The 141,866-nt window shown below is 45.0% G+C and overlaps 5 protein-coding genes, 1 long non-coding RNA gene and 2 other non-coding genes across 12 annotated transcripts; 2 read left to right on the top strand and 6 right to left on the bottom strand.

Moving 5' to 3' along the window:
* Positions 1 to 5,913: 5,913 nt before the first annotated feature.
* LOC116880047 lies at positions 5,914 to 20,541 on the bottom strand. Its single transcript, XR_004385159.1, has 3 exons — positions 20,451 to 20,541; positions 19,349 to 19,481; positions 5,914 to 6,238 (listed from the first exon to the last, which is right to left on the bottom strand). It is a non-coding gene; the product is annotated as an uncharacterized LOC116880047 (long non-coding RNA).
* Positions 20,542 to 21,015: 474 nt separating this feature from the next.
* Positions 21,016 to 23,487, top strand: NANOS1 (nanos C2HC-type zinc finger 1). The gene has a single exon (XM_032878780.1). It carries the CDS (start codon positions 21,104 to 21,106, stop codon positions 21,977 to 21,979), a length of 876 nt encoding a protein of 291 aa, XP_032734671.1. The 5' UTR covers positions 21,016 to 21,103; the 3' UTR covers positions 21,980 to 23,487.
* A 2,771-nt stretch (positions 23,488 to 26,258) lies between these two features.
* Positions 26,259 to 64,319, bottom strand: EIF3A (eukaryotic translation initiation factor 3 subunit A). Of its 3 annotated transcripts, XM_032878746.1 has the most exons (22): positions 64,098 to 64,319; positions 56,609 to 56,799; positions 56,290 to 56,426; positions 55,741 to 55,904; positions 53,815 to 54,014; positions 51,221 to 51,429; positions 49,427 to 49,598; positions 47,242 to 47,346; positions 46,766 to 46,864; positions 45,294 to 45,410; positions 44,847 to 45,032; positions 43,744 to 44,091; positions 43,221 to 43,325; positions 43,017 to 43,130; positions 41,238 to 41,360; positions 40,394 to 40,547; positions 39,230 to 39,414; positions 34,532 to 34,620; positions 33,230 to 33,891; positions 29,640 to 29,865; positions 28,758 to 28,939; positions 26,259 to 27,488 (listed from the first exon to the last, which is right to left on the bottom strand). In XM_032878746.1, exons 1-22 carry the CDS (start codon positions 64,144 to 64,146, stop codon positions 27,259 to 27,261), a joined length of 4,047 nt encoding a protein of 1,348 aa, XP_032734637.1. In that variant the 5' UTR covers positions 64,147 to 64,319; the 3' UTR covers positions 26,259 to 27,258. The 3 variants fall into 3 exon arrangements, with proteins under 3 accessions (XP_032734637.1, XP_032734658.1, XP_032734647.1); XM_032878756.1 differs by lacking the exon at positions 29,640 to 29,865 and having other exon boundaries at positions 27,295 to 27,488; XM_032878767.1 differs by lacking the exons at positions 53,815 to 54,014; positions 56,290 to 56,426; positions 56,609 to 56,799; positions 64,098 to 64,319 and having other exon boundaries at positions 55,741 to 55,810.
* Positions 45,946 to 46,074, bottom strand: LOC116858466. The gene has a single exon (XR_004380920.1). It is a non-coding gene; the product is annotated as a small nucleolar RNA SNORA19 (small nucleolar RNA).
* On the bottom strand, positions 47,003 to 47,132 carry LOC116858473. The gene has a single exon (XR_004380922.1). It is a non-coding gene; the product is annotated as a small nucleolar RNA SNORA19 (small nucleolar RNA).
* Positions 64,320 to 82,940: 18,621 nt separating the features above from the next.
* DENND10 (DENN domain containing 10) lies at positions 82,941 to 105,764 on the top strand. Of its 3 annotated transcripts, none has more exons than XM_032878716.1 (9): positions 82,941 to 83,021; positions 85,282 to 85,478; positions 87,865 to 87,944; positions 91,179 to 91,327; positions 92,376 to 92,487; positions 95,703 to 95,803; positions 100,421 to 100,528; positions 101,938 to 102,032; positions 104,670 to 105,764. In XM_032878716.1, exons 1-9 carry the CDS (start codon positions 82,967 to 82,969, stop codon positions 104,844 to 104,846), a joined length of 1,074 nt encoding a protein of 357 aa, XP_032734607.1. In that variant the 5' UTR covers positions 82,941 to 82,966; the 3' UTR covers positions 104,847 to 105,764. The 3 variants fall into 3 exon arrangements, with proteins under 3 accessions (XP_032734607.1, XP_032734616.1, XP_032734624.1); XM_032878725.1 differs by having other exon boundaries at positions 82,942 to 83,021; positions 85,262 to 85,478; XM_032878733.1 differs by lacking the exon at positions 87,865 to 87,944 and having other exon boundaries at positions 82,942 to 83,021; positions 85,262 to 85,478.
* A 2,732-nt stretch (positions 105,765 to 108,496) lies between these two features.
* Positions 108,497 to 128,776, bottom strand: SFXN4 (sideroflexin 4). The gene is made up of 14 exons (XM_032878708.1): positions 128,659 to 128,776; positions 127,216 to 127,281; positions 125,531 to 125,605; positions 124,212 to 124,238; positions 124,072 to 124,126; positions 121,666 to 121,691; positions 120,875 to 120,928; positions 120,729 to 120,785; positions 120,532 to 120,597; positions 119,651 to 119,723; positions 118,878 to 118,993; positions 115,278 to 115,363; positions 113,496 to 113,613; positions 108,497 to 108,648 (listed from the first exon to the last, which is right to left on the bottom strand). Exons 1-14 carry the CDS (start codon positions 128,695 to 128,697, stop codon positions 108,571 to 108,573), a joined length of 936 nt encoding a protein of 311 aa, XP_032734599.1. The 5' UTR covers positions 128,698 to 128,776; the 3' UTR covers positions 108,497 to 108,570.
* A 2,230-nt stretch (positions 128,777 to 131,006) lies between these two features.
* Positions 131,007 to 139,311, bottom strand: PRDX3 (peroxiredoxin 3). The gene is made up of 7 exons (XM_032878700.1): positions 139,228 to 139,311; positions 137,574 to 137,709; positions 136,160 to 136,301; positions 135,261 to 135,396; positions 134,342 to 134,445; positions 131,939 to 132,104; positions 131,007 to 131,614 (listed from the first exon to the last, which is right to left on the bottom strand). The coding sequence occupies exons 1-7, from the start codon at positions 139,261 to 139,263 to the stop codon at positions 131,561 to 131,563; spliced, it is 774 nt and encodes a 257-aa protein (XP_032734591.1). The 5' UTR covers positions 139,264 to 139,311; the 3' UTR covers positions 131,007 to 131,560.
* Positions 139,312 to 141,866: the final 2,555 nt, after the last annotated feature.

Raw genomic sequence — 141,866 nt, 5'->3', positions numbered from 1 at the left:
CATGTTCTCTGGCCTGTGTCTGACCTACGATTCAACCCATCTACTGCATATCTTCAGTTTGGTGGCTTTCTTTCATTTCTATAAATTCAATGTAGTTCTTTTTTCAAATCTGCTTTTGCTCTTATTATTGGATCCTGTTCTTTCCTTATTGCTTCTTTTCATTTTATTTCTTGAGTACATTTACATTTTCTCCAGTTCTTAAAATTCTGATCCTATATGCTGTCTCTTCCTCCTGGTGATTCTTCCTATCATATCCTTTGTGATTTGGGATTGAATTTATCTACAGCAGTCCCATGGATGTCAGTTATGAAAGAATTTCTATTAAAGGTTTCATATTTGCTTCTGCAAGGTGTCTAGGAGGGACTACATTTTTACATCAATATCTCAGTTGGAAAGTCCTCTACCATAGGTTTCAATTCAGTCAGAAGACTGTCATAGGCACAGGGCTTCAGTTTTTCATTGGTTTGTTGGGTTGACTGAGCCCTAGGCCCAAACATGTCTATTTGAATAAAGCTGAGGAGTCAGAATTGCCTGGTGGGCTGTAGGGGAGGGTGTCCAAAGACCTGAGGAGATTGGGATGCTGGCGTGGGTTTACTGTGGGAAACTTGCTCACCCACCCTAAAACCGTGACCCTTGGGAGGATCCAGAGGATACTCCCTGCACCAAAACTCCAAGAAATACTTTGCTGGGAGTTGCACGGCATCTTGAAGGTCTTTCTAGTGGTTGTTCTCTGTAGACCAGGAATGATGGTGGCATCAAACTGAGCTTCCCGAATTCAATAGGAAAGCTGACATCCTAGGAAGCAGAAGCCAATGGATGGTATCCAATCACCAGAGACAAGGTCAGCATGGCCTCTGTAATGTGCAGAACCTAGTGTCATTGGTCTGATAAGCAGAGATGTTTGGCATTGGCTAAAGATCATGACATCCCTAGGACCTAAAAAGAGATGGGCACCCTGCTACTGATTTCGTTTGTATAAAGAGGAAAGCTCTAGGCCAGGTGAACAAAGGTTTGGCTTGAATAGCACCAGAGAGTCAAAGCCCCTGAACCCTTCCCAGAATTTAGCCAGTCCAGAGGCCCAGAGGCCCTGAAAATAATGCTTATGCCAAACCAGAACTCAGTGCTTAAAACACCATTTATCCTGCTCATAAATTGGCATTATGGTCAGCCCATCTCTATTCTACTTGGCATCTGCTGGGCAGCGCAAAGGCGGGGGGCTGAAATCATCTGAAGTCTCATCCAGAAGTCTGGCTGTTAAAGCTTAGAGGGTGTAAACATGCACACAGCTGAGGCCTGGAACCCCTGGGCCCTTCAAACACCCCTCTCTATCTTGATGTGGACTTCACATGTGCTCTAAGATGGCAGCCTCAGGGAAGCTGGTAGACTTCGTATACATTGGCTCAGGATTTCCAAGGCACATGTCCCACATATATGTGTGCATGTGTGTGTTTGTGATATGTGTGTATATACATACATATGTGTGTGTAGAAAGAGAGAGAAAGAGAACCATATGGAAACTGTATTGCTTTTTATAACCTAGCCTCACGTCAATCATCACTACTGCCTTTGTACTGGTCAGGGTTCTCTAGAGGAACGAACCAATAGGAGATAGACAGATAGAAGAGAAGATTTATTGCTGGAATTGTCTCACATGGTTATGGAGGCTGAGAAATCCCACAATGGGCCATCTGCACCTTGGAGAACCAGGAAACCCAGTGGTTTCATTCAGTCTGAGTCCAAAGGCCTGAGAATGCAGGTGGGGAGGGGGGAGCTAGTGGTGTGAACCCTGATGGGAGTCAAATGCCCAAGAACCAGGAGTGCTGGTGTCTGAATTTTTTCCCTGCCTCGGCTTTTTTGTTCTAGTTAGACTCTCAGCACCCTGGATGCATCCACCCACAGCGGGGAGGACCCTCTGATTTCCTCAGTTCACCAACTCAATTGCTGATCTCTTCCAGAGACACCCTCACAGACACACCCAGAGATAATGTTTTACCAGGTCTCTGGCGTCCCTTAGCCTGGTCACACTGGCCCATAAATTTACCATCACAGCCACATTCCGTGGACTAAGCCCATGTTTTAGGACTAAGATGGACCCAGATTCAAAGGAAGAGATCACAGGCCCTACCACTCAGCAGAGGGATCTCAACATGGTATCCTACAGAAAACCGTGTGGGATGAACCACCTTCCAATGAGCCATGAGTTTGGGAAACACAATCTGCCACAGTCCCCTTGAGAAAGAACTCGGCTGCCCTGAAACAGCCTTCTACGAGGTTACCAGGTTTTGCTTTGGAGAAGGGAAAATAACTAGACTTGTAGAGACGACTGGACACTGGCTCTAAACGGACACCCGAGTGGCCGTGGCACTTGGAGAAAATGCATGAGCTCAACAACATGCCCTTCCACTCCTTAAGGCTCATCTGGGGACAATGTCTCCACTCCCCAAGGCGACCAGCTCCTGATGGTGGCAAGCTGACGACTATGGATCGCTTCCATCATGGAAGGAGCAGCAATGTTTTCTCATTGGAACAGAGTATTTAAATACGGATTTGCCTTTCCTGCTGCCCACGCTTTTGCTGAAACCACCATCCATGGACTTACTGAATACCCAAGTCACAATCATGGTATTTATTGGAGAACCAGTGCAAGGTGCTGTCCACAGATGAAAATAAAATATGGACAAATTGTAGAATTCTATTTAATCTCCATAGATTTCAGACTTATCAACGGTTCTTTCTGGCAATTTGAGACCAGCAGATGTTATGTTTCAGGGCAGAATTAGTTAAAAAGAATCCTGCCCCACCACACCACAATTGAAATTACGATGAAAGATTAGCCAAAGGAAAATAAAACGCCTTCTAATTTATTATAGGAAAACATTTCTTCAACTGTCCACCAAGGTTTTGACAAGTTGCAGACCTGGAAACACACTGATCACTTGATTCCATTTTTTAAAAAATCCATCATAACTTTTATTCTCGCAGCCACTCTAAAAACAGTGCCTGTGTCCCAGGGTTGCATCACCCGAAATAAATCTGAACTCTTCCCCAGGAGCTGAAGCTGTGCATGGCTAAGATTCCTGGCAGGAAGTCAGTTTTCTGTCCAACTCCTGTCTGGATCCTGGCCTCGATACCACAAGGGGACGTGCCTCTGACCTCCTGGCCAGCTCCTGGCTGCCCTCCAAGAGGCCAGAAAGCACCCTGCTGTCAGCTCTGTCCCCGACAGGTGCCAGTGCTATGGCTTCAGGCTCTCTTACTCCTCCGGAAACAGTTCTGTCTTCTCTCAGCCACTGGCAGGTCTGAACTGGATCATCAAGGCACTGCCCCAGCCCAGCCTCATTCCTGAAGTAGGAATGTTGGCTGGTGGGGCTAGGTCTGTTTGTTTTCTTAAAGTCTCCTTGCAAGGTAAGTTCAGATCCAGCTTGTCCTTGAGTAGAAACGTCAGGAGCTGCAGAAAAGGTCTCCATGCACTCATCCCTCCCCCGATTCGCTCAATAGCCCTTCACTCATTTTAGTAATACCTGGTCTCAGAGCTGTGGGCTGATAAAGGAGGAAGGAGGTCCTACTGAGGAGGAGGACTAGTGTAGCACAGAATTATGAGTTACTAACTCCAAGGAGGCACATGGTGGGAGGCCCTGGGGGTGTCAAGGAAGTTGTACTGGTCATTTGTCCTTCAGATGCAAGGAGAAGAACGCTATTTCAAACCAGCTCAACCAAAAAGGAGATGTACTGGCTCACCTAACTGGGAAGTCAGGAGTATCTGCTTCAGGTATAGCTGGATCCAGAGGCTAAAGCAATGTTGTCATTCAGGCTCTGTCTGTATATGGTTTGCTTCTGCACAGAAGTGCTCTTTCTATGCAGGCGAAAGGGCCATTAGCAGCTGCAGAGTCGTGGCATCATGGGTAAGCAGAGAATACTTCTCTCCTGCCATATTCTCCTACCAATCTCAGGGAGGGGTCTGATTGGTCCTGTTTGAGTCACATGCCCATCGCTGATCCTGTCTCTGGGACCAAGGGGGGTTGTATCCTCTGACTGGTCAGCTTGTGTCATATGCCCACTCCTCTGGCAGAGGCTGTGCTGTGACTGACAGCACAGTTTGACCCTACCAAACCTAGAAGCATGAGGGACTAGAGGAAAGAAGTGTGGGAAAGCATGCTAGGCCGAGGAAACTTTCCCAGTCCGGTGCTAAAGGTCTCACCGAGGAGGCTGCATGTGAGCTGGCCTTGATGGCTGGGCAGGATTTCCTGGGGGAGATGGAGGAGAGCAGAGGGTGGAGGTGTGGGACAGGAGTGACCCCAGAGAGTAGCTGAGAAGGAGAGTGCCATAGACTAAATGTTTGTGTTCTCCCTAAATTCCTAACCTGAAACCTAATCCCCCGTGTGAGGGTATTAGGAGGTCTTTGGGGTCTTTGGGAGGTGATTAGGTCATGAGGTTGGGGCCCTCCTGAGTGGGATTAGAGCCCTGGTAAAAGAGACCATGTGAGGACACAGGGAGAAAATGGCCGTCTATAAACCAGGAAACAGGATGCCCACGAGACACCAAATCTGCTGGTGCCCTGATCTTGGACTACGAGGCTCCAGAACCGTGAACTAAATCTTTGTTGTTTATAAACCACCCAATCTATGATATCGCGCTGTCTTTCATAGAAGCCCAAACTAAGCGGAAAGCGGAGAAGCCATCACACAGCGCCATCCGCCTGCCTCACTCTCCCAGCCCATCTCTCCAGGGCCATCATGAGGTTTGAATCTAGGGGTGGGGGCCGGGCGTGCAGTGGTGGGAGGTGAAGAAACATATAGGACCCAGACTTCCACTTGGGCTGTTTTGAGAAAGGAATCTGGCACCACAAAATCCCAGCTGAAACCACACGCATGCGCAGTGCGAGGGACCCAGTGGGAAGAAGAAGGAGCAGGTGTAGCTCCCAAGGCCTTTCCAGAAGGTGTGCCTGGTCCCAGCAGCAAGCTGGCTGCAGTCTCAGGGGACAGGGTGGGACAGTCACTGTTGGGCTTCAATAGCAGCGACAGCAGCACAGATAAGCCCAGAGCACAGGGTTTGGAATCTAGTGTCCTGGATTTGAATTTTGTGTCTCTTTCAGAAATAAGTAAAATATATAACTCTACAAAAAAAAACCACTCATAATTCCACCACCCAGAGAAGACCACTGTATAGCAATTTTATGTATGTTCTTCTATACTACATATATTTTCATATATATGAAATATATATTATATTATATTATATTATATATATACATATATATGTGTGTGTGTGTATATATATTATATATATATATATATATATAATATATATATATTTTATGCCCAATGTGGGGCTTGAACTCACAACCCCAAGATCAAGATACATATGCTCTATGGACTGAGCCAACCAAGTGCTTCTACAAATTTCTATATTTTTCACACAACATATACAGAGATAAATATACATGCCAACTGTTTCATATGACCATAAAGGGGGGGTTCTACTGTTTCATGATATTGTTTAACGGTGATCTGCATTAACGTTTCCCGTGCCAGTGCCTGTCCTTTCATTGAGCAGCGGAGAGCCTTGCCTCCCGGGACTGCCATCTCCGGCCCTCCAGCTGGACCAGTCACTAGGCAGACAGACGGCTAGTCACTAGGCTAGACTATACCTCTGGCCTCGAGACAAGGTGCGGTTGGTTCACCCAAAGGCCATGGGTACACCCTGAGCATGTCCAGACAGTCAGGATTCATCTTTGGGCTGTCAGGGGACACATGGTATGTTTTTCCTGTGCCTGGACAATGAATATTCTTTGGCTCCAGGAAGGGAGCTTTTCATCAGCAAAATGTCACATCAGGGGACCTCAGGGTCTCTGAGGTGTCTCCAGCCTCCCAGGAGGTAATTCCATCAGGGCTGAACCCTTCCCGGAGCAGTGCAAGTGTAGAGATTAAAGGACAGCAAGGGACACACCCAACAGGACTGCAGTCCACTAAGGCCAGAGAGGAAGACCACAGGAGAGTCAGGGCAAATGGGGTAAAAGCACTGGCTTCAGAGCCTATCAACCTGGGATCAAAGTCCTTTCCAGCCCTTGCTGGCTGTGTGACCTTGGTTGTGTTCTTTCCCTCTCTGAGCCTCACCCTCCACAGCTATAAAATGGGATTATCCATAATACCTATCTCCCTGGGGGCCAGAGATTAAATTAGGTAACAGCATGGAGCTCCTCCCACACTGCAGGGCACAGGACCCACAGTCAATCATTATTTACCTGGTGATAAATAAAGGAAAGAGACCACCTAAGTGAGTACACGTGCAGGATAGACACCACACACCAGTCTACGTGTTAATCATTTTCTAAACTGTGTTCTACATAGCCTGCCTTCTTACACAGAAAATTTAGCATTAACAGCGTCCAATGATTATATCCTACCCCCACACAGTATTATCTACAGAGGCCACCAGATGTGAGTTATCTGTTCAAACGCTCAGTAACCCAACCCAAGGTGGCTCTGCTCTAACAGCGGGCTCAGGAGCTTCTCTGACAGTTTGCTGGTCTCCTCCCTCCGGGTTGGGTTCTCCTCTTTCAACATCACTCCCTTCTCCATCACCACCAGCTTGTGGTCGGAGCTGAGAAACGAGATACAAGCGCTGCTTACAAATGTACGGAGAGTACAAGTTAATAGGTTCTCATAGAGGACCCGACCCTTCTGCACAGAAAAATGCTTTCGCAGAACTCTGAGATCGTGACCCAAGCCCTCTCCACTCACTTCCCGCTCCTCAGCCCCATCGCGCGTGGATGGCTGAGGGTTTGGGGGTCAGACCCTAGAAAAGTGTCCACTACGGTGTCCACCTGATGACACTGCTCACACGGAGAGTGGCTGAAGAGGTTTCACACAGACGTATCCTTATCATCCCTGAAACGATGGCCGTCTTCCTGTAGTATTTTTCTAGAAAGGAGAGATTTCATCTGAGTTGGACGAAAGCCTCTGATGCGCTGTGTTTCTCGTTCCAGCCCGTAAGGACACTCTGAAGACAATGCGGACGTCATCCGGAGGACGGCGGGCGTTTCCACATCACGTGATCCCTCGGCTCGGTCTTCTCAACTCACTCCGTCCCCCCGGGCGCCTTCCTCCCGGCCTTTACCCTGTACTCAGGGAGCGTCCCTCCGCAGGCAGACATTCGCAAAGCTCTACCCTGTGCCAGGCTCTAGGATGGGCACCAAGTTCCTGGCCTCCAGAAGGCCCCTCTGGGGAGGGGAGCAGACAGATAGCAGAAGTCAGTCCTACCTTGTGACCAGGACGTAACAGGTACGAGGTCCCTGGGCCCTCAGAAAAAAGTGACCAGCTCTTCCCTGTAGGAAAAGGGGAAGCTTGACCAAAGTGGGGACATTTGCGCTGAGCTTTGAATGCCAAAAAGGAGGGAGGAAAGGTCCTGGCAGAGCAAACAGCTTGAGCAAAGGCACAGTGAGGCGGACATTCACAGCTTGTCTGGAGCTCGGGGAGAGCTGGGGCAGAGGCTGAGGCCAGCGTGCAAAGGTCCCATCAGCACCAACAACCATCGCAGACACAGTCCCCACAGGGCCAGGAAGGGACCCAAGCATCCCCTGGGGTCCCTTACTTACTGGCTGGAGCCAATCCCAGGAAATCCCCAGTCCTGCTTTAAGATTCAGGAGCCCAAGGTTCCACATCGGTCAGGTCCACCCTAGATCTGGGCAGACCTTCCCGAGTCTGTGGCCACTGCTAGAGGGAGCACGTGTGGACGGGCTCCAGCCCCAAGCCCACGTTTGCACTGAGCGGCTGGTCCTCTGGCCAAGTAGGCTAAAAATAATCTCGGGTAGATTTCCAGACCAGACTCTGACGCATTCAAACTAGAAGAACTCCAAGGCTTCCCACAGTTGATGAAAACTAAAATATCAACAGGCTGCTCCAGCCCTCGGAGCACTTCTCCCAGTTGGCGATCCAGTGAGAGGTCCTTGTTCACTGAGCACCTGCCAGACACATGAGGGGGCAGAGAGCTTGTCACCACCGCCGAAATAAGCAGGGTCCATCTGCTCAGCAGCTAAAAGGAGTGAGGTGGCTCTGTATATACTGACCTGGAAAGCCTCTGAGACACATTAAATGTTAAAAAAGCAAACTGCAGGGGCGCCTGGGTGGCTCAGTCGTCAGGCGTCTGCCTTCAGCTCAGGTCATGATCCCAGGGTCCTGGGGTCGAGCCCCACATCGGGCTCCTTGCTCAGAGGAGAACCTGCATCTTCCTGTATCTGCCATTCCCCTCTGCTCATGCTCTCTCTCTCTGACAAATTAATAAGTAAAATCTTGGGGGGGGGGGAAGTGAACTACAGACCTAGGGGCACCTGACTGGCTTGGTCAGTGGAGCCTGCAACTCTTGATCTCAGGTTTTTAAATTCAAGCCGCACATTGGGTGTAGAGATTAAATAAAATCTTGAAAAAGAAGGGGAAAAAAAAGAAAAGTAAGCTACAGATCTATACCATGTGGGGAGACCTTGTTAGGAACGTGCCACTCTATTAATCTTTTATACATACCATCTAGTCTGACAGTCATGGCTACACTCATACCATCTAGCCTGACAGTCACGGCTACACTCGTACCATCTAGCCTGACACTCAACGGCTACACTCATACCATCTAGTCTGACAGTCACAACTACACTAAGAGGTGAGAACAGCTATTGTACAGACCATTTCTCAACAAGGGGCAATTCTGCCCATAAGGGACATGGGGCAAAGTTTGGAGACATATGTAGCTATCATTGTGGGGAGGGGGACGGTTGCTATGGCATCTAATGGATAGAGCCAACGGAGGCTGCTAGACATCCTATCATGTGCAGGATAGCCCTTACAACCAAGACTTATCTGTCCCAATAGGTCGATAGGGCTGAGGTTAAGAAACACCACTGGGAGGGGAAAAAAAAAAAGAAACCCCACTGAAGACAAACTGAGGTTCAAGAGAATAACTTGCTCAGGGTCACATAGCTGGTGTGGCAGGCAGAATAACGGCCACCCAGACTCGTGAGTGCATTACCCTACACGGCAGAGGCTAATGAACGCTGGAGAAGAAATCAAGGTTGTTAATCAGCTGACCTTAACAGAAGGAGATTAGCCTTGATTATCCAGGTGGGTCCAATGTAAACCCAAGAGTCCTTGTCTACGAAAGGTGCAGGCAGGACCCTCCGTATCAGTGAGACCTGAATTAAGAGACTCAACTGGCCATTGCTGGCTTTGACAGTGGAAGGTCTGTATGACTCCAAAGCCAGCTCTTAACACGACCCTATGTATGTGGACCTTAAAAATTGTGACCCTGTATTTTCATATGACAAATATGTTCTGGAAAATACGTGCCATACACTTTTGTTTGGGGGAAATATTTGCCATGAATAGTTGTTCGTTGTTGCCATTTAGCATTTGTTGTTGTTACTTTTTTACATATGTTCATGTTGTCTGATCTAGTGCTTTTGCCTTTGGGATTGCATCCATCATCTAAATTTTTAGAAAGACCCTTCCAGGTCAGAGATAGGGAAATGTTTACATGCATTTCATTCTCAGTTGTCTGTGTGTGTCATTTCATTTCTTAAATTTAACTCTTTGATTTATAACTTCATTATGATCAAGAGTTGCTTGCCATGAGGCAAAGTTCCCTGCAACTTTTTAAAGCCGTAAACAGAGCCAAATAGCTACCCAGGAGACATTCAAGTTGGGCCAAAAGCAATCCCAAATGCGACACACCTAAATTACAAGCATTCTTGCTGTACCCAGCAGGGCTCCTCACACAAGCAGACCCAGGTTCAAATTTCCTCTTCTTCCTGTTTTTATCATCAGAGTAGACGCTGATGTTTTCCTGGACCGCCTCATCCCACCGCACCACCTTCAGCTTCACTAAGGACCAAGGGTCCAACCCTGGGGCTCCCTGCACTTCCTTTCCCTATCCATGATCTGCCGCCACCAGAAGGAAGACTGGAAACTCCTCGAAGCCACCCGAAGTCCTGACTGGTGTCTGCCTTGGTGGAGAAGCCTTAGTGGAGAAGCCCAATCATCAGAGTGATACATCAGAGGATGTATGTATACACCATCAGATTGGCGGAATCAAATATTCTGTTACTGTTAAATGTTGACCAGAATGTGATGGAACTAGAACTCGGGGGCGCCTGGCTGCCTCAGTCAGTAGAGCGTGCCACTCTTGATCTGGGGATTGTAGGTTCGAGCCCCACGTGAGCCATAGAGATTACTTTAAAATAAACCTCATTAAAAAACAATGTGGCAGGGGCAGATGGCTCAGTGGGTTAAGCCTCTGCCTTAGGCTCTGGTCATGATCTCAGTGTCCTGGGATCAAGCCCTTCATAGGGCTCTCTGCTCAGCAGGGAGCCTGCCTTCCCCCCTCTCTCTGCCTCCCTCTCTGCCTACTTGTGATATCTCTCTCTGTCAAATAAATAAATAAAAATCTTAAAAAAAAAAAAAACAATGTGGCAGAATTGGAACTCTTGTGCATGGCCACAGGGGGTGAAATTGGTAAAATCTATTTGGAAAAAAATTTGGCAATGTCTAGTGAAGTTGAAACCACACATAACCTTGGACTGAGCAGTCAGTATAAACTTCCCACATTACAATCTTATTTATCCTCTTATTTATTGGCCATTCAAATTTCCTCTGCTATCAGGAACTTTTCATCAGTTTTTCTTTCGGGTTGTATAAATCATACCAACTTTTTAGGTGTTCTTTTACATATTCTGGGTGCAAAGTCCCTTCCTTATCAATCATATGTATTGCAAATAGCTCCTCTCTGTGACTTGTCTTTTTACTTACTATATGGTGCTTTCTGTGGGACAGGAGTGCTTAATTTTAATTAGGTACTATTAATGTTACAGTTAGTGGAGTTTGTGTGTGTCTTGTTTAAGAAATCCTTTCTTGCCCTAAAGTCATAAGGATATTTTTCTACATTGTCTTTTAAAAGCTAGAGTTTTAGGACGCCTGGGTGGCTCATTCAGTTAAATGTCTGCCTTCAGCTCAGGTCCTGGTCTCGGGGTCCTGGGGTCCAGCCCAGAGGCTGAGTCCGACTCCCTGCTCAGTGGGGAGTGTGCTTCCCCCTCCCCCGGCCCCTCCCCACTGCTCATTCTCTTGCTCACTGGTATTTTGTTTCAGATTCTTGTAGGTCCACAACAGAGCGTGGCTTGTCATTTTCCCTTCTTATATTTGTTGTTTTATATCAGGTTGCACTAGCCTTGTAAAATGAATTAGAAAATGATTCTTTCATTTTCTAAACTCTAGAATGGTTTGTGTAGAACTGAAATTATTTATTCCTTGAAAAATAGGACTTATCTCTGAAGTCAACTGAAGAAAAAAAAATTACATCAACTGGATCTGGTGTTTTTTAAACTCTGACTCAATTTATATAAATGTTGCAGAACATCGAGGTTTTTCAATTCTTGGGGCACTCAGGTGGCTTGGTCAGGTAAGCATCCTACTCTTGATTTTATTTTTTTTTAAGATTTTTTTTATGTTATTTATTTGACACAGAGAGAGAGATCACAAGTAGGCAGAGAGGCAGGCAGACAGAAGGGGAAGCAGGCTCCCTGCTGAGCAGAGAGCCTGATGCGGGGCTCAATCCCAGGACCCTGAGATCATGACCGGAGCTGAAGACAGAGGCTTAATCCACTGAACCACCCAGGCGCCCCCTGTTCTTGTTTTGGCTCAGGTCATGAACTCAGGGTCGTGAGATCAAGCCCCGAATCAGGCTCTGTGTTCAGCAGGGGTCTGCTTGAGATTCTCTCTCTCTCTGCTCTCCCCCCCCTCAAATAAATAAAATGCTTCTTGAGTGAGTTCTTGTTTTCCAGCAATTTTTCCATTTCCTATACATTTTCAGATTTATGAAGCATCAAGTCACAGAAACTGTTCATTTGCATCGTGTCTTAGTCTTGATAAACCCTGCCAAATTAATTGTATTCGTCTTTTATAAGAAGCCACTGTTTAGCTCTGTCAGCCATCTATCATATCTTTGTTCCCCATTTCATCGATTCCTTCACTTACCTGTATTATGTTCTTTTCTAGTTATCATCTGCTGTTGATTTCTAACGAAATGGAATTGTGGCCAGAAAATCCAATGTGACACCAATCCTATCAAATTTGTTAATACTAGCTGATGGTACAGAATCCGGTCAACTTTTATAAATGCGCTATGAGTGCTGGAAAAGAATGTAAATTCTGCAATTATTTTCTTTAAGATTTTATTTATTTATTTGAAAGAGAGAGAGAGAGAGAAAGAGCATGAGTGGGCAGGAGAGGGAGAACCAGACTCCCCAAGGAGCAGGAAGCCCGATGTGGGACTCGATCCCAGAACCTGGGATCACGACCTGAACTGAAGGCAGATGCTTAACTGACTGAGCCACTCAGGCGACCCAAATTCTGCAGTTATCAAAGCAGTGTTTACATACGATTTTATATAATGACATGTATATGGGTATGCAGGTACATAAAAATACATAAAGCCAAACTTGTTAATTGTCATTCAAATTTCCTATATCCTTATTGATATTTTGTCAGGTTTTCATTCATATGCTTTGAAGCTAAATTGTTAGATATATGCTAGTTTAGAATTGTTATATCTTGCTGGTAAAGCAAACCCTTTAGCCGCCCTTTGATCCCTAGTAAAGCTTTTTGCCATAAAGCCTATTAGCCTGCTGTTGGCACAGCTCTGTCAGCCTCCTCTTCAGCGTCTACTGGCACGTCTTCTCTCATCCTTTTAACTTTAACCTTTCTGCATCCTTACATTTTATATGTGTTTTTGACAGAGGATATATAGCTGTATGTTTTTTTAAAGTAGGCTCCATGGCCAGTGTGCAGCCCAATGCAGGGCTTGAACTCACGACCCTGAGACCAAGACCTGAGCTGAGATCAAGAATTGGATACTTCACCAACTGAGCCACTCAGATACCCCCATATAGCTGGGTTGTTTTGTTTTGTTTTAAGATTTTATTTATTTATTTGACAGAGAGAGAGGCAGCAGAGGGAGAGGGAGAAGCAGGCTCCCCACTGAGCAGGGCGCCAGATGTGGGGATCCTTGATTCCAGGACTCTGGGATCATGACCCAAGCCGCAAGCAGATGCTTAACCCACTGAGCCACTCAGGTGCCCTTATAGTTGTTTTCTAAATCCAGTCTGAAATTTTGTATTTGAACAGAACCATTTTGTCCACTTACATTTACTAGAAGGAATTTTATGTTTGGATTTATTTCCACCATCTTATTGTATACTGCCAATTCGTTCTCCCATTTCCGTGATGATTTTCCTTCTGTCATGCTCTCTCCTGAATTGATTATTTTTCCTCATTCCATTTCCTTACATCTGCTATTATACTCTCTATCTTTTTCATTGGTTTCCTATATATTTATATATATATATATATATATATATATATATATATATATATACCTAATTTATCAAAATCTAAATTTAATGAACACTGATGTTCAGAATTTTCTTCAAAATGATCCATGGCATGGGAGATGGAGTGAAAAATCAGTGTAGAGATAAGATTCATCATATATCAAGGGTGAATTGGGTTAGAGTTCTTTTTACCATGACCTTTACTTTTCTAATGCTTGAAATTTTCCATAAGTTAAAGAATATTATAGCTGTCAGTATCTTCACCCTCCTCCTGAGCAAGGCAAGGACTGTAGAGCATTTATTCTAGCTGGGGTTTTTTTTGTTGTTGTTGTACCTGGCTGTTTGTTTTGTCTGGTTTAATCACAAATTAAGTGACATCATCATCATAACTATTATTTTAAGTTTGTTTAGAGGACCTGACACACACACTAACTACTTCTTTTGCTCTCCATTCCTTCCTGCAACTCGGACCTTTCCATCTGCCTGAGGGCCAACACACACTCACACACACTGCGTAGGGCCCTCTCACCCCACAGCTTCCCCTGCACCATGTCAGGTCTTGACAGGCAAAGGAAACCTAAATTTACCAGCCCAGTTGACCTCTGGATATGATAAGGTCTTGGGACTCATGACACTCCTCTGCTAAGGGGTCCCCCTGTCCTCTGGGAGGAGGCAGAAGCAGAATAATGGCCCCAAAAGATGTCCCCATCCTAATTCCCCATCCCTGAGAATGCTACCTTAGATGGCAAAGGGGAGTTAAGGTTCTGGGTGGAACTAAGGTTGCTAATGAGATGGCATGAACATGGGGAGATTAGCCTGGATTATCAGGGTAGGTCTGCTGAAATGACACAACGGAAGAGGGAGGCAGAAGGAACAAGAGAGGTGGCAGGAGAGAGGGACTTAACCTGCTGTTGCTGATTTTGAAAAAGAAAGGAGGCCAGGAGCCTAAGGAATGCAGGCAGCTTCCCCTGAGAGCCTCTAGCCCTGCAGACAACTCGACTGTAGCCCAGTGAGACCCATGTCAGACTTCGGACCTCCAGGATGGGAGGAAAGGAGGTTCTTGGTTGTTTCAAGCCTCTAGGCTGGGGGTAATGGGCTACAGTGGCAGCAGGAAGCTAATATGCCTCCCACCGAAACCTCATCACCTGTTTGCTCCATGAGGTCAGAAGGACGTCCGTCTCAACCACCACTCGGTCTGGGACTCGGTCCCAGGCCTTGATGGTGAACACCTAAATTTTGGAACTAGAGAGGACCAAGAAACCAGTCAGCCCAACCAATCATTGTAAGTGAGTGAAAACTGAAGTCCAGAGAAAGGAAATGACTTGCTCAAGGCTACTCAACTTAAACCATCCTAGGCCATCACTATACTTTCTGCTTCTTGAGCCGGAGATGCCCCAGGACAGACTCCGCTCCCACTCATCCTCAGCCAGGCACTTTGAGGGCACCAGAAATCCCTGGGGAGGGGCGCCTGGGTGGCTCAGTGGGTTAAAGCCTCTGCCTTCGGCTCGGGTCATGGTCCCAGGGTCCCGGGATCGAGCCCTGCATCAGGCTCTCTCCTCAGCGGGGAGCCTGCTTCCTCTTCTCTCTCTGCCTGCCTCTCTGCCTACTTGTGATCCCTGTCTGTCAAATAAATAAATAAAATCTTAAAAAAAAAAAAAGAAAAGAAAAGAAAAGAAATCCCTGGGGAACTCATGACAGCTTGGAAAATACAAATGTAAGCCAGGTAGGGCCAGGAGAAGATGTCTAAAATGACAGAAAAAATTCACCCAGAACTATGAGAGCAGACCTGGGCCAGACCCCTACCTGGTCTGCTCAGTTAGCAAGATGTTTCCACCTGAAGTTTTAAAAAGGCTCCTCGGGCACCTAGCGAATGGCACACATGAAGTCTGCTTTCAAGAAGCTTAGCATTTCGTGCCTCTGCCTAGAGCCAAAGCTTTGGGCCAATTAAGAAAAGGTACTTCTTCCACACGACATCTTTAACCATCTGTCAGAAAAAAACTGTCATAATATACCGAGTCCATCAGAAAAAGATACTTTACTCCACATCTGCAGGAAACTATTTGAGATTGACTCATACACATGACCCCAGCTGTGAAGTAAACAGTACCCCCTTGCGTGGAAAGCCCTTGTGCAGTGCACAACTTGCAGAAGCATACCCAGCAGCCCCGCTTGGCACTCTGGTCTCATCCCCTTCATTGACCTTTTCTCCTCCCTGCCCCCACTCCAGCCCTCAGGCCCACTGGAGAACAACCTTGACCTTATCATTCACCATTTTATGCATCATTGGAGAACAATCTTGACCTTATAGCTTATCATTTTATGTATGATTCCTCCCCTCCTGCAGACAGAGGGCGTTGAAGAGGAACAAGAGAAGGCCGGTAGTCCCATTTAGGGAAACACCTGAGACGAGAGGCAGGATTTGTGAATTCTAACTGAATGAATGTCCACGGGCCAGGAGACCGTCCAGGCCCACAGCACAGGCCATGGAGAAATCTCACCCACTAACTAGCTGGGTGAAGCTGAGTAGTACACTCTTTCTGCTTCCGCAAACCTCATTTTCCTTTCTGTGAAATGGGTATCACCTCAGGACTGCTGGGAAGGTCTAAGAAAGGACAGGAGTTCATGCTCAGTGCCTTGAAAGGGCTCCATACCTGTGAGCTATTTTTATGATTACTCTGGGCATCATCGACTCCAGGATATCTGCCTTGCAGGCCGTCAGCCTTCCGGGCAGTATGTGCTTTAAACAAAACTGGGACAACCCAGGTTTCTAAGAGGAGACGACATGGCTGGGAGGAGTGGGGCGAGTGTCAAAAAGAGAAAGCCTTACTCACTGCACCAATGTACCCACCACTGGATAAATAGAAAAATCTAACCTCTTTCAATCAGAATTGGCTTTGTTGGGGGACAATCTCTGACTCGTGGTGGAATGAGCCCAATTTTTCCTCCCGGCTGGCCTCCTCCACCTCTTGGGCCCCAGACATCCCGTGGCCAAGGTATGACCAGGTACTTCCAAGGAGGGACAAGCCCAGCTTTGGAGTGAGAGGAACACTGGTTGGGAGCCATGTCCCTCTCTGTTTGCCCCAGGAGGGCAGTCACAGAACCTGCCTCTCGGGGCAGCCAGGTAGCAGGTGGGGGGGTCCGTGAGACGACGCTGTAAAGCCCCTGGTCTGAAGGGGTATGTTATTGCTCTCAGCTGGGAGACTTTGGCGCAAGACAGGGCTGGTGACAGAGGAGACACTACGAAGCCCCTGCTCCCACTCCCCTTTGTTTCTTCCCACCCCTGTCCATAAGCCCACAGTTCTGACGTGGCTGTCCCCTCCATCTGGCCAGACTGCTGAATCCTACCTTTCTGACAGAATTACCAAATGCATTTTTCTTTCAGATTGCTACGAGTTTCACTTAGAACGAACTCAGCTGTAAGTAAAATCCCTTCCTGACAGTGGCTGAAACGATAAAGTTGTTTAATGGTCTTTTGCAACAAGTCACCAAGTCATCCACAAAAATGTCCCCGAGGCTTTTTTTAATAACTTTTCTGGGGCCACCTGGGTCGCTCAGTCGGTTAAGTGTTTGACTCTTGATCTCGGCTTAGGTTTTGATCTCACAGTGGTGAGTTCGAGCCCCACGCTAGGGCTACACATGACACCTTCTTAAAAAAGAAGCCGTCCCCCGTGTGCCAGCTTCTGGCCCCTGAGACTTATCACCTCAGGGCGGCCTTGGCTCCGTCACCTGCCAGTGGCTGGAAGAAAGGGAAGCTCCTGGTCTTTGTTTCTTTTCTTTTTACACAAGGGAGCAAATGCCCTCCCAGAGTGCTCCTAACAGACCTCCCCTGATATTTCAGGGACCAGAACTGGGTCATCAGCCCCTCCTAAACCAATCATGCCCAGGGGAAATGAGATCTGTCTGGCTGGATTACACCTGTCACAGCTCAACCCCAGAGGCCATGGGAGAGACTCATCTGGAACCGGAATAAGTCAGCGAGAAGGGTGAAGTGCCTGCCCTTTGACATGGTGAGCCCCTCGAGGATCAGAGGAAGTTGCTGAAGCCCAGAGAGGTGAAGCGCCTCAGCCAAGGCCACACAGGACTCTGCAGAAGCGCCAGGATGAAAACACAGCCACGGCTCAAGGAGCAACCCCCACTTCACCACGGCGCTTCTCCGCTAACTCTAGCTCACTCTAAGCCCCCGAAGGGCAGAAACCCCATCCCTGGGACTCCCTGAGCTTGGCCAAAGGCATGATATGGAGAGTCAACACTCTGACCACACAGTCAACACTGTGACAGAAGAGCACCCCCAAGGTACCGAAATATACCCGACCCACCTAGAAAGAGCTTGGCAGGCAGGTCAGCAGGAGCCCAGAGCCTGACAAACAGCATCTCTAGAGCCTCCTGGACACCTGCCAAGCTGCCGCACTCCCCAGGGCTGACCTCATATTTCTTAAGATCCTCAAGATGCCTGAGGCCTGTGTGTTGCCTCTCGGGCTGGAGGCTGGGAGCCACGTGGAGAGGTGGGAATGCTGAATCCCAGCAGCCCACCCCACCACCCACCCCTGTCCCGCCAGGACCTCCTGCCTGTGCTGGGCAGGCCCCATTCCAAAAGAAACTGAGCCACACCCTCCATCCTCCGAAAGGAGGCCTGTCCCAACCGGTCTCCTGCCTCCACCTATCAAAGGGGATCCCTTGAAGAAATTCTCACGCTCTGGCCATTTCTGTCTGTTTTGGTTCCAGACTTCTGGAAGGGGGATGAAAAGCCGGCAGACCTCACCGAGGTACTAAGAATATCTCTAAAGCAAGTTCCACCACCTCAAAGAGAGCTGGAGAGCTCATGGCCCGGCTAAGGTCTGTGTTTTGTGACAGAAGGAATCGTTTACTAAAGCCAGAACCGGATCAGGCACCCGCCTGCGCCTTTCTATGGTAACTAACAGCAAAGGCTCCCCAGTCCACTGAGGCTGCACATGCTGGGGGGCGTGGGGGGAAGCCTCATGCCCTCTGCCTCCACTTCCAGACAGTCTTCCCAGATCAAACAACTTACTGTGGGCCAAGCCCATAGCAGTTAAGGTGAGCAGCCTGAGGCAAGGGCAGGTAGCAAGCCCCCCAGGACACATGAGCTCCCTTCCACCTCTTTCCAAGGCATCTTTCCGCTGTCACCACAACCCACCCGCTCAGCCCTCAGCCCCATAGCACGGCATTTGTTCTCACCCAGGTTCACTGAAAAGTTTTCATTCCCCTGGTAAACAAAACAAACCAAAAAACAAAACAAAACAAACAAAAAAACCCCACAAGGGCTAAAAATCATGTGATGCGGGAGAGGAAAGGTCTCACTTACTTGCCACACTCCCTCTGGCCCGACCCAGGGGAAGCCGACCCAGAAGCTGGCAGTTTTAAACTTTCCTTCCACAAGTTTTTCTCAGAACAGTGGCTCCCACTCCTCAGAGCTGAAAAGTCTGCATGCCTTCAAAGTATGTGAGCTGCAGGGCTGTGCGAACAGAGTGGAATTTTCCATTTATAGAATAATAATCTTCATACCACTCTAGGGGCCGGTGTTCTTGTGGTCAGAGCTTGGAGCTCAGTGTCAGCGAACCTGCCACGCTTCTGCGGGCTCTTTTATTTATTTTTGGTGGGAGAGGGGGAGGAAAAAAAAAGGAATGACTTTTTAACTTGAATGCCAACACAAACTTGAAAAAGGAACTGGATTGGCAAGTGCAGACTATTACTGCCTGGTTTCATGACCTAAATCAACCGTTAGAGAGGAGGAGATGAAGAGGCTGAGAAACATATCTTCAACCCTTCATGCAGACAGGTAGCTAGAAAAGGCATCAAGTTACTGCCCCAGGTCCTTCCCTGTGCCCGCCACCTGGCTTCCCGCCCGCTCGCTGAGGGTGGGGGTCCAAGCAAAAGGCACACGGCCCCATCTCATTTCTCTTCTTTGTTTCCCCCATGTTCCACATTCAGTTTCTGCTGACGCACACACAGACATATAGTCTGAAATACCTTCGGGGTCCATGTGTAACAGGAAGGCCAGCAAGCCGTTCGCGAAGGGCCCTGAGTTCTAGTTCTGGCTGTGACATCGTCACCATGTGACCTTGAAGAAATCCTTCTCTTCTCTGGGTCTCGTTTTCTTCATCTGTAAAGTAAGGCTGGATTGAATGATCCCAAAGGCCCCTTCCACAGCTGACAGTCTGATTCCCTCATTCATTCTCAAGTAAACCAGTGCCAGCGTGAGGTTCTGGGCAGCCCCTCCTGGGCCATTCTAAATCTGCTGGACACAGAGCCAGAAGCATAGCCTCCTGCCTAGTGAGGGCTGTCAGCACCAGCTGCCTCCTGCCCGTTTCTCCAGCCAGAGCACACCACCAGAAAGGGAAAGGAAAGTCCCGACCTGCCCACCTGCCTGCCAGCCCAGTCACCAGAGGCAGCATTTTCCCAGTCCCACAGAACCCTAAAGAATCCTTCCCAGTACCTAAGGCCTTCCCTACCTTCCATTTTTTAAAAGGTGTTGTGTCTTCTCCTAGGAAGGGCATGACCACCCCGCACCCTCCTAAGCATAAATCTTCCAATTTCTTTTCCATCGTTTTTACAAAAATATCTGACTCATTGTAAAATATTAAATTGTGACGCTGAATATGGTTTATTTTTCAAGCTGCACATACAGCCCATTTTTTGATGCAGCCTCCCCTTCACACACACACCAACCCCTGTCAGAGGATGGAAGATATTTTGGCCCAGCCCCCATCCCTACCTAAGTCACCAGCTAATGGCCATCCAGGCTCTGAACACCTGTTGGGAGTCTGCTGCACGATGAAGTCCTGATGCCTCCACTACTTACTACGGCGAGAACCATAACCTGACTCAGCCTCCGAGGTTCGCGCGAAGAATTCACCCAGCTGAAAGCTGTCCAAAGCACTGTGCAAACGGAAGTTACTCGATTGCTGGGCAGCTCTGTCTTGATGACTGCATCCTCAGAGCGCGCCAAACCCTGCCTCCCCACAGCCTTCCCTACTGATGTCTGTGAGCGGGGAGAAGGGCTGACCTGGGGCGTTCAGGGCTGGGAGGACGGTGCGCAAACCTTGGGGCATTCCCCCACCCCCGCGCCTACCGGTGTCCTCGGGGAGTCTCGCCACCCGGCAGGGGAGACTCGGGCCTGGTCACCTGCTCCAAACTCAAAGCACAGCCCTCAGGAGAAGGCGTGCCCTAGCAGCAGCCCCTCCCCTCCCTTCCCCTTGTTTCCCCCTACTTCGCCCTCCCCTCCTAGCCGCGCAGGCAGGGCACGCCCCGCCCCCCCCCACAGATTCACCAATCGGCGTTCCGAGCGGCGCCGGTGGCGCCGGGGGCTGTGGTCAGCAGCCAATTAGCGCCGGGGCCCGAGGCGGCGCTTCGCCCGCCCCCTCGCAGAATGAAAGCCGCCCGCAGCTAGCTCTCCTGGCGCAGCGCGCGGGGCGCGGGAGCTGCGCGGGCCGGAGCGGAGCGCGCGCACTGCCCGCCCGCCCCCGGCGCGCCCGCCTCCGCTCCGCCTCCGTCCGAGGCGCGGACGAGGAGGCCGGGGCGGGGTAGCGCAGGGGGCAGGGCGGCGGCAGCGGGGCCGAGGGGGTGTGTGTGTGGTGGGGTGGGGGGGTGGACGGGGAGGAGCGGGGCCCGATAAAAGGCTGTGAGGCGGCCCCACCCCGCGGCAGGCCGGCGGGCAGGCTAGGCGCTTCCCTTCCGTCCGGCCCGCGCGGGTCGCGGGGAGGCGGTGCGCGCGGCAGCCCGCCCATGGAGGCTTTCCCTTGGGCGCCCCGCTCGCCCAGCCGCGGCCGCGCCCCCCCGCCCATGGCGCTCGTGCCCAGCGCCCGCTACGTGAGCGCCCAGGGCCCGGCGCACCCTCAGCCCTTCAGCTCGTGGAACGACTACCTGGGGCTCGCCACGCTCATCACCAAGGCGGTGGACGGCGAGCCGCGCTTTGGCTGCGCCCGCGGCGGTGACGGCGGCGGCGGCACCTCCCCGCCCTCCTCCTCGTCGTCCTGCTGCTCCCCGCATGCGGGGACCGGGCTCGGGGCGCTGGGGCCGGCGCTGGGGCCGCCCGATTACGAGGACGACGACGACGACAGCGACGAGCCCGGGTCCCGGGGCCGCTACCTGGGCGGCGCGCTGGAGCTGCGCGCCCTGGAGCTGTGCGCCGCGGGCCCCGCCGAGGCCGGGCTGCTGGAGGAGCGCTTCGCCGAGCTGAGCCCGTTCGCGGGTCGCGCCGCCGCCGTGCTGCTGGGCTGCGCGCCTGCCGCTGCAGCCACGACCGCCGCCGAGGTGGCGCCGCGCGAGGAGCGGGCCCCGGCGTGGGCGGCCGAGCCCCGGCTGCACGCCGCTTCCGGGGCGGCGGCCGCCCGACTGCTCAAGCCCGAGCTGCAGGTGTGCGTGTTCTGCCGGAACAACAAGGAGGCGGTGGCGCTCTACACCACCCACATCCTGAAGGGACCCGACGGGCGAGTGCTGTGCCCGGTGCTGCGCCGCTACACGTGTCCCCTGTGCGGCGCCAGCGGCGACAACGCGCACACGATCAAGTACTGCCCGCTCTCCAAAGTGCCGCCGCCGCCCGCCGCCCGCCCGCCGCCGCGCAGCGCCAGGGACTGCCAGCCCGGGAAGAAGCCGCGCTGACGGCCTGGGCTCCGGTCTGCTGCCACCGGACGGCACCAGGGTCCCCCGCCTGCTCGCTCTCATTTTCGGTCTGCGCACCAGCTTTCCCTCGCTGCTGGAGAGGCGTGGAGCTCGGCAGTTAGCTCCACTGGGGAAGTCTTGTTTTTTTGTTTTTGAAAGCAATCCGGCCGTACGGAGAGTACTTTGCTGTCGAAGAGCGGTTGAGACTAGACGCTACAATTTTGATTTATCTCTGGTTTCTAGTTTGTGCACATCCAGACGGTGAAGGCTGGGTGTGTTTCCCACTACCTGAAATCTGGCAACTTAATGGCGCTGTTTATTTACTGTATACGTCGATCTATTTTAGATGCGCATCAGTATGAATTGTCTCAATCTAATCTCGGATGTTTAATTTTATGGAGGCACTTTACTAGGTCTAGAATATTTTTTTAAAAGCCTCATAACTGAACTGAAAACTGGCGATTTTATGGAATGTCGGCAAAATTACTATTTTATTGTTTGGAAACAATATTTCTTAGTTGTCCTTAATCAGTTACTCTAATTCCAGGTGAAGCAAGCCCCTGGCAGCATCACCCTTTTTGAGAAGTGAAGGTTTAGTAAACTTTCCAGTATTAATTTGTGTGGGTATTCCCTCCTTGTGGCTTGTTTCAGACTTGGCTGGAGGTATAAAAATGCACAATCTGTAGCAGGTAGAATACAGCTCCTTATCTTTTATGTACCAGATCTTTTTATTACTAAACTAGCAACTAGCATTTCCACCTTGAAAATTTGTGCCAAGTTATAATCCTGTTGTGTATACACTTGAAAATTGGTGCTGTTTAAAGACTTGTGTATTTATACAGTAACAGTATATGAATTCATTTATCTTGCCTATAACTTTGCTACTTGGCCTTTTGTCCATGCACCCACCTCCCCATTTCCAGTTCTTTAAAAACATTTGTGACATTAAGATCAAAAGGGAACAGTATTAATTCACCCTGCTCCATTTCAGAGTTCCCAAATAGCAGAAAGCTCCTTGCAGCTGTAGCCTCTCAAACGAAATGGAAGATGCGATCCTGAGCTCTGGAAGGCTAATGTAACAACCTGTGTTCAAGAAAGTTCCACTATGGGCTTTGTCTGGCTTTAGGGAGCAAGCAGTCCTCAAACCAGAATAAGCACTGAAGGAATTAAATTGTGGAGTGGGGGTTGAAGACAAACACAGCTTCCCCCGTGCTCCCTTTTTCCCTAGAAGACCCTAGTCTGTTTCTGGAATCCCACCACTTACCACAAAGATTAGACCCTATCCTTAGACACACGTTCCTAACCCTAACTTTAGCTCCCACCCTCATTTATAGCCATGCCAGATGCCACACCATGGCTTGTAGCTACCATCAGGACAGATACAGGAGGCAAAAATGGAAGTGAATTAGGATGAATGCATATGAAATGTACAAAATACATCACTATCTGAAAATGCCAGCAAGAGACTTAGTCATACGAATACAGATTCTAGTCGCAGAGCTCAGCTCCTTTAGGCTGCTTTTGTATCAAACAGCTAACTTCCTCCACAGCAAATTGGCTTGAACACTCCTTTGAGGATACAAATAGAAGCAGAGGTCAGTAATATTGGAAGGCTGTGAGCCTTTTTGGTCAAAGGAAGGGGTGACAGAACAAGGGGGAGAGGGGCAGGTAGACAGTACGTTGGCCAAGAGAAAATCCATGCCTGCTAGTCCAGCCCCAGAACAGAGAACTCTGGATGTGACCAGTCTTAAACTCAAGGAGCTTAATAAAATCATGTGATTATTCTCTTTTGTTGTGGTAGAAAATATACCGGTTTAATTTTGGTCTTGGGGAGTTGTCAGGTCATAGAATTCCTGTTACCTCTCCTACTTCTACCTTTTCGAAGAGCACTACAATGTATTCCCCAGCTTAGAAGGACTAAGCAGGCAACTACTTTGTATTTTCAAAGAGCCAAACTGTTACACTGTGTTCTAGGTGTCAAGCACATGGCTTTGATATGTTCAATGTGAGAATCCCTCAGTGATGAGAAGTGCCTAATAGAGTTTGATATCGACACCATCAGTTTTACCAGCAACCATCACATTCATTCATCAAAAACACACTAATATCAGCCCCCCTCAAATTTGCCTGCTTTCCAGCTAATATTAAAACACTACAAGTTCAAGCATGCACAGAGTATTACTACAGTTAATCTTCTAGAGATCTCTTAGGGAAAGTGTACTAACCACACTCTAAGGCCCTTAAGAGGAACAAGCCTAGAACTCTCAATCTAAAACTTTAAGTACTTGCAAACAATTAAATTTAGGGTGTGGGGCACCTGGCTGGTTCCATGATAAAGCATGTCACTCTTGCACTTGGGAGTTGTAAATCTGAGCCCGTTGGCAAGTTGACTTTACTTAATTAAAAAAAAAAAATTAGAGTAAGAGAGAAACCCAAGTTTTAAAAGTAAAAAAAAAAAATAAAAGATTAGTATGACAAAGTTACCTTGTTTTTATAAGAATATGTCTGTATTTGGCTAAAAACAAAACAACATATGGATGGAAGCCTCGAAAGTGTTTTACCAGCTGTGCAGGTAGACTGCTTACCTTGCCTATCCTTTTCTATAGACACATTTGCAGTGAGTGGCTTTTTATTTCTTTGGAATTTAATTTTCCTACGCAGTCCTTTTTTGGAATGTGCAGAATTAACTTTGATTACAACTTTTGGCTTTAATTATAAGCCAAAATTGTCTATTTTAAAATTATACTACAAATAGGTCTACCTCAAAAGAAAAGACAGGAAGTTTGTGTTAGTCCTCACTTTCTAGTCTGTGCTTAGCCACATGAGAAACATTCCTGCATTCCTTCCTGTGTCCAATATCTATGTCAATTAGACTTGTAAGATTAGAAATGAATCTAGTCAAAATGTCTTTGGTTAAAAAAAACAGAACACAGGTAAAGCACATAAAAGCATCCCCACACATAGCCACATTACCACCACTTTCTGGAAGCCAGTAAGGACAACTAGGGGGATATAGTCTTTTCTTTAAAAAGACTTTCTATAGTCTTTAATTGCAGTGGCGTTCCGGTTTAAAAATGCAGAAGCCTCTCTCAAATAAAAATCTTTTTAAAAAGGGGGGGGGGACACCTGGGTGGCTCAGATGGTTAGGCGACTGCCTTCAGCTCAGGTCATGATCCCGGAGTCCCCGGGATCAGGTCTCACATCGGGCTCCCTGCTCAGCAGGGAGTCTGCTCCTTCCTCTGACCCTTGCACTTCTCATGCTCATTCTCTCTCTCAAGTAAATAAAATCTTTTAAAAATGCAGAAGCCGCTGGGAACATGAAGACATTCTAGACACAGTGAGTAGGCTGGACTGAACATCCGAAGTTTCCTGTGACACATGTGAATACTGGGGGGTGGAGGGGAAGGCTGTGAGGTCTTGAGTAGAAACTTAAGAGCTGGACCACAAAGTAGCAGCAGACTCTTCTGCCCCCATCCTGTGCTTGGGATTCCAACTCCTAGGACAAAGAACTTGGGGGCACAATATTTACCTGGGAAAGGGTCCTGGCAGGAAGGGTACATTTGCAGACTAACCTAACCATCAGACATACATCCATAACTCACCTAAAAAATCAGCTTAAATGAACAGTCCCCTGGGGCCATCAGTGCTGTCCTATTTTTAACGAATGGGGAGATTCAGCAGGTTACTGCCCCAAGTTTTGTCATTTATTAAAAAGAGCAGGCCCTCTCCTCAAAGACCTTTTAACATTTCCACTTGTTTGAAATACCAGATATTAAGAAACTGAATGTTGAAAAAAAGGGGTTTCTGTCACTGGTAATATCAAACAGAAAAGGCTGCATCTGATAATTTAAGTAAAAAAAGGATCAATACTCCCTCTTCTGGCCTTACTATAGCTGTACCAACAAGTATTCTCACCACCACCCAATACTGGAAATAATTTGCATACCTGTAGCCACAATCAATTTGCTACTAACATTCTCTGAAACTATTTTTTCTAATTTCAGGGGAATACCCAAAATAGTAAACCACCCACCTACCCACACCCCATGTATACAAGGCTCACAGAGAGGACAGTATTACAAGGAAACTAAGGGGTTCCTTAATTAAGGAAGGAAACATCCTAGCCATGTTTTTCTAGTTGAGTTATTTTCTTTGATTCTAAATGTTGAGACATTTAATGGCAACAAAAAAAATTTTTTTCAAAACAACAAACTCAACTGGATATGCAAACTCACCACAGTAAGTACACCACTTTGTACTACAAATCAACACTAAAACAAATTCTGTAAGTATTTTATTTATCATTGAAGAAAAAACACAGCAGCAAGTTCTGTGTTGGCTTCAATAAAACCCAATAGTTAATCTTTGACATAGCTACGACACTCCAAAATTGAAGTCAACACAGTCATTACTACAAATTACTTGTTGAAAGAATCTATCCTGAAGAGAAAGGAAATTAGGAAAAAGAATTTAAACAGTTCCTCCAAACCACACATTTATAAATATTGTCATATTTAAAATGCTTGAAAGGCATGAATTCTCCATTAATGGAAAAGCAGTCTGCTATTGGCAACAGAAAAAACTCAGCAATAGTTTTACCAAATGCTTTAAAATTTAAAAGCTGTAACTGTTTTGGATTCACACTTGAGTAGTATTCTTGTCATTACAGTAATGACTGCAAATTGCTTTATACTCACCTCTCAAGTAAAATCTACAGAAAATCCCACTGTATCCAATGTTTGTAATGTTTACTGCACTTATAGTGAACCTAAAAACTTTCTAAATGTAGTTAATATAGTAAATACCTCAAAATACCTAGAGGTACGTCTCAACCGCTAAGGATGTGGAAGTCATTTCAGCCCCTGCTTTTGAAGAATCTTCAAATACATTTTCTATAACACAACCATACCTCATTCCAAATCAATAAAGTATTTCAAAAACAAAAGAGAGAGATCAGTTCTATACCAAGATACAGGTGTTACTCCATACCCGACGGGTTCACATTTTAAATTTATTTTTTAGTTTTTCTTTTTTGTAAACAAATGATTGATGAAATAATGCAACACCTTAAATTCCAGAAAATGGCCTGGCCGTCCAACCTCCTGTGGACACAGTGCACATCAATCTATTATAGAGGATTAATACAAGTTCATGCTTTTTGTGTTACGGTGAGACAACATTAAAGAATCCAATTTAGACTGGTTGAAGCACAAGTATAATAATCCTTGAATGTGATCAAACCTATGTGAGACATGAGTCTGAATCCATTATCTTGAGATTTAACGTCGTACCGTGGTCCATCCATCTTCATCAGTCTCGTTTTTAGTACGACGAAGAGATTCTCTATCCTTCTCAGCTCTCCACGAAGCCTTCTCTTTCTCACCTTCTCTTTCCCTGTCCCGGTCTCTTTCTCGGTCTCTTGAAAGAGCTGGGGGAGGAACACGACGAGGGGCTTCCCGCTCTTCTGCCCGCTCATCTTTCCTGTCATCAGCACGCCTCCAAGAACTTACTAAAAAGTTTAATTAAAAGAAAAAGAGTAAAGTTTGTACCTTATTGTACTGGCTCAGACTAAACAGAACTTCAGCGAAAGGAATGCCTCCAATTACTCAGAAATCCTGTACTGTAGAAATAACGATACAGAATCCCCATTTAAAAAAAAAAATAAAACCTAAATATATTTTAATCATTTTGATATAATTTTTGGCAAATCCTTCAAAATAACATACAGATTTAAGAGATATAACTCAGGGGCGCCTGGGTGGCTCAGTGGGTTAAAGCCTCTGCCTTTGGCTTAGGTCATGATCTCAGGGTCCTGGGATCAAGCCCCGCGTTGGGCTCTCTGCTTGGCGGGGAGCCTGCTTCCCCCACCCCTCCCACCTGCTTGTAATCTCTCTCTGTCAAATAAATAAATAAAATCTTAAAAAAAAGAGAGAGAGAGATAACTCAAATTTGCCAACAAGAAGAAACCACTGGCCTGGGAGGTGTTCTAATTGTCACAATAATTTAAGATAAGGTAACAAAAAATCTGAATGAAAACTTTAAAATAAAAAAAACCTTTTGGATCTTGTTGAAGAAATCATAATACCAAAATGGCCATTAGCGTACTTTACAGATATAAGAAAAACCCTTGTAATCCCCCTGTACAAATGAAAAAAGTTTGTGAGGTAACTACTTAGTTAAGTGCAATGGCCATTTTCAACTTTAAAACTTTTTTTTTTTTAAACTCAAGTTTCAACTATCACAATTTCAGAGTAAGAAAGTTTTACACTTTATGCTTATCTACCAAGATCTTACTTTTAAACAACTGACAAACTATTTCCTAGTTACATAAACTTCTAAAGCAATATATACCACTTACCCTCCAATTAGCCTACTACTCTACTTTCAATTTAGGTATGAGCTACTTTACAAGGGGACTACGAAATTTATGAGAACTGTCAATTTTTTTAAACAATTTATTTATTATCTGAGAAGGAGAGAGGAAGCGAGCTGGAGTGAGGGGGAAGTGGGTGGGAGAGAATCTCAAGCAGACTCACTCCCGGGACTTGGAGCCCCATGTGAGGCTCCATGTCACAACCCCAAGATCATGACCTGAGCCAAAATGAAGAGTGAGACACTTAACTGACTGAGCCACCCATGCGCCCAGAGAACTGTGAAATCTAAACTGAATATTCACTATCTTATTTTTGATGTTTGTAAGAACAGATGAGGTAGTAAAACCGCCAATTTCCTGAGATCATGGTTTTCCAATAGTCAGCAACGTGCCCAACATCTATACCTTCTTCACGCTCGGATCGGAGAGGAGGTCCTCTTCTGTCTCGATCATCTCGCCTTTCCCTTAGATCACGGCGATCATCTCTCTCCCGACGACGGTCGTCCCGATCCCTATCTTCACGGCGATTTGAATCTCTCCAGCTCGAAGACTCTTCCGCTGGTCCTCTTCTCCAGCCTCCTTCATCCCTGGAACCATTCAAAATGACAAGTTAAGTTCTGTCGTCAGACTCCAGACAGCACATCCAAGTTGGTGCTCACAGAGTTTACAAATGTAACCAGGATAACCTTTGAATTTCTAAATTGATCTCAATCTGGTGCCTCACGTGTAAAGGCCGAGTGAGAACATCTGGACCTGTGCTGAACAGCATGGCAGCCACTACTTGTATGCAGCCACTTAAATAGAATTAACTGAATCAGAATCAAGACGTCCTGTCGGTAGCACTAATCACACTCCAACAAATGTTCAACACCGAATGTGCTTGCTGGCTACCACACTGTGCCTTGCAGACAGTGTGCTTTCATCCTCACAGAAAACGGCACTGAAGAGTGCTGGTCCAGAGCCATCAGCACAAAGCCACTCAGGTCAGAAGGAGCAAGACAGAACTGTTACCGCTAATAAAAGTCAAGGAGCTTTGAATAATTTAAGGGCTCTAAAACTGAGTAACTAAACCACAGGGGAAAGGCAATGGACTCGCAAAGATACCTGTAGAACTAGAGTCCTACCCACCTGCAGACAGCCACCCAGTGTCAGCCTCACCTTCTCAACTTTGTTAAGAGAGGAACGTTCAATTGAGGCACGAGGCGCACCATTTCTCAAGACTACATGGTTTCCCAGAGAATTTAAGAGACTCCTAACTGTAATTCCACAAAGAGTTCCAAAGCAAACCTAGGTCGTCTGAAGCGGTCCTCTCGATCCCCATCTCGCTCTCTGTCCCGCTCTCGCTCTCTCTCTCGGTCTCTTTCTTTCTCTGGGTCCTTGTCGTTTTCGTCGCGATCCTGGTTTTCTCTCTCTCTCTCCTTTTCCCTATCCCATTCACGTTCTTCTGATGGTCTCGATTCTCGAGGTGGACCCCAACTCTCTTCTCTGGCTTTTTCTTTCTCTCTCCATCCACCTGTTTTTATTTTTTAAAAAAGGAAAAACATTTTTATACTCAAGAAACTCAGTAACAATAAATAGATATGTGAATGCTGACATTAATACCACCACTGCAGGTGCTAATTTAAGACACTCCAAACCTCATTTAAAAGAAAACTAAGGAACGCCTGGGTGTTAAAGCCAGTGTCTTTGGCTCAGATCATGATCCCAGGGTCCTGGGATGGAGCCCGGTGTCAGGCTCTCTGCTCAGCAGGGCGCCTGTTCCCCCCCCCACCCCCACCCCACGCACCCCAGTCTCTGCCTGCCTCTCTGCCTACTTGGGATCTCTGTCTGTCAAATAAACAAATAAAATCTTTAAAAACGAAAAACAAGAAACAAAAAAAAAGAGGAAAAAGAAAACTAAACCTGGGAAGCCTGGGTGGCTCGGCAGGTTAAGTGTCTGCCTTTGGCTCAGGTAATGATCCCAGGGTCCTGGAATCAAGTCCCCCATCCCGCTCCTTGCTCAGCAGGGAGCCTGCTTCTCCCTCTGCCTGCTCTGCCTGCAGCTCTCTGTGCCTCTGTTCTCTGACAAATAAGTAAACTCTAAAAAAAAAAAAAGAGAGAGAGAGAGAAAACTAAAGCTATTTATCTTACTTTACAGAATCACCAGCTCCTATTTATGACTACCTACCACTGTTTCTCTAACATAAAGGGAGGACCGTGTAAGACAGGGGACATTTACATAGTCTGGGTTGAGTGTTCCATGTGCTGAGATTTCAGATCTAAAAATCTGTTAGTAAACAGATAGTAAACAGACAACTCATTTTAAACAAAAAACTCAGAGTCAGGGGTAAGAGCCAGATCTCCGAGAGAGCCCCATTTATAAGTTCATTCACATCCTACATTTTCAAAATGACGTATTATCAAAATTACATATTACCAATAACTTCCTTTTCTATTCTTGCTCTCCATCACTTACCATCTATGCAATCATGAGACAAAGATAAGTCCTTTGACCACTATCTCACACTTAGACATGGGATGCCCAAATCAAGGAACTTCATATATATGCACAAAAAGGCCAAAGGGAGCAAATATAAATGAAAATCTGTTGCAAGGTTAATTACTGTCGCTATATTTGTATTACCATGTGCCACAGCACTACTCTAAACCCTCTATGTGTATGAACTCATTTAATCCTAGCCCCAGTTTTGAGCTACACAGATCCCATACCTGCTAATTTACCTACTTGCTGAAACGTGTCTGCAAATCATCCACGGACACCCAGGCACTCTGCCCCCCTACACACTCGTGCAGAGCCATGGGGTCCCTGAGCCGCCCGCAGAGCACACTCACAGTCGAGGCTGAACAAGGTAACGCTCTGCTGCGTGCTGCAGCTCTCATACTTTAAACCAAGTACCCTTCTGGTGGTCTGTTTAGTGACAGGTTTTCACATTTTCTTGCATTGTTGGGGATTTCACTGTTCCAAAGGGCCCTTAGGCACTGTGCTCAAATGCTGCTTGTCTAGTGTCCCAAGCACAAGAAGGCAGTGGATGTGCCTTACAGGAAAAATACTTGTGTTAGAGAAGCTCCATTCAGAAGCTACAGCGCTACTGGCCATGAGTTCAATGTTAATGAACCGACAACGTGTATTAAATAAGGTTATCTTTAAAACAGAAACGCACAAAAGGTCACGTTCATTGGTTGACAGAAATTTTGTGACCAGAGACCTTATGAGAATAGTGATGGTTCGGTATTCATAGCAACTTCACATAAAGCATTTATCGGGACTTAATAAAAATCTATGACACTGTTCTCCCCACTTCACACAAGAACAGGAAAGTCACACAGCCAGACAGTGGAATCAACTGAGACCAGAAAAGACAGAAATATGAGACAGAAACACAAAGGGCAAGGGAAAGAGGTTACTTGTTGAAATCTTCATGCAGAATGGATTACTCTGGCTACTGTGCCAAGACTAGACCTGGGAGTGGGGAGCCTGTGAGGACCAGTAGCAGCAAGAGTTCGAGGAAGGAATGATGGCAGCACAGACCTAAATACGTGCAAGGGGAAAAGAGAAGTGGGCAGATCTGAAGAACATTAAAAAGGTAGAACTGGGGCGCCTGGGTGGCTCAATGGGTTAAGCCGCTGCCTTCAGCTCAGGTCATGATCTCAGGGTCCTGGGATCGAGTCCCACATCGGGCTCTCTGCTTGGCAGGGATCCTGCTTCCCTCTCTTTCTCTCTCTCTCTGCCTGCCTCTCCATCTATGTGATCTCTGTCTGTCAAATAAATAAATAAAATCTTTAAAAAAAAAAAAAAAAGGTAGAACTGAACTAAATGAAACATTTAACATAAGAGGACATAAGAAGGCAAAGGGGAACTCCCAGACCCTTAACTTATACAATCAGATGGACGGTGGTGGCCCTTAAGAGATGGGTGTGGGTGAGAACTGTTTCAAAAGGTTGAATGTGACATGTCACAGACACTTCTACGTAGAAATGTCCTATATGCAACATGCAGCTGGAAACATGGGTCTGAAGGTAAGCAAAGAAGGCACCTGGAGAAGATGGTACTAGAAATCAGTAAAATATGAAAAGATGAGCAGGCCCAAGACTGAGAAAGAAAGAAACTGCGCTTTTCCCGTAAGAATAACCCCATGGGTGGGCACCTGGGTGGCTCAGTTTGTTAAGCAACTGGCTTCAGCTCAGGTCATGATGCTGGTGTCCCGGGATCGAGTCCCACATCAGGCTCCCAGCTCTAAGGGGAATCTGCTTCTCCCTCTGACTTTCTCCCCTCTCATGCTCTCTCTCAAATAAATAATCTTTAAAAAAAAAAAAAAAAAAAAAAAAAAGAATAACCCCATGGTTGACAGAGGAGTGCAAGACAAATATTTAGTAAGTAACTTTTTCATTATTTATGTGAGAATGCTAGTCTAGGACAGAACCAGAGGAACACCAATACTTCAGGGATAGGCATGGGAACAAGAGCCCCCAAACGGGTCAACAGGCAGAAAGAAAACAAAGTGCATATCACTAAAGGAGAAAAAGGAGTAAAATTCTTTAACTTCTCTTGGTGTGTGGGACATGGAAGTCAAACTCTGAACATAAAAATCACTGCACAGATAACTAAGGAAAGATAAAAGACCCATCCATCTGGAAACTAATAATAATACAGCCTGATTGCTGTCAGACATAATTAAAATTTCACATTTTTAGCTAAAAAATAACTTTTTATTTAGATATCTAAACGTAACCAGTCATTTGAGAGGACCCCTATTTGAAATAACCTGGTATCAACTACGGAACAGTGATTAGCTCACGTAAGATTTCACCCTCTATTTGTAAAACACATCAGATTCTATGGAGCATCTAAGCAAGTTTACGGAATACCAAAATTTTACCTGGCTTGACAAATGGTCTCCAGGGACCAGGTCTTGAGTCATCACCCCTTCTGGGAATCCGATCGTCATCCATGTTTCTCCAAGGCCCCCGGTCATCATCTGCACCACGCCTAGAAATTCTGTCATCATCAGCACTCCTCCAAGGTCCTCGGTCATCATCCAGCCCACGCCTGGGACCCCGGTCATCATCCATGCCCCGCCTGGGACCCCGGTCGTCATCAGCATTACGCCAGGAAGACCGCTCATCATCTGCACCTCCTCGTCGTGGCCCCCGGTCCTCATCCATCCCACGTCTTGGTCCTCTGTCCTCATCAGCTGTTCGCCAGCTTCCTCTGTCCTCATCCAGTCCCCGTCTAGGTGGTCTATCATCATCTGCATGACGCCAGCTCCCCCGATCTTCATCACCCATTCGTCTGGGAGGCCGGTCGTCATCTGCATTACGCCAGGAAGGCCGGTCGTCATCTGCCCCACGGCGAGAGAACCGGTCTTCATCAAGACCACGTCTAGGACCTCTGTCATCATCCATGCCACGCCGGGGAACGCGATCATCATCGGGTCTACCAGCAGACTCTCTCTCTTCCTCATCTCCCAAACGCCTTGGTCGATCTTCCTCTCTTCTGTGAGGCCTTTCCTCATCCCGCCCCTCTCCACGTCTCCACTCCCTACAGAGCAACAAGGCAAACATCTTTAAGAGTCCATTTTCTTAAAAGCACATGATTTGGGGGGGAATTATTTCTCTCCCTTTTAAAACCCATTTCAGCCTAAATTCATTATTCCTACTCCTCAAAGAGTATGTGCTCCTGATAAAAAAAATAACACAATATAAAATCTTACACATCAACAAATCAAGCAGACAACTGCCTTAAAAAGTTATCTAACTGTACTTTATAAGAAGTATCCCATTTCTCATCTATTACTATGGCCTTTCAAAATTTAATTTCTGTGTAAGACTTATGACCAGCAATCTTGTTTATCATGAGCAGTCATTTTTAAAGGATGGTTTAATCTACTTAAGAAATTTAAAGAAAAAGAAAAAAAAGCTCTAGAACTGTTCATTCTTACTGTAATCTCTAGCACTCAGGGAACAAAAAAATCTGAAGCATTTATTTGTCAAAATATTTAGAAGTCGGTAATTACAGCATTGTTGAAGTAAACTATGAAAAATATTTCAGTAACAGGCATGCACACAGTTCTTCACGATTCTCCTTTCCCCAACTTAAAATAAACCAAACTTAAAAACTGTGATAAGGTATTATATAGGACCTATGACTAATTAATACTATTTTCCTTGATTCTACTTACTTCTCTGGTGGGCCTCTTCTCCACTCGGAATCTACTTCAGGTCCTTTCCTCCAAGTGCCTTCTGAATCTCTATCTCCCCAACGAGAGTCCTACATTCACCAAAGTTAACGTGAGGCACTACAATGGCAACACTTATTACAACTACTGGTATTACCACTTACATCGATCTTAAGCCCTTAAATATAAACAAGTTTTAAAGTTGTTTCTTTTTTAATCTTAAGTCAGAGTGACAGTACAGTGAAACTGGCATTCTCACTTATTCTGAGTGACTTTATAAATCAATAAAATACCACCTGAAAGTAATCTGACCCCCACCCGCCCTCTGGAATTACTAAAATAGCTACAGATCTCCTCTGACCTCAAATTTTCCTTTTGAGATTATGTGAAAAAAGCTCAGTGCCCTAAACGTACATCACAGTTCCTACTAAACAGAGGCTGAACAAATTAAACGTCAAATGGGGAAGTGGTTCAATTAACAGTTACCTCCCTCTTGGAAATACTATGCTGTCATTAAAAATTATGGAAAGAGGAGATAAACACCCTTCAAGTAGAAATACAAATGTGGTACAGTCTTTGCAGAGACCAACGCACACAATGTTAATCACCAACACCTCTGACACAGCTTGACTGCTCCAACAAACATAACTTGAAGCCACAACTAGCAATTAAGAACACTCTGGAAAAATGAAACAAGACCTAGGGCGGGGGTGGGAAGAGAAAGATAAAAATCTGACAAAGTGAACAATCCCAAACAGATGATTAAGAGGATCTTCATTTAAATTTTGAAGTGCTCTGGAAACAAAAACCTCAACAACAACTAGTATAAGCTGCAGTGAAGGAAAAGAGCCAAATGGTAAGTCATCTGCCATTGTAAGTGACTCTCAACTCTTGTGGTGGATGTTGTTCTAAGAGACTTTCCTGAATGGACACCGTGGGATAAAAAACACAAATGCCAATGGAACTTAGTCACCACAATGGAGGGACTGTACATATCCAGAAGACCAAGTTTATCCCACCCTTCACACTCACTCAACAAAGAATTCAGGTTATTAGAGGTTTCTCTACAACTAGCCCCTCAAAAGAGATTTTTAGGGATGGCTATGATAGCCATTAAACAAAGAAAATGAATTCTAAAAAGTAACATGATTGCCAAAAATTTTTAACTCAGCTGATAGATCAAACAGAACAGGCCCTGCTAATAAACATATAAACTGAACAAGAACCTCAGAGAACCAGTTACAAAAGGACAAAGAGATGAAAAAAAGAAACATTGTAACAGAAAGAATAGGACTTTGAAAGGCAAATATAGACAATTTCCATCAGCTAAGGAAATTTAATCTTCTCTAAGAAAAATAAATTACATCCTCTGACTAAAAAAGGCACAAGTGCCAAAAAGGATTAATAATACAGACTACTAAATATACAATTAGGTGATTAGACAGAGTCTCAGGATAATCTCTACACTGCCCTTTACTCCAAGGATAGAGAAAATTCTGAAAGTTCTCAAGAAATAAAACAGACTATCTACAGAGGTTAACAAGACCAAGACTTTTATCAGATCTCCCCCCATCCCCTGTGTACTAGGACAGTAAATACTGTCTTGAAACTTCTGAGGGAGGATTTTGCAGGGACCGAATCACTGCACAATTTTTCAAATGGGGGGCGGGGGGTGCTCTTTTGAGACATATACAAAGACAGCCTGGAAAAAAAACCTGAAAGGATATACAAAACCAACAAAATGTATCTGCAAAGGAGAAGAGGTGATACAGTATAAACATATCTGAAACTAAACAGTGTTTGCCAAGACAGCTGTACAAGTGCACTTACTGCAATGAAACCAAAGTAAAGACAAGCTCAGAAGTTTTTGTTCAGAGAAGGTCTTCAAATCAATATACAGTCTGTTAAGTTTAGATAAATTTTAGGGGGGGGGAAGTGGATGGTAATCACTAAAAGAATACAAAAAACAAAAGTGAACTGAGAAAAGTTCTTAAGATTTGGCTTAAAGGAAGCGGTAGCAAGAACATGGAAGTAAATAAAAAGCTCCAAACTAAATGTTAAGAATAAAACCAAATACAGTCACTACCATGCTAAATATGAACGGATAAATCTAAATAGATTCTCCAACTGAAAGGGAAAGGAGGGAGAGGGAGGCACAAAACAGAAATAAAATGCCAAAAATGAACAAAAGAATGGATATGCAAAAACTAAATAAAAAAAGAAACACAGAAACCCCTAATCACAGAAAGTTTGCTACCTCTTTTTTTTTTTTAACATTTTATTTGAGAGAGAGAGGAGCAGCAGAGAGGGAGAGGGAGAGAAAGAGAAAAAGACTCCCAGCTGTGCAGAGTCTGATGAAGGGCTTGATCCCAGGACCCTGAGATCACGACCTGAGCCAAAGGCAGACACTTAATGAACCACCCAGGTGCCCCAAGTTACCTCCCTTTCTTCAGAAGATGAAGTACCCATAAATTAACAGAATGCAGCAAATTAAAATAACCCAACACTTCTGATTCCATACATACCCACAGAAATTCGTGCCCAAAAGAAAAAGAATACACATAACAACATGTTTTAGGACACAAGGGGAAAATGTACTGAATTCCAAAAAACTAGAAATTATACAGACCAGGGATGCTTGGGTGGCTCAGTCGGTTAAGCATCTATGCTTGGTTTCAACTCAGGTTATGATCCCAGGGTTAAATCAAGCCACATGGGGCTCAGCAGGGAGTCTGCCTGTCCCTCTCCCTTCCCTTCAACCCCTTCCACCACAGGTGAAGGTGCACACCCTCTCTCTCAAATAAATATATATGTATTTTTAAAAGATTTTATTTATTTGTCAGAGAGAGAGAGCATAAGCAGGCAGAGTGGCAGGCAGAGGCAGAGAGAAGCAGGCTACCCACTGACCAAGGAGCCCAATGTGGGACTCAATCCCAGGACTCTGGAATCATAATCTGAGCCGAAGGCAGCTGCTTAACAGACTAAGCCACCCAGGCATCCCTAAATACATACATACGTACATACATATATGTTTTTTTTAAGATTTTATTTGACAGACAGAGATCACAAGTAGGCAGAGAGGCAGGCAGAGAGAGAGGGAAGCAGGCTCCCCGCTGAGCAGAGAGCCCGATGTGGGGCTCGATCCCAGGACCCTGGGACCATGACTTGAGCTGAAAGCAGAGGCTTTAACCCACTGAGCCACCCAGGTGACCCTAAATATATTTTTTGAAACAATCACAGAGTACATATTCACTAATAATGAAGAAATAAAAATAAAAATGAGCAATAGGAGTAACAAAACCAAAAATCTACCCATAAACATCTTAAAAAGAAATCAAAGAATAGCAGATCCTCCAATAAAGAGAAGTGACAATAGTATGGCAGAGATAAAGGAATGGAGAAACGCAGGCAAGAAATCTCCCAGCTACTCACCTCTTAACTTAGAAAGTATCTTCTTTAGGGGGTAACATGGGCACATCCACGGGAAAACAAAGAACATGCAGATAATGTCACAGAAACATAGTAAGGCTTGGAAGAGATAGAGCACAGGAAGCATAGAAAGAGACAGTGACTACGAGGAAAATGGTGGCAGATGAAGCTAATGGAAAGCAGCAAACTAGAAAGGCCTGGACTCAGTACCAATCAAAAGAGAGATGTGAAACCCAAAAGCAGGTATAATGATCAAATATGCATTATGGAAGAAAAAAAAAAATCAAGCAGGCCACAACGTAGAGGAAGGTTTGAAGCTGGGAAATGATTATAATCACGGAGAATAGTAAGGAGACCAGTAAATAATACAGGCAAAAGGAAATTCTGAATTAAAGCAGTAATGCAGGGAAAGAAAGGAGAGGGAGTGCTAGATTAAAAACTCCACCATTAAGTGGGTAACAGAGTCACCACTCAGGAGCCAGAGTCAGAGACACGATAGAGGGGGAACACGGGTCAGTTTTGGACATGCGTGCATATTAAGAATAAATATTCAGAGCAGCCTTTTGAATCACTTGGGAATATTGGTTTTTTTTTTTTAAGATTTTGTTTATTTGACAGACAGAGATCACAAGCAGGCAGAGGCAGGCAGAGAGCGGGAGGAGGGGAAGCAGGCTCCCCGCTGAGCAGAGCCCGATGTGGGGCTCCATCCCAGGAGCCTGAGACCATGACCTGAGCCTAAGGCAGAGGCTTAGCCCACTGACCCACCCAGGCGCCCCCACAATATTGTTAAAATGCAGGTTCTAATTCGGGTTTGGCACTGGGCCGGAGGTTCTGCATTTCTAACAAGTTGCCAGGAGACGGTGAATACACTGTGATACGCAACGGTCCCCCAGGCCAGCTCTGAGCACGAAGAAGTCAGAGAACTCACATCACCTCTGATTCACAGCAACCCTTTAAGGAGGGGAGAACAGTCCTTCCATAAACTAGAGAGTGTTCTTTCGTCAAATACTGATGTCTTAGAAGACTTCATTCTTACAGAGAAGATTCCTAAACTGAAGCCTAAAATCCCAGCTTTGCTTAAGTTAAGTCTGATTTTCCCCCGTTAAGAACCTATCGCTGGGAAGACAAAGTAATACCAGACGTTAAGAGAGATGAATGCAACCGATTTAACAGACCAAGCCCAGACACGGACACGCGCAAAGGTACATGGATCATGCCAGAGAGCTGGATGACAAACACGTCACAATGCAACAGAGTAACCCCTACACTCACCTTTCTAGAAAGTGGATCGTCACCAAGTCTTCTCTCTTCCTCTCTGCGTCGTTCCCTTTCTTCAATTTCCAGCTCTCTTTGGCGTTTCTTCCTTTCTACTTCTTCTAATTTCTTGACCCGCTCCTGATACTCTCGGAGTTCTTCCTCGCGTTTGGCCCGCTCAGCACGCTCTCTCTCCTCACGCTCTGCGAGATGTAGTAGGTAGCGTTATAAAGTGTGCCTCTACCTGCATCTTTCCCCTCTTTGCTAGGTCTACTTTGTTGGTATTCAGCAAGCAGCGTAAAGTAGAAGGGAAATTCTTTCTAGAATTTTTAAGTAGTTTATAACCAGCTAAGGGGCAGAAGATATTCAAGTAAAACAAATGTTAATGCACTCAACATGAATAGTTTTGTAATGACAAGGTAAATGCCTCCCCAACTCCTGAGCATCTGGATTTGCAGATAAAGAATCATTCGACAGATTTCATCTGCCACATGCTCCTCAATAAATGTTACAACTACATAAAATACAGGGATAAAGTTAAAAAGTGATACTTTTTTTAAGAAACACCAAAAATGTGGAAATAAGTTGGCAGAGAAAATAACATCCTTGCCTATAACACACTTCAGACAACTAAAAGTTAGGTTCTAGTTAGGTGCAGTGAAGAAGCCAATGATCCGGGACTCCTGCGCGGTCGTCAGCTGAGCATCTGCTTCAGCTCAGGTTATCAGCTCAGGGTCCCAGGATCCAGTCCTGCATCGGGCCCCATGCTCAGCGGGGAACTGCTTCCCATTCTGCACGCTGCTCCCCCTGCTTACGCATGCTCTCTCTCACTCTCTCACAAATAAATAAAATTTTTAAAAAAAGAAGCCAATGGTCCTGGTTCCTTGTTGCTATGTTTCTGAATGTGACTACTATATTTAAATTTCCTTTTTTTAAAGGTGCTATTTATTTGAGAGAGACAGAGTGGGCACAACCAGGGGGAGAGGCAGAGATAGAGGGAGAAGTTGACTCCCTGCTGAGCAGAGAGCCCAACATGGAACTTGATCCTAGGACCCTCTGATTATGACCTGAGCCAAAGTGAGATGCTTAAACTACTGAGCCACCGAGGCACCCTGAATATGACTGCTATAAACTGAGTATCAACCTTGCCTTATACTACCTCCAATCGTGGTCTATAGATACCTTTTAGCATTTGTTCTTCTGCCCTCCTCTGTTCCTCCTCTTCTTTTTCTCTATGGTAGGTTATTCTGCGTTCTTCCTTACGTTGCCTTTTACGTTCTTCCAAGCGATTATGCCTTTCTTCTGCTAATCGCTCCTCAAACTGTTTAAGTTTTTCCTATTAACAGAACAGACACAAGAAAAACAAAACAAAAATCAAAAATTTTGAAGACCTACAAACTAGTTAAATTTGAAGTTTACTAAGGCACTACAAACTTCGTGAAACCATAAGAAGCAACTTTCAAGTACAAAAACTTCCAAACGGGGGTGCCTGGTGCTTCAGTCCATTGCATATTTGACTCCTGGTTGAGAGACTGAGCCCCACACTCTGTGCTGGGTATGGAGCCTGCCTGGGATTCTCTCTGCCAACCCCCCTCCATAAATAAGTAAGATCTTTAAAAATTTCCAAATGAGTACGGAGCTTTTTCATGTCAAATTTTTTAAAATTTAAATTGTTGACAGCTATTTTCTACACCTACTGGGTTTGCTTTTATATAAAACAAACCAAAGGATTAAATTAGAATTTAAGAACAGAACACTTCGATCTGCCTTTTTCCTTTCTAAATCAAATAGTAAACAAGCTTGTATCAAAAGCAAATTTTATCCAGTCCACTTTCACCTTCAGAAAAATTTATTTATAGTGATGGCTGACTAATAGCCTCTATTTTCAAGAACCTTTCTGCTAAAATATTATTTGAATGATCACTACAAAACGTCAAAACAGAATATACCACTGTGTTAAAGAAGAACCTTAAGGCAAAATAAAAAGCTCATGAATAAATGTTCCCCAGAAATCAGTTAACTTCACCTCATAAACAGACTGTCGTGCAGCCTTGAGTCGCATTACAAATAAATCTCTGTCTTCAAGCATTCGTGACATTCGATTTTTATGTTCAAGAGCCTTTTCACGTTCTAGCTGCATGGTAGTAATCTGCAAGTACATAATACAAAGTTAAATTTCAAAGCAATCATTATCTGATTAATTTACTCTTAGTTCTTCACAGATATTCTTGAAGAATGACAAGCAGCTCCTCTGCTCCATCCATCTTGCCATAAATACAGAAACATTACTATATCCGTGCCCAATGTCCCTAGTAAGGCAATCAGGGACAGAGGATGGATGATGGAGTTCTGGGAGCATCTGTAAGAAACTGTTTTTATTTAGGCCCAAAAGTACTGCAAATTTTTATGAAAGAAAAACTGTAACATATACCATAAAATACTTCAGAGATAACAAGCACTATGGTTTAATGATAAAAGATATTTTCTCCCTTAAAGAAAACTGGAGGTTAAGGCAGGGTGATTTAAGGAGCCCTTTCCCTTTGCACTCCAAGGGGGAAAAGGGCTTCAGGGCAAAGACTACAGCAGATCATCTCAAGTACTTTATTTGGTCTGCATTCTTATTTCCCTAATTTTACATATTACCACAAAAATTCTAACTCGTGGGGCGCCTCAGTGGCTCAGTTGTTAAGCATCTGCCTTCGGCTCAGGTCGTGATCCCAGGGTCCTGGGATCAAGCCCCACACTGGGAATTCCTACTCAGCGGGGAGCCTGCTTCTCCCTCTCCCACTCCCCCTGCTTGTGTTTCCTCTCTTACTGGGTCTCTGTCAAATAAATACAATCTTTAAAAAAAAAAATTTCTAGGGGCGCCTGGGTGGCTCAGTTGGTTAAGCCTCTGCCTTTGGCTCCGGTCATGATCCCAGGGTCGTGGGATCGAGTCCCGAATCAGGCTCCTTGCTCAGTGGGGAGCCTGCTTCTCTCTCTGCCTCTGCCTGCCTCTCTGCCTGCTTGTGTGCGCGCGCGCTCACTCTCTCGCTCTCTGATAAATAAATAAATAAAATCTTAAAAAAAAAAAATTTCTAGCTTGTGAAGAAATGCAAGGCACTGGCAAACAAAGCCCAGAATGCAAACACTCCAATGCAACCAAGAGGCTGCATCCCCCACTCCAGTCCCCACAGATGTGCTGTCTATAGTTACTTTTTATTTATATATAACCAGAATGGGGCCGCTACAAGCATTCGCAAACCTTGCTTTTGAATCATTAGGGTAAATACAACATATACTAACAAAACTACAGAAGGAACGGCCTAGTCACAAAGAAGGAACTGCCATACATTATGTGGCTCTATTTATATAAAAAGTCTTAAAAACAGGCAAATATAGAGACAGAAAGGGGACTGCTGACTACAAGAGGCCAGGTGGGGGGGGAGGAAATGGGGAATGACTGCCGAAGCGTATGGGGCTTCTTTTGGGGTATGTTTTAAAATTAAATGGTTGTGCAATACTAAAAACCATGAACTGTATAGTTTAAATGTGAGAACTGTATGGCATGTGAATTATATGCCCATAAAGCTGCTTTTTTAGTGACCTTTTCAGCTGTCCTTTGTATTGTACAAGTTTCATTTTTAAAACTCTGTTGTGAAAATTCCTCTCTGCCGACCAATCTGCTAGCACGCAGCCACTGAAGCACCATTCCTGGCTAAAGAACACGAAATAATCATGGTTTTGAATCCACGGCCCCGTTACTGGCAGAGGATTTAATTACAGTTTACAGCCTATAGATGTTACAGTTCAACAAAAACCTTACTCTTTCTTCTTCCTGTTGTTCCCACAGATCCATGTCTTTAATCCTCTGTTCTTCATAAGCACTCTTTATCAACGGGATTTCCTCCAAACGTTTGGCTCTTTCAAAATAGTCAATCTGAATGACGTGAAAACAAATGTAGTTTAAAGGAACATCTTCTGTTAATCTGGCACGTTAAGTTGATCAACAACCAGTTCTTCCGCCTACCTTCTTCTCTTGATTTTTCAGGCGTTCCTGAAGTTCCTTCTTTTCTTTCTCCAGCTGCTCAACCTGTTTAGCCATGATGAAATCCGGATCCAACTCTTCGAGATCCTGAAAGTATTACAAATGCACAATCGCTAAGAATCCAAGAGAAATGTGTATGGAAAATGTGATTTTTCCAAACTCAAAAACCTAAATTACTTTCTATACACTGAGTAAACGCGCACAATGCGTCAACTTAAGCAACGTAAGAATGCCTTACAACAGTCTTAGCTCCACTTCCACGTAGGGAAAACACCACGATCTTAACATCTATTTCTCGTTACTCTAAACTGCACATACCCAACTCCACTTTAACAAGGGTTAAAAACTTAAGAGCCATTAAAAAACAAATGTTTACTTCACAGATGAATGAATCAGCTGTACCAAAGGGAGCGAAAACCACCAGAAAACCCAACGTAATCAATAAACAGTAAAGGACTAGGCTTCTGAGATGTGGATTCAAGTTAAGAAGTAATGTGTTACATACTTCGATATCAATATCTTTGAAAGCTTTGGCACCCAGTTCTGTTTTCTTGATCTGCTCCAAACGCTCACGGACAGTTTTCTTTTTAATTTGTTCATGTTCCTGCAAGATGCGCTCTTTCTCCCTCTCCTTTGCTTCCTGTCGCAGCCTCTCTTCTTCAGCCTTCCGTACTTTCTGGAGCTCAGCTTCCCTCTGCTCCAGTTCTTCTTTCTCACGCTGAATATTCAGACTCTCCAGGCGCTCCTTCCTTTCCTCGATTGTCTGACGGCGGGCCAGAATACGCTGATGCTCTTTTCGTGAATTTTTAAGGTATGCAGTAACAGCCAACTGATGCTGTTCTTCTTTCTCTTGCTTTAAAGACAAATGCATTTTTAAAAATTCTTGTGTGACACACACCATGACATTACACATCATATAATTATTAAATAACCCTGGTGGGGGCGCCTGGGTGGCTCAGTAGGTTAAAGCCTCTGCCTTCGGCTCAGGTCACGATCCCAGCATCCTGGGATCTAGCCCCACATAGGGCGGCAGGGAGCCTGCTTCCTCCTCTCTCTCTGCCTGCCTCTCTGCCTACTTGTGATCTCTGTCTGTCAAATAAATAAATAAAATCTGAAAAAAAGAAAACAAAACAAAACAAAAAAAACACACAAAAAAAAACACAAAACCCTGGTGCATTACCCTCACATGTCTGCATTTAAGAACAGGAGATGATGTTATTCAAGATACTAGTTCCTAGCACCAAATACTATGACCTATACAGTCTTATCAATAGGAGTGATGCAGCTAAAGAACCTTTATTTGCTAGGTCAAGTTTTCTATGCACCAAATCTACTTTAAAGTGTGCAAGCCACGGGGACATGCTCACAGAGCACACAAACAAGACAAGAACTTAAGCCGAGAGGAAAAGCCCAAGCACAGTACCCCTTATGGGTGTCGGCGGGGGGTCATGTGTGTAATAGGTAGAATACCAAAACTAGCCAATACAACTGAAGAGGAAATATAGAATAAGCCCATTTTCTCAGACTCATCTCAAACCTTTGTATGTAAGACACAGAATAAGGGTCCCTCAAAAATTCTGTATGTCATTTTCCCCCAAAGATACATACCAGTATATGAGCTGGCTTAATGACTTCAAGTGCCTTTGCAAGTACTGAGGACATCGCTGTCAGCTGATTTCTTATCTGTTCTGAAGGCATGCTTTGCAAATGAGGACCAATTGGAGCATCTTCTCGAGTAGCATAATTCAAATCAGATCCAAAACTAAGTGTCCGAGAAGTGTGGTCAATACGAACCTTTGGAGAATTAAGTAACATCATCAATAGTTACATCTATAAATAAGTATGAAATCATTCTAGAAATAAATGACGTTTGACAAAAAATTTCAACTGATCATAAGGGGAAAAAAAATAAGAATGTTAATTAAATACAAAAGCCAGAAGATTCACTCAGCACAACTTTAAAATGGTGCCAGTGAACCAAAAGCTGAGAAACAAAGGATATGTGTTTTTCTGTCCTTAAAAGCCTCCCACCTCCGTGTCCCTTCCGGCACATACCTGCAGGTCACAGTGCCTCGCTGCATCTACTATAGCCCGTTCCAGTTGGAAAGCATCAACAAAAGGAACCAGAGAGGTCAAACGAGAAAACTCAATGCTCTGATAAATTTGTGCCACCTGCATAAGAAACACAAGGTTAGTAACAACAGCTATCATTTATCCAGCATTTCTTTTAAAAGATTTTATTTATTTGACAGAGAGAAAGAGCACAAGTAGGCAGAGCAGCAAGCAGAGGGAGAGGGAGAAGCAGGCTCTCCACCAAGCAGGGAGCCCGATTCGGGGATCGATCCCAGGACCCCGGGACCATGACCTGAACCGAAGGCAGACAGCTAACCAACTGAGCCACCCAGGCGCCCCTATTCAGTATTTTTTTTGTGCAGTCTTACACAAGCCTGAGAGTAGAAATTATGCCCATTTCTCAGAGAAAAGAAACTGAAGCTTAGACTAAGTGTTAACACTACATTGCTGGAGCTGGAATTCCAATTCAAGGATATAAACCCCAAATGCTATGCTTTGAGCCACCACATTGTACCATTCCTCGGAAGCCCAATCCTTTCAAATTCTAGTTTTATAAAACAGAAAGCCCTAAATCACCTTATATTTGTAGATAAAGACCTGCTACTTACCTAATTCACCTAAACACTTTCAATAAATTTGTCTGAAGGAGACTGGCAGCATTACAATTCAGTTATACTGCTAATTAACCTTCAACTATTTGTATAGCACATAAAAAATAACACTGCTCACCTATAAAAGAGAGGCAGGCCAATGGAATGTGCACAAATACTACAAGCCAATGTATCATAAAAGCCCCTCCCCGTGAAACAAATGAAGACAAAATAAGAACACTGAAGCCATATTATAAACCATACTCTTTAAACTTATTTAAGTCAGACTAAAATATGACAAAAGACTAACAATAACTAGTGTGAGAAACAGAAAAGGCCTTCCCAATCACTACTGGTAGGAGGGTTCATTAACAGAATCTTGTAGAGCTGCTAAAGCTTAAATGTGTAAGCCCTGTGACTAATTCCACTTCCTAGATGATAGAAAGCCACAGAAGTATGCAAAGATGTATATATGGAAATGTTTAATGCTGCAACATTTTCTAACAGCAAAAAAACCCTAGAAATACAGACTTCCATCAAAAGGGTCTGAATAAATAAATCACAGTAGTACCCTTTAGACAATGTAAAACCATGAAGGCATTAAAAGGAGTAAAATAAATTTACACTGATAATGAGGAAAAATGTACAAAGATGGTGTTCAACAATTAAGGAGAAAAAAGCAATTACAAATTACATAAAATAACTGCTTTTCAAATCAAACAGAAAGACCAGTTTTGGCAAGGCTGGAGTCTGGTGAAGGGTTAACTTTCTAGTGGTTCCGACATTTTTTACTGCTGTGATGAAAAAAACAACCGAGGGGAAAAATTCCAGTTGTAAATAGAACGCTCCTTTACAACTGTTTACCTGCTGCAGAAGACGGAGTATGGTGTTGTTTTGCAGCTGTGGAACATACTGCTGCAACTCTGGCTCTTTTTCAGGTTGTTCCCGAACCCAATTCAGAACCTGTACAATCCAGTACATTAAAAAAGAATGATATTTTCTAAGTAACACTCAAACATTTGTGAAACTTTTCTGGTTTTTTAAACATAAAAACATCGCACAGTGAGGGGAAATACACACATAATACGAAGCTATACTGAGGCTTGTCTGAAGGTGACTGACAGCAATGGCTAAATCAGTCATGCTGCTAATTTACCTCCAAAGGTTTATTTAGCACATCAGAAATATCTTTTTTCCTGATGTAAAGAAAAAAAGACAATGAAATGTGCACTGAATTCAAACGTATAGGACAATGCTTGTCTCTCAATATAAAAAGAATCTGTAATAGCACAAGGGCCAGCTATATGGTAGTATAACCAAACTAAAATACAAAGTCTTACCTTTGTGACTCTCTCACAGAGTTTTAGTGGGTTAAATTCTACTTCCAGCCAATTGTAAAGGTCTTTCACTTCAGGGACAACATACTGTAGTACGTTGAATCTGACCTGTAATAAACAAAAGGTTTAATTTGCTGAAGGAAATATTCCAACTAGATTTCCAACTGAACTGAGTATAAGTAAGAAAAATAGGGGATTGGAAATCTGGAAAACATCTGAAAAATTGGCCTCAACTCTCTTTAAATTCACCAGAAGAATTCAAACGAAAACTATGTTTGAGTCTCTAACCCCAAATTATACATCTACAGTTAAATGTCCCCCGAGAGTTTAGAAGGATATAAAAACTCTAAATCAACATGATCAATAAAACATTTATGAAGACAACTCATGTGTACAAGCTAATTTATTACTACTAGTAAGTAAAACACCACAGCTTACAGGTAACTGCATTACACAAAAATTACCTTAGCAACACTACCCGTAACAGCCCTAAACTAGGGGGGAAAAAAAAAAGTACATGTAATATTTTTTTAAGATTATTTATTTGAGAGAGAGAGAAAGCATGAGCAGGGGGAGAGACAGAGGGAGAAGCAGGTTCCCCACTGAGCAGGGAGCCAGAATCCGGGCTTGATCCCAGGTCCCTGAGATCATGACCTGAGCCAAAAGCAGATGCTGAGTCACCCAGGCGCCCCAGTAAGATGTGCTTATACAAAAATGATCAAAGAAAAAACAGCTACATTCAACATGTAAGTCTCACAAATATAATGCTAAGAAAAAGAATTCAACGTATTGCATAAATACAGAACTCAAATCTCATACAAAGTACACAGGCAAACTAGTATGTGGTGTTACAAATCTGGGTAGGCTACTGGGGGGGTGGGAAGCAGTGACTAGAAACCACCTTATGAGAATTTACCCAATTACATTTAGGATTTATATTCTTACATGGCACTAGAACTCAGCTAAGTATGCCACTGCGTAACATTTCTTAAAAGGAGACAAAAAAGTGGACTAATTTCATAAACCTCGAAAGTGCCCGAAGTACATCTTACCTTATACCTAAGCTATAACCTAGAATGCATAATGCATGTGGACCTTTATCCTTCATATACTGGAACTGCCAACCAGCGACAGACTAACTGCAGGGACATACCAAGACCTGCAAGCACAGGAGTGTGTTCCCATACAGACCTACTTACTAGTCACACTGAGGCAAACGGGGGCGCCTGGGTGGCTCAGTGGGTTAAAGCCTCTGCCTTCAGCTCAGGTCATGATCCCAGGGTCCTGGCATCAAGCCCTTCATCAGACTCTCTGCTCAGCGGGGAGCCTGCTTCCCCCTCTCTCTCTGCCTGCCTGTCTGCCTATTTGTGATCTCTGTCAAATAAATAAAATAAAAATCCTTAAAAAAAAAAAAAAAAAAAGACCGAGGCAAACAATGGCAGATCCTATCCCCACACATGAACACTCTAATCTATCCCCAGTACAAAATGCATGCATGACTAACAGTCCACATTTCTTGAATACTTCTCTTTATAAATGCCCTTATTACTGAAATTAGCCGTGATGTAAGAATTCAAATAAAATTCTCCCAGCTCTAATTTTATTCCTATCAAGAAATTATTCTAGGGGCACCTGGGTGGCTCCTGGGATCGAGCCCTGCATCAGGCCCTCTGTTCAGCGGGAAGCCTCCTTTTCCCTCTCCCACTACCCCTGCTTTTATTCCCTCTCTCGCTCTCTGTCAAATAAATAAACTCTTGGGGCGCCTGAGTGGCTCAGTGGGTTAAAGCCTCTGCCTTCGGCTCAGGTCATGATCCCAGGGTTCTGGGATCAAGCTCCACATCAGGCTCTCTGCTCAGCAGGGAGCCTGCTTCCTCCTCTCTCTCTGCCTGCCTTTCTGCCTGCTTGTGATCTGTCAAATAAATAAATAAATAAATAAATAAAATAAACTCTCTTAAAAAAATTGATTCGCCATTTAGCATCCCTTCCCCAAAGAGGAAATATGCTAAGATAGGCTCAGTCAGCTACTGTCCTGACATCGACCAGTACCTTGCTATCAACTTCTGAGCTTAGCTATGGATACGATGAGGACTCAAGCTATACCATCCATCAGAACCACCTGCCATGAATTATAAAACCTGACCGTAAAGTTTTCATTCTGAGCTGTAAGAATGCTCCAACTTATACCAACCATATCATTAATAAGGCCAATTCGTGTTGGTGGGGCTTGAAGACCTAGCAGTGTTGCAAGGCGACGTTGTTTCTCGACTATAATGCCGTCCATATCCAGAAGTCGAGCAATATCAGTACGCTCAGGAGTAATAGGGATAGAAAGAGTGGCCAAAAGGACTCTGGTAGACATTCTGGAGAACAAAATTACAAATCTGTTAAATTTATGTTAACTGATTTAAAAAAAAAAAAACACTTCTTAACTGTCTGGCAAGACACGCGAGAGGCAGAACACGTATACCGTACTGATGGACCATATTCATCTCTGTTATTCATCAAAACATGAGATGAAGAGAACCGGACTGTGCTAAAACGAATACCTGGGAGAAGCAGACCTTCACCCACCCACTTACTACTGTCAATATTTGCCAGCTACAGAAAAAGACTCTGGGGGCGCCTGGGTGGCTCAGTCATTAACCACCTGCCTTCAGCTCAAGTCATGATCCCAGCCTCCTAGGATCAAGCCCCACACTGGGCTCCCTGCTCAGCGGGAAGCCTGCTTCTCCCTCTCCCACTCCCCCTGCTTGTATTCCCGCTCTCGTTGTCTCTGTCAAATAAATAAATACAATCTTTAAAAAAAAAAAAAAGACTGGGTTTAAAATGTAGGTGAACATGACTGGGGGTTGCGGGATTGAGCAAGGACTCATGGTGGGGCTACATCTTAGCTTCCTTAGAACACAAGAGGGAAGTCAGGCTGAATTCAGAGCACTACAGGACATTAAGGATAGTGGGCTCTGGAGCCCAAAGGTCAAGGGTTAGAATATCAGCCTTACCAGTTTCAAGACTGGAACCTAAGGCAAGATACTTAATTTTCGGAGTCAGGAGGCTATTGTGAAGATGAAGCAAAATAATCCATATACAGTTAAACAGCCTAATATTTATTATCATAATACTATTATGATAGCACTTTCTAAAAGGATATTCTGTACAGAGGTACCTTAAGGAAACCAAGTTTGTTTTTTTAATCTCAGACATGGATTACATAAAGGACAGTGAATGGCGTAATGAACACTCTCCTTAAGAGTTTCAAAGAAAATACACTAGCAAAATTCATTTTGTTGGCTGCACGTATTGGTGTAAAGCTTAAAGAAAAACAATTTGGTGTACAAAATTCTACTAGAGGCCAAAATAACACGGTCTACCAATATGAAGAAAAAGTATGTGTGTGAGCTCCCTGAGTCCAACTGAAACATAATAAAAAAAACAAACATGACTAAAAGAAAATAGGCTGCATGTATTGTTGAAAAAAAATAAAGTGGTCTTTAGACTGCTAGGTTATAGACCCCTTTTCTTTATTTGAACACACAATCAGTTTTATTTTATAACTGGAGAAAAAGTGACCTCATGGCAGCATTTATTTTAATTTTTTTATTTTATCCTTAGACTTTAAATATTCTATATGGATAGAAAGCTCATATCTTAACACTGTCTTTCCTAATATTCGATTTTCTCAATCAGGTTTACGGCAGAGTTGGTTATCAGACAAAAGACAGTTACTTGAAGACCAAGAATTCTATCCGAGAACAACCATGCCTGGAGACACTTCTGATCTGGAGCAGTGCACGAATCATACCGACACTCAGTGAGTATACTAGGGATGGTGCCAAACATCCTAAGGGCAGTCCCCATGACAATAGATTATCCAGCCTCAAATGTCAATGGTGCAGAGGCTGAGAAACCCTAACCTGGAGCCATGCCATTTAGGAGAAGGTATTTATTTCATAATTCCAGTATTAGTTGACTGTAACATTCTTACCTTTGCATCTCTTCTTGTGTAAGATTCTTTCTCATTTCTCTGGATAGATGGTAAAGACGATGGAGAGTAGATGCATGAAAAAGAGCATTTCCAGATTTCCAAAACACAGTTGAGACTTTATTATAATAATTTGCCATCAACTGAGGTTTAGGTGGTTTTTTAGACAAGGTGAACAGTCCATGAATATCTTCCACAGCTTTGAATGCTTCCTAAAATTAGTAGTATAAATTAGCCACTGCATTCTAAACAAATCTAATTCAAATCTCCTTACTCTTTATGAAATCTAAAACACAAAATACTGAATTACAAAAAGTAGAAAGCAAAATCCCTTTATGTGTGGTTCGTTTTATTCACCTGTAATGTAGTACCTGATATATTTCAGAAAACTGCCTTGATCACAAAAATACTAAATCCTTAAACTTCTTCAAATTAGACAGAAGAGACTTAGGAAAAAAAAAGGGAGGGGGCATTGCCTTTCAGCCGCAACACGACACTCCACTCAGTTCAGTTCAAGATGCTAATGAACTTCAGCACTGGTGCTCATAACCTTTTAAAGTAGATAAGGTATATCTGAACATGTGCCAACTAATAGAACAGAGGCTGTTGCTTTCTTTGTCCCTTTCTTGGTAGCAAGGGTGAATTTTAAGAAGATGCCAAATATCTGTAAGGATATATATCTGCCCCACAGAGAATTTTGTAAAATTCAATTTTATTCATCTTTCTACCAACCAGCCCCAGCCTGAAGCCTGACTTAACTAGATTAGCTAACAACTATCTTGACAATTTCGTCTATTGTGCTTTAATTTGCAAAAGTTATTTTTAAATCCTATGACTGTCCTGAAAATGTTTCAAAATATACTTTAAAAAATGTTGTTATATGCTTACAAATTTTTCCATAACAGATCATTTTATTGATTAAATGTCATCCTTCTAAGAGAAAACAGATCAATAGATTTTTTTTTTTTAAGATTTTATTTGTTTATTTGACAGAGATCACAAGTAGGCAGAGAGAAAGGGGGAAGCAGGTACCCGGCTGAGCAGAGAGCTGGATGGGGGGTGGGGGGGAGACACCTCAATCCCAGGATCCTGAGATCATGACCTGAGCCAAAGGCAGAGGCTTAACCCACTGAGCCCCCAGGTACCCCAGATCAATGGATTCTTAAGGATAAGGGTGGAGTCAGTTGCAAAGGGGCACAAAGGAGTTTTGAGGAAATGTTTTACATCCTGATTACAGTGGTGACTATTTTTTAATTTTCAGGGTGAGTTTTGCAGAATGTCAATTACACTTTAATAAATGTGACAAAGATTTTTTTTAAGTGCATCACTATACTCCTTGGAAAAATGTGTAAGAAAAAATCTGGAAGGACATAAAATACAATATAGAGATTATTTCTGAGTAATACGATAAGGGGTGAATAGTTTCTTCTTTCTACTTATCCACTTGTTCTAATAACGAGCATGTTTGTCTTCTATAGAACCTCTTTTTCGATATTTCATCAGGCAGTGTTTTAAGGGTGACCCTACAGAAAGGAAAATATTTTGGAGAGCAGGAGATCACAGTTTCAATTGACAGAAAAACTACCAATCTTCTTCCTCTGTAATTTCAATTAGATTTTTTCTTTGGTCAAATATTTAAAAGCTTCAAACAGGACTACAAAATCATGTGAAAATATCTCTAGACAGGCGCCTGGGTGGTTCAGTGGGTTAAAGCCTCTGCCTTTGGCTCAGGTCATGATCCCAGGGGCCTGGGATCGAGCCCTGCATCCGGCTCTCTGCTCAGCAGGGAGCCTGCTTCCCCCCCCCCCCCGCCTGCCTCTCTGCCTACTTGTGATCTCTCTCTCTCTCTGTCTGTCAAATAAATAAATAAATAAGATCTTAAAAAAAAAAAAAATTAAGTATCTCTGTGGAATCCTTAACATAAAAAGCCCAAGTAGTTGACAAGTCTCCCAACACCACCGAGATTTCCAATGTAGGCTCTCTCCACAGGTATACTAAGCCGAAGCAACACTAAGAAATCTAGGAGACAATCTACTATAGTGTTTCTCCAACATCCACAGTCAAGGGAAAAATTGTTTTTTTAAAGCTTCCAACCTACTACTGCCAATATTTTTATAAATACAGCAAAATTATTACAAAAATAAATCGAAAAGACAAGCTTAGTTTTCCTAAACAGAGTAAACACACACGAAATTACCATGAAACTGCTACCAAAAACAAAACAAAAAACTCCACCCTTAATAAATGTATATTCCCCTCTGTAATTATTTCATCCTGGAGCAGTACATAGTTCACAGACAGACACTGAACCACACTTTGAGCAGCAATGAGAATAAACTGTTTTATATGGAAAGCCACCCGGTCCAAAAGAGATTACCTGATTTGGCTCTGATTTCACAGCAGTCAACTAGTACCCATATCCTGAGACTGCCTGTCCAGAACTCTTGGTTATCCACTAGACAATCTTAAATTCCTCAATTATCTACTGAAATTAACCAGTAAGTATCAAGATGAAGATACTCATTTACTCACAAGGGAAAAAAAAAGTAATATGGGTTATTATGACTACAAAAGACAGCAAATAGTTCAAAACATACCTGCCATAATTCCATACTGATAGCACTGTCCAACTGAACAAGCCTGGTTTCCAAATGCATGGACTGGCTCTCTGGATTATTAAGATTGATTGCTGTACTCTGGTTATGGTGACGTTGAATCTGTGACAAGTGCATTCTCAAATTGTCACACAGCTTACGGAATTCCGCCTTACGGGTGTACTGGAGGCAGAATTTGAAAGCTACAAGCATAATTCAAAGATATGTCAGGTACTTTCCACCATCACCAAGTATCTGAATTCGTTTTATTTCGAATATTACAATCAGTTATTTTAACAAGATTTTATCAAACTTATAATCAGTCTTCAGAAATCATCAGTCAATGGTCACTTCATCTCCTGACCATCTTTTGGACATAGTCCTGGCCTAGAACTAGAACTTGGTTCTGGTGTTCTAGAAGAGTTTACAAACGGGAAGCCATTGAAATTAAAGTGTAGAAGGGACTCACCTTTCAAAGATCTACCACTTCAAATCCTAAAGGAACAAAAAATTCTAGCCTGAAATATAAAGAGTCTTGCTATCAACAAACTGCGGGCTTATGGTAACCTGATTCAACTGTGTACACAGATGTGTACCTTAACTACTTGCTGTACTAAAATAATTTTCTACCATCATTTTTGCAATAACAACTGTTTCAGAATTCCTTTGCTCTTAAAAGAAAAAAAAAAAAAAAGAGATTTCTATTTCAATAGGCCCAAAACAAAGGGATGCAGCTTAACTTCAAGTTAACATTTATATCAACAGTTATCAAAAATCCCAAATATTCTTATGTTAAATGAAAATTCATATATGCTAGCCATGCAAGCAAAACAGAACACAGGTTCTAATACTCACAGTAAAATATTCTTAAAGTTACTTACAACTTGAATAAACAAATGCCAATCATCCCCAAATTGCAAAGAATGGCAATACAAGGTTGTACTAAGGGCAAAGTAAGAAAAAGCCAAAACCACTCTCAAGTCACATATACTCCCTTCATATATAGTTTAAAAGCTGCATTAACAACAAGTGACAATAAGGAAAAGATACAAGATTAAGAAAACAGACTTCGTATAGTTCAGGATTCAAAGTACAGTTAATCCTTAAACAAGGGTTTGAACTACATAGGTACACGAACATGTAGATTTTCTGGTACAGTACTGTAAATTTATTTTCTCTTCCTTATGATTTTTAACACTTTCTTTTCCCTAGCTTCCTGTTTTAAGAATCCAGTATATAACATATATAACCCACAAAATACATGTTTATCAACTGTTTATGTTACTGATAAGGCTTCTGATTAACAAGCCAGTGGTAACTAAGGTTTTGGGTTGTCAAGTCACAGGTGGATTTTCAATTGTGCAGGAGTGGGGGCAAAGGGGTGTGTCTGTCAGCACCTCTAACAACCCACCCCTCTAGCTGTTCAAGCACTATTTGTATATGCAGGGTAACAACTGGATACTTTCTATAACTATCCTGACTCATCAAAATCACTTAGTTCTATATTCAGTTATACTGTTTAAGAAAATAAAACTATGCATTTTCCAAGGAATCCTAGAAGTTCAAAGCTTAAGAAGACCTTAGAAATCCATGGCATGGTTGAGAATATCCAACAGTGAAATCAAAAGAAGAACTTAAGTTTATCAGAAAGCAATCAAAAAAGTTCCATTTATGGTTTTAGTCACCTGTAAAGTCCCAAAATGACTTTGTCTTTCAAATATTCATGAAGTGGATTTCATACAGAATTACCCGAACAAGTAAAACAAATTTCTTATAGTCACTTATTTAATATTTAAATGAACGCCAATCATCTTTCAATAAGAATAAAAACTATAAAGTAAGTACTGTGGAGACAATCAGGTTAACTCTGTCCATCTTTTGCAAAATATTTTCCTAAAAGTCAACTTTTCAAATCAGTTTTCATCTTACCTTGTTGGGCAATATCATGGTAGAGACGCTCTACTCTAGAATTGTTTCGAAGAAGGTCCAAACACTGTCTATAGGATTCCCAAAGGAACTTCACCCATGGAGTTAAAAGCAGTCTGTCAGTACGATCCTGAGTGTCTTCACCACTTACAGCACTTAAGAGAACACTTAAAAAAAAGGGGGGGGGCATTTAAAAAGTTGAAAGCATTTGACAGGATTTCCTACTTTGTTCTATGATTAAAAAAACAAAACCAACAACGGTCAATATAAAAAAGTGCAAATTCTTCCCACAACTGTGGATGCACTGTAAAGCTGTCACGCATCCAAGTATCTGAATCCCCAATACATATTACAACCACTGAAATCAGTATCTGCCTCTATCTGAAGATTTTTCCGTCTTACAAATTTTGAATAGTATGGTTTTGTTACTATAAATTTAGAATTACGAAGATAAGCGTTCTTTCTAATGAAAATCTACACTTCAAATGAGGATGATGGAGACACATATGAAGAAAAACTGAGGAAAATGTATCAGAAACTGAACCTCCACACCTCTCAGGGGTTTGAATATTATCCAGATCTTCGATGTCCAGGACCATCTGCTGAGATTCTTCTTTGGCGGCTTCAGTTTTCTCCTCTGCCAACTTCAAATAAGCCCTAACAACATCCTCTAGAGATTTGATGTTCACCTAACCAAAGAGAGAGAGAGAGAAAGAGAGCAAGGAGCCTTAAAACACTTTCTCAACAAACCATGAAATATTTTAAGAGCAAACTTTAGGAAATAAAACATACTATAACTCTGGAAAGTAAACGCCTCTGAAAGTTATTAAAAGCACTTCCTAAAAAACATAAAACCCAGCTCACTTCATACCTGTTGACAAATGTTCTTATACTGGTATAATCCCTCTTTAGCCAAATGGCTCTTGCGAAGATCCACACAAAGTTCCAAGTATTTCAACATAATCGGCTCATGTATCTTTTGCCATGTTCTGTGTTTCTTACTTTTCATAACATCATAAAGAACATCCAAAGCAGGCTGCTTTTTGCCAACCTCAAGAAATTCTGGAAAAATAATTCAGGAAAATCAAAGTTCATTATGTATACTATATAGAAGTCTAAATCTTGCTTAAATTTGCTATTTTAATTTCTGAAGTCACTACCATCTCTTTTTAGATCACGTTTATTTTTGAGATCTAAAGCCATGCCAAAATTATCTGAGTTAAAACAATGAAAAACTGGTACTATCTCAAAATATGGTCTACAGATAAAACTGGATTTCACTCAATTACATTGTACCAAATGTGTTCTAAGTTCCAGAAATTGAAGTCATGAGGGGAAAAAAAATCTCTCCCCAGCAAACACCATAAACTCAAGTCTATCTTCACTCACAGTGATCTGGCTGAGGGAATTTTTACTAGTTCATGCTAAGACTCCAGGCAGAAAAATCATTAGATTGGCAATTTGACAGTCAATTAGATTGACTCTGTTCCCTTTAAGATCAACTGACTGTTTATGTGGGCCTACTTTTAGGTTCTCTATTCTGATCACTCTCTATTCCAACGTTTTTAGTCTTTTGCTAATACCTCACCATCTTGATTACTATAGTCTTCAAACCAAGTAGTGAGTACTCCAACTTTGTTCTTCAGTATTATTGGGCCCACTAAGTCTTTTACTTTTCCATATAAACTCAGAATTAGTTTGTTAATATCTATAAATTAGCTCACTGGAATTTTCATTCACATTTTTTATTTGATTTTGAATCTACATATCAAATTTGGAAGAATTGACGATTTAACAACATTTAGTCTTCAAATCTACGGAATAGCTCTCCACTTATTTTTCCAGCGTAAACATGAAAAAAAAAGTATTAAGACAAACCCCAAATTAGGGGGACATTCCACAAAATACTTGACCAGTACTCCTCAAAACTTATCAAGGTTATCAACAAGGAAAATCTAAGGAACTGTCAATAACAAGGGGAGGTGTCTTAAGGAGATTTGACAATTAAATGTAATATGGTATCCTAGAAGTGATCCTGGAATTCAAAAAAGGACACAAGGAAAAGCTAGAGAAATGTGAAGGAAGTATAGGCTTTCATTAACAATGTATCAGTACTGGTTCATTACTTGTAACAAATATAACAAAATGATATACAATATCAATAGGTTTGGTTTATATGGAAACACTCTACTATTTTTGTAATAATAAGTCTTGAACTTCTAGAATTAAGTTTATTTTAAAAAATACGGATGCCTGAGTGGCTCACTTAGTTGGGTGCTGGCCTTTGGTTCAGGTCATGATCCCAGGGTCCTGGGATAGAGCCCCTTATCAGGCTCTCTGCTCAGCCAGGAGCCCGCTTCTCTCTCTGAAATAATTAAATAAAATCTCTTTTAAAAAGTTTATTAAAAAATAAAGTTTATTTTTAAGACAAAAAAATTCAGAATGCATAGCAAAAATATATATATACTTATGAATTTAGTACCACCTAAACCTGAAGGCATCCTGCATATGGCAATATTTCAAAATCCAGTTCCCATCTCAGGTTTTATGTATACTGCTCATTTTGAAATTCAGTCAAAGCAAAGACTCTTCCATCACATTTTTTTTTAAAGATTTTATGTATTGACAGAGAAACAGAGAGCACAAGTAAGCAGAGCAGCAGGCAGAAGGAAAGGGAGAAGCAGGCTCTCCCCCAAGCAGGGAGCTTGATGTGGAACTTGATCCCAGAACCCTGGGATCACTCCTGAGCCAACGGCAGCCACTTAACCGACAGGGCCACCCAGGCGCCCTCCAACACGTTATTTCTGACAAAGGTTAAAATTTAGCCTGTTTTTTCCTCATCTTTTATTTTCCTATGCACAAAACTCAGTAAATGGATGGCGGGGAGCAATCGAACCTAAGTCATCTCCTTATGCCCAGCTTAAAAATCAGTAACTGCCAAATTGCACACAAAAAAAATCTTTCCACCAACATTTGGAAAGTAATTTGGGGAACCAAAACACTAGTTTACACCATTTTTAAAAAAGGTCTTAAACACTACATTTCCACTGTTAAAAAATCATCCTTTTCGGGGCACCTGGGTGGCTCAGTTTGTTAAGCGACTGCCTTCAGCTCAGGTCATGATCCCAGAGTCCTGGGATCTAGCCCCCCACCTTGGGCTCCCTGCTCAGCAGGAAGCCAGTTTCTCCCTCTGCCACTCCCCATTCTGTGCTCTCCTGCTCTGTCAAATAAATAAAATCTTAAAAAAAAAAAAAAAAAACGGGGGGTCTGGGGGGCTCAGTGGGTTAAGCCTCTGCTTTCGGCTCAGGTCATCATCTCAGGGTCCTCGGATCAAGCTCCACATAGGGCTCTCTGCCTGCCTCTCTGACTACTTGTGATCTATTTAAAAAAAAAAAAATCTTTAAAAAAAAATCATTCTTTTCCTTGTAAGGAAAAAATCTTTAACAAAGAATTATTTTCAAGAGTTAACACCATACAACATTATAAACCATGTAACTGTGCTAGGAAGACAACAGGCAGAAATGTCCCTTAGCTGGGAGTTTTACTAGATCTACAGATTTAGTAATTCTCTATTATTTCTTCTCCCAACTATCCCATCTTTCAGGAATGTTGCTTCTGAACATTCCTTCCAGCAGGACAACTACAAACAAAACTCCAACTCTGGTATATTAACAAGTTTGCAATGAGATAAATCACAAAATACACAGAAATAAGTATCTTTATACAGTAACATATGTCACCCCATATTATACCAAATCATATTTTTTTTAAAGATTTCATTTACTTATTTGACAGAGAGAGAGATCACAAGTAGGCAGAGCCCCGGGCAGAGAGAGAGGGGGAAGTAGGCTCCCTGCTGAGCAGAGAGCAAGATGCAGGCCTCAATCCCAGGACTGAGATCATGACCCAAGGTGAAGACAGAGGCTTAACCCACTATGCCACCCAGGCGCCCCTCAAATCATATTCTTCATATGCAAATGAAAACAAACCCTTCTACAATAATTCAAGTCAATGTCAACATTAATCCTGGCAATATGGAGAAAAGTCCCATTTTCATTTGAGTCCATTTTATTACCCAAAAAAAAAACAAAAAACAAACAAAACAAAAAACAAAAAACAAAAAACAACTCTCTAAGAGGAAACAAAAATGTAATACAACTAGATACTTTGTTAGAATAATAAGCCTTTCCTGGTCTAAGGGGAGGGAGGACCTACCTATCTTCTTCCTGAAGCACACCTATGCAAGGTTATTTTGTAAAATCCAACAGTACCTCAGGTGTTTTTAACAACTATTTAACAGAAAACATTTCTATCAGCCAAAAATTTGGAAGTAAATGTTTTTAGTTAAACTTATCATTCACATTATAAATACCACAGCAGCAGCACCAAAATAATCTATTGTATCCAATTCCCAGTCTTACACTGAGGATTTAGATCTTTTAGTATTCTATATAAACACTTGTCAAAATGCCTGTAACACAGAACAGGCACAAAGAGTTAAAGTTGAGAGCTGGCCGCAGCCTGGTGATGTCAAAATAATAAACTGTCTAAAAATAATTCACCTACCCAATCTCTTATTTTTAAATAGGGGAGTGTGATTTTTTTTAATGTCACTCTAAAAAACTGGAAATCTTGTTTAGGGACAGAAGCAAAACTAATTTTCCTTTTTTTAAGATTTTATTTATTTATTTGTCAGAGAAAGAGGGAGCATAAGCACAAGCAGAGGGAATGGCAGACAGAGGGAGAAGTAGGCTCCCTCCAAGCAAGGAGCCGGATGCAGGACTGGATCCCAGGACCCCAGGATCATGACCCAAGCAGAAGGCAAACACTTAACCAACTGAGCCACCCAGGCATCCCTAAAAGTAATCTTCACTTCCTAAACAGCCAATCAAAATTTATGATTCCAAGTTCTACTTTCAAACTCTGAAACAACAGGTTTAAAGAAACCAAAGCAAATGCACTAAAACAGTATTTTTTAGGACACCTCCACCAACACTAAGAAAAAAAGCAAACACGGATACCAAGCAAGGATGTTTTTAAAGGAAAAAAATGGAATGGGAACAGATATCATGATAATCCATGAGGGGTGAGTTCCAGTCTTTACCCTAATTTACATACTGGGAGAATTTAGTTCCTCTTAATTATCTAATAAGGAAAAAGAAAGTTTTTGAGGCTAGAAAGAAATACCACACATTAAAGGCTCTATTGCAGTGTTTTTAAAAATGTTCACTTCCCTCACGTTCTTGAAATAAAGATTAAAATCTGGAATTATGAACTAATACTCGGAGGATAAGCATTCTGATCTTACCGTTCAGACACAAGGACAAACTGTATCTATCCTAAAAGATAAAGTTTAGGTCAGCCCTTCAATATTACTAGTTGATGTGTGCTACAGACTTTGTGGATAAGCTACAACGTTACACAATTTGTGGGTTTAATGACAACCTTATAAATCACTGGTAGAATCTAAACTAAAACGCTGTTACAAGATCAGAAGCAACTAATTCCATACTACTGACAACATAATCTGGAAAAGGGGCTTTCTCCAAATGATTCCGGTGCATGAATTTCTTGCCTGTAACTGCTAGGCCGAGTTCTCACCTTCCCAAATGATTACTATGATCATTTCCAAAAATACTGTTCTGAATTACAAACTCAGAGTAACCTGAACTATTCTAAACTTATTCACATTTTATTAAAATAAAACGGATTAGTTCTGAATGTGTTTGAGGCCACAAATGTTACAGATAAAACCCATACATAAAATGAGATTTTCTCCATCAAATGAAATGTGCTTTTATAATCCTACTTTTGTTAAGTTTTGTAAGCAGTGCCATGTGCCATCCACATTCCGCTCACTTTAACACTTTGAGAGAGCAGCTCTCATTCACAAGACCAAAGGTACAGAGGTCCTATTTGAAAGTTAAGGCCTCTACTACAGAAACATCCAACCTACCTTTTAAAAAGACTGCAGCAAGGAGACAGTACAGCCTTATAAAAACCTACATAAAATTAAAGCCCCCGCCCACGTGTCCCTTCATCTTCTTGCTCATCTTGCCTACTTTAATTTCAGATGCTTTCCTCAGCTTTCCTTCATGAATCAAATCTATTTCAACTTAGAAAACATGTAAAAGCATTTAAGATTTGCTACACATGGGGCGCCTGGGTGGCTCAGTGGGTTGAGCCTCTGCCTTCAGCTCAGGTCATGATCCCGGGGTCCTGGGATCGAGCCCCACATCGGGCTCTCTGCTTGGCAGGGAGCCTTCTTCCCTTCCTCTCTCTCTGCCTGCCTCTCTGCCTACTTGTGATCTCTCTCTGTCAAATAAATAAAAAATCTTAAAAAAAAAAAAAAAAAGATTTGCTACACATTGGAGAACCCTTCTAATTAAAAAAAATTACTAAAGCACTAAGCTCATATGAAGATTCAGAAGGGAGGAGTAATGAAAGAAACAAGGCCTGAACACAAGGAATGTGTAATATTTAGGCCATCAAGACTACAACGCTTCAGACTATTAGCATAGGAAAAACTCCTGTCGGTAAACCAAATGATTGTGAAACAGATCTACAAGAGCAATTCGAACAGTAACTGAATCCCAATCATTCTGTATACCATAATATAATTCTAAATTTTTAAACATAGAAAAAAATTCTAACTTTGCTACAGTTCATTTTATAGTGATAAATTTCCATTTCAATCAATTTGCTTTTCTAGAAATTAACATCCTTGGCCGCCTGGGTAGCTCAGTGGCTGGGTGTCTGCCTTCAGCTCAGGTCATGGTCCTGGGGTCCTGGCATTTCGACTCCCTGCCCAGCGGGGAGTCTGCTCCTTCCTCTCCCTCTGATCCGACCCACCCCCCCCCTTCCTGCATACTCTTTCTCTTACATAAATAAAATCTTACAAAAGAAAAAAAAAGAAATTAACATTCTTAATTCTTGCCTGTTCTATTAGATCACTGGTTAAAATGAGTAGTCATCAGATCTAAGTTGTGGTTTTAACTGATTTTTAAAACAATTACTGTACTCTATTCCCAAGAATGTGGAATTATATCCCACACTCTTACCAACCCCCCAAATTGTTACTTTTAAAGTAACAACGATGGGACAAACACACCTTCAGTCCTGACAAGTTATCAGCAGTATTAATTTTATGTATTGACTGAAACTGAACTTTTCATAAGAGGAATTTTCAAACATGCTAACAAAATAAGCTCCATAAACATAAAACTCTAATAGGCGTAGTATATCCACCTACAACACGGATAAGACCCAAAACCTGTTTGGGTAAAGAAAGGGTGAAAATAAGAGCCATGAACGCCCTACACACTTAGAAATTGCTGGGCTTAAAAAACTCTAAACGATAAAGTTTTTAAAAGCCAGAGCAATGCATAATACATTTGCACCCCAAAAATGCCAACGTAATAAATGCCTCTTGAATACACCAGCACACGCACAAGTTTTCCTGAAAAGGGCCCGTGGCTTAAGTACACCTAGAAATAAAAATCGGAGGCAGCAGCGCTGTGGCGAAAAAACGCCTGATCTGAAAGTCTAGAGACCTTGGTTCTAGTCTCCTGGCTCAACAACTAACTCCGAGTGACCTTGGGTAAACATTCTCTCCAGGCCTCAATTTCGTTATTTTTAAGCGAGAACTTTAAGTCCCTCTCTTACAGTATTAACTCTGTTCCAACTTCATGTGATCAGGAATGGACTTTGGGGCCAATACTCAATGCCAGAAAAAAAACAGGTAACAGGTTAAATGGGTCAGAGCCCCCGAAGCGGAGATACAGTGACGGAAAAAGGGTAAGTGGACCCTGACCCGCAAAGGCCGGCGCTGGATTTGGGGGGCGGAGGTGTCTGCAGGAGGGCCGGAGGTGGGACTGCCCGGCTCCCCGCGCCCGCAGGAGGTGGAGTCGAGGTTCTCGCGTGCATTGTCCCCGGGAGGGAGCCATGTTTCTTCCTCCCCGGCACTCCCAGATGGCGGCTGGGGGCGCGGGGCCTAAGCAACCGAAAGCCCGGCGACCTGGGGCTCCGGGCGGAGGCGGACAAGGGGGGTAAGGAACTCGGGCCCCAGAAACCTATCTCCGGGACCGCGGCCCCGGAGACCCACCAGGAGGGGGCGGGGAGAAGGAAGGGCCCCCAGAGCGACGGTTCCCAGCTCCGCACCTCCCACCGGCTCCGGTCGGTCGGAGCGAGAAGGGAAACCATGCCCACCCACGGACCCGGACGGCGGCGGACAGGTCGCATCGACCACCTCTCTGGCCTCAGCCGGGCAGCGGAGCAGCGAGAAGCAGGCCGGGGATCCTCGACCTCCGAGGCCTCGGGCCGACCCAGCCCGGAGCGCCCCGATCCCCTACCCTACTCACCGTTGGCGCGTTTGAGGGCATTTTCCGGCCTCTGAAAATAGGCCGGCATTTTGGCGGCAGGCTCAGCTCAGCCGGCGTCAGCGAACTCCTTAGTGGCCCGGGCCGGGAGAGGAGACGAAGGGGAACCAGCGCGAGGTTCCACGCGCCTCGCCAGCAGTCGCCCGCGCCCAGCCGGCCAGAGACGGAAAGGAAGGAGCCACGTGACCCCCTGCACGGCGGCGCCGCCACCGCCCAGGCCCCGGATGTAGGGGGGGGGGAGAGGTCCTCCGCGCGCAGGCGCGCTGCTCTCGCGCGCGCCGGCTGACGTGGCGGCTGCAGCCGTCCTCCTTGCGCGCCGCTTCCCCCTCACGCCTCGTCGGGGAAAAGCTATGGGACAAGGTTCTCAGGCCCCTTTCTCCTTGAGGGAGAATGGGGGTGAGAAAGGTGATACTTGTGTCAGAGTCTCTGCCTGGCGAGAAAGAAGGCGTGTGCACAGATTTTTGGACGCGCTTTGTGCGGAGTCATGCAAAGTTACAGTCGGGTCCCATTCGTCCAAGGAGTGATCTGTCGCCGCTGAATGAAAATGCCGAATATATTCGTTTATCGGACATGCGCTGAGCAACCATCGCTAGGCCAGCGCTGCTCACCGCTGGTTAATAGCAGTGACCTGTCCCTTGACGGACTAGCAGAGGAAGGAGGGACGCGGTAATTACATTAGCAAGCTTCTTTCATATCGGTAAAATTAAAAAGTTGCTGACACAAAGGTTGTCCGGAGGATGGGAGCGCTCAGAGAAGGTGAGTTTTGAGCTGAGACCTGAAAGACGGGGCCAGACTGGAGACAGTAATCTGGCAAGAGGACAGAAGTTCTGCATCAGAGCGGACTTTGCATAATGTTTGAAGATACATTGGAGTGTTCTAGCCTTGACATTCAGTACACACCGCAAAGAAACGTAAGAAAAACCAGTGTTAGCTGCAGGGAATCAATTTCTTGGGCCCCTTGCTACATACAGTCTTGTATCATTGATCTCCAGTTTTAATGCTCGGTCATTAACTACTACACCTAGAACCTGAAAGCCATTTAAACTGAATCTAATAACTCAAGCCCTAAGTATGAAATTAAGATGAGTTCAGAAGAAAAATTCAGGGGGCGTCTGGGTGGCTCGGTGGGTTGGTTAAACCTCCGCCTTCAGCCCAGGTCATGATCTCAAGGTCCTGGAATCAAGCCCCGCATCGGGCTCTCTGCTCAGCGAGGAGCCTGCTTCCCCCCTCTCTCTCTGCCTCTCTGCCTACTTGTGATCTCTCTGTCAAATGGGTAAATAAAATTTAGAAAAAAGAAAAAGAAAAATTCAGAAAGCAGCAGTGGAATAAATTGTTCCAAATTTATTACACATTTTGTAATAATGCATGAACTATGCAAATGAATGACAGTACTGTAACAAGGGAACCAGGAATCCACAGCACATACACACAAAAAGCATTTTCCCCCTCATCGTTTCTGCCTCAGCAAAGAGGTTTTTCTATTTAAGTAAATTTATCCCTATAAAGAAAGAAAACTTGGGAAATGCAGGAAAGATCAAAGATACATCACAGATTCTAAAAAGGTTATTTAAAAATTAACTTCAGAGAGTTCTTCCTCCAAAATTCTTGGGCCACTCCAAATGTCTAAATTTACTTCCCCCAAATTAAGAACCAGACAGAGTTGAATAACAAGTACTAAGAAGCTATAGGAACTGTTTTATGGGGAAGGATCAAGAGACTCGTTTGTGTATGCAGTAATTAAGTCAAAATTAAAGAGCTAAACATAAGAGCAAATACAGCTTTTAAATGCTCTAGATAGAAAACTATTTGGTAGGCCATAGAGAAACGTAACAGAATAAAATAAAAGGAAACCTGACCTAAATATTAGAAAAAGCTTTCCAACATTCTTACCTTTTTCATTCTCATATCTTGAAGAAGATGGTAAAATAATATCATTGATTATTACTCATTATGTGGTAGACGTAAAACAAGACAAACACTAGAAAATTTGGAGCAAAAAATGAAATTCAATGTTTCTGCATCTTCATTCTTTTCTCTCAAGTTCAAGTAGATAAAGCATTGGGTAATATAATAACCAATGATCATTTAAGTGCATTAAGTACAATAAGTGTCTAGTACTGTATTTGTGAATAGTCTCAACTTCCAGAATAAATTTTATTAAATTCAGCCAATAGGAGGGGATGCCTGGGTGGCTTGGCTGGTTAAGCATTTGCCTTCAGCTCAGGTCATGATCCCAGGGTCCTGGGATAGCATCCTGCATGCATTGGGCTCCCTGCCCAGCGGGGAGCCTGCTTCTCCCTCTGCCTGCCACTCCCTCCTGCTTGTGGTCTCACTTTCCCTCAGACAAATAAATAAATAAATAAAGTCTTAAAAAAAATTTTTTTTTAATTCAGCCAGTAGGTATTAAGTACCAGCTAATAGCCTGTTTTCAAGGAGTTGATGTATCACTGGTGAATATGGATGAGTACACAATGAGGAGCAAGATAGGATCTATTCTGAGCCAGAATAAAAGCATAATTACTTGTTGATTAATGCTCACTTTGTAGAAAGCAAGTAACCTGAATATGCTGGAAACCACTTTAGGAAGTAGTAAAGAGAAACGATCAGGCTAGTGAAGGTGTTTCCCTAAACAAGCTACTTTTGTACTACATATAACTAGATAATTTCTCTAGTACAGTGTTTGGAGGTTTTGAGTAGAGCAAATAAGATTCTCAAAAAAGAAAAAAAAAACTTGTTGGGAGCACAAAAGAATACTACATTGTACATATTTGCAACATGATACAGCTTTAAACCAAGTATCATATTTTATAGTTTACAAAATGCTTTCTCATTCGTCATTTTGTTTACAAGAATGCTGGAATGAAGGTATTTACACTGAAACTAAACAGTTTCAGAGTGTTAGACCATGGTTCACCATTACACATTCCTTCAACAAACCATTATCAAGTACCTACCACATGCCCGGTACCAGAATTAAGTGCTTGATAGACAGATGCACAGCAGTGAATAGGACAGACTTGGTTCCTGCCTTCTTGGACTTGGCAGCCTAGAGAGAAGAAAGACTTCAAACAGTTGCCAGAAGCTTCTTGAAGATGGAGACACCACTCCAGTCCAGGTCCCCATTGTCTTTCCAGGTCCATCTGTCACCACACTCAATGTCTTTCAGTTTCTTAAACTGAAAACCCAAGAGTGCCATCCCTTCCCTTGGGACATCTACCACCACCACCCATTCCTTGTTCTCAACAACAACAACCTATTTCTCCACATTACTTGTCACTTCCTCCAGGATTCTTACTGAGCCCCCAGATTAGTTTGGATTCCAAGGCACAGAACACCAATATCATCCCATCTTAGCACTGATCAGACATCAATGTAATTACTTGCAGACTATAAGCTCCAGAGTGGAAGCTTTTGTGTTCTTCACACTACATGTCCAATGCCTGGCAGATGAGATACTCTCAAAAAATGGTGGAGAGATGAATGAATGAATCCCCTTATAAAGATTTATATAAAAATTTCTGCTATACCTGTGGGGAAGTAACAAGTGCCAAAGTTCAATGTGTGTCTTCTTTTATTTGTAGAATATCTACCTATCTACATGGTGCTCTCAATCTACTTGAGCCCCAGCATGCAAATACCAAAGAAGAAACAATGCTCTTCACTCAAAACTCCTAATTGCCCTGGTATTAAATGTCCAGCTGTACCGAAGTTCATTTGTGACTTTCTTCAAATAGATCATGCTTTCCTACACGTGTATATCCCTTCTCTTCTTCCTATACCACCCATTGTTACCTGATCAATCCCTATGAATATTTTAAGCCTCAGCTCAAAGACTTCCTCTGGGGGCACCTGAGTAGCTCAGTGGGTTAAAACCTCTGCCTTCAGCTCAGGTCATGATCCCAGGGTCTTGGGATTGAGCCCCATATCCGGCTCTCTGCTCAGCAGGGAGACTGCTTCCTCCTCTCTCTCTGCCTGCTTCTCTGCCTACTTGTGATCTCTGTCTGTCAAATAAATAAATAAAATCTTTAAAAAAAAATTTAAAAAAAGATTTCCTCTGCAGAGACTTTCAGCCAGTGGGAGGCTGCTCAGGCCACCATTAACGTGAGTAACCAGGCCATCTCTGGGCACTCTGCTGCCCCAGCAACTGGTGGCTCTAGTCCTCCCTCAAACCACTGGTGCCTGGATCAGTGACTAACTAGCTCTTCCCTCTAGCTATTTCTAGAACATTCTCTCTCCTCCCTTGAACTGTGAATATTGAACTTCATGCCATTAGACTAGACCGCACGTGATTCCTCTATGTGACAGTCCTCTATAGGCATCTGCAGATCTGCAGGTCACAACCCCTCATTCCTTGACTCTTACTTCTCTCTGTCACCAACATGATTGTCATAATTATTAGTGGTTTCTATACCATGTGGATGATCCTGCCAGTATCCTGGCCACCTGGCCTTCACAATTGTGTCCTCTACCTTACCTCACTCACTCACACACATGGTGATACCATAGAGTCTAGACTAAGAAAGAGGAAACTTGTTCTGTAAAGGACTAAGTGGTAAATATTATAGGTTTTGCAGGCCAGGAGGCCATATCTTCGATTCTTGAAGCAACTGTTCTTGCTTCAAGAATAATAGTTCTTGGGGCACCTGGGTGGCTCAGTGGATTAAAGTCTCTGCCTTCAGCTCAGGTCATGATCCCAGGGTCCTGGGATCGAGCCCCATATCAGGCTCTCTGCTCAGCAGGGAGCCTGTTTCCTCCTCTCTCTCTGCCTGCTTGTGATCTCTGTCAAATACATAAATAAAATCTTAAAAAAAAAAAAAAAGAAGAAGAAGAATAGTCCTTGTATATATGTGTGTATATTACATTTAAAACTGTAAAAACTAGGGTGTCTGGGTGGCTCAGTCAGTTAAACCTCTACCTTTGGCTCAGGTCATGATCACGGGGTCCTGAAATCAAGTCCTGCGTCAGGCTTCTTGCTTGGTAAGGAGTCTGCTTCTCCCTCTCCCTCTGCCCCCATGCCACCCCAGCTTGGGGTCTCTCTCTCTCAAATGAGTAAATAAAATATTTTAAAAAACTGTAAAAGCTATCTTGATGAGCACTGAGCAATATATAGAATTGGTGAATCACTCTATTCTATACCTGAAACTAATGTAATAATATATGTTAACTATACTGAAATTAAATTTTTTTTAAAATTTGAATGTAATGACTAAAAAATAGTGAAGACTGTTCTTATTCTAAAAAAAAAAAAAAAAAAAAAAAAAGATTTTATGTATTGGACAGAGACACAGCCAGAGAAGGCAGTGGGAGAAAAAGCAGCCAGCTTCCCGCCGAACAAGGAGCCGGTGTGGGGCTCAATCCCAGGACCCCAGGATCATGACCTGAGCTGAAGGCAGACGCTTCACTATGGAGCCACCCAGGCACCCCATAAGGACTGTTCTTAGCTCCAGGCTGTGTAAACACAGGCAGTGGCCCCACTTGAGCCCCTAGGCCCTGTTTGCTGACCCCTGCACTACACCTTGTCACACCGCTCTCTCAGTTTCCAGATCTTGATTTCAGGCATCTCACATTCTCGTTCATTCCAGTACACCACAACCCCCAGCAATCCTGCTGCCTGATGAACCTGCAATCCGGTCATCAATCCTACTTCCGTTACTCACCGCTGCTCCCCATCCCTCATGTCCTCTGTTAACCCTGCACCCAACTCGGATTCCATCATTTAGTTCTTTCCTTGCTCTGCTTTCCCTTTATTTGGCCCCAACCCTAGCCAATCCAAGCATCCTTCTGCTCCTTGCCCACGGCCCAGCATGACCGGGGGAAAATATACAACTGTGTCAACAAGTCCCACTTCAAATGTGTGACGAGCTGCAGCAGGCCCCGTGCTCCTCTTCAGCCATCCTACTGCTCTGCTTCTCGAGGCTATGTCCCCGTTCTCCCTGGTGACTGTGCCGTACATTTTCCCCTCTCCGGTCCTCTCCCCTCAGCCGCTGGCTCCATTCTCTATAGCGCGGCAAGCGGCGGAGCAGTTGGACGAGAACGTGCCTCTGCACCGTGCCGTTGACCCACCCCTGCTCCTGTACTCGATGCTGCCTCTCTCCCGGTACCCTTCCGTCTGTGCTCCTCTAAAGCCGGCCTTTGGTGCTGGTGCCTTGGATTCCATCTCCTCTCGCACCGCAGGCTGTTCGCTGCTGCCTCCCTGAAACGCTGTCTTCACTTGGCTTCCGGGATCCCCTTTTCCCGATTTTCCTCCTACCTCTTTGACTCCTCTGTCTCTTCGAACTGCCATCTCCTCATCTCTCTGACCTCTGAGGTTGGAAAGCCCCAGGGCTCAGCCCCTGGACGTCTGCCATCCTCTCACTGCATCCATCTCTTGGTTCTAGCTCATGGCTTTAGATATCATCCCTGTGCTTAGAAGTTACAAAACTACATCACCAGTGCTCTCTGTCTCTCCTGAAAGCCAGGCTCACACCCCAGTGACTAAATGATACATCCATTAAGAGTTTGACATACATGGGGCTCCTGGGTGGCTCAGAGGGTTAAGCCTCTGCCTTCGGCTTGGGTCATGATCTCAGGGTTTTGGGATTGAGCCCCGCATCGGGCTCTCTGCTCAGCAGGGAGCCTGCTTCCTCCCCTCTCTCTGCCTGCCTCTCTGCCTACTTGTGATCTCTGTCAAATAAATAAATAAAATCTTAAAAAAAAAAAAAAAAAGAGTTTGACATACAACATATACCCAACCTGCCCCAAACCAGACTCCTGGTCTCTCTGGCCTCCACCAACTCCTCCCATTATCTTCCCCATGTAAATAATGGCAATCCCCTTCTTCCAGTTGTTTGAACCAAAAATATTGGAGACATCATCCTTAACTCTACTTTTTCTGCCACAGGCCCACATCCAATTGATCCATCAGCCAATCCCATTTCTACCACCTCCACAGCTATCACTCTGTCTCACCCAGACTATGTAATAACCTATTCACTTGTCTTTCTGTTTCTCTTTGGCCCCCTTCTTGTTACCCTCCACCATAGCAAGCAGGGGGATCTTTTAAAACAAAAGGTAGGTGATTATGTCAGTCCCCTAATCAAGGTCCCCTTGTGGCTGCCCAGCTCAGGCAGGCAAAGTCAAAGTCCTTACAGTGGCCCACAAGATCCTACAGATCTCCTTCTCCTCACCCTTCCTGCCATGCCAGGCCAGTGTCACCTTTTCAGGGCTGTCTTTCCTTACCTCTTAAAGTAGTAACAGCCTCCCTTCCTTCCATACTTCCAAGCACACTTTTCTTGATTTTCTTCCACAGCATTTATTTAGTTAGCTCCATCTCATTGATATATTTCATGATCCACCCCTCTAGAATGTAAGATTGATGAAGGCAGGGATTGACTTCTGTTTTGTTCAACTGCTGTCTGTCTAACATCTGTAACTGCCTGGCACAGAGTAAGCCCTCAACGAATATTTGGATTTTTTTATAAGATTTTATTCTTTTTTTTTTTTTGAGAGAGAGAGAGAGAACATGAGTGAGAGAGCACAAGCAGGGGGAGCAGCAGAGGGAGAGGGAAAAGCAGAGGGAAGAGAGAAGCAGACTCCTCGCTGAGCAGAGAGCCCAATATGGGGCTTGATCCCATGAATCTAAGATCATGACCTGAGTCGAAGGCAGTCATTTAAGCAAATGAGCCACCCAGGCGCCACTCAATAATATTTGCTAAAAAAATGACTTCATGGGTTAAAGCATGCTTTCTGTATTATAATTGCCCATCTGCATGCTAGTCCCCTCCATGACACTGGAAGTCCCTTGAAGGTACTGACTGGGACATTTCATCCTTGTGTGTAGACAGTGCCTGGCACATGGTCAATAGCCAGGAAGTATTTGCTCAGTGTATACTTCAGAGCACCCTGATGGTTCCAACTGCCTGATGATAAAGAAAGTCCAAAACCTTACACTCTTGCATTCTTAACCATGAAAGTGTCCAATGAGGGTTGGAAATCTTTTCAACAGTAGTGTTCCAAAAGCAGATGTGGGGTGCACAGTGCCTGGGTCAGGCAGTTCTTACTGAACATTTAGGTTGTGCAAATTTTTTTTTCAAGATTTTATTTATTTATTAGAGAGAGGGAGAGAGGAAGAGTCCACAAGCAGTGGGGAATAGCAGAGGGAGAGGGAGAAGCAGACTCCCTGCCGAGCAGGGAGCCCGATAGGGGGCTCAATCCCAGGACCCTGAGATCATGACCTGAGCCAAAGGCAGATGCTTAACCAACTGAATCACCCAGTCACCCCTAGGTTGTGCAAATTTAAAGCAGGAAATTGGAATGCAGATTCAATGGAGTATATTCTTAGCAGGAACGTAACCCGGGAGCATTTGTTATTTATTGGGAGAAAAGCATCTTACATTCAGGAGTCTTCACCCATTAATATCCTGCCGGACTCCAGGACAAGTCTGAGGGGAAGAAGAGAAGCATGTTTGTGGGAATTGGCATACCTAGTCACACATGCCATTGTCATGCCACACAGCCTAGCTCCTGCTTGGAAATTTAGGAGACTCTGCTCAAAGCCACACAATCCATCAAGGGCCAAGAGCAGAATGAGTAAGACACCGTACAGAGTAGCTTAGGGTGTGGTTTGAAAATGGGCTTCTCTGTTAAATGTGTGAACTATGATTAGAAGGAACCCTGGAACCGCAGGGTGTGGGCTTTCATCTTGGGCTTGTGGGTACTAGACAATCACATGGACCTTTTCATTGTGTTATATTCTCACGAAGCAACTAAAATGGCACCTCCTCGGAGAGCCCCTTCCTGATCACATGGTCTAAAGCTTTAGACTACCTTAGTTTAATTCTCAGCGGAGCGTTTATCACTCATGGATAGTGTTCGTTGTTTCCTTGGTTTCCCTCCCCACCGCACCACACTAAATGGTAAGCTTTAAGCAACCAAGTTCATCGTGTTAAGCACTGTAGCTCCAACTCCCAGAACTATGCTGGGCATGGGTCAACTCTGTAAATATGTGATGTGTGAATAAATAAAGGAATGGAGACTGTGGTCAGCAGGATTCCAAGGTGTCCACAAGATTTCCACTCCCTGATTGTACACGCCTTGTATAATACCTGAGACCACAAACATGATGGGTGTTACTTCTCTGATTAGGTTATATTATTTATCTAGTTGACTTTAAGAAGAGATTATCTGGGTGGGTCTAGCCAATTACATAAGCCCTATAAATCCTGAGGCAGAGGAAGTGAGAAATTCAAAACATGAAAGGATAAGTGGAAAGAGCTGCATAGCAAGGAAATGTGGACGACTTCTAGTAGCTGAGGGCAGCCCACGGGCAAAACCCAGCTAGTGCACGGAACACACCCTTGCCATCACCCAGACTTCATCCTGGCAACAGCCTGTGCAGAGACCTCGTTGTGCCATGCTGGGACTTCTGGTCTATAGAGCTGTGAGCTGATAAATGGGTGTTGTTTTAAGTCACTAAGTTTGTAGTAATTTGTTACACAGCAAAAGAAAACTAATACAGAGACAGGTTTCCCCATACTAATTTCTAGAGAAAGAAGAATGGAACATGAGTGGAGTCAAATTCTTTTTTTTTTTTTTAAGATCTTATTTATTTATTTGACAGAGAGAGAGATCACAAGTAGGCAGAGAGGTAGGCAGAGAGAGGGAGAAGCAGGCTCTCTGCTCATCAGGGAGCCTGATGCGGGGCTTGATCCCAGGACCCTGAGATCATGACCTGAGCTGAAGGCCCAGGCTTAACCCACTGAGTCACCCAGGTGCCCCATGGAGTCAAATTCTAAAGTGACTTTGCTTTGCATGAAATGAATACAAAAGTACAACTCAGTGGAAGGAAAGGGCAAGACTGTGTAAGGTTTAGCTATACAAATCAAGCGAAAGGTTATCTATACAAATTAAGCAAAAGCCCTACAGAAGGAATCTGAGACTACAAACACATGTTATAGTACTCCACACTAGTGTTTTTAGAACTAGGGGGTAAGCTTCATTTCCTAGGGAATTTAGGATTATAAATGCATCTCTGTTCAGCCCATAAGCCTGTCACGTTTGGAGCCAGATGGCTTCAAACCCCAGCTTTGCCATTTATTAGCACTAGGGTATTGGGCAAGTAATCTCATTGAGCCTCCATTTTCTCATCTGTGAAATAGGCATGATCGAGTCCTATTGTCAGACTCCATGCTCAGCGGGGAGTCTGCTTGTCCCCCTGCCCCCCCCACTCACATTCTCTCTGAAATAAAATGTTTATTTTTATTTTTTTAAAGATTTTATTTATTTATTTGGCAGAGAGAGCATGAGCACAAGCAAGGGGAACAGCAGACACAGAGAGAGGGAGAAGCAGGCTCCCTGCTGGGCAGGGAGCCCGACTCAGGGCTCAATCCCAGAAACCTGGAACCATGACCTGAGCAGAAGGCAGACGCTTAATGACTGAGCCACCCAGGCACCCCAAATAAATCTTTTTTAAAAAAAGAAAAGATGGGGCACCGGGGTGGTTCCGTGAGTTAAGCCTCTGCCTTTGGCTCAGGTCATGATCTCAGGGTCCTGGGATCGAGCCCCACATCGGGCTCTCTGCTCAGCAGGGAGCCTGCTTCCCTCTCTCTCTCTCTCTCTCTCTCTCTGCCTGCCTCTGCCTACTTGTGATCGCTGTCAAATAAATAAATAAAATCTTTAAAGAAAAAAAGAAAAGAAAAGGGGCGCCTGGGTGGCTGAGTGGGTTAAAGCCTCTGCCTTCAGCTGGGGTCATGATCCCAGGGTCCTGGGATCGAACCCTGCATCAGGCTCTCTGCTCAGCAGGGAGCCTGCTTCCCTCTCTCTCTCTGCCTGCCTCTCTGCCTACTTGTGATCTCTGTTGGTCAAATAAATAAATAAAATCTTAAAAAAAAAAAAAACAGAGTTGACATCTCAATGCTCTCCTGACTGACACATACCTAATATTTGATTAAATATGATTAAGGAAAAATGATGAAAAGAAGAGCCAGGGCTCACAGGACTTGGGAACTAGAACATCTGTAGAAGGTGCTGAGGTCCCTTATCTACATGTCCAGACAGTCTGGGCATTTTTCATATCCGTATCAGTGCCAATATCTGCTTACTCTTTTCTTGGGAACCAGAGAACAAGCAGGCTGTGTGAAGGAGACCAAGCAGGCCTCAACCAGCTATCATTAGAAAACCTACTGAAAATGAAACAAGATGGGATTGGGAGGGAGACAAACCATAAGTGACTCTTAATCTCACAAAACAAACTGAGGGTTGCTGTGGGGGGGAGGGGGGTTGTGAGTAGGGGGGTTGGGTTATGGACATTAGGGAGGGTATGTGCTATGGTGAGTGCTGTGAAGTGTGTAAATCTGGCGATTCACAGACCTGTACCCCTGGGGATAAAAATATATGTTTATAAAAAATAAAAAAATAAATTAAAAAAAATAAATTAAAAAAAAAAAAAGCCTACCGATAAGGTAGGCCCTTGGCTGTTATTTGTGAACTTGGATTTCAGAAGTACGCCCGCCATTCTTGGAATTGACTAGAGTGACTATCTAGACTGCTTGCACCAACAATGGTGTTTATGCCGACTACCTGTTTCCTTCGGAAAGACTGGAATTTGCGTACGTGCTAGGCACATGTTGCCACACGACTGCCCCCAATAAAAACCTGTCTCTAAGAGGCTTCCCTCGTCCATGATATTTTGCTTGCATTGTCGTAGCTTGTTGCTGGAAGAATGAAACGTGTCCTGTGTGACTCCACGGAGAGGACTCTTGGAAGCTTGGACCTACTTTCCTTTGGCTATCACTCCATGTGCCTTTTCCCTTTCCTGATAAAGTCTAGCCATGAGCACAGCTATGTGCTGAATCCTGTGGGTCCCCCCAAAGAAATCATTGAATCTGGGACTTCTCTTGGGGACCCCTGTATCTATAATAATATAAAGATTCTTCTTGGGGCACCTGGGTGGCTCAGTGGGTTTAAAGCCTCTGCCTTCAGCTCAGGTCATGATCCCAGGGTCCTGGGATCGAGCCCGGAGTTGGGCTCTCTGCTCGGCGGGGAGTCTGCTTCCTCCTCTCTCTCTCTCTCTGCCTGCCTCTCTGCCTACTTGTGATCTCTGTCTGTCAAATAAATAAATAAAATCTTAAAAAAAAAAAAAAAGATTCTTCTCAAGGGGCACCTGGCTGGCTCAGTGAATGGAGCATGCCACTGGAGATTTCAGGGTTGTGAGTTTGAGTCCCATATTGGGTGTAAAGATTATTTTTTTTTTAATTTTTAAAAAATGTTTTTATTTTTATTTTTTTTCTTTAAAGATTTTATTTATTTATTTGAAAGAGAGGCAGTGAGAGAGAGCATGAGCGAGGAGAAGGCCAGAGGGAGAAGCAGACTCCCCGTGGAGCTGGGAGCCCGATGCAGGACTCGATCCCGGGTCTCCGAGATCATGACCCGAGCTGAAAGCAGTCGTCCAACCAACTGAGCCACCCAGGCGTCCCTAAAAAATGTTTTTAAAGATTACTTTAAAAAAATATATAAAATAAAAAAGATTTTTCTTGATTCAAACTTTCATTGGAAGAGGCACAGAAGAAGATATGATTAGCTCCATTTGGTCACTGAGGAAATGAGCGCACAGAAGGTGGGCAACATGAATGAATTTTCACCAAGCCAGGATGGGCAGAGCTGAGATTTGAACTCAGGCTCATCTGTTTCCACACCCCAGCTCCTTCCATCTAGGACAGTGCAGCTTTATTGCGAAAGGTTAAGAATACCTCCCCTTCTCCACCCTCTCTAGTCTTTTTCCTTTAACTCTGTGAACCTGTCTGGCAGGTCTGACAGCACCAGGAGTGAAATCGAAGCAAGGGAGGTGTCAATTCCTTTCTTCTTCCACCTTCCTGTAGACATCGTCTCCACCCCTGCCTGGTATCCTGAGCCTGGCCACAGCCTTCATTGTCCCTCCCTCCCTACACCCACCACCACTTAACTCAAATCCTTTATTTTATTATCTGTCCATCATCATCTCCAATCTCATTTACTTTCTGCATTCTGCCTAAAGGTGGCATCTGTGGGCCCTGGCCACATGGGGCCACTCTCTAACTCACTCACAGAGAAAAGAGGCTTCCTGGCATGTACAAGGGACCTCAGGAGGCACAGCAGGAGCAACCCAACTTGGAGCAAGGAGAAGCAGTACACTGAAGATGCTGTCATGCTCTCCTGCCTTTGAGATTTTCTCCTTTTTCTCTTTCCTCAAGTTTGGATCTCTAGGTCTGGAATCCCAGGAGCAATAGATCTGGTCAAGCCTTTCCTCTCCCCTTTTCTGTTTTCTCACCTGATGGTAAGGGGGTCACGGGCAAGAATTCTGCTATGGTTATCTTGCGTGTCCATCTCCCCAGCGTCTGGCCCATGGCACACGGTCCGCTTTTGCAAATGTTTACGCTCTGTGTAAGGGAAGTCACGTTTTCCTGATCCTATATTCCTGCCGATTTAATTTAATTTAATGGAAAATCATTCCCCAAGCCCCAATACCACATAAAATTCTGTATTTTGAGCTAAATATGTCTCTGTAAAATTTAGCAAATGACCTTGGTAAAGTGGAAAGTTCAGGAGATCTGGGGCCTATGGATTTTGATGAGGGAACAGAAGGCTGACTGAGGACAAAGCAAAAGCTGACACCCTGCAGCCTTCCCCCACTGCCACTCCTGGGTGGGAGGGACATATGTGACATTCTTTAGGAATCTCCACCAATCTTAATGTTAATACCTTGCTAGAAGGAAAAACCTTGACAATGACAAGGCATCTTGTAGGTCCTCTTTAGCATATGAAAATTCTTTTGAAACGTCCCTTTTTCCTTACCTCCCCCAACCAACCCCATCTATATAACCTGCCATCCCTCACAACCCCATGGCAGCCCCTCTTTCTGCCCATAGGTCTTGTCCTGGTGCTTTAATAAACAACCACTTTGCACCAAAGATGTCTCAAGAATTCTTTCTTGGTCGTCGGCTCCAGACTCCACCCCACTGAACTTCACCTATATTCTAAAACTTCATCAGATTTAACATGTTTTCTCATTTTTGTCTGTTTACTGTTGTTCATAAAATCTAGAAAAGCTATCAGTGACTAGCTTGTCATTTTATATACCAGTAAGAAAGAAAAAAAAACCCACTTTCAGTCATAATTGTAGGATGCAGCCCTATTTTCAGAGATTTTTTCAAGATTTGAACTACTGCAAGCAATAAATACAGTATTTTTCAAATTGTAAAGTGGAAGTAAAAGGAGGAGGGAAAAATACCTGGTCTTACCCACCTAAAGAAAACCATTGTTATTAGCACCAGAATATTTCTCAGTATTGTTCTATGATATTTTTACAGTTATGGACCTTATACTAGTACATTTAATACACTTATGCATTAAATATATACATTTATACATATTTATAAAAATACATTTCCAAATATGTGTATTTGCATTTTTTATTTATTTGCATTAAAAAATATTTTTACTTATTTATTTGACAGAGAGTGAGACAGCAAGAGAGGGAACACAAGCAGGGTGAGTGGGGGAGGGAGAAGCAGGTCCCCCCCCAAGTCGGGAGCCGGATGCAGGGCTCCATCCCAGGACCCTGGGATCATGACCTGAGCCGAAAGCAGATGCTCAACGACTGAGCCACTCAGGTATTCCATGTATTTGCATTTTATTATACAATTCATACTTTCGTTTACCTCATATCCCTAAAGTAAATTGCTGAGGATGCACTTCTCCATTTTGATAGATACTGCCAAACTGCCTTCCAGAAAGGCTTCAATTTAGTAAAACATCTTCTTTAAATACAAAAAACCCATATTGAACAAAGTAGGGTGTTTCCTAGGTGAAGTCAGTATAAATGGTCACAAACTCAATAAGCAATTATGTTCATATTGTTATCTTTCATAATAAATTCTAGAGCACCCACCTGCCTTATTACCAGTGAATTTAGGGTTCTTTTTTTAAGATTTTATTTATTTATTTTTAGATTTTATTTATTTTAAGATTTTATTTATTTATTTGACGGACAGAGATCACAAGTAGGCAGAGAGGCAGGCAGAGAGCGAGGTGGAAGCAGGCTCCCTGCTGAGCAGAGAGCCCAATGCGGGGCTCGATCCCAGGACCCTGAGATCATGACCTGAGCCAAAGGCAGAGGCTTTAACCCACTGAGCCACCCAGGCGCCCCAGATTTTATTTATTTTAGAAAGAGAGGGAAGCAGAGTACAAGAGAGCAGGGAGGGGCAGAGGGAGAGGGAGAGAGAATCTCAAGCAGTCTCCAAGGTGAACATGGAGCCTGATCTGAGATCATGTCCTGAGCTGAAATCAAGAGTCAGATGTTTAACTGAATGAGCTACCCAGGTACCCCTTGAATTTGGTATTTCGTAAGGGTTTCTTTCCAATTGTCCCAGACCCCAGGGGCTTACTCTTGGACCAGCAAACAAATCCAGGGAGATTGTGAAGTCCTTCTGGGCACTCTGTTTCTGGTTGTCACTCTCATGGCCTCACAGATCTCTGGAAGACAGCCTACAGCATCTGGCTACCAGACAGGATTTGTGATGTTCCTCCGGCACAGATCACAGATCCTTGTGCTGCTCTGAGTACAAGGGAGAGGAGGAATGCTCTCCCTGATTCACTGATGAACTCTTACTCTTCAGAAGGCTAGGGTTTGTTCTGCAGTCCACTACTCCAAGCACACAGACCCTTTGTTGCTTTCTCTCCTTGGAGCTATGGGGATTCCCTCGATGTGTTTGGCACATCTTAAACTTCCCAACCACAAAAGGATGTGACGTACATACCAGTTCCAAACAAGGATCAACTGCCCATCCCAGGAAGACTGCCAGTGAATTCAAGGGGCCTATACCTTTACTGCAGAGAGAAGAGGGGGTAGGTAACGCTTAGTGATTCAAAGGCAATTTTTTCAAGCTTCTTTTTTACTTGAGAGGACAGGGGTGAAACCCACAGAAATATAATCTCCAGGAGGGAGCCTCAGATACATCCAAGACAAGTGGCTAAAGAGTAGCTATACTGGTTTCCTACAGCCACCACCACAATTACCAGAGACTGGGGGGCTTAAACAACAGAAATTTATTTTCTCATAGTTAAGAAGGTTGAAACCCTGAGATCACTGTGTTGGCAAGTTTGATGTCTTCTGAGGCCGCTCTCTTTGGCTTGCAAATGTCTTTCCTCTGTGCGGGCACAGCCCTAGGATCTCTTTGTGTGTCCAAATTCCCTCTTCTTATAAGAACACAGGTTGGATTGGAGTGGGGCCCACCCTTACAGTCTCATTTCAACTGACAGCCTCTTTAAAGGCTCTGTCTCCACAGATGATCACATTCCGAGGCAGTGGGGTTAGCGCTATGCCGTAATTACAGAATCATTCCAGCCCATAATAGCAGCTGAGATATGGTAGGATTTTGTGTAATTATCCTAGTTTATTGGAGATAGTCACCTTCACAAAAAGCAGATATTTGAGGTCCAGATCGATGCAGATTGGTGTATTGTTGACATTAAAGAGAATCTACAAGAGCATCTATTTTCCTTGTAAACACTTCAACCATAGAACCTTGCAAGAGATGGCAAAGGCCAATGAAACATGAGTCAAGTGTCTACTTGGCCTCCAAAATGATTGTGATTCTGCATCCCACTCCTTAACCCCTAATACATTTGTATTTTCTTTGAGAACTAGAAGCATTAGCAATTATGTACTACCATAGTAAGTACAGGGAATCAATCCAAGGGGCATAAAGGTGCTGCCATCCAGAAGTTCAGTCTTATGAGAGAACAGAAGAGCCATATATACTCTAATCCTAATTCTGTGGCCAAATGTTATTAGATCTTGGAAGAGGGAGAAATTAATTTTGCCTGGGTTTAGGGAAGAAATGCTATTTGAATCTTGAAGATGTAGAATTTTTCCCAATGTAAAGAGCAGGTAGAACAGGGAGACTTGTTCAAATTACAGTAGTACTGTGATCATAAAGTAAAGAGCAGGAAAAATATTGTCATTAGTAGCTGATGAAACTAATCATATTTCCATACTCAAAGCATTACCCAGTTAAAATTACTGAACCAGAATTATGAGTGTTAACTTGGATAAATATCTTAAAAAACAAAATTGAGCAAAGAAGGCAATTTACGAATGAATACAAATCGTATGCAATGGAATGGTAAGCTTTATACACAAGTGATCTCTTGTGTAGCTGGGGTCCCCTTGCTTGGGTCCATATCCTGCTACCACCACTTGAAAGCCGTTTGATCCTGGGCAAATTGTGCCACTTTTCAGTTTTCTCACCTGTACATTGGGGCTCATAATAGGACTTAAACACAGAGGTATTGTGAGGATTTAGGGAAGTAATACAAGTAAAATACCTAGAACAGTGTCCACCCTTCATAAATGTTAGCTACTGCACTGGTATAAAGTTTTAAAAGAATGAGTACAATATTTTCCTGAGTAAAACATACAAATAAACAGAAACTTAAAAACGTATAGGAAAATGACGATGATTACATTTAGAACAGTGGTTACCTTTGTGGGACAGGGAGGGGAAGGAGATTAGAGAAGAGAATGGAAAGGCTTCAACTACATGTTTGTTTGTTTTTTTAAGATTTTTGTTTATTTATTTATTTAACAGGCAGTTATCACAGGTAGGCAGAGAAGCAGGCAGAGAGAGAGAGGAAGAGAAGCAGGCTTCCCGCTGAGCAGAGAGCCGGATGCAGGGCTCAATCCCAGGACCCCGGGATCATGACCAGAGCCAAAGGCAGAGGCTTTAACCCACTGAGCCACCGAGGCGCCCCAACTACATTGGTAATACTTTGTTAAACGGGGTATAACCACATGTTTTTCTTCAATCGGTAAATATTTATGAAATATTTCATATTAAATACCTTAAAACATATAGCAAATTAAATGGGGGTGGGCTTGCATTCCTATAGACACCAAAGACCCTCCTTTATTAACTAGTTTTGTGAGATTTGGGTAAGAGGCACAGAGGCTCCCCAAGGAGGGATCCTGGAGCCACCCAAACTGCCTGGCTCCTCTTCCTCATTCAGATCTGGGTTTAAATACCCCTTCCTCAGAGAAACCTTCGTCCAAAGCTATTTTAAAGCAGCACACTGCCCCCCCCCCCCCCCCCCCGCAACACACTGCACTGTTTTATTGCAATGGGCTTATCACTCTAAGGTGTTTTAGGATTGTTTTACTCAGCAATTGTCTGAATGTTCTGTCTTGCCCAACACTGTATTCCCAAAGTCTTTTCAAATCCTCAGGTGTTTTGTTTTGTTTTGGGATGGATGACTGACTGACTGGATGCATGGATAGATGAAGACCCTCCAAACTCAGGATGCCTCTTTTTAGCCCACCAGGTGGGCAGAGGTAGAATGAGAAAAGCCTGAGAAGGGGAGGGAAGATTGGAATAGTTTGAGGAGAGGGTTTAGGAAGATCTAGATTAGGGGCGCCTGGGTGGCTCAGAGGGTTAAGCCTCTGCCTTCGGCCTGCGTCATGATCTCAGCGTCCTGGGATCGGAGCCCCACATCAGCAGGGCGCCTGCTTCTCCCTCTCTCTGCCTATTTGTGATCTCTGTCAAATAAATAAATAAAATCTTAAAAAAAAAAAAGAAGAAGAAGAAGAAGAAGATCTGGATTAGAGGAAGCGAGGGAAGCTGCGGAAGCGAGGTTCTTTTCGGAGACAAAGGGCTAAAGGTGAGTGGGGAACAGGAAGTCGAGGCGAGTCAAGGGCGGGGCCTCCAGGGAGGAGGCGGGGCTCTGGAGGCGGGGTCTTGGGGAGGGCGGGCCGGAGGGTGGGCGTTGCCCCGGAGCAGGGGCGGGCCTGCGAGCGGGTTGCTGGGAGCAGTACGCTGCTGCAGCGGCGGTGGCGGCGGAAAATGGCTGCGGCTGAGCCCGCGGACACTCAGCTGATGCTCGGAGTTGGGCTGATCGGTGAGGACGAAGGCGCCCTGCCCCGAAGGCCCGCGCCCCAGTTCTGCCTCCGCCTCCGCCTGGGCCCGGGCTGTCTCTGCTCCCGCGGCCTCCGGCGCCACCTGCGGTGAGGAGGTCGCGGCCCCCCTCTCTGTTGGGCCTGGGCCGGGGGCTGCAGGGCCCGGCTTCCTCGGCGCGGGGACTCGGCCAGTGGCTCTGGGCCAGTCTCGCGTGGGACCCGCTCTGGCCGGGCAGTGGGGTGGAGGGACCCCGGGCTTCCTCCCGGACGCCTGGTGCTGCAAACGAGGCCGGACATCGAGGGTGACAGAGCTCCGGAGGCTGCCAGGGGGCGGCTGCACAGCCGGGGCGGGGGCTGGGCGGAAAGTCGGTGGAGGGCGGCGCCGCTGGGAGGCGGCCGGGCTGACCTCTGAGGGTGGGGGAGCCACGCGTGACTGTCTGCCCTGCACCCGGCTGACCCCGATTGTATGCTTGAGCGGTTCGAGTCTCGGTGGCTAACTGTGACGGCCCGAGTGCTGAACATAGGCACGAATTACTTCCCGTTAAACTTCTACCACAGCCCCGGGGGTGTGTAGGTAATGTTTGACGGCCACATTTTGGAGAAGCAGATGGAGGCCCAGGGTGTCATTTGTGCCGGACGCACGCTAGGAAGTGGTGGAGCCGGGTTTGGGAACCTTGCAGATTAGACGCGGAGCCCCAACTCGTGCTAGTGGGGGAATCCTGCATCACGAGATAAAGCTCATGCATGTAGCCGGAGTGTCCACAAAATCCCACATGGTGGGATTCCGGTCAGTTTTGAGGAAACAGTGGTTGAGGAAGTACGTTGGCATCATTGGGTGTGCCTGAGCCGTGTGCAGTGTTTCAGGGTTGGGTGTTTAGGGAACCATTCATCCCAGAGGCGGCAGCGAGCACCGGGTTGCTTGAATGACTCGGTTCCTTGAGTGCCATTGTCCTTTGAAATAATATTCTATTGAGATTTTTACAAACCCCTAAACATTCTGTTCCTCTAGTGTAGAAGAACATTGCTTGCGTTTAGCAAAACTGTCTTTTCAGTGTCTCAGAGGAGTGCATTTATCTGGGAATGGCTTCCTGTATTTATTTCTGATGTGATTTTCAAACTGCTTGAAAACAAAACCTAATTATTTCAGGCATCTTAGTCCTGCTTGAAGGTATTTCTGAATGAGGTTGGGTTAAATAAATTCTGATAACAGAATTTATCTGGTAACAGCAAAGACGAAGATGACTTATAATCATTTTCAATACAGCAGGTTTTGTATTTTTCATATGGACACGGATTTAAAAGGAATTTGCTTCAAAATAATGGGGGGGAGAACTCTCTCTCCCCCTTATGAGAGGAGGAGGAGCCAGGTGTGTTTGGTTGCTGGAGCCCAATGATGGAGATGGGGGAATTCATTTTTTAAAATTCTTTTCCCTATATGCTTGATATATTTCATAATAAAAGTGTTTTTTTTAAATCTATAGAATAGATAAAAATCCATCCTTACTGCTATATGTGCAGTAACTGGTTTTCTAAAGTCTGGCTGCGTTATTAAAGTGTTCACTTTGATGATGAAACTGTATACATGATGGCATAACCATTATTATTACTATTTTAAATACAGAATTTGCACAAGCAGTATTATGATTTAAGAGAGATTTTGCCATTTTCTTCATCCCTAGTTTTGTTCTTAATAAACCCTTCCTATGTATTTATTAAAAATCCTTCTCACTAGATAAAAATGTAATGATGAGGGCGCCTGGGTGGCTTAGCTGTTAAGCATCTGCCTTCTGCTTGAGTCATGATTGCAGGGTCCTGGGATCCAGCCCCGAGTCGGGCTCCTTCCTCAGCGGCAGGCCTGCTTCTCCCTCTCCCACTCTCCCTGCTTGTGTTCCCTCTCTCACTGTGTTGCTCTCTGTCAAAGAAATAAATAAAATCTTAAAAAAAAAATGTAATGATGAGTTTATGAGAATTTGTGTGGGAGGGGAAGGGTAAAGGGGAAGACCTCTACCAAAGCTGTAAGGCTAAATACTCATTCATGATTTATTATAAAAGCTTTTTACTCAGGTGGCCTAAAACTCAAGATCAGGAGAGCTAGATAATTTGACCAGTAGAGGTAGGTGGGAATTTGGGGTCACAAGTGCTCCAGGATGCTTTATGAAATGGAATGTTAAAACTAATTCCACTAAGTGCTTCTGAGTAACCAATCAATTCACTTCCTTGCTGCTGTTTGACATTCTCACAGTGACCATCTTTCCACCGTAGAAAAGGACACAAATGGAGAAGTTCTGTGGGTGTGGTGTTACCCTTCCACGACAGCAACTTTAAGGAATTTACTGCTGAGAAAATGCTGCCTTACAGATGAAAGCAAACTTCTCCATCCCTTTGTCTTTGGCCAGTACAGAAGAACATGGTTTTATATCACAACAGTCGAAGTTCCAGATTCTTCAGTTTTGATAAAGGTATGACTGCATAAAGGTCAAATGACCAAAAATATTTAAAGCGATGTCACATTATTCCAGTAACTCTTAGCTTTAGACATTATTGTTCACAATACACTTTTGAAAAAAATACTAAATACGATTTTCACTGGGAATGTTCCGTTTCAGGTTTCACTCTCATTTATTCTATAAACATTTGCTGGTGTATATTATATGACTGACCCTGTGGTTGGTATAGTGAAGCCTTTTCCAGGTTATACTCTGTTGGAGTTAGAAATGTAGAAGTACTTTCAAAGTCATGACTGTGATTAATAAAAGTGGAAAGAAACATTTTTCTATAATTAAAAACTTTTAAAGGGTAAAATCCTTGGCATAATTAAGAAAACTTTTCTCATTTGTTTGCGGATGGTAAGGATATTATTAAGAATAGAAAGGAGAGGTAAGGAAACTCATGTATTCAGTAGGCTTTTGGTGTATGTCATTTGATATGAACAGTATCAATGTGACATGTTGAAAACCAGCATGTGGTCATTGTGGGCCACGACGATCCTAATCCCAAGCAACCAGCATGTTTTTTTCAAAGAAAAGAAATATTAGAAAGTGGCTAAGCTCCTTGCATGTTCCTGGGTAGGGACTTCTTTTACCTTCTAGGGCTTTTATAGTAAATAACCAGACTATAAAAGGCATGTTCAAAATATCCATTTAAATTTAAGGAATTACATTTAAAATAACAGGAAGGCAACTATTTAAAAATGCTAAAGGTTTGGGGCCCCTGAGTGGCTCAGTCGGTTAAGTATTTGACTCTTGATTTTGGCTCAGGTCAAGATCTCAGGGTCCTGAGATCAAACCCCAGGGCTGCTTCTCTCCCTCTCCCTCTGCTGCTGCCCCCCCCCCAACATGTGCACTCTCTCTCTCAAAATAAATCTCATCTTAAAAAAATAAAACTGCTAGAGGTTTAAGCCAAAACAGATTCATAATTAGAAAATGTAAATTTGCAAAAAGATAATTTTCAGTGTGTTACAGAAGCTTTGGTTTATGTTCATTAAGTTCTTGCTAAGAGGTCTTAATGTATCCGCAAGTAGATTTATCTGTGTTTTGCCTGTAGTCTGCCAAACAATAGCAACATTGATCTCAAATCTGTTTTTCAGTTTGAAGAACAGCAAGATTTAGAGATAGTTCTTACACTTTAAAATATGATTTCTAAAAATTATGTTATTCATAATAATTTACTTAAATTCATAAATTTCTTTAAATGTTTTACTTTTTTTTTTTAATAAAGATTTTATTTATTTGTCAGAGAGAGAGAGAGTGCAAGTAACAAGTAGGCAGAGTGGTAGGCAGATGAGAGGGAAAAGCAGGCTCTCTACTGAGTAGGGAGCCCAATGTGGGGCTCGATCCCAGGACCCTGGGATCATGACCTGAGACGAAAGCAGCCACTTAACTGACTCAGCCACCCAGGTGCCCCTTAAATGCTTTACTTTTTATAATGTTCTTATTTTTTTCTCATTAGTAGAAATAATAGGTATACGATTACCAGAAATTTATATAGATAAGTGAAGTTTCTTTTAACAGTGCTTTAGACTATATGGCGTTCTACAGAGAACTGACTATTTTAGGAACTGTGTGATTGTTTTTTGTTGTTTTTTTTAAAGATTTTATTTATTTATTTGACAGATCACAAGTAGGCAGAGAGGCAGGCAGAGAGAGGGGGAAAGCAGGCTCCCTGCTGAGCAGAGATCCTGATGCGGGGCTTAATCCCAGGACCCCAAGATCATGACCCAAGCCGAAGGCAGAGCCTTAATGTACTGAGCCACCGAGGTGCCCCTGTGTTTTTTGTTTTTTGTTTTTTAAAGATTTTATTTGAGAGAGAGAGAAAGATCATGAGAAGGGGGAGGGGCAGAAGGAGAAAGAAAAACAGGCTCCCGCTGAGCAAAAGCCTGATGTGGGGCTCCATCCCAGGACCCTGGGGTATGACCTGAGCCAAAGGCAGATGCTTAATCAACTAAGCCACCAACGTGCCCCAAGGAACTGTGTAATTTTTACTGTATGTATTTTTGTTTTCTATCCTCCTATTTCATTAATTAATAGTTGATAAATTGGTAGGTCTAATGGCATTTCTAATTCTGCTTTGATGAGGTTAGGGAAATTTAATTTCTTATCTAGGTTAGGGAAATTTACATTCTTATCTAGGAAATTAATTATTTATGTATATATAAGTGTATGTCCTTTATATGCATGTGTATATGAGCATAAAAGTATAAAGAAGCAAGTGAAAACTTGGTTACATTTTGAGCTTTTCCTTTTAATGCCAGTCTGTCTTGTACAGAGGTTTGCTAGAATATGGTAATAAAAATTAAATCTGTGAAAGTGTCTTTAAAAAGTATACTTTTTTGTTTCTTTTGGACAGGTGACTCATTTTTCTATTGTTCTGACCGCCAAAGATTTTAACCCAGAGAAATATGCCGCCTTCACTAGGATATTGTGTAGGTCTGTATGAAAACTGTATTAAATGCTATCACACAAAAATGAAGATTTTACTCAATAGTTACATAGCAGATTTCTACACCAAGGAAGCAAATTTCAGCCCTCTGCCTCCCCAACTTAATCTTTACTTGCCCTCCAGAAACTGTTTTGTAAAGAGGAACTTTCTCTTCTGCTTTTATGACGCTGCTCCTCTTATTTGGGAAAACATAGAAGGGAGGAGAAAAAGCAATTTATGAACTATCGCAGTTCCTGGGGATTTTGAGTCACTTGCTGCTTTTGTTCTGCTGCTACTACTCACTTCCAGTTTAGAACTTTCCTTAGCAGGATGGATAAGTTAAATGCTGGTGAAGCGATAAGCTGGTTCATAAATGTCAAAGTCTGTGTGTGGGAGTCATTTTGGAGAAAATTAATGGGCATTTTGAATTATGCTAAAGCCCTGGAAAGTATTTCTCAGCTGGAATGCTGAGAAGCTGAGACTGTAATGAATTGGTTAATTGTGATTCGGGTAAACTTTAGTTTCATCCCGGATGCTGAAAAAAATTACGTAAGATATACCAATCTGCTTTCTTGCCTTGGTAAGTATATGCAGTGGAGTTAATGAAATCTTTCTTATTTGTTAGGGACATTGGTTTTTCCCAAACTAGGGCTTTGACATGTTTTGTTTGTTTGTTTTTTAATATTATTGTCGCGAGATAGACTTCGTAATTCTAATGTTATGTGTAACAACCTCACCCCTCAGGCTTATGCCCAATAACTAGTTTTGGGGTGGGGGACAAAGGGAGTTGTTTTTGTTTTTCTCACTATGAGCTTGATAAATGTACTTTTTTTTTTTTTGCCATTTTTGTGTATGCGCATTCGTATATATATCTATCTGTAGCAGAAGTCCACTTTCTCATTACTTAAGGGTTTCAGGTTGGTTATATTTTGACAAAATGAAGTTTTACTGGTTTTGCAGCCAGCTATGATAAGAGAGGCTTCTTGCTCGCCGAAGATAAGTTGCAGGTAAATAGTTCACTGTGGGGTGTAAACAGTTGTCTGCTACTATGGTACTGACACCAAAGGAGATTGTTATCTCCTAGACACCATCTAGAAGCCATGAGCTAAAAACTCTGCAAAGTCGTTTTTGAACAAATACTGGACTCTCATTTCATTGGATTGGGTCCAGGTTAGGTTACCCATTGAATTCAATGGGAAATATTCTGGGGCCCAGAGTGTAAGGTTGCTTTAGAGCCCACTTCCTGCCCGAGAGGAAGCCCAAAGGGTTCTTCGGCTTCTCTAGTGCCATGGCATTGTTGCATTCTGGACTCTTCTCCTGTCACGGTTTAGGAGAAATGAGGACTCAAAGCTATTGCAGCCATCTCCTCTGCCCCTACCCCTTACTGCACTTGCTCTCACCTGTGTATATACCCACACACTCCTGCACGCACACGTGCTCACACACACACACGCATACATGCATACACACTCACTCTCCTCACTGCTATGTCTGTGTGCACAGGCACACAGCACTTTTTAGTGATGCTGAGGTTACCATGGAGGGGCTCCCTTCCATCTCGGGGGAGAGGAACAGGCAGGTGTGCCTTCTGCGTGCTGCTCATGGTTGCCATGGGAAGGGGTTCCTTCCCTGTGTGGGGTCCGGGTCATTTGCCATGACCGCCTTCATCTTCTTGTGCCTCCAGCTAGTGGCCAGGGCAGAGAACCTGGGTTGCCTACACACGTAGAGTCAGTTGTCCATGCATGCGACAGCCTGCGGCTATGGCCGTCCCATCTGTATAAGTTCCCCTAAGCTGGACTTTGTGTTTTTCCTACGGAATGACTTGGGGGAATTGCTCCCTCCGTTCAGTATTTCATGGCCCAGGGTTGTCATGGAAAAAGTAGTTTTACCGTACTACCCTTCCTATGTTTCCCTTCTTCATTACCGTATATCATTTCTATCTTACAGTTTCTTTTTTTTTTTTTTTTTAAGATTTTATTTATTTATTTGACAGAGAGATCACAAGTAGTCAGAGAGGCAGGCAGAGAGAGAGAGGGAAGCAGGCTCCCTGCTGAGCAGAGAGCCCAATGTGGGGCTTGATCCCAGGACCCTGAGATCATGACCTGAGCTGAAGGCAGAGGCTTAACCGACTGAGCCACCCAGGCGCCCCTCTGTCTTACAGTTTTAATGGTGTGTTGTTTGGTGGTGGTAATGTAGGCACATAGTAAAAAAATACAAGCAATACAGAAAGGTATACAATAAGTCCCTTCTTTCCCCTATCCCCAACATCCAAACAGAGACATTTTCTCCATATAGAAATGCGTGTGTGAGTTCATGGGTTCAGTTATTTTATATATATGATAGCTTACCACAGTCATTGTTCTCTACCTTTTTCTTTCTCAATTTGTGCATTAAAAATAAAAAAAATGATGATTGACAAAATTTGGTTAGTAGTTAAAACACTTGCTTTTCTTCACTTAATGTACAATAAATATCACTTTCAATTGGATGTATTTTAAACCATGATTTTATTTTCTTTCCAGTTTTCTATCCCTTTAGCTACTAAAAGACCCAGGTAGGCTGAGGCTGCTTCTCAAGCACAGTTTAGATTTTAGTTATTCACTGGGAGAGATTTTAGGGGAAGGGACTGATTTCACAAATGAGCTATAATTGTAGCCAGTTTCCTGTCAGCACTTTCTGGAACTTGATGATGAATAGATCTAGAGTGCATTTATCACCAGAAACTTACAGGAGTTTGGTTTCTTAATTATCTAAATATAGCTACCTCTGGGAACTCTGATAATAAATATAGGTTCTATAATTAGTGCTTTCTCTGTGAACAACGCAAAACTCCTTCCTTGTCAAAGGAAGTCCCAGCAATAAGATAGAGTTGTTCTGACTAGAAACACCACTTGTGAATGTAAGACATACAGAGAGATAAGTATACCATATTTTTAAGAATAATGGGGCCTCAACAAGTCCATAGGTCATTCTCCTGCCTGAGTGAACGATAACAGGCTTCCCCAGATATAAAGAGAAAGCCACCTTCCAGGAATTGTTGAAGGTCTTGAGTGGTTATTTTTTGGATAAATTTTCAAATTAAATTTTAGAAGTAGTCTAGGCATGCAGATTCAGGCATTCAGAAGTATATTAGCAAGCTGACTCAGATATTGTAGCAAGGACCCGCACATAGCCTGGGGTTGCGTTGCTCTATGTCGTTCATGCTGAAGAAGAGCATGGTTGCTTTTTGTCTTTTCTTACAGAATGTACCTGAAACACGGGAGCCCAGTTAAAATGATGGAGAGTTACATTGCAGTTCTCACAAAGGGGATATGCCAGAGTGAAGAAAATGGCTCTTTCCTTAGCAAGGATTTTGATGCCCGAAAGGCTTATCTTGCAGGCTCCATCAAAGGTAAAAAACCAAACCAACAAACAAACCAAAAAAAAAAACAAACAAACCCAAAACCCAAAAAACAAAAGCACAGAACAAAAACCCATCCCAGATGGTTCCATCCCAACAACAATAATGTCCCCAAGCCCAGGGCAGTCCCCGTTAGGCTCTGAGAATCCATTTTCCTGTATGCTTTCATCTGTGTGATTTTTATTTGCTAAATAGGCAGGTAGTTCAACTTCTACATTGCCTTATTTGATTAGAATGCTGTCGTAGGAAAGCAGATTTTTGTGGCGGTCCTTTCCATAGGATTCTGACAGTACAGAAATGTTCTTTTACGGGAAAGCTTCGTCTCACAGCTCAAGTCTCCACTGACTTCCATAGTGTTCCTGTCCTTACATTTTAGCAGTTACTACTTCCATGTGGAGAGCTCCAGCCCCTGGCCCAGAGTTCCTCTTCGAACTTCCGGCCTTTCTCTCCTACTGAGCATCCAAAATGACAGTACAGGGCCGAGCACAGACTTCAAGCTCCTTAAAGGAGAGGGGAGCTCTGAGGGTCCCACTAGCTCTCATTCTTTCCCTCCCACAGCACTGTCTGTGGGACAGCACTCCTGTTCTAGACCTTTTCAAAGCCGTGCCGTTGGGAGTCTTAGGTTTGTCAGCTCTCTCAAGAGGACCTAAGTCATGACATGTGTATGTGTCGAGGGCAGAAGGCAGAGGGTGTTGGTGCACTTTTAATTTTTAAACTTAAGGATTTTTCATGATGGAAAGCTGCTGGTTCCTTTAATATCATTTACTCTGCTTTCTTGTGACTCTGGCTTCTCCTGTGCAGCCAGCCCAGAATCTCTTGGGGGCAGGTTTAGGCTACTATAGCGTCCGTCCTAGGGAGTGGGTAGGGATTTCTGTGCCCATCAAGGGTATAAGGTGCTTCTTTGTTCTCTGTATTGAGAATATTTTTGTATTCTGTATATAGAGAAGAATCTCAGTGTTTATTGGAAAGAATCCTTTCCAGTTTTATTTCCTTACCTATTAGTTTAACACACTAACATTTTAATTTCTTGTCTTTTAAGACATTGTATCTCAGTTTGGAATGGAAACTGTTATCTTACATACAGCGCTGATGCTAAAGAAAAGAATTGTCGTCTATCACCCCAAAATAGAAGCTGTCCAGGAGTTCACCAGGTATCGTCTCTGGTCATTGAGAAGCGGAGGCTTTGTTGGCAGCCAATTTGGGGCAGTCTGCATTCCGTGTGCTCTGTTCCGTGGCACATTTGGAGTAAATAGAACGCGTTAGGCTGTGAGTGAAATGCCATTTTGGTCTAATGTTTCAGGTGAGATTTAGTTGTTGAAGGTCACGAATTTAGGCAGATTCTTCCTTATATTTAGAAACATGAATACTTTAGAACAGGGAGTTTGAACTTTTCCTTGCCAGACAGTAAATATTTTAGGCTTGTGGGCCATAGGGTGTCTGTCCCAACCACCCAAAATGCCAGAGCCAGTGCGTACGTGCGTGAATGAGTGCACCTGTGTTCTGCTTACACTTTATGTGTAAACACAGGCAGCCGATCCATGGGCACAGGTTCCTGACCCCTGGTTTTTTTTTTTTTTTTTTAGATTTTATTTATTTGTTTGATATAGACATAGCGAGAGAGGGAACACAAGCAGGGGGAGTGGAAGAGGGAGAATCAAGCATCCTGCTGTGCAGGGAGCCCGATACAGGGCTCCATCCCAGGACCCTGGGATCATGACCTGAGCCAAAGGCAGACACTTAATGACTGAGCCACCCACGCGCCCCTGACCACTCTTTTAAATAATCCATTTTTTCACTTTTATCACAGACTCTTCTTCATTTTTTTTTCTTTTTGAGATTTTATTTATTTATTAGAGAGCGCACACATGGGGGAGAAGGGGAAGAAGAGAAATAAGCAGACTCCACACTGAGCAGAGAGCCTGACGTGCAGCTCCATCTCAAGACCCTGAGATCATGACCCGAGCCAAATCAAGAGTTCGATACTTACTGACTGAGCCACCTGGGAGCCCCTCTCTTATTTTTATAACAAAGATTTTTTTTTTTTTAAACAGTACTGTTTTCTTTTTTTTTTTAAGATTTTATTTATTTATTTGACACAGAGAGAGAGAGAGATCACAAGTAGGCAGAGAGGCAGGCAGAGAGAGGAGGAAGCAGGCTCTTGGCTGAACAGAGAGCCCAATGGGGGGCTCGATCCCAGGACCCTGAGATCATGACCTAAGCCGAAGGCAGAGGCTTTAACCCACTGAGCCACCCAGGCGCCCCCCCTAGCTTTTGTTCTTACTATAGGCCAGGTATCGTGTAAGTCACCTTAAATTATTAAATTTACTTACGACACAAGTCTGCAAGGAAGTATTAGTGCCCTCTCTTACGGATGAGAAAATTGAGGCTCCAAAATGCTACCAGTTAGAAAATGGGAAAAAGAAGGCTTAGTAGTCAGAAGGACCTGTGTTAAAGTCCTGGGAGGGCACCCTCCTAGCTCTGTGACCAGGTACAGGATACTTAAGCTTTCTAAGCCTCTGTTTCTTCTTTTTTTTTTTTTTTTTTTTAAAGATTTTATTTATTTATTTGACAGACAGATCACAAGTAGGCAGAGAGGCAGGCAGAGAGAGAGAGGGAGAAGCAGGCTCTCTGCTGAGCAGAGAGCCCGATGCGGGGCTCGATCCCAGGACCCTGGGACCATGACCTGAGCCAAAGGCAGAGGCTTTAACCTACTGAGCCACCGAGGCGCCCCTAAGCCTCTGTTTCTTTATCTGAAAAATGAAGATAACAGTGCCCACTTGGTCAGCTTGTTGTCAGGATTGGAGACACTCTGTAAAGTACTTGGCGTGTACCTTGCCCGTTGTGTGCACGTTAGAAATGATTGCTTGGACTGCAACTGGCTCAGATCTTACGTGAGAGGGCCGGAACTTTCACTCTGCTCTGATCCCCAAAGCCTCTGTTTTGTCACCCAATTACCCTTTTCCTCTACATTTATGCTCTGAAACTGGGACATCCACAGCATCTGAAATACATAGCTGGGCACCAGAGGATTCACCAAATCACTGTTAAGTTCAGCATCTCTTCCTGCAGGAGCTGTATTATTGGAAGTTTTTTAAGAAATTTGTCTTGTATAAAAACAAACACAAAATAGTTTTTAAGTTTGGTCGGGATTTTTTTTTTTAAAGATTTTATTTATTTATTTGACAGACAGAGATCACAAGTAGGCAGAGAGGCAGTCAGAGAGAGAGAGGAGGAAGCAGGCTCCCTGCCAAGCAGAGAGCCTGATGCGGGCCTCGATCCCAGGACCCTGGGACCATGACCTGAGCCGAAGGCAGAGGCTTTAACCCACTGAGACACCCAGGCGCCCTTTTTTTTTTTTTTAAAGATTGATTTATTCATTTGAGAAAGCACAGGCAGGGGGAGAAGCATGGGGGAGTGAGAAGCGGACTCCTTGCTGAGCAGGGAGAAGCGGACTCCCTGTGGAGCTCCATCCCAGGACCAGGAGATCATGACCTGAACCCAAGGCAGACACTTAACCCATCTGAGCCACCCAGGCATCCTGATCGGAATTTTATTTATTTATTTATTTATTTATTTATATTTTATTTTATTACTTTTTAATTTATTTATTTGACAGAGAAAGAGACAGCGAGAGAGGGAACTCAAGCAGGGGGAGTGGGAGAGGGAGAAGTAGGCTTCCTGCCAAGTAGTGAGCCTGATGCGGGGCTCAATCCCAGGATCCTCAGATCAAGACCTGAGCTGAAGGCAGATGCTAAACGACTGAGCCACCCAACCCCCTCCCCCCATCGGAATTTTATTTTATTTTTAAAGATTTTATTTATTTGACAGAGAGATCACAAGTAGGCAGAGAGGCAGGCAGAGAGAGAGGAGGAAGCAGGCTTTGCTGAGCAGAGAGCCCGATGCGGGGCTTGATCCCAGGACCCTGAGATCATGACCTGAGCTGAAGGCAGAGGCTTTAACCCACTGAGCCACCCAGGCGCCCCCCCCCCACTTCAGAATTTTAAATGTGAAGTGAGAACTTCAAAAATTCTTGTTGCTTGTGGGGCCCTGCTTTGGATCCTACCTTCAGACTCCCGTCCGTGGCGGTTTGCAGAGTAGGTGTTGGGAGGAAAGCTTCTAGAAGCGCTGCTCCGTGCCCCCCACGGAGATCCTTTGAAACTTCACCTTGAGCTTTCTGCAGCTCATCTGACTCCAAAAAGGCAGAGTTTAAAATATTGCATGACTTTAACTGAAGCCTGGAGGCACGTTTAGCATTCCTTCTCCCCTCTGCCTCTGGTAGCCAGTTTCCTTCTGGGGAGGGAGGGGGGAGGGTGCCCTGCGTCATGCGTGTGCAGGCAACCATGTGAGCTCTTGCCTTATTCCCCAGGACTCTGCCTGCCCTGGTGTGGCATCGACAGGACTGGACCATACTTCATTCCTATGTGCACCTGCAGGCGGAGGAGCTGGAGGCCCTGCAGATGTGCCCAGGTAGACACAGCATTTCAGTGAAATTCAACCTGACAATAGCCAGGGCTGTTGTTGGTTTGAGGGAGTATTTTTGCATTCCTAAAGGGAATAACGATGATTTATTATTTCTTTGGTAAATGCAACCAAGCCTTTAACCTTAAAAAATTTATTTGTAAGTTTTTAAAATACTGCAGTAAAATACACATAAAATTTACCATCATAGTCATCTTTAAGGATGTAATTCAGAGTCACTAAGTACATTCACTTTGCACAACCATCACCAAATACGATTTACTTTTAATTTGTGCAATTCTCATTTTAAAAGTTCCCTATCAGTGATTTATTTGATTTAGACTTTATTTTGCGCCTTTCCATATTTTTTTCTCAAAGGAAAAATAAAATTATTTTTAAGTGATGTAGTTACTCTTGTATAAAAATTTTCAATGGTAAGATTCTGAGAACAATTTAATAACACAGTATTATTTATATCTGTAGGAATTCTAACGTTGTGGTGACGTAGTCTTTTGTTTTTGTTTCTTTAAATTTAAGGATATCATGCCCTGTATACTTTTATGGCCTTAAGAGATCCTTTCATGAAGTGATAATGATGATGATAGATAGTAGGGGCTTTTGTCTTTGCTTTTTCAATTATGAAAAATTTCTCACATATAAACTAATGTGCAATATTTATTCAAGTTATAAAAAAATAGAATACTCACAGCCTCACCAGAGATGAAAAAGTAGAATACTATTAGTACTTTGAAGCATCTCATGTGCCTTCCCATCTCATTCCTCACTCCCTTTCTCTAGCCGCATACACGGAAACACAGAGCTCTAAATAATACATTGTTTAGTTTTACTAAACTAACTTTATATATGTGGATTCATGATGAATGAATTCTTCTGTGGTTTTTGTTTTATTTTTGCTTAACAATATTTCTGTAGGATTTATGTTTTTTTTTCTTTTTTTGGAGATTTTATTTATTTATTTGACAGAGAGTTAGAGAGGGAACACAAGCATGGGGAGTGGGCAAAGGAGAAGCAGGCTTCCCGCAGAGCAGGGAACCTGATGTGGGGCTTGATCCCAGGACCCTGGAATCATGACCTGAGCCAAAGGCAGATGCTTAACTGCTGAGCCACCCAGGTGCCCCAGGATTTATGTATTTTCATGTGAATATTTGTAGTTTCACTCATTTTCACTGCTGTCTAGAATCCCATTAAGTGATATGCCAAAGTTTATTCACTCAGACTTTTCTCCTTATTCTTATTTATTTATTTATAAGATTTATTTCTCTATTTCAGAGAGAGAGAGAGAGCATGCAAGTGGGAGGGTGGAGAGGGGCAGAGGGAGAGAATCTCAAGCAGACTCCCCACTGAGTGCGGAGCCCACTGCAGGCTCAGTCCCAGGACCCTGAGGCAATGACCTGAGCTGAAATCAAGAGTCAGTCGCTCAACCGACTGAGCCACCCAGGCACCCCTCTCATTATTCACTTTTGAACAGTGCTGCTGGGGTGCCTGGGTGGCTCAGTGGGTTAAGCATCTGCCTTCAGCTCAGGTCATGATCTCAGGGTCCTGGAATCAAGCCCAACATTGGGCTCTCTGCTCAGCAAGGGAGCCTGCTTCCTCCTCTCTCTGTCTGCCTCTCTGCCTACTTGTGATCTCTGTCAAATAAATAAATAAAATCTTTTAAAAAGCAAACAAACAAATAAAACAGTGCTACTATAGCCATTTTTATTATGGGTCTCTTGGTGCGCATATGTAAGACTTTCTCTAGGTTATATGGCAAGAAGTAAAATTTCTGGGTTATAAGGCATGCAGATCCTCAAGCTGCAGGGCGATGCCAAATGTTTTCCTCAGAAACTGTACCAGTTTACCCTCTACAGGGGAGGAGAGGTCCCGTTGTTTCATGTCCTCAACAACTCTTGGTTACTGTCAAACTTTAAAATGTTTGCCAACTTGGTGGCTGTACAATGTTATTTCATGTGCTTTTAATTTATATTCTCTTGATTCCTAATGAGGTTTAACGTATTTCTGTTTTTGCCGTTTGTGTTTCCTCTTCTGCAGAGTAACTGTCTTTTACATATTTTTCCACTGGGTTGTTTTTTTGATGGATTCATAGAAATTCTTTATATATTCAGGATATGAACCCATTGTTGGTTATATATGCTTCAAAAAAATCTCCGAGTTTGCGGGTTTTTTGTTTATTCTCATATCTTATAATGAATAGAAATTTTTTTTTAGACTTTTTATTAAGTGTAATATGCTTCATGTACTTGTCACCCAACTTTAACATTTGTGAACATTTTACAATCTTGTTTTACCTTGTATCCCTCATGTTTTTTTTCCCCTGGTTTTTTTTCTTTCTTTCTTTCTTTTTTTTTTTTTTAAAGATTTTATTTATTTATTTGACAGACAGAGCTCACAAGTAGGCAGAGAGGCAGATGGTGGGGGTGGGAAGCAGGCTTCCTGCTGAGCAGAGAAACTGACTCTGGGCTGGATCCCAGGACCCTGGGACCATGACCCGAGCCGAAGGCAGAGGCCTTAACCCACTGAGCCACCCAGGCGCCCCTCCCCCTGGTTTTTGTTGTTAATTGATGTATAGTTGACATACGCTATTAGTTTCAGGTATACAAAGTTGTGATTTGACAGTTACATCCATTATGAAACATTCACCATAATAAATTACTCACCATCTTTCACCCCATTAAGGTATTACAGTATTATTGACTGTTTTCCCTATGCTGTACTTTTCATCCCTGTGACTTACTTATTTTGTAACTGGAAATTTATCCGTCTTCATCTCCTTCACCCATTTTGCCCATCCCCTTACTTTGGAAATCCTAACTTTAATGTGTTGGAATTTATTAAACTTTTCTTTTATGATTTCAGTTTTGATATTTTGTTTAAGAAAATCTTTATACCAAGGGTAGAAGCAAATTTTGTAAAAATTTAAGGAGTGTTTTTCTTCTCAATTTAAGTCTTTAATATACTACCTAGAACTACTTTTTTTTTTTAAAGATTTTATTTATTTATTTGACAGAGAGAGAAATCACAAGTAGGCAGAGAGGTGGGCAGAGAGAGAAGGGGAAGTAGGCTCCCTGCTGAGCAGAGAGCCCGATGCGGGGCTCGATCCCAGGACTCTGAGATCATGACCTGAGCCAAAGGCAGAGCCTTAACCCACTGAGCCACCCAGGCATCCCTAGAACTACTTTTTTTTAATAGTGAGTTTGGAATTTTTTTTCCCAGGTGGAAAGCCACTTGGCTCAGGATTACTTAGTGAATAGGGTTCTCTTTTCTCCAGTAATCAGTGTCATTTCTGTCATATGTCACAGTTTCTCATGTGAATGAGTCTGTGTTTGCCTGGCCTGCAGTTAAATTTTTGTTTTTGTCACTGTTTTTTTTTTTTTTTTTTTAATGTTTTCTCTTGGTAAAGCAAAACCTTAGCATTGATAAATTGGTCCTCAAAAAAATTTTTTTTGTTTTTAATTGCTCTGCTATGTGAAATCTGAAAAGTCTGGTAGCTCTTGTTTTAGCCTCAGTTCCACAGGTCTGCTCATTTTTTTTTTTTTAAGATTTTATGTATTTATTTATTGAGAGAGAGAGAGCACAAGTAGGCAGAGAGGCAGGCAGAGAGAGAGGGGAAGCAGCTCCCCACTGAGCAAAGAGCCTGACACAGGGCTTGATCCCAGGACCTGAGATCATGACCTGGGTGGAAGGCAGAGGCTTAACCCACTGAGCCACCCAGGCGCCCCAGGTCTGCTGATTCTTGAGTTGCCCCGATTCCTTGAGTGTTTGTCGGATCCGATCTGAAACCGGTGACAGATGATGCCGTCCCTGATAAAGCAGGTGTTTGGCTGTGGTTTCTTAGCGACAAAGACCTAACGGGGGAACTGGCCCAGAGAACCCTTGCTCCCTCTGCCTCAGCATCATTCTTGACCTGAATAGCAATGTCTGAAAAGTAAATGCCTTCTTCCTTGACACTGAAATCTAGTTTTGGGTCATCTGGAGTTGAATGAGCTTCTTCAGGCAGCTGACAATAGTGAAGTCTTTTTTTTTCCTTTTTTTTAAGATTTTATTTAACAGAGAGAGAGAGAGAGATCACAAGTAGGCAGAGAGGCAGGCAGAGAGAGAAGGAGGAAGCAGGCTCCCTGCTGTGCAGAGAGCCCAATGCGGGGCTCCATCCCAGGACCCTGAGATCACAACCTGAGCTGAAGGCAGAGGCTTAACCCACTGAGCCACCCAGGTGCCCCACAATAGTGAAGTCTTAAGAAAATGCCACAGGCTGCTGTTGACAAACCCTGAATAAAGCCGTGAAGAAAAGCATCTCCTGAGCTTTTATTTTTATTTATTTATTTATTTATTTATTAAAATATTTTATTTATTTATTTGACAGACATAGATCACAAGTAGGCAGAGAAGCAGGCAGAGAGAGAGGTGGAAGTAGGCTCCCCGCTGAGCAGAGAGCCTGATGTGGGGTTCAATCCCAGGACCCTGGGATCATGACCTGAGCCGAAGGCAGAGGTTTTAACCCACTGAGCCACCCAGCCGCCCCCCTCCTGAGCTTTTAGACTCGATTCTCATACATTCACAGCAGGACTTGCTCCTACTCTGGTAATGTCAGTCCTCTTCACAATGCAGGTTACATCGCCGGGTTTGTGGACTTGGAGGTGAGCAGTAGATCAGACCTCTATGACGTGTTCGTGAACCTGGCGGATAGCGAGATCACCATCGCTCCGCTCGCGAAAGGTCAGTTCTCTCTCCTGCTCTGTTGTTGATACAAAATGTCAGCCAAGCACTTGTACTCTTTAAAATTAATTCATTTTTAAGCATTTTGATTGCGGTGTAATTGACACCGTGTCCGGTTAGTCTCAGGTGTGCAGTGGAGAGATCCGGTGGTTCCGCACGTTACAGTGCGCGTCGGGATGACTGTGCTCTCAACCCCTTCACCTGTTTCACCCATTCCCCCCGGCCTGCCTTAACCAGTTCTGTTTTTTCAGACTGATCCTCTAAAACTGGTATTTGAGGGCCTGCGTAACCTGCTGTGCTGAAACTAGAGGGATTTTTCTGTGTCTAGAACACAGCGTTTGTTCTTACGGGCCTCGCCGTGGTACTGATACCTTCGGGGTGCTTAGGCCATACAATCCATGTTAATAAGATAGTCTCCTTATCTTGTTCCTCCACATCTCTGTTTAAACAAGCTGTATTAGTTCTCTGCTGCATAACAGATCACTTCTAAATTTAGTGATTTAAAACAGCAAATACTTACTATCTCATTTTGAGGACCGACTTAGCTGAGAGGTGCTGGCTTAGGGTCTGTCTTGAGGATTCAGTCAAGATACTGCCAGGGCTGCTGTCCTCCCGAGGCTCGACTGCCAAGTGAGCTCGTGTGGCTTTCGCAGGAGGTCTCACCACGGGGGCCTCTCTGTAGAGCAGCTGGAGTGTTCTCATGGCACCACAGCTGGCTTCCCCAAGAGCGAATGATCTGAGAGACAGAAAGACCACGGTGCCTTTTATGACTCAGTCTCAGAAGTCATACGCCAGTTCCTCTATATTCTGTTGGTTAGAAGGAAATCATGAAGTCCCATGCACACTTAAGAGAGGGGAACCGGGTTCCACCCCTTGAAGGACAGAGTATCAAAAGAGGTATAGAAATGTAGCAGCGCACAAGGGTTGAGCGTGACTCCTGTGTGGAAAATCTTTTTGAACGGTGTGTCAGTAAGCCCAGGGGAATGAAGGTAAGAGCCATTTGTAAAGCTACCGGGGCAAGGGCTAGCAGTGGCCTGGGCCACTGAAACTGGGAAAGCATTAGGACCGGGCCTGGTTGGGGGGCGGGGGGCGGCCCTCTCCCTGCTGCCTGTGGCTGCTCCGATTCTAGAACATGAGCCCATCCCAGCCAGCATTACATGAATGGGGTTTGGTCCTTGGAGTGACAAACAGAGAAGTTTTTATTTTGAACATGAAGTATAAGTCATGGTTATGCCTCACCTCGTCGCACAGCGTCCCACTTGTGCTCAGTAATAAGACGGAAATGTGGGAGGTTGTCATTTGGTTGTTTTGAAAGTTCCCTCTGGGTGATTGTTGACCTTTTCAAGTGGACGGCTTGGTTTTTATTATGTAAACGTCTAAATAGTCACACATGTGCTTGATCTCACCAGAGGCTATGACAATGGGCAAACTGCACAAAGACATTGGCCAGCTCATTGTTCAGTCTGCAGAAGATCCTGAGAAATCAGACAGCCAAGTTATACAGGTAAGTCGTCAGTGCTCCGACACTGAAAGTCCCAAAGCCGTGTTGCTGGGCAGGGGGCGGCAGGGCTGCATGGAGTGCCCGGGGCTCTGAGCGGCCGGGGGGCAGATGCTCCGACGAGGGTCTGCAGGATGGCCCTGGTGAGGATGAGCGGGTGAGGGGCGCCATTGGCCGAAGAGTTAGCGAGCTCTGGAGACAGATGTACACCGGGGACCAGTGCTGAAGGCCAGCATTCCCAGTAGGAAGTGTAACTCCCCAGTGGTCTGGAATGCTTCTGTGGCCAGCCAGTGCATTCCGTGCCCCCAGCAGAATTTTCATGGAGGAACACGTTGTAAAGAGAAGGTTGCTGTGCAAATTGGTCAGAAACTGAGCAGCGGAATCTAGACAGCCTTTTGTTTGTTTGTTTTGCTCCTCTGTTTCATGAGCTTACTGTTAGCCCAAATAAAAGCCCAAACTCCTTATTAACATAGTCCTTAAGATTCTTCACAGCTGCACCTCTTTCCATATGCCCCATGCTTTTCTTGACCATAACTCCCTTCTTAGAGCATCTTTATCTAGCTTTGATGTATTGTGTTCAGAACATCAGAAAGCATATAATCAGATCCCTGCCAAAGCAAGCAGGCTCTGGGATCGCACCCTGCAGGGCTGGCCGCCGGTGGGGGCTACCTGCCTGCGGGCTCTACTTGTCAAGCTGACCATGGTGTTCGTGTGGACCCGCCCCCTGCCCTTGCCAGGTTGGGATAGTCAGAGAGTGTCTTTAAGTCTCTCCATGTGGTGATGGAGCCCCTCCTCCGCACCACAGCCTGCTCCTTGCTCCTCCCCTGGGATATACTCCCAGCCTGGCCTCTCCCACATCTTGGCTCATCTGGACCCTTGTGTCATCCTGTGGGGGCCAGAGGCCTGGAAGGATTGTCTCCCACTCTCTGCACCTGTGCCACCTCGGGGGGGCTCCTCTGATAAGCAGGCCCCGCGCACCTGGTTGGACCTGGCTCTTTTCTCCATTTATTCATTCATTTACCCCGAAGATATGTATTGAACACTGACTCTTTGTCGGGCATCAGGCAAGGGGGATGGATACTGCGGGGAGCAGAGTCTCCTGCCTTTGTGGCCTGTATTTACTGGAGTAGATGAATAGAAAATTCTGTAAATGCCAGATCACCGCGAGCCGTGATGAATGAATGCCGTGACAGAACAAGAGGGCAAGGTAGAGAGTGTTAGAGAAGGGGTCACACAGCTTTCTGAAGAGGCGGCCTGTGAGTTAAAGGCTGAGAGGAGCCACCACTTTGACAAGAACCCGGCAGCAGTACTGTTCTTTCCGTTCCGTGCTGGTGGCCCATTCTGCTCTGGCCAGGAAGAGTGGGCGGGTCTTGTCCTAAGGACCTGAACACTGAGACTCTCCTCTCCTTCCATGGGGATCATCGTTGCCCATCCATCCCTCTGTCAACATTTGGGTAAAAACTGGTTTTTTTTTAAGATTTATTTGAGAGAGAGAGAGTGAGTGAGTGGAGGGAGGGGCAGACTCCCTGCTTAGTGGGGAGCCTGATGTGGAGCTCGATCTCAAGACCTATGAGATCATGACCTGGGTCAGAACCAAGAGTCAGGTGCTTAAGCAACTGAGCCACCCAGGCGCCCCCAACACATTGACTCTTTACAGTGTTGGTTAACTGTGTAAATATGAGTTTTGAATTAGTGTGTTTTTTATGGGCTCAAAGTGATACACAGGTGACTCGGTATAATGTACGAGGAAAGTGCCTCGCATATTGTAGGGGTTTGAAAATATGTGAATGAATGAATGATGTCAACAAACCAAGCAAAAGACGTGACTTAATGTGAGCTCTGGGGACTCCTCCGCCATACAAAGCGCTGTCAGTCAGTAAGGAGGAACAAAGCCCACGTGACAGGTGCTGGGTCACTCACGCCAGGCAGCAGAGCACTTCCAGAGGACGTTTGTACTAAAAACAAGAGCAGGGTTCCTCAAAAAGTTAAACACAGGATTACCGTAGATCCAGCAGTTCTGTTGGATCTATGTGAGAAAGAATCGGAAACGGACTCAGATAAGTACTTGTACACCAGGTTCATAGCAGCACTATTCACAGTAGCCAGTAGGTAAAACATAGCCCAAATGTCCATCCGTGGATGCATGGATAACAGACTCACGCATGGAGTGGAAGACCATTCAGCCTTAAAAAGGCATGAAGTTCTAGCCTGTGCTACCACATGGACAAACTTCGAAAACATGCTCAGTGAGAGAAGCCAGACACAAAAGGACACATACTGTGTGATTTCACTTACAGGAGGCACCTAGAGTAAGCAAATTCATCGAAGCAAAAAGTAGAATGGTGGTTACCAGGAGTTGGAGATGGGATGGGGAGTTACTGTGTAATGGGTACAAAATTTCAGTTTGGGAGGATGAAAAAGTCCTGGAAATGGATAATAGTGATAAAACTCTGTGAATGTACTTAAAGGCACTGAATCATCCACTTAAAAATGGCTAAAATGGCAAAAACAGGACACTGGTTTTCCTAAGTTGTTCTAAGTTTGTTTCATTTTTCCTAACTTATAAGTGTGATAAACTTAAAAATATCAGGAAGGATTCTCTTTGAAGGCAACAATGATTCATATTTGCCTGTTCCATTGAAGGATATTTCCCTAAAAACGAGAGAAATCTTCACCAACCTGGAACCATTTTCAGAAGTTTCTGGTGATGGAGAAAAGCTAGTCCTCAACTTTGAGGCCCTAAAGCAAAGACGATTTCCACCAGCAACAGAAAACTTCCTTTACCATCTCGCAGCAGCGGAGCAGATGCTGAAAATCTGATTGTGACGACGTATCACGGAAGAATGATCACTCGCACCACGATTATCCACTAACTATGTAAAATACTGAAAATAACAAAATGTTCTATTTTTAATGGTTTATTTGGAAGTATTGCGATTTGACCTGAAAGAGTCCTGAAACACGTATGAAAACCCTTCCGATTTTCTTCTGATTGATTTCCTGCCTGGGCTCAGTGTTGGACAAAGTGCTGTAACTACTTTGTATAACGTTAGCAATGGTGTGGCATCCTGGAGGAAGAGAGAAAAAGCTCTGCCAAGTTCTTGTGCAAATCACAGCAAACCCAAAAGCCTTCGTTATGATAAGTTCCAGTTGTCTCACTGCGTAGCCACCAACTAACAGTTTATTTTCAGAAAGCTGCCGAAATTTTGCTTCATATTCTTCTAGGAAGAACTTTTATTCCTCATGAGGAACTCTACTTTCTGAGCCAAACTAAGTTTTCTGCAGAACAGTCTAGAAGATCATTCAGAAAAGATCCTGCAGTTGCACTTTCTTGTAAAAGAATTTTTTTGTCTTGGCCTTTGAACATTTTTGCCTATATTATGAGGATTTTGCATAGATTTTATACTTGAGTAGACAACTTTAATAATCCATATTTATACTGTCACAGAGGTAAGCATTTGGCAAACTGAAGCCACTAGTACTCTTTAATTAACCCTGTTGCTAGCAATGTTCTTTTTTAAAAAGATGCCAGTGATTATATGGTAGAGTAAATAAGAAGCCCATTTTGGATGTAAAGGTCTGTATGAATGAAACAGCAACTTCCCATAATTGCCAAGGCCAAGACCAGAGGGTGTCTTCAGACTTCAGGAAAAGTAATTTGGCCACATAAGAAGGTAACCGTTCTTGTTCAGGTTATGTATCTTTTTCATAATTGGAGACTTAAAAGTTGCAAAATAAGCATGGAGGTCTAAGTTCTGTATTTGTTATTTTATTCTCTGTATTCAAATTAGTTATGAAAGGTTATTTTACACTCACTACTGTTGTCCTTAGAAATCTTACCAAGAGAAATGTTTGCAAAAAAAAAAAAAAAATCGTCTTTATCTTTCTTTTATTCTTTGTGTTAGACATTTCTTGAGTAAAAATACAAAAAATAGCCTTTTCCCCTCCCTCCTTGGGTGGGGGTAGGGGAGGATGTGGAATGAGGTAATGTTTCTAAGGCAAACAATTGAAAATTAAGTCTGCACTTTATGCAAACAAATATGAACATCTTTATCTCCCTCATTTTTTGTATTACTCTATCAGCTAATGATCAACGTTGTTAAAATTACAGATTTATGATGGAGAAATAAATTGGAAATATTTTGATACTCTGTAACACAGTTTTAGGGAGCTGAAGAATTGTGCCCTCTTTCTGTAATTCTCCCCACTTCGAACGAAAGATAAAACCCTTCGGTCAACGCAGATGTGCTGGGGAGTTCTTACAAGATGTGTTTGAAAGTCAGGGGGTTTGGGCTCCCTTCTTCCACCCCGGCTCATCATCCCCCCCACCCCCCTCCCTGCCCTCACCCTTCTCCCTCCCCCACTCCCTAGGCCTGGCACTTCAGTGTCTCTTCTGAAAAGATGCCCTGCATTTCTGCTCTGTCCTCTGATAGTGGCTAAGCCTCCACCTGGGGCCTTTGTATGTTTTGTTCTTTAATTTTGTTTAGTGTACACCTAGGGCTATACTGAGCCATCTGGTAGAATTTTTTCTTTTCTTTTCTTTCTTTTTTTTTTTTTTAAGTAGGCTCCACGCCCAGCATGGAGCCCAATGCGGGGCTTGAACTCACCACCCTGAGATCAAGACCTGAGCTGAGATGAAGAGTCAGACGCTTAATTGACTGAGCCACCCAGGCGCCCAGTAGAACATTTTTTGTTCTTCTAGGCTGTTGTGAAACCCTTTTAACGAAGTTTGAAGACAACCATCATTCTGGCCTAGGGAACCCTGCCTGAAAGCCACAGATAGAGTCCTTGATGATCTGGGCAGGGTATGTTGGAAATATTTTTCCAGTATGCCAGCGTTTGAGTGCCTACTCTGCCATGCATGGTGTTGTATCCTGAGGCCTCCCTGATGCACAGGACACACTTCCTGCCCCAGGCACACAGTTTACTGGGGCTCAGGGACAACAAACAGGCTGTTCTGCCGTGGTGTGGCAAGTGCCAGATACAGTATGAGTGCTATGGGAGCACATTGAAGGGGCAACGAGTTCATACTATGAATCCTGGAAGGCTTCCTGGAAGGAGTGATGTCCAAGTCAGACTTGATGCATAGGCAAGAGTTAGCCTGGCAGGGAACAGCTGATACGAAGGTCCAGGAAGGAAAGACCATAGCCCATATGAGGAACGGGGTATTGGTCAAGAGTGAGGAAAAGGAGTGGCAAGAGTTGAGTAAGGTCAAGGCTCTTGCCTGCCTGTTAAGGAATCTGGACTTGAAGTGATGCACTGGGAAGCCCTCTAAGGCTGTTAGGCAAGTATTTGTCAGAGCAGGCTGGGGCCCGGATTGGAGGAGCCAGAGGAGAGAAGAGAGTGATACCAGCAGGGGACACTGTTGGACTGGGTAGGTTGTAGTACTGGCCTCAGAGGAATGGGGCTTAGAGACCTGACACCTTTGGGCTCAGCTACTGAAAGGGCTTGAAGGGGAGGGGAGGAGTAAGGGTGACGATACTGTGTTACATGGCTGTGCCATTTCCTGAGATTGGGCAGGAAAGATGGTCTCAAGTGGGTATCTGGATGGTGGAGCGCTTGGCACGGCTGGATGGGCCTGGGCCTGTGGCTCCAGGAGCAAGTCCAGGGCTGGGTCTGAGCACCCAGCAGCGTGGCGCTTGGGCCTTGGGGTGGAGCTGGGAGGAAAGAGCAGTTTTAGCAGAGTGTGAGGCAGGGTGGAAACAGTGAGGGAAGATCATCTTTGACAAAGTTTGGCTCTCGAAAGTTGTTTGCTTTTTTAATAAGGCTGGTGACTCAAGTAGTTCGTGTGCCACTGGGAAGGAGGGAGGAGCTGGAGAGCGAGGCCCTGAGGAAATCAGGAGGCGGGAGGGGCCCAGAGCCCAGGGCCAGGGCCCAGCTGACCTTGCGAGGAGGAGGGAGGGCCGGGCGTGGGTGGCAAGAGGCCTGCAGATTTGGCGCCAGGAGGTTCTGTTGCCGGCCAGCAGTCCTGGTTTTCACTGTGAAGGAGGAGGCAGGGTCATTCTCCAGTGAGGAGAGAGGAGGAGGTGGATGGCTGAGGGCAAAGATTCTAACCAGTCCAAAATGGCAGGACGCTGAGGAGGGAGACGGGATGGCTTTGGGGCTCGGAGGCCTTCAGTGCTCACCAGAAGTTCCTGTTTACCGTGAGATGGGCCATCAGTGGAATGAATGCCTGGGCCCTGGGCCTGGTGGACCCTTCTACTTTATTTTTTCAACAACTCAACTTTCGATAAGTTTATTAGTCATTTCACAGTATCCTTCAGAGGCTGATGAACACCCAGAAAACTGACTCCTCCATCAGCCGTTCCTTCTGCTGCCCCGTGCTGGGGGTCAGACAGGACAGCCTCTCCTTTCTCTTCTTCCATCCAGGTTTGAAAGCCCAGGCACCAGCCTTGAAACGGTCGTGGCCTGTGTTAAGTGTAAGGCAACGTGTGGGTGCGGATACCTCGGTTCCAGACCTCCCTCAGGGTTCTCCAAATGGATACCTCGAGCAGTGAGGAAGGTGTTCAAGCAGGAACCAAACAAATTCACTGAAAACGCATCCTTATACCCCTCTGTAATAGAAGAGTTCTGTTTCTTCTGTCACAGACTGAATTTCCTTTTCGAGCTCACTGCACTGTATCTGAAAAACAAAGTCAAATTCTTCATATTTTATGTGAAGAACTTTCCTTGCCTTAGAAGTTAAAAAAAAATTTCAGAAAGCATCTGTTTCCCAGTCCCACTTTTTTCAGTGATGTCCAGTAGATAGCAAAAACACATTTCTGAAACACTTCATTATGGAGAACTGTAACTACAAACAAATGCAGAAAGAATATAGTGAATCCTCATATATTCAGTCTTCTTTATTTTTTATTTTTTAATTTTTTAATTAACATATAATGTATTATTAGCCCCAGGGGTACCGGTCTGTGAATCATCAGGTTTACACTTCACAGCACTCACCATAGCACACACCTTACCCAATGTCCATGACCCAACAGACTCCATTTCTCACCTCAACTCTGGCCCCTGAGAGCCTTGCATGACCCACCTGCTGCCTTCAGAGGAGAGGCTGCTTCCTCAGCCTGGCCATGCAGAACCTGCCATCTGGCCCCAGGCCTCTGGTCCGTCAGCCACATGTGCCCAGCTACACTGGACTCCTCAGCTCTCCTATACCCCCACTTGGAATGCCCTCCCTCCCCAGTCTCTGCCTGTTCAAATCCATCCATGTCCACAGCCTACCTCTTCCATGTAGCCTTCCTGGCTTGGCTGGCAATTCTCTTCTTTCCCTAATCTCCCCACAGCCTTTCGGTCATGTTTACTTTCTAGCAGGTAAGCGTTACTTCCACATGTCACATGTTACCCTTTCTGCGAAAGCCTGTAGCAGACTGCCATCTGCCACACCTGCTCTTTTCTATAGCAGCAGAATTTGAAATAGGTCCAGAAGACCTCAGTTCCCAGCTTCCCTTGCAGTACGGCTCGGCCACATGGCTAGGCCAATGCACCAGAGGTGGAAGTGCTACCTGGCCACGTGGAATGAGGAAGGTGCCATCTTGCACCTTAAAGATTGGGGCCTAACCCTAGGGATGGTGGCTGCGGAGCTGGAAGGAATTAGACCCCTGCGGACTCCCAACACAGAGCTGCCTTACTGGGCTGGCTGCCTCACTGTAGAGAGCAGAATGGAGTCTCTCATGTCAAGCAGGAGCCAGCGTCAAGCAATAATGCGAGCAGTTAAAGGTACAAGGCTAAACGTACCAGCTACGAAGTATTGACGGAACCAGCATCAGCCGAAACCCCAGAACTGGTAACAAGCAGAAGCAGAGGAGGGCCGCTGGGGCCCAAGACCGAACGAAGCCAGCCAGCCAGCCAGCCAGCCAGCCTTTTATCTAAGAGAGTGAGTGCCTGTGAGCGGCAGATGGGGGCAGAGGGAAAGAATCTTAAGCAGGTTCCACTCCTAGTGCTGGGCTTGATCTCATGGCTCAGATGCTTAACCAACCAAACCACCGAGGCACTCCCCCCACTTAAATCTCTTTAAAAGGGGGAGAACTTTGGCAGCAAGCCGTCAGACTCTTCAAACGTGATCCCGCTATGTCTGACCACTTAAAAAAGGCAACTGGCCGCCGGAGGCTCTGCCAGACTGATCTCCGAACAGAACCGAGATCCTTCCCCACTTGAACATAAGAAGCCGCCAGTGCCCAGAGCTGACCTGGCCGGGACCCGGGCCTCATCTCAACTGCACTGGCGTTTGGTTTGTTCCCGTCCTACATCCTTCTGTCACTCGTTCGCTGTGGCTTGCCTTCTGTCCTGCTCTGTGCACCATGTAAGAAGCCAGTGAGTTTGGAATCCTGAACCTGCTTCATCATTGTGATCAACTTTGCTTTATGACTGAATCAAGCTGATGTGGAAAGACACAGGTGTGTGCATCTGCGCAGTGGGCTCAAGACACCCACACTTTATGCGAGGGAGAACAAACCTCCGCTTCGTTGAGGGCACGGTTATTCTGGATCTCAGTTCCAACCGAATGTAACGCTAGTTAATACAGAGCCCTTCCTTCCCCCCACCCCCGGCTACTGGCATCACACCTGACGCACACATCCAGGTGCCCCCCTGGATGCCTTTCTCTTCACTTCCCCTCCCGTCCCCAATCTGAATGCTCACAGGTTCTAACTTGTCCAATTCAACTACTTCTAACCGACTACCACGGACTTACTCCGAACCCCCACCACCTCCAGACAGGAAATGTCTCCAGCCCCCAGCTGTTCTCCCAGCCTCCAGGATGGTCCCACTGACAGGATGGCATCCAATATTTCTAACATACAACCCGACTCAGCCATTCCCCCTTGAAACCTCTCCTTCATCGGCTCCATATGAAGTTCTATTACCGTGGGGGGCCTATGACGTCCTTCGCCAGCTAGCCCACCCCTCCATAGCCCCACGACCCACAGGGGACTCTGATCTTCTCCCGTGCCCCAAGCTCCTCTTCTGTAAAATGGGAATAAACTACTCTGAAAAGTTGTCTTAAAGACAAGAGACTGCCTGGCACAGTGCCCAGGACATAGAAGGTGCTGGATAAACAGAAGTCATATCCCCTGCCACTGCCCCCAGTGCCCGACTGTTGATGCTGCCTCTGTTCTGCCCACACGCCCCGTGCGTGTCTGTGCCCCCCCCCACCGCCATCCCACTGCATCTGCGGCTACCTGTGTGCGGGGGGGGGGGGTCTCTCCCTCGCTGGCCCAAAGACCCAAACACATCCATTCAGCCCTGTCATTTGAAGTCCAGTGGCCGCCAGGCTCAAGGAGGCCCGGGAGAGTGATGGTGGTAAAGGGGGAGAGGGCTGCTCTGACCACTGGTGGGCCACTGTATCAGGAGCATTTTTCTGGGACATTTAAAAAAACCTGGGATGGTTTCAGTACTTCAAAATATTCCATAGTTGATGCCACGTCCAGTGGGACTTTCTGCAGTGACGGAAATGTTTCATCTGTGCCTTTCCATAAGATGGGTGACCTTGTACCTGCAAGGTCCCCAGTCACAGAACGCAATCATGAACCACCAAAATGCTATCACAGAGGAGGGAACCGAGTTACTCCTAACATCGGAAAAACGAATCCCATGACCTATGATGACATGTACAAGACAACTAGAAAGAGACCCAATTATCAAACAACAAACTTGTTGATTCTAGACTCTGACTCCCCCACACCAGTGAAGGGAGCTCTGCAGAAGATTCTTCCCTCGGACTTTTTTTTTTTTTTTAAGATATTATTTATTTGGGACTCCTGGGTGGCTCAGTCGTTAAGCATCTGCCTTCGGTTCAGGTCATGATCCTGGGGTCCTGGGATCGAGCCCCGCTTTGGGCTCCCTGCTCAGCAGGAAGCCTGCTTCTCCCTCTCCCACTCCCTCTGCTTCTGTTCCCTCTCTCGTGTCTCTCTCTGTCAAATAAATAAATAAAAATCTTTTTTAAAAAAAGATATTATTTATTTGACAGAGACACAGCAAGAGAGGGAACACAAGCAGGGGGAGAAGCAGGTTCCCGCCAAGCAGGGAGCCCGATGTAGGGATCATGACCCAAGCCAAAGGCAGACGCTTAATGACTGAGCCACCCAGGCGCCCCGTCATTCCCTTGGACTTCAGCCAGGTCAGGATTCCTGGGCTCTGTGGCTCCTCCTCTCCCCAGGTCCCCAGATCAAAGCCTCTGGTGGCCACACGCCATTGCTTTCTCATAGCTACTCAAGGGCAAGGCCCCGTTTACTCACAGCCGGCCCCGGCACCTCGCTTCTGGTCCACCAGGGGAGGCCCTCTGTGTGTGTGGACAGGATCCAAGAGCCCAGGGGGAAGCCAGATTGAGGAAGCAGAGCAGCAGGAACTCCCCCAAGACTGAAAGACTTTTGTCAATGACCTAACCTGCAGGTCAGCTGCCTGCTTCTCGCTGAGTACCAGTGCGATCCAAAGTAAGTATCCACAAAAGGGTCACTGTTAGTGCAATCTTACTGTGACAAACCATGTTCTCACAGATGGGCCTGTAAAGAGTAAGAATATTCTCTAACATTTTATTTTAATGAGAAGCTGCCCACCCCATCCCATCCCTTAGCACGCTTAGAGTGAGGAGAGCAGACATCTACGGTACCCTCAAGTTTCTCTGTTAGAGGCGGGCTCAATGGCCCCAACTAATGATTCTGTGAACCTAAAATGACAAAATTTGGGTTTGGAACAAGCTCGCTGCAGAAATTTAAATATTTTTGAAGCCATTACTGATTTTTAACTTCAGTGACAGAAACAGGCATTTGAAATTTCCAGCTCAGAAATGCCAGAAATCAGTAACATCTATTATATCAGCGATGTCCGCAACAGCAGCAACAACCCTTTTCAGAGATGCTACTCTCTTCCATTCTCCTTAACAGAAAGGGAAACTGAGTCTCAGAGACTGTCAGCAAATTAACCAAGGTCATGGAGGAGCTGGGACTCTGAATCCAGGTCATCTGCCTCATCATAAATTAGAGTAGATCCCAGTCGACAGAACTGCGCTAACCCAGTAGCCACTAGTGGCACGTGGGGACACAACTTAAAATTAAATCAGAATAAAAATTCAGCGCCTCAGCCACGTCGGCCACATGGCAGGTGCTCAACAGCCACAGAGCCACAGTGGCTAGTGGCTGTCATATGAGCACACAGATGAAACCTTTCTGTCACTGCAGAAAGCCCCACTGGATGGGACTTCACTATGGAATATTATGATTATGGAAACTATCCCAAAGGTGTTTTAAGTGTCCCAGAAAAATGCTTCTGATACACCACTAGGAAAAACAGAATCCAAAACTGCACGAGTGATCTGAGGGACAGGATTAAATAAAGTTATTTTTATACTTTTACACTTGGCAGATTTTTTAGAATTATTTATCTTACTCTTCTGACAAGGAGAAGAAAAAAGGTTTTGGGGTATTTTTGTTTGTTTTTTGACTTTTTTTAAGAAAGAAATCGAATGGGGGCACTTACCCGTCCCATTTGTGGAAATAGACTAAAAGAAAGTGGCACCATCAGTCCCATCACTAAGACAGTACAAGACAGCTTGAAGGTCCACAATGACCATGGATACTGCCGGAAAAACTGGGTCCTGTAAGAGACAAGGTTAAAGGCTTTTTGGGGGGGCTGGCCCCAGGCTTGGATGGTCTTGCATGCAGCTGTGGCCCATGCCTCGGTTCCCACTCACCCACAAAGAGGCAGCACTGACAGACTGCTCGGTTTGCGTCAAGCCCACGGTGAAGCATGTCACGGGCATTGCCTGTTTGAGCCCCCACAACCCTGTGAGGTTTGTGTCATCATCCCCCTTTCACACAAACAAGGACATGGCCACGGACCAGTTAAGTCACTTGTCCAAAATCACACAGCTCAAGAGCAAGAGGCCAGATTCTAGACGCTGGGCTCTGCTGACACGGCTGGGACATTCCGACCCTGACCTCTGAGGACGTGAGAGACAGTGTGGGAAGAGGTGACGAACCCCAGCCCGGGAGTCAGAGACCCAGGGTCCTGGGTCTGCTGGGGGTCTGCACAGGCAGACCAGGTGGTGTCGGGTGAGTCACTTCCCCTTTCTGAGCCTGGGGTTTCTTCACGCAGGATGAAAGGGCTGAGTCAGAAGGGGCACCGAGGTCACTCCAGCGTGGATACTCTCGTGGCTGTGGGGGCCACTGGGAAACGACCGCCATCTCTCCCCCCAGGTAGCTGGTGCCACGGTTGGGGTCTAAGGGACAGACTGGAGGGCCCCAACTTCCACCAGCACCCTGGCTCTGACCCAGCCAGAGGGGTCCAGGAAGAGCCTGGGCCAGCAGAAGTCTCTACCGCCATCCAGCCGATGGGCCATGGTGAGTAACACTTGGCTCCAAGCAGCGCGCGCCTACTGGTCAAAAACGCGCTCCTCACGTGGTCGTGAGAAAGGCTTCCTAGCGCGCCATGCTGGCCAAAGGGGACTGGTTCAGGTGACCCCATCTGGGCCAACGGACTCCTTCCCTGGGAGTCTGGGAACTGAGGGGAAGACATTCTCTGCCTTCCCTGGTGTCCGCTGTGTTTTTCATCCCTCACCAGGATGGTTGGAGGACATGAACTGGGAGGTGTGGGTAGTCACATCCCTCGGCAACACGAAGCAGCCAGTGTGTGGCAGGACGGAGGGGGCTCACAGCATGGAGACGACAAGGACCAGAGCTCCTGCTTGGTGGCCACAGGCTACAAAGGTCACCTGCCCACAGCCAGGATCTAAACCAACACTTTTGCCTTCTGGCCTACGTTACTGTGTGTTGGGTTTCTCACACTGCTTGGTCCCCAGGCCTTCCTCCGAAGAGGCCATTTCTTGCTTCTCAAAAGCAAGAAGCAAGTGGATGATGGTCCACTGACTCTGGGCCACTCGGGCTAACTTAACACCCGCTTGCCGTGTGGAGGGAAGACAGGCTGCAGCAACCCTCCCAGCATATCGGAGCCAGGAAAACCTGAGAATCACCTCAGCTTGGCGTTCAAGACTCGAGGGGCCACACCTCAGTAGGTGCTGGGACGTGCCTGGGGAACACAAAGCTAACAGGAGAGGGCCTGGGTGAGAGACCAGGGTTAAGGAACGTGCACATCTGGTTTTCACGCTGTGGAACCATCAGCAGTGATGAAAAGAGTTTAGTGGGAAGATGACTGAACAAACTTCTTCTGTCCCTCCCACCAGGTTCAGTGTTTGACGAGTTTTGTAAGGATTTTGAGTGTCGAATGTTTATTCCTACCTGGGGAGGTGAGTGTGCCTCTTACCTTACAAAAAAGTGTGAGAAAACTTCAGGGATGAAAGCGGTGGTCCCAAACAGTACTACCCTGGACGTCGCTGTATCTTTAATGGCCTAGCGGAAATGGAAAGGAAGCACCTTAGCACATGGAGTGAGACCACTGCCAGGGATCCTGCAACTCAAGACAGAGATGAGCAAAGAGCGGCTCTCCTGTGTCACTTAGGAAAACACCGCACATGAAGAACAGAGGACAGTGGGGGTAGGTGCCAGGATTTACTTCCTGGGGCGCCTGGGTGGCTCAGTGGGTTAAAGCCTCTGCCTTCAGCTCAGGTCATGATCTCAGGGTCCTGGGATTGAACCCCACTTCGGGCTCCCTGCTCGGCAGGGAGCCTGCTTCCTCCTCTCTCTGCCTGCCTCTCTGCCTACTTGTGATCTCTGTCAAATAAATAAAATCTTAAAAAAAAAAAAAGAGTATTTACTTCTCGCTGACTCCACTGTGGTCTCCCCTTCGGTCTGCCAACTGCCCAATACAATATGCACTAAGCACAAGCAAAGCCAGCCTGTAGAAAAATCACCCCCTTGCTGGGAAGGCTGGATTTGTCACTGAGGACTACCGCATGTTTACCTTTCAATCACTGGGTTAAGCATCGGTCTTCTGCTCAGGTCATGATCTCTGGGCCCTGGGAATGAGCCCTGCAACCAGCTCCCTCCTCAGCCGGGAGTCTGCTTCTCCCACTCCCTTTGCCACCCCAACCCGCACTGCTCCTACTCTCTCTCTCTCTCAAATAAATGCATAAAATCCTTAAAATAAATAAACCTTCAGGAATATAACATGAAACCACCCCACTTCAAGAAGAGAAAAGCGGCTGCTGAGGGTGGTGTGTTTCGACGTCAGTGGGACTGTCCGCCTGTGTGCGAACTGGACACCCGTCCTGAGGGGCACGGGGAGGCCTGGGACAGTTTGCAGCTGAGTGGCTTCCAAGGCCAGCCCAGGGAAATTGGCATGGACTGGCTCCTGAAATCTGATCAAAGGTGCCCTATTACAATCAGATAGTGCTGGTTGCGTCGTTTCTGAAATTTTAGCCAAAGGCCATAGGCCGTCTGGTGACGGGAAAATGATGAAAGAATGCTTATGCTTACGCACAGTTGCAGACTCTGTTCTTCAGAGGAAGATAGACATAAAACAGGGAAAAAAAAAAAAGGGCAGAGCATCAAATCTTCCTTTTATCCTAAATTGGCCTTCCATGAAGAAAATGAAATTCTTCCCGGAGACACGGACTAGATATCCGGGCTAGACACCCACACAGATCGTGGGGTGTGAGGCCGCCTGCCTCTCCTGGGAGGCTGAGCACCTGCGGCTGAGGGCGTGGCTGAGCGGGCTGAGGGCGTGGCTGAGCAGCTAAGGGCGTGGCCAAGGTGAGCCTAGCGTAGCACCTGGCGGCGGCGTGTGGTGCAGAGGGGCAAGTCGCAGATTAAACAGGTACTCTCACTCTTCTCAGCTGTGCGCACAGTTTACAGCAGCTCTAATGCCCTGCAGGTAAAGGGAGCCACTGAGAAACACAAACAGACGTCCACATAAAGACCCGCGCACGCTGAGAGCAGCCCTAGACTGGACACGGTGCAGACACCCACTGCCTGGGGGAGGGATCTGCAGATGCGGTCGGTACGGCCATCCATGCGAGGCTGCTCGCCAGAAAAAAAGCAACAGATTGTTGGTGGGTACACGGTACTCCAGAGTGAAGAGTCAGGCACCAAAAACACTTGTACAAGCCACTTACATGAAAGTTCTGCAGAGTCAAAAGTATGAAGGCATAGGGCAGAACAGTGTTTCTCTGGGGCTGGGAAAAGGGAGTGACTCAGTGGGCACGAGGGAAATTTTTAGGATGAGTATGTTCTAAATTTGGACTGCGGCGATAACTGCATCACTGCTTACATTTACTAAAATTCATCAAACTAGACTCTCACAATGGATGAATTTTATTGTATGTAAATTATATCTCAATAAAAACATCTCACTGGGGTGGCTCTTAGGCACAAAACCTTTATTTCAAAAGCAAGGTTTTTATTTTGGGCAGCCACTTCTCCCCTTGTTACCTGTAATTACTGTGTTTCTACTGTAATTCGTTTAGGAAAGTGGCCACTATTTTCAGACATGCCACTGCATGGGCTGGCAGGAATCTGGTGCACATACCTCATGGTTTATGATCCAGCTTTGTCCTGCAGATAGGGTTTAGAGGAATGTGCTCTGTGAGGTGAGCAATGATGTATTTACTGACTGCATGAGCAGCCATCTTTTCTGACCTCCTCTTCTGCCACCACAGGGGGCAGGAGATGTCCCGACAGGGGGCCCCTTAGACGCAGACACCATGAGAAGCTGTTCCCTTCATTTTGCACTGGCTGTTCCGTGCTATTCCTCGTGCCATTTGCAAACAACTGCCTCAAATTCCATTCTTTAGCTAACGTCACTTCACAGAGACCAAAAAAAAAAAAAAAAAAAACTCACCTGCTAAAAAGGTATTTTTAAAAAAGAGTCCACAGCCAAAATGAGACTACCCTTGGCCATCCCAGTTTCTCTGAGCTAAATGTACACAGAAGCCACTGTGTTGAATTGATCAAAAGAATAAAATAGTTAATAATAAATCTTATTAAAAATTGAGGCCTGTAGGAGGCATTCTGGTCAGAGCACTGAATTTCTTTAGGCCATTTTTTTTTTTTTTTAAGATTTTGTTTATTTATTTGAGAGAGAGAGCACGTGCACAAGCAGGGGGAGAGGCAGAGGGAGAGAGAAGGGGAGAAACAGGCTCCCAGCCATGTAGGAAGCCCGACTGGAGCGAGGCTCGACCCCTGGGCCCTGGGATCATGACTCGAGCCCTAGGCAGACACTTCACTGACTGAGCCACCCAGGCGCTGCAGGCCACTCTTTGAGAGCAAACTGGTCCTTCAAGATGAAGACTATAAGAAAATCTGCTGTGAGGTGGAGAAGAAACATTTCTCTTAAACCCAGAGAGGGGGTTCACGGACTTCCACGAGCACAGAGCAGCGCGAGGGCCGGATGCTCAGCTGGAAGAACAGGATCTCACCCTCGGAGAGTGGCCCAGCGTCTGGCGGGGGCCCGTCGGTGGCGGTCAGTCATGCTGTCGTGCCGCTGCGTAGATGTGACTAACATCTACAGTCCGTTAACTTTAAATAAGATTACTTTCCACAGTGTGACTGGGCCTCATTTAATCATCTGGAGAGCTTTGAGAGCAAAATCTAGGTTCTCCCAAAGAAGAAAACCTGCCTGAGGACGACAGCACAGGCTCCTGTGTTTCTAGCTGCTGGGAGTTGGCGAGTTTCTAGCCCCTGACGCTGGGGCTGACACCTGACTAGCCTACAAGCCCTACAATTGCGTGAGCCAATTATAATCAATCAATCAATATCCTATAGGTTCTGTTTCTCTGGAAACCCAGACTAATGCATCATCTTTTAAACATCGTGGTGCAAAATATAAAACCACTCCCTCCACATGCGGGGAAAAAGGATAAGGCAAGATTGAAGGGAGATAAGACTTTGTTCCCAGCTCTCACACAGACAACTCCATACTCTAGCCAAAAGGCAAGCCAGCTAGGGATCCATGGCGTCCTCCTACCTTTGTTCCGGCTTTTCTGGAATAGCCCATGACATTGCCTTCTTTGTCCATGACTTCAATGCCTCGAATGGGCTCCAGACTTCGGGTGGCAACAACATTCATTCCACTAACGTGGGCTGTGGGTGTGAAGAAGAAAATGCACCACGGCGGGTGAGTTTGCTCCAACGGAGGAACATCCTTTCTGGTGTCAAGTGTCTTTCTCTGATGGCCATGCTTCCCCACCCCTCAAGTGGTCAGGAGTTGGCCAACTATGCTCTGTCCCAGGGCTTTGGAGCAGGGTCAGAACTGCTGGCCTCCCACTCTGGGGTCCTGACCACAACCCAGCGCCAGGCTCTTGCACCCCTATAGCAGGTCCAGTCCAGCCCCCTGACAGAATTCCAGGACAAATCCCTGGGTCCTTGAAATATGGCCCCCTTTTGTGCTGTAGCTGGTCTGACTAGGTTTCTGTAACAGTTTCCCCAATGGAAAATGGAAAGGAATGACATTACTACCCACACGTTTTTGGCAGGACAAAGTGAAACTGAACACGCAGAGGGCTGGCACTGTCTTTAGGGTGAATCTGTGTTCCCGGGTGTGTGTTCATCCTTTGACAGTGGAAAACACAGCTACAGAGCAAGTGTCACTTCTCAAACCAAGGACCCAATTTGGGCCTGGAGGCCTCAGGAAGCTGCAAGCTGCAGCTGTCATCAATCACCATGTGGCCAAGGGACCAGGCTGTCCCTGAAGGTGTAGGAAGGCTCAAAGGGCACGGAGATCACATGCTTCCTGCTTACTGAGAATGATGATGGGAAGGGCTCTTTTCAACAAAACGTGATTCACTCGCATCTGGAACAAAACAGGAAATAACTAGAAAAAGAAGAGAGAAAAACCATTATTGCACAGGATCAAAGAGTCAGCTGAACACACTCAGTAGCAGAGAGCTGGCATCAACCTAGCTCCTATCCCAGCGCGGGCCACCGCAAGTGCTCTCCATGTATTTTCTAATTCTTGCAACACTGAGGGGTTCGCCTGATTATCAGAGGAACACACGGAGGCTTAGGGAGGTAACTTGTCCAGAGTCTCTGAGCTGCTAAGAATTTGAGCCTTGAGGCCAGCCCAGGCTTATCTGACTCTAAAGTTTATATTTTTAACCATCACAGTATCCTGATATCCAAAGCAATACACAACATGTATATCATGTTTATGTAGCTTAAGTAAATTTTTTTTTCTTAAGTAAATTTTTTAAAAAGGTAAGAGGACTGAGTATATGCCTAGAAACCTGAGATACTCATATGCTTATTCAGAGGGTGACAGGATGACAGGTGACCACTTCCCTTCTTCTGTCTTAGCCATACTTTCCTTCTTCCTTTCTTTTTAAAAAGATTTTATTTATTTATTTGACAGAGAAAGAGAGAGCGCACAAGCAGGGAGAGCAATGGGCAGAGGGAGAGGAAAGAGCAGACACCCAGCTGAGCAGGGAGCCTGATGTGGGACCTGGTCCCAGCACCCCAGGATCATGACCTGAGCCGAAGGCAGACGTTTAACTGACTGAGCCACCCAGGAGCCCCTTAGCCATACTTTCTAAATTGTTTAAGTTGAAACAAATCTGTAATTCAGACTAGTTTCTTTTGATCTGAGGAATGAAACAGATTTGACAGATTTTTAAAATACCCACTCCAAAAAAGGAAGAAGAGGCAATCACTCCTGTCCCTAGTAACAGACTCTCATATAGGCGACGATTCTAAGGAAGAAACAAAAGTAAGTATTCAGCAAACACCATGGTTTTACCCAGGGAAGATTATTAAAACAAACAAACAAACTCTAAAAGAAATAACACAGAATTGCCTATCCCCTGGGCCTCATGATACTCACATAACTTGCATTCCCGTTGACCATGTTGAACGTCGTAGTGTAGGTATAGAAGGAAACCTGCGGAAAGACAGAGGCACACAGATCACACGCTACGATCATCTGAGCACCGAAGAATGCAGGAATCGTGAAATAGAAATGGTTTTTACCTGAGGTAAAATCAGGGACTTCAGACTTTTTACCGACAGCATCGAGAAAAATACCTTTTAAGAAAATAAAGCGGAGTTTAAGTGTTTGAGGGGAGGGAGAGCTTGCCAGGGGGCAAAGAACTTCGTAGGGAAGATGTTGCACTGAGGCCCCCCCACCCCCCGCCAGGAGCTGGGATGCGGAGGCGGCCAGGCAGTGGCGAGCAATGCTCCGTGAACACCTACAGGACACTGAGGACACCTGGGGGCGTCTCACGGTGGTCCCAGCATCCAAGCTGTGCGACACTACAGGACGGGGCAGCTGGGGAGTACGCACTCCCAAGTGGACACAGCCACAGGGCAGGTGTGGAAGAAGTGACTGAGGAAGGCGGTCCCTTTGTGAGAGCACCTCGTGAGAGTCCAGGTGGGACAGCCTCGCTGGGGGGCAGTTCCAGATCCCAAATGAGGGTAAGTACGGGGGCTAAGGGTCAAGGGAGAGAAGGTAAGGGACGATAACGTGCACTGGAGGCAGGGAGCCTGTCCTCCATCTCCTCGGTAGTGCTCTGTGCACACTAGGCATCCAAAGAAAGGATTACCTTATGACACTGGGACCTTGCACAGGCTGGGGCGCCTGACTAGGGAAGCGTGCAGACAGGGTGAAGTCACGTGAGTAGCAGACAAGGGTCAGAGACGGGGGGGTCCACAGCCATCTATCAGGCTGTGGTGGGACAGGGGTCCAGAGCAGGAGGACACAAACCACTGAGGTTAGGAGATGAGGGACGTCCTCCTGCACCTGGGGTGTCAAGCCGACTCACCATGGGCGCCGTGAAAGGTAGGAAAGCTGGCAAAGAAGAGAAGAGGGTCAGTGACCGCCGCTGCCCAGGCCAAGAGAGGAGGCCAGAAAGGGGCGCCCCCCAACCCGAGAACCTGTCCTCTAGCACCCTGAAAGCATGGGCACCAAAGGACAGTCTATTTACTCATTCTGTTACTTTTCCCAATAACAACCATGTGCGTAAGGCAAGCATTTCAGTCAGCACCATCCAGAAAGACCTAAGGAGGCCCCCTCCGGCCTTCGCAGTCCTTCTCACTGGAGGCAAGAGGTGATAACCTATTCATCCTTCACGACAAACCGAGCATACTCATGATGCCGTCATTTATGAGAAGAAACCTGGATTTGCTCTTCATGCCTGTTCCTAGCACAGAGATCCTAAAACCCTTGGAATTTCCTGAGAATAGCAATAAAAAAGTGAAATGGAGGGCGCCTGGGTGGCTCAGTGGGTTAAGCTTCTGCCTTCAGCTCAGGTCATGATCTCAGGGTCCTAGGATTGAGCCTGCTTCCCCCCCCACCCCTCTGTCTGCCTGCCTCTCTGCCTCCTTGTGATCTCTCTCTCTATGTCAAATAAATAAATAAAATCTTAAAGAAAAAAAAAAAGTGAAATGGGTGTCTTTTTTACCCTAACAGCCCCTTTCCACCTCACTTGAGTTGATATTAATAAGGGAATGTTTGGAAAGCCCCTGAGGAGGGGGCTGGTTGCTAGGGGAAGGGGTGGGGAGGGGGGAAGAGGGGGTTGGATCTTTCAGTCGCACCTGCTGCCTCGACCTCCACGGAGGGAAAAGGGGCTGGAGGCAGGGCTAGTCACAGTGGCCTGGGATTTCGTCCACCATACTAACAAAGCCTCCCGTCTTGCAGCGGCAGCATTTCTGGTTTGCTGAGCATGGGCGGGGAGCTGGAGAGGGTGTGGAAGCCCTGCCCTCCCCAGCCCCACCCCCAAAGCCCTGCGCATCTCTTCCATCCGTTCCCCTTCTTCATAAACGGAGAACCTAGTGAGGAAACCATCTTCTCGAGTTCCGTGAGCTACACCAGCAATTTCAAACCCAAGGAGGGAGGTGTGGGAAGCTCCAACCTACAGCGGGTTGCTCAGACGTCCACGTGAGAATCTGGACTTTCAGTTGGCATCTGAAGTGGGGGGTGGTCCTGTGGGACTGAGCCCTTCACTCGTGGGGTCTCCTGCTGCCTCCAGGTCAAGAGGATCAGAGTGAAAACTGTAGGACATGCTGCGGGTGCTGCAGAATTGAAGGCTGTGGGAAAAGCCTGCACATCGGGTATCAGAAGTGAAACCTCAAGGGCGCCTGGTGGGCTCAGCTGGTAGAACGTGCAACTCTCCATCTCGGGGGTCATGAGTTTGAGCCCCATGTTGGGTGTAGAGATTACTTAAAAGAATGCCAACTCACACGGATAGGCTTAAAATCAAACACTGAAGTGTCGAAAGGAGGAGCAAGGGTTTTCCCTTCACAATATCCACCAGGACAGATGCAAACTTGCACGTCCTCTTCTGCCCACAGCACTTAGTCACACAAAGAGGATTACCGTATGCTGTTTTATACTTTGCCTTTTTCCTCCTTAATACTAGTTCCTAGAGACCCATTCTTCTACACGAGCACACAGGAGGTACCTCAGTCTTTTTTTAAACGTTTTCTTTTCCTTTCTTTGTTTTTTTTTCTTTAAGATTTTTTATTTATTTATTTGACAGAGAGAGAGATCATAAGCAGGCAGAGAGGAAGGCAGAGAGAGAAGGGGGGAAGCAGGCTCTCTGCTGAGCAGAGAGCCCCATGTGGGGCTTGATCCCAGGACCCTGAGATCATGACCTGAACCAAAGGCAGAGGCTTTAACCCACTGAGCCTCCCAGGTGCCCCGGTACCTCAGTCTTTTTAATGGATTATTTAACTACAGTCTGAATTTTTGGATATTCATGTTGTTTCCAGTTTCTTGTTTATAACAGAGAGAATTTTATAGTTAAAGGCGCCCTGTACAATCATGGGTTTTATTCCCCTCATGATAGTTAACATACAAGGAGAGAGAATACTACACAGAGTCCAAAACACTTTTGAGTTACAACTTCTGGAACCACCAACGAAATGATTGTGTGTTTCTTGGGAGATGACAGAGCAAAGCGGCTTCCAAACCCTCACCCCTAACGCCCCAGATCTTTCCAAGGACTGGACACAGCTCCAGGTCCCAAACCTGCTCTTTTCCACTATCAACCCCAGACTCTGATGCAAACATCCTTTTTAAGCTGTGATTTCCAGACTCACTGTCAGAAATCCTTCTAGGAAAATAATAATAATAATAATAATAGGAATAATAATAAGGCAGGCAGACTTTTTGAACTGTTACAAACCGTGTTTTCCCAACCCACTTCTGAAAATTAGAATCAGCTCACCTGCAGGGCGAAATGGAACAGGGATCAGTTTGCCGCTGTCAGGATGCACTGTTGACTTCACAAAAGTAAACACAAAGCTTAGACTCATGTTGGGCTTTGTTTTTGTCGGAGGTAAAAATTAGGAAAGGGCTGAAACTTACGAGACTTCTCTTCCAGGCGTCTTTTATCTAACAAAAGAAAAAATAAGCAACAGCTTTTAAAGGTAAATTGGCAGCAAAAGAGAAAAAAACCCATCTCCACTCCAGTCTAATTTCTGCTGCCATCTTCACACTGCCTTTTTTTTTTTTTTGAGATTTTATTTATTTATTTGACAGAGAGAGAGATCATAAGTGGGCAGAGAGACGGGCAGAGAGACGGGCAGAGAGATGGGCAGAGAGAGGGGGAGAAAGAGGGGGAAGCAGGCTCCCTGCTGAGCAGAGAGCCTTATGCGGGGCTTGATCCCAGGACCCTGAGATCATGACCTGAGCCGAAGGCAGAGGCTTTAACCCACTGAGCCACCCAGGCATCCCCACTCTGCCTTTTTAAGAGTGAAGGCCAGAACTGTTCAATGCCACGTGGCTAGAACAAGTCAAAATAAATGAATCAAACAAACAAATGAACTAACAATAAGCAATAAGATGATCCACAGAAAGAAAATAACCAGAACATTATAATGTCCTCAGTCTCTCTCTTTCTTTTTTAAAAGATTTTATTTATTTGTCAGAGAGAGAGAAAGCACAACCAGGGGGAGCAGCAGGCAGAGGGAGGGAGAAGCAGGCCACCCGAGGAGCAGGGAGCCCGACGCAGGGCTTGATCCCAGGTCTCTGGGACCACGACCTGAGCTGAAGGCAGACTGAGCTGAAGGCAACTGAGCCACCCAAGTGCCCCCCCAAATCCTCAGTCTCTTACCTTGGAGAGGGCTCAAGGCCAACACCTAACTTAGCCCTCAAGGGAGTCCCTGAATCCAGCCTACCCCTGGTTCAGAAAAGAGCAGGCCGTTTGCAAGTGACACTTGTGTGCTTTCCACAGGCTGCTTGATGGGAGTGATGTTTGTGGACTCTGGAAAGCCCCATCCACGGCAAGATAGACAACAAATACTGGTTTAAGTCTTGGGGCAGGAGTGTAACCCTGATCTGGAACACTGCCTCTAATGGGAAATAGATTCTGACTTCAGAGGCCTGTCTGCATTCTGGAGTTTGCCATGGGGCTGTAGGGATCAGCCACAGAGAATCCCCACTAATATCTGAGCACAGAAGAACCCTAGGAGTTTTTTTTCTCCTTAATACTAGTTTCTCCTACTAGTAATCTGGTTAATGAAAAAGAATTCTAATTACATCTCAAAACACTAACCAAGTTTTGAAAAGCAGATCCCTTGGGTGGTGTTTACTAATGACAAAACTCCACCTGATTTCAGACCATGCAAGTAGAGATCTCCTGAAGGCAACCACATCCAATCTTGAACCCAGCACAGGAGACATACCCTTTGGTTCTCCAAGTCCCGGATGGCTGCATCTTCATTTGTTAACAATAGTTGCCTTGATTTCTCTATTTTTTCCTATAATCAGATAGAAAGAAATCAAGCAATGATACCATGATTTAGATCTGTCCAAATGATTTAGGAATCCCACGCTCATTTACACCTGATTTCAATGCAACACGTGGCCAAGGCTCTCTACTCCCTGATAGTTTCCATGAGGACAGTGCTGTGTGTCACCCAGATTTAGAGGTCCAGCAGCTTGACCCACTGGTGGCTGCCACCTCCCCCTGCCCCTAGACAGCTGAGGACAGCTATCTCCTTGAGTGCTACCCCCATCCGCCTGGCTTTGTAAGTTAGGAACCTGGAAGTCCCTCCTCTCTCTTCTTCCCACATCTGGTCCATTCAGGCTTACTTCCTCTCTTCATTTTTTCTTAATTTGAGAAAAAAGAATTAAATACAGAAAAGACAATGAAATGAGTACACATTCATAATCCCCTTATCCAGAATTAACAATGGTAAACATTCAGTCTTATCTGCTTCCAATTTTTTCTTTTTTTCCCCCCAAAAGCCATCACCCCCAGTTTTGTGTCTCCCCATTCTACCAGAAATAACCACTATTATGAGTTCAAGGTATTAATCCGAGTACACTTTTTTATACTTATATATATACAAATACATGTATCTGTAAACAAAGTAGTAGTGTTGGGTCTTTATATTGTAATTTGCATAAATATTGTCCTTTACGCGTCCTGCTTTTTCCATTAAACACTGTAGACATGTTTTCCCTTTAGCATCATGTATACTGTTTCCACTTAATATATACATTGATAACTAGATCATCACTTTTAACTTTTATTAGTGTTCCACTGTATGAATATACCACGTTATATTTCTCTATTTCCCTGCTGATGGGAATTCAGGTTGTTTTTCTCTATTCCAAACAAGGCTGCGTGGAAGATCTTGCGAACAAGGATGGGAGTGTCCCTGTGGGTCTGGCCCTGAAGGACTGCTGCTGGGGATATACTATCTCCTCCTCTTGAGCCCTCGGCCACACCTGGTGCAAACCCTTGTCTCCACTTGGACAGCCGAGCCATCCCCTGAGAAGATCACCGTACCTACCATCTGGTCCCCTCTGATTACTCGCCACGTGGTGACCAAAGAGACCCTCTGGAACACAATCCTCACCTTGGCCCTGGAGGCCAAATACAACCCCTCCCATATGAAGGACCATATGAAGCCCTTGCGGGCCTGTCTGCTCCCCCACATTAAAAGCACCACTGACTGGACCACCTGCTCTCTCCCCTGGGCTTTGCTTATAGTCCCCTCTGTCTGGCCTTTCCTGCCTGCCTCCTCCTTCCAGCTTTCCCTCAACACCCTCCCCGAGTTTCCTGCCGCACCCCTCCCGTAGCACCCTAGGTCTAGGTCGGTGACCACCTTTGTCCGGTGGCCACCTTTGTCCGTCTGTCTTCCGTTACCAGGGACTTGTTTGATCCCTTCTGAAGCAGCAACACCAACCTTGGTGTTACTGGTCTGTTTTTTTATCAACCTTCCAATCTAAAGAGCTTATTTGGAAGGAATAAAACATAATATACATGGATTCTGTTTTAATTGCTTTCAAAGGGATGCAGTCTTCACATTTCAGAATAAAATGTAAAATGTCTTATCTCAGAAAACAAGGAAGTACTTACAATTGAAACGACCAAATTTGTAGGATCCAACAATTCTGTCCACTGAAGAAATCTCTGAATGAAAGACTTAAGAGGGAGAAAAGCACCAGAGAGGTTAATGGTGGCAGAAAAAGAGACAATATGGTAATAATAATAATAAGCATTATCTTTGGGACCCTTACAGGGCCTTTTAATGGAAGCACCTCCAGTAATCTTCAGGACATCCCCAGGGTCTTAAAGGTGAGGAAAGAGGCATAGAAAAGCTCAAGAACATACCCATGCAAACCCAGCTAGGAAAGGACTCATTAGCTTGTGCTCCTAACGACTCCAATATCAAATTACTCTTGAAGGTTAAAAGCCCAGATTTTGGAGTCAAATGGGCCTAGTCCGCATCCCACAAATGACCTTGAACCAACTACCTAGAAGGGTCTCAGAGTTTGTTTCTTTACCTTCTTATCCTTGTTATAAGGCTTAACTTGAGTCATAACGAACAGGACACCCCCAGCAAGGCCTTAGTAAAGGCTGCTTGATCACACCTGGAGGCATGATTTGCTCCCAAGGGTACCCCCCCCCCCCCAACTTTGAGTCCTGAAGCTTGAGCTCCTGTCCCTTTCAACTTCCCCACCTAAGAAAACCTGTCTGGGCCCTACTTCAGGTAAGGCTGAAAGAGAACACCCTAGAATTATACTGTCCAGTTAGCCTCATGTGGCTATGGAGCCCTTGAAATGTGGCCAGGCCAAAATGAAGTATGCTGTATGTGTAAAATACACCCAGATTTCAAAGACTTTCTAGGAAAAAAAAAAAAAAAAAAAGGCATGTAAATACCTCACTAATAATTTTTATATCGATTACGTGTTGAAATGTTAATATCTTATATTTGTTGGGCTAAATACAATATATTATTAAAATTAATTTCAGCTGTTCCTTTTTACTCCTTTGAACGTGGTTACTAGAAAATTTTAAATGACCTATACGGCTCGCATCACATTTCCATTGGGCAGCGCCCCGCAGTCACTGCCTGGAGGCGGGGCCGGAGCGACTTCCTGTCCTTGGCGGCAGCCCACGACCACCGCGTCATTTGAGTGTCGAGCCTACCGGCTTGGGAGGCTGGGGGCTCCTGAGAGCACCTGTTCCTCTCCAACCTGATGCTCAGGAGCAGCTCAGGCAGCAGAGGTCACACACCTGCGGGGGACGGGGGAGCTGACTCCCCAGGGCAGGGCGACCTAGTGGCGACCCTCGCTAGCCAGGCCTGGGGCGGAGGTGACACGCGGTGACAGCCGTGGCGGTCCGCATCCCGCGCTCATGGGTTTCCCCTTCGTCCCCTCCCCGGGTCTGAGGTGGGAAGGCGGGTGGTGCGACCACGTGGCCTGCCCAAGGTCACCCGCGCCAGCCGGCGACTCCTCGCGGCGACTTCACGGGGCCCAGGGCCACCCCGCCCCCAGCCGCGCCGGGCCCGGGCCGTACGTGACGTTCGGTGATCCAGAAGCGCACGTTGGGCTCCATGAGGGAGCCGCGCCGCCGCACCCAGCGAGCCGCTCGGCCCCCGCGCTTCCTGCTCCTACTGCTCCGCTTGCTGGGACCCGTGTGGCCGCTGCAGAGGCCGCGGCCGCCGGGCCAGGCGCGGAGGAGGAGTCGGGCAACGTGCCCCGCCCCGGGCGCGCGCGCGCGTCCCCCTCCCCGCTGCCGGCTTCCTGGCGCGCCCGCTGCTCGGTGTCGCCGCGTGCCTGCGCCCTGCCCTCGGCCGCCTGGTGTGCCCGCTGCCCGGTCTCCGAACTCCCGCTGTCACCGCGCGCCGGCGCTCCAGCGCCCCAGATCCCACGCCTCCACCCCCGCTCCGGTCCCCGTGAGCCTGCCCACCTTCCCACCCACCAAGTCTTCCCAACCTTAACTCCCGTTAGTGTATCTGGGCCGCTTCCAGCCTGGGGTGGGGATGGGGAGGTGGTCACCTACGGGAATCCTCGTATCACAGGACCTACTGAGAACCTGCATCTGACCCAGATGACAGGTGCGCCCAAGCCCTGCCCCTGGCTGTCGCTCAGTGTGGAGTCTGCTCGGATTCTCTCCCTCTTCCCTCTGACCCTCCCGGTTGTGCTGGAAAATTAATGAGTAAATCTTAAAAAAAAAAAAAAAAAAAAAAAAAAAGTTTTAAAAAGTAACCAGAGAATTAAACAAGGTCCAGTTCCCTTCAAAGTGAGGGTCCCTGCCTTGGCCTGTGATGGGGGCACCGCACACAGTGCCAAGTGCTGTCTGGGGCAGATCAGTTCCTTCCTTTGCAAACCAGCTCAATCAAGCAGGGGCTGGTTGTAGAGAAAAGACGCACGTGCCTTCCTCCTGCGGCTGCCTCGCCTAGCCCACGGGCCCTGTGCTAGGGTGGGTGGGGGTTGTGTGTGTTTGTTGAATGCATGTTCCTGGATGTTTAAGGAGTTCAGGGGTCCTCGTGAGTCTTGGGTTGAGGACCCAGCACCATCCATTACTTAGTTGGATGGTCCTGGTCAAGTCAGTATCAGTGGGTCTATTTACTCATTTGTAAAATGAGGACAATAATTATACCTATTTTAAGGTTTTGTTGAGGTTCAACGAGATAAAACATGTGAGTCCTAATATGACACTGGGTCCACTGAAAATGTTCAGTTTGGACCTTTGATACTCAGCTGGCCTCTTCGTCTCTTGCCTTGCCTTCCCCTCCAGGGACATGAAACCAGCTCATGGTTTTCTTCAGGCCAACGTAACTTGACGGCTTCTTTTTGCTCAGTTCACCTGACTCACTTTTCTGTAGCCTCCAGAGTTCATCTCCTTTCCCAGGAAGTTCTCCCCTATGCCCATAGCTGGGTAAGGTGCCCCTTCTCGGTGTTCCTCTTCCGTCCCAGGAATGCCTCCCGTGTGCCACCTGTATTATTCTGTTGGCTCTACCCTCAAGCATGTCACAGATCCAGCCCTGCCACTCTTCTCAGGACCCTCATGGTCTAGTCTTAACAAAGGAGCCACAGTGATCCTCCTAGAACAAGTTGATGTGACTCTTGTCGAAACCTTCCTTACACTTCCCATCTTAGAAGAGAATCCAAAGTCAATAGCTTGTTCAAGACTCTGCTCTAGCCCTTGCTCCAGTTTGTTTCCCTTCCAAACATTCTATGTATTCTATTTATTGGGTTTTCCCCTCTAGAATGGAACTGCATGAAGGAAGAGGGTTGTCTTTCCTTGTCCACCCGAGTGCCTCCAAAACAGCATGGGGCGTGTGGCAGGCACTCGGGATTTACTGAAGTAACGATTAAATGCTTGTCTCTCTCTTGCCGGAACCTGAGTTCTTTGGGTGTAGAGCCAGTGTCTTACTCGTTTTTGTGGGCCCTGAGTTCAATGCTCCAAAAATGCTGGCTGATAAAATCGAAGGAAAACTAGAACCCTGTAATATAAGCTGAGCCAACAATTAATGATATTATACATGCAAATATTTTAAAATATGTTTATTATGTACTTTATGTTGAGCATTTCAGAAAAGAATTACAATGATTTCAAAATACAATTTGATAAATAGCCTTTATAATTACACGCAATCAATATCTAGAATTGTATGTAGACCCTATTCAGCTAACAAATACGGAACTATTTCAATCTCAGGAAGGAGAGACATGCACGATCACTGAAGTCACTTTGCCAGAGTGTTTTTGTTTTTTTGTTTTAAAGATTTATTTATTTATTTATTTGACAGAGATCACAAGTAGGCTGAGAGGCAGTCAGAGACAGAGGGAAGCAGGCTCCCGCGGAGCTTGATCCCAGGACCGTGGGATGGTGACCTGAGCCCAAGGCAGAAGCTTTAACCCACTGAGCCACCCAGGCGCCCCCCAGAGTGTTTTTTTTAAAAACCATGATTCACATTTGTCTCAAGTACACATACATCCATTGCAAGAGTTAAATTAGACCACTGATGTTAACACCTTGAAACTATGTATGATCTTTGTCACCTGAAAAGAAAATTCAGTTTAGTACAAAGAAATTCAAGAAGAAATTTCAGGACCCTTGATCAGAAGCTTCGGTGTGTGTTGTACTATTCTGGTGTACACAAAGGTTCAAGTAAGACCAACAAAGAATGTTTCCTCTTTCCACTGAAGACACAATCCAAGGAACAGGTGAACCAGCATCCTATAAACTAGTCAGCCATCGAGAGGTTACCAATAAAGGACGCTTTATGTGTGTGAGGACATTTAAAAGCCTCCGCCAATGTTACAAAAACAAAACATTTAGAGTATTACTTATGAGTACAAGCATAATTGGTGTTTTGTCTTCTATAAATAATCATCTTTGAAATGCTCAAAGTGAGTTCCAGCTGTGGCTCTCTCCTGACGTGAGAAGAGGTGGGTTCACATGGGATGATCTACTGATTCACCTTCTCAAAGTATTCTTTGGAAGCAGCTGGATGTGGCTTGATCTGAAAATGCAAAAACATTTAATTAGGGAGCTGACTTCAAGATAAAAGTCTTAAAAGTGAGTTGAAAGCTTGCAGTTTTTGATCCAAAGTTCTTTAACTTTTTAAAGCGTGGTCCGTTTCCTTTAAAAGATGGATGAAGGTTACGTCAAGAGCCTGCCTGATTCCTGGTCCTGCCCCTTGGCAGCCTCACCCACTTGCGCCCCGTCTGCACCCTTGCTCCAAGGATGGGCTCCTTTTATAGGTGCTCTAGGCCAGCAGCCCTGGAGGCAGTGAGGGCCAGGGACCCTGTGCTGGGGTCTCACGGCTTTTGGAAAGGAAACCTACCGTAGGAGAATCTGGGGTCCAGTTTGCTGGGCAGACTTCTCCATGGGTTTCCACAAACTGGAATGCCTTCACCAGGCGGAGGGTCTCTTCCACACTTCGGCCCACGGGGAGATCGTTGACACTCAAATGCTTGATGACGCCATTGGGGTCAATGATGAAGAGGCCTCTGCATCAGGATTTACCCCCATTAGTACCTCAGTGCCACCACAATGACAAACTCTAACTTCTACCCGCTTCGGTCCTTAATTCTCCTCCATAAAGCATTAAACTCGACCATATGCTTAAACGTGGGGCTTTCCTTGTTACACTAATAGCTTATCATTTCTTAGCCATGACGCGCCACACACAGAGGTGACCGGACCAGGCCAACGTGGAAAACGGGCAGTATTTCCCACAGAGAAAAGTTACACAGAGTCTAAAAGTCACAGAGAGCAAAGAATTCTTTACCTCATTAGTGATTTGGGTGTTCTTTGGGCTGCTGTATCAAATGCTGGCAAGAAACCAGAGGCAGAGGGGAAGAGACAGAGGTATACTTTATCTCCATGCAGTAAATACTGATGAAATGAGTGAAATCTTGGGTAAATGGAGGGAAAAAATCCCCTGGGGAAATCTTTGCAGAAAGAATTTACTGGCCTTAAGTTTAGGCAGAGCATAAACCTAAAGGACAAACCAAGACTATTTATCACTTGGCAGTAGCGTAATGACACGACCTGGCCCGTGGTCTGTGTTCATCTTCCGCACAAGTGCTGGGGTTACCATAACACACGCAGACGTTTCAACCACAGGTTTTAACAGTCCGACTGAAAAGGGTGTGGCATTCCAAGTGTTAATCATGCAGGGAAAGTGCAAGTGAGAGAAAAAGGCAAGGTGAAAAGGCGCCACTTCCTCCCTCAGCCTGGCTGGGGGCGGGGTGGTCTAGGCTTTGAGGCTCAAGGGTCCTGCTGCAAGCTCGACCGAGAGCGGAGCCAAGCTGGAGTCCACGGTGTGGGTGCAGGTGCGGAGCTGGGATGGGGCTGGGCCCCCAGACTCTGGAAAGCAAGCCTTATCTTCCAAACCAGACTCAGCTACCTTCCCTTGTCAATCCCAACAGTGAAACCAGCAGGGAAGTATTGGCAAAATGAGCAAGACCTACAGGGAAGGGGGTCCTGGGAGGCCAAAGCCAGCACTCTTTTTCTCTTTCCCTTGCCAACTTTGTCAACGCCGGGCTTCAAGTGTATTAAAGGAAGGCAGAATCTCCCAGAATAAAAGCTCCAAGTGGCTCTCAGAACTACAGGCCCAGGTGTCATCAAGGAGGAAAGCAGCCAGAGCAGAGTGAGTTGATTCGACAAGAGAAAGTGAGCAGGTTCAAGACAGCCCCCAGCAAAACTGTGAGGCACATCAGAGTGGGGTCCTTGGCTGTTCCCTGGGGGTCAAGTTCTGACCAACCCCCGCTTCACTCAGTGGCCATCAAGATGCCACTGGAAGGCTTAAGGTCTAATCCTCCCAACCCCCGGCCCCCAGAAGGTTGTATTTGAATATGGGACCATTAAAGATAGACAGCTTTGGGGTGCCTGGGTGGCTCAGTGGGTTAAAGCCTCTGCCTCTGGCTCAGGTCATGATCCCAGGGTCCTGGGATCAAGCCCCGCATCATCGGGCTCTCTGCTCAGTGGGGAGCCTGCTTCCCTTCCTCTCTCTCTGCCTGGCTCTCTGCCTACTTGTAATCTCTGTCTGTCAAATAAATAAATAAAATCTTAAAAAAAAAAAAAAAAGACAATTTTCCCACTCAAAGGAATAAAGATTTAGCCACTGAATGAATGAGGACAGAAATGACATTCTGGGACAGAGGTCATAATGGCTACCAGGACCTGTGCTAAAATCTTCAGCTGCCTTAACTTACTTAGTCCTCACAACCAACCTGGGAGGTCCATTCTCATTTTAGTTATAGGAAACTGGGACTCAAAAAGGTTCAGTAACTTGCCCAAAGTCATACAGCTGTTAAATAAATAGGTGAGTTAAAAAAAAAAAAAAAAATCAAACTCTGGTCTGATTCCAGGGCTGGGACAAGATCTCACCCATTCCAGCTCACTGACTCCTACAATCTGCTAGTTTCCCCTTCTCAGGACGTTTCAGGAGCGGGCCTCCCAGGAGAGCAGCTCCCAGGCAGTGAGGGCAAGCGCGACAGTGCAACCATCAAGACACACTGGTGTTCGGAAGGAGACACAGGGCACTACAGGGGTCAGACACGTCTCAGCCATCCAGAGACTGCCAACACGTGCAGGAGGTTCTCATCAGTGCTTACAAAAGGCTAAAGTAAATGAAAGCTTTTTGGTTTTCAAAACGCTCTACTGAGGGCTCTCGAAATCCTCTAAGAAGTGGGATGATGCTGAACATAAAAAAACAAGTTTAAAAGAAACAAGATCTTACCTCAGAGCAATTCCGGGGCCTTCCAACAGCACGCCATAGTCTCGGGAAATCTGTTTATTCAGATCTGACAAGAGTGCGATGTTCATGTGGCCCAAGCCGCCATTCTAACAAAGATGCAAACATGACTGGCTGTTACACCGTGTGCTCCCCCTGTTCTCAGCCACGTAACCTGATGTCTGAGGCCAACAAGAATGGCGACAGGGGGCAGCAACTGAGAACCAACAGTGGACCAAGCACTGCTCTTAGCTCTGTTAACTCCCTTCCTCCTCCCAAACATCCTGGAACATCGCCTCTTTGACACATATGGAAACTGAGGCACATAAGAGTCAAGTAACTTGTTCCAGGTCACAGCTAGAAAGGGACAGAGGCAGGATTTAAACCCAGCTAACACTGGAGACCTTTCTTTTCCTAATTCTTGATGTGTTCTTTTACTTGAAGATTAACTTCTGTAGCATAAAAATGGAAGCATAACAAAGACTGAATAAGTTGGTATTGATAAACCAGCAACATGGCTAGGAAGTTTGATTCTCCCAAGTGTTTTTCGGCAGGAATAGTGGTCATGCAGAGGCGTGAACTCAGAGAACCTAACCAGCATCCCAGAAGCCAAGCAGAGCATGTGGGATCTACAAAGTACCCACGAGAGAGGAGGCAGCGAACCCCAATTGTCCCCACCCCCACCCTGCTCAGCCTGTTCTCCCTTACTTTTTGCACCTGGAAAACGCAAGTGTAGTGGGCACTAAATCCAGGCAATGTTAAGGGAGATAAGGACAGAGCTGGACAGAATCTGCCAGGAGCTTAGGAGCTACAAATAGCCCATTTCAGACTAGTCATGCTTTAACAACTTCTAGATGAGTCTTTTATGGGATCTTTTCAGTTTTTAGGATCCTCGGGGCAAAGGCAGGGCCACTAAGGTTTATACCTTCCTTGGTGTGTTGACCCAGGCGAGATGGGTAAAGTGGGAATCCACTGAAACTGCAACAACCTCACAGTTCACGTCGTGGAATTCATTGGCTTTGTCGCTAAAAGCAACGATTTCTGTAGGACACACAAAGGTGCTAGAAAAAAAAGGGCAGAAATTCCCATCAGACAATTTAAAAGCAAGGATTTAAAATCTAAACAACAGATAGCCTAAAAACTAGTTCAGCTTGCTTGAAGGTGAAAAAGGCAAAAACGGTTAGCTACCCTCACCAGACTCACCTCTCCATTTTTAAAAAATTTTTTTATTTAAAATCTTATCTATTTGATAGAGAGAGGGAGAGAGAGAAAGCACGAGCATGGGGAGGAACAATGAGAGAGCAGGCTCCCCGCTGAGCAGGGAGCCTGATGTAGGGTTTGATTCCAGGACCCTGGAATTGTGACCTGAGCCAAAGGCAGATGCTTAACTGACTGAGCCACCCAGGGACCTCCTCACCTCTCCATTTAAGAATCATATCAAAAAATGAGGGTGGGCAAGGGAAAAGAGGCATATTCTGAGAATAAAGCAGCAGCTTTATGAGAAAAGTCATTTTATTATCTTTCCTTTTCTTTTTTTCCTGCAGGCCAGTGAAAACTTCCTTATGGACTGGCTGATGGAAACCATGGCTCCAGAGCACATAAAAGGAAGCCGTGTCAAAACCTACCCCACTAAAAAGAATGCCACCCCCTCCTCCAAATTTATCAGATTAGCTACAGATGTAGGCTGTACTCAGCAAGGCCACCAGTGATAAAAGGATCCAAAAGAACCCTTCCCTTGGCCAGAAGGGCAGCCAGAGATAGGAAATGTCAGGGCGGAAACAGGGACCTTAAATGACATTAAAGCATCGCAGAAATTACACTTACAAGTCCAAAGGATAGAAGAAAAGCACCAAATATTTCCCCTTAAAGTCATCGAGGGTTAGGTCTTTGAACTCTCCATCGACAACGGCGGTGCCCTTAAAATAGGGCGCGTGCTGGGTGACAGCAGGAGCGTGGTATGAGGAACCTGAAGGAAGCCAGACACACATGTAGTTCGTCATCTGCTAAGTCACACACCTGACTTTATTCAAATCTCTCACAGTAATTAATTAGCAGTATAAATTAACTAAAAGGTTCAGTTCAACTCTACATCTTAGGTAATATTCCCCCCCTTCCATAGTTCTAGATGGTACACAAATCCAGTTTAAAGGACTATGGGGACTGAAAAGACTAAAAAGATGATGCCAGAAGATGGCAGGGACGAAATTAAGATAGAATCGAGGAGGAAAGGAGCCTAGGGATGGATTCTGAATACGGTTCGGATTTTGCCATGTTCAGGCAGGACAGGGAAGAGGGAACAGGGCAGGTGAGGGGAACAGCCTGGGGTAGTTTGAACAGAGCAGAGAGCAGGTGTGTGTGGAAGGAAGCATAAGAGACAAAGCATGAACAGCTGAAAGCCAGACTCTGAGGGCCCTTAAGTATCAGGCTAGAGTTTGTTATTGTTATTATTTTTTAAAGATTTATGTGAGAGAGAGAGAGAAAACACAAGTGGGGGGAGGGGCAGAGGAAGAAGCAGACTCCCCGCTGAGCAGGGCTGGTGGCGCCTTAGGGCTCGATCTTGATCCCAGGACCCTGGAATCGTGACCTGAGTGGAAGCAAACCCTTAACCGCTTAACCAACTGAGCTACCCAGGCGCCCCACAGAATTTGTTCTTAAAAGAAGGGATAGAGGAGTCACTGGAGATTTTCAGGTAAGAGTTGGAAGATGTACTGGTGTTGGTGACCAACAAAGAAATGCGATACGGGGGCACTCTGCCTCAGTCATTTTCAATCCTGACTGGACGTTAGAATCATTCGGTGAGCTTTTAAAATATACTGATAAGGGGATTAAAAGTATGAACTTCCAGTTACAGACAGACAGGGGAGTGCAAGGTACAGCACAGTGAATACGGTTAATAAAACTGTAACAACTTTGTATGGTGACAGATGGTACCTAGGTTTATCATGGGGGTCACCACCTAACGTGTATAAATCTTGAATCGCTTTGTTGTCCATCTAAAACTAATAATTGCGATGTCAACTATACTTAGATTAAAGAACAAAACAAAACAAAATGATGTCCTGGTCTCACTTCAGAAATTGACTTAATTTGTCTGGGGCAGGGTGGGGGGGGCAGCTGGGGTAGTGGTTTATTTTCAAAAGCTAATGGGTACTGAGTCTAATGGATAGCCAGGGTTCAGGGCCCGTGTTCTGAGATGGTGGTTCATATTACCTGGGTCAAACCAAGGCACAACACTTACTGGTGCTAAAGGCGAATTTTGCTTGACCAGAACCAGACCACAATACATTTGTCAGGCATGTTCTTCGGGAAGCAGCAGGTCTGAGGGCTGCAGAGGCAGAGATGCCCCAAGGAACAGCACTCACATGTCGGGCAATCTGGAAAGAGAAACACTTTATATTAGGAAGTAGCCTCAAGGCTGGCCCTGGGGAAGGGGCATCAGGCCACTGGTCGCCTCAGCTCTCTTTGTTCCTGCGAACCAAACACCAACCCCCAGGCTCTAAGAGTACAGAATGAACCTCCATGTTCTTACCCTTCCTTTCTGCTTCCTTCTTCAAGACTGCAAGAGGGGAGTGGGGAGATGTTGGTCAAAGCGTACAAAGCTGCAGTCATGTGGGATGAGTAAGCCTGGAGATCTACTGCAGGGGCATGATGACTATACTTAATAATGCTGTATTTGCTAAGAGAGTAGACTTCAGGCACACTCATCACACACAGAAAAGGTAATTATGTGAAGAGATGTTAGTGTGTAGTAATCATTTCATTATGTCTGTATCAAATCACATTGCACTGCTTAAACATATATAACTTTTATTTTAAAAATATATACATTTTTTAAAACCCTGCTAGGCAGAGGGGAATTATAAGACCATGAAGACTGCATGTTCTTGGGGCGCCTGGGTGGCTCAGTGGGTTAAGCCGCTGCCTTCGGCTCAGGTCATGATCTCAGAGTCCTGGAATCGAGCCCCGCATGGGGCTCTCTGCTCAGCAGGGAGCCTGCTTCCTCCTCTCTCTCTGCCTGCCTCTCTGCCTGCTTGTGATCTCTCTCTGTCAAATAAATAAATAAAATCTTAAAAAAAAAAAAAAAAAGACTCCATGTTCTTAAGAACAACACCAAAAACCAAGGGTACTTGGCCGGGCCCTGGTATTTACTCCCTTTGCCAGCTTGATCTGCTAAGCCTGTTCTATCATGTCAAGGTTTTCCCAGAAAACACAAGGCCCCCGCAGACAAGCAAACAAGTAGAGCAAAGTTCACCCTCTGGGAAAATCCGTACAGCGCTCAACGGTAGTTTGCTCAACTATAGTGTCCAGCATGACTCAGGAAGAAGAAAGAGCCTTGTGTTCAACCCCGCCAGGAGAAAGGGGAGAGAGAGGGGACCAAGAGAGTGCTCGGCTTCGTCGGGAGGAGAGCGAGGGACAGATGGGAGGAGGGGAGTGCCTTTTGCACTGCCGCACTGTGTACTTTACCACTTTGGTGTCCACCCACCATGGAGAGGATGCTCATTGCAAAGCCTTGCTGCAGGCATCCTCTTTCTAGCTTTGGGAGAGGACAGTAAACTGAGGCTCGGAAAGGTGAAGTCACGTGTCCAAGGTCATAGAGTAGCTACAGAACAGGGAACAGGGGTCAGGGGCCCTGCCTCCAGGTCGAGGTGTCCCGGTGGAGGGAGGACTGCGGACCCCGGCCTGGAGAGAGGAGCGATCAGAAGGGCAGACGGGAGGGGCGGTTCTGCGCAGGCGCATCCCCCAGAAGCGAGGCCCCTGGGTCCGTTACCCGCTGGTGCCCTCTAAGAACGGTGAAAGGCCCCCAGACCGCAGGGAGCAGGATTCTGTCTGGAAAGCACGTGTCGGACCCACTACTGTGTCTCCGCTCCTGTCCCCTGCCGGCAGCCACTCACCGAAGCCCGGAGAAATCTTCCCAATGCGGCCGCCATGTTCAGTGCGCGCGAGATTCGCGGGACTGGATGGGAAGAGGAGGAGGCGGGGCGCACGGGGGCGGGCATGGGGCGGGGCCTCGGGGGCGGGGCGGGGCCTGGGCTGGAGCGGGGGCGGGAAAATGTCTTCCCCACGTTTTTGCCGGGACCTTTGTCCAGGCAACTTACTTGTTGGATGGCCCGGCCCCATTTCGGAGGAGAAAAGTCCTGCTGCGGCTTCTAAGTAACGAAATGCTTAGGAAAACAACACTTTGTTTCTAACTGTCGCCCCAACCTAAAAAGGGCTAATCCAGGTGGGGAGTTTCTGATGTTTATGGTTAACGTGTGTGGATGATGGGTTCTACCCGATCTGCAAAAGGTTTTTCTTACTGTTTAGGCCTCAGATAGAGCCTTCTGGATTCTGCAGGAAATGGAATTAATTGTAATGCCATTTTTGTCTGTTAATAAGCCAAGTGGGTCAGACATGTCAAGTTTTTGGTGTTCTGAAAATCTTTGGGATGGTGTGTACTTGCATTCTGGCCTCTCTTCCCCAAATTGGGAGACTTGGGACAAAGTTAAATTCCGTTTTCTGTCGATTAGTAAAGCCAAGTGCTCAGTGCTGAGCGTGGTTTTGAAGTAAGCTCATCAAACACAGATAGAAATCACACAGTGGCCTTACGGTAAATGCAGACTCTAAGTAGGTATTTTCCAGACCCCAGTCATTCCATTACTGATACAGTTTCTTGAGTCTACATATATTATTTGCTATTTTCTTTTAGTTGACTAGTTTAGTTGCTAGTTTCTTTTTAGTTGACTCACTTTTGAAAACCATAAATGAATTTATTTGAAAGAAAATGTTAAGTAACTTAAATGGAAAAACTTTGTAACTTGCTATGACTAGAAAGTAATTAAATACACTAGGGACGCCCAGTCGGTTAATTGTCCTCTTTCCGCTCAGATCCTGATGTCCTGGGATGAGTCCTGCCTAGGGCTCCTTTCTCAGCAGAGAGCTGCTTCTCCTTCCACCTGCTGCTCCCCCTGCTTATGCTTATGCTCTCTCTCTCTCTCTGATAAATAAATAAATAAATAAATAAATAAAATCTTAAAATACATTAAAACAAAGTGTTACTAAATATCAACTAGATACAGTTGCTGGAAATCTGAGACTTTGTAAAAAGGGAGACAGAGAGGTGGCTAGCAGCATCCTGGTATCACATGGGGTTCTCTTTATGTAATCAGAAGGACTTAAAGAGCATTAAAAGGGTAATAATTTTCTCACTTTGGGACTTGTTATTTATTTTGCTCCTCACTTCAATCCTTTCGTGCACCACTAGTACAGCAGTGAGCACCAACCCCATGCTTCGGAAAGGACTACCTTAGAAGCAAGAGACGGGAATCTAAAATGGTCTGACCATTTTGGAAAATTCATGTCAGCATTTATTAAAACTGAATATATAACTCAAATAACTTCAATCCTAAGCATATGCCCCAGAGATGTGTGTACATCAATATATCAAAAGACATAGGCTAGAATGTTCATAGCAACACTATTATAATAGCACAGAGATGAAACTACACAAATGCCCATCTATCATAGAATGGCTGAATAAATTAGGATCTTATGAACACTGTACAACAATGAGAATGAATGCACGGCAGTGACAGGCAATAAGGTGAGTGAGTTTCACATGGTATTGGGTGAAAGAAGCCAGACATGAAAAAGTAGACACTGTATGGTTCCATTTATATGAAGTTCAAAACCAGGAAAAACTATTGTATAGTGTTTGAAGTCAGAATGCGGGTGACCTTGAGAAAACAAGAATTGGGAGAGGGTAATGAGAAGACAAGAACCGGGTGCAAGTAATATTTTATCTGTTGACCCTGCTTAAAGTTATTTACTTTGTGAGCATTCATGAAGCTGTACACTTACTATTTGGGCACTTTTAAATGTCATAGTCCAATTAAAAGTATATATATAGCAAGGAGCTACACATTTCTCAATCATTTCCCCTTAGTACCCGCCTTGTGTTTAACTCATGCTCATAATGTGTTTGTGAACAGATGTTTGAAAAGGAAAGGCAATCATAATGTTGGGGCTCAAAATCATAGTGTAGTCAGAAAAGGAGTATTATTTAGCCATAAAAAGGAATGAAGGATTGCAACATACTGTAATATGGATGAACTAAAAAATACATTATGCTGAATAAAAGAAGCCAGATCCAAAAGACCAAATGTTGTATGATTCCTTTCATACGAAATATGTTGAATAGTTAAAGTCATAGAAACAGAAAGCAAATTGGCGATTGCCAAGTTCTGTGAGGAGGAGGCAGGGGGACTGACCGCTTAATGGGTACAGGGTTTTCTTTTGGGGGCGACAAAAATGATTTGCAACTACATAGAAGTGGTGATTGCCCAACATTGTGAATGTTCTTAATATCACTGGATGGTGCATTTTAAAATGGTTAATTTTATGATTTGTGAATGTTACCTCAATTTAAAAAACAGGAGTAAGGGGGCACCTGGGTGGGTCAGTGGGTTGAAGCCTCTGCCTTCGGCTCAGATCATGATCTCAGGGTCCTGGGATTGAGCCCCGTATCAGGCTCTCTGCTCAGCGGGGAGCCTGC

The sequence above is a fragment of the Lontra canadensis genome, unplaced genomic scaffold, assembly GCF_010015895.1.
Source record: "Lontra canadensis isolate GAN:19392208 unplaced genomic scaffold, GSC_riverotter_1.0 scaffold3, whole genome shotgun sequence".
NCBI classification, from domain to species: domain Eukaryota; kingdom Metazoa; phylum Chordata; class Mammalia; order Carnivora; family Mustelidae; genus Lontra; species Lontra canadensis.
The sequence above is the reverse complement of the archived record's forward strand: the minus strand, read 5'-3'. Positions and strand labels throughout refer to the sequence as shown.

Coding starts and splice junctions, on each gene's coding strand:
- PRDX3 (XM_032878700.1), bottom strand. CDS start 139,263: ATGGCGGCCGCATTGGGAAGATTTCTCCGGGCTTCG. Junction 137,710..139,227: donor GAAGATTTCTCCGGGCTTCG/GTGAGTGGCTGC, acceptor TTCTCTTTCCAG/ATTGCCCGACATGTGAGTGC. Junction 132,105..134,341: donor GGCCCCGGAATTGCTCTGAG/GTAAGATCTTGT, acceptor ATCCTGATGCAG/AGGCCTCTTCATCATTGACC.
- NANOS1 (XM_032878780.1), top strand. CDS start 21,104: ATGGAGGCTTTCCCTTGGGCGCCCCGCTCGCCCAGCCGCGGCCGCGCC.
- SFXN4 (XM_032878708.1), bottom strand. CDS start 128,697: ATGGAGCCCAACGTGCGCTTCTGGATCACCGAACGTCAC. Junction 125,606..127,215: donor CAAATTTGGTCGTTTCAATT/GTAAGTACTTCC, acceptor ATCTGATTATAG/GAAAAAATAGAGAAATCAAG. Junction 119,724..120,531: donor CCTCTTCTTCCTTTTTTGGA/GTGGGTATTTTA, acceptor TTCTTTTTCTAG/TTATTTCCTGTTTTGTTCCA.
- DENND10 (XM_032878716.1), top strand. CDS start 82,967: ATGGCTGCGGCTGAGCCCGCGGACACTCAGCTGATGCTCGGAGTTGGG. Junction 92,488..95,702: donor GCTGTCCAGGAGTTCACCAG/GTATCGTCTCTG, acceptor CTTATTCCCCAG/GACTCTGCCTGCCCTGGTGT. Junction 95,804..100,420: donor GGCCCTGCAGATGTGCCCAG/GTAGACACAGCA, acceptor TTCACAATGCAG/GTTACATCGCCGGGTTTGTG.
- EIF3A (XM_032878746.1), bottom strand. CDS start 64,146: ATGCCGGCCTATTTTCAGAGGCCGGAAAATGCCCTCAAACGCGCCAAC. Junction 45,033..45,293: donor CGAGGCACTGTGACCTGCAG/GTATGTGCCGGA, acceptor AATTCTCCAAAG/GTTCGTATTGACCACACTTC. Junction 33,892..34,531: donor AGAAGAGGCCCACCAGAGAA/GTAAGTAGAATC, acceptor GTTGCTCTGTAG/GGAGTGGAGACGTGGAGAGG.